Below are 144,179 nucleotides of genomic sequence, written 5' to 3' on the forward strand. Positions count from 1 at the left end.
CATGTCCAACTCTTTGCGCCCCCATGAATCGCAGCACGCCAGGCCTCCCTGTCCATCACCAACTCTCGGAGTTCACTCAGACTCACGTCCATCGAGTCCGTGATGCCATCCAGCCATCTCATCCTCTGTCGTCCCCTTCTCCTCCTGCCCCCAATCCCTCCCAGCATCAGAGTCTTCTCCAATGAGTCAACTCTTCACATGAGGTGGCCAAAGTCCTGGAGTTTCAGCTTTAGCATCATTCCCTCCAAAGAAATCCCAGGGTTGATCTCCTTCAGAATGGACTGGTTGGATCTCCTTGCAGTCCAAGGGACTCTCAAGAGTCTTCTCCAACACCACAGTTCAAAAGCATCAATTCTTCAGAGCTCAGCCTTCTTCACAGTCCAACTCTCACATCCATACATGACCACTGCATAAACCATAGCCTTAAGTAGATGGACCTTAGTCGGGAAAGTAATGTCTCTGCTTTTGAATATGCTCTCTAGGTTGGTCATAACTTTTCTTCCAAGGACTAACATGATTGAAAGATGACTACACTCTTAAAAAGCCTCATGAATCACACGTGGAATATTTGAAAAATGTTAAAATTTATTAATAATAGTTAACATCACACAGTTAATCCCACTAGTTCTTTATTGTACATGACAACATCTTCACTAGACTGAGTGCTCCAGGGTTTGAGATGATCTGCTACTGAGTACATCGCAGTCATAGACTGAGAGCCAATACATTTACACAGGCGAAGCAGCGCCAGCAAGGAACTATCACCTAACTGTGGGAACACAACCATTCAAAACGCATTTTCCAGCATTCTGTTTTAGAAGCCACACACACAGCTCTACCTTTTAAAAATGTGCAATTTCATAGATGGTGCCTAATGTTTCAAGTTTAAAAGTTAAAGTTCACTTCTATTTCTTGGGCATCCCTTAGTGATACACAAATCCAGACACTGTTCTCACTACAAGTTTGATAAATGTGCAAGATTTGGGTGCTTTGAGTTGTGTTGTTCCATTTTTGTTTTGATCCTTGTATCCTACTCAACATTGTTAAAAGGCCTTCCCCTCTTTATTATGAAGTATATGGGTTTAATAAAAATATTAAAATGATTTAATATTTTAGGGCAGAAGTGGGCTCACAGATTTAGGATTAACTGTACTCTAAAAAGTAGGGTAAGGAAGGTTTTAGGTCCCTTTCCCTCTCCATCCAAGCAGTTTGAAATAAATACTTCTTGTAAAAACAGCTTAGCCTAGAAGTCTGTGGACAATACCTCTTATAGAACATTTACAAAACAAACCCAAGGTGAAATTTGCTAGAAGGGTACAAATCCACCAAACATGTTGTCCCTGAAGTTTTGTATGTTTGATTAATAGTTTGGTTTTGGTTTGCTATCAACAATTACACCATTTTGCAAATATTTTTGGTGACTTCCTTTATCTTGTTAGAGAGGTTTAAAATACTACTAATTGCCTTAAGACTGAAGATTACTAAGCAGTTTATTTGAAATGATTCCTGTTGCCTTTGTTAACATCTCATGTAATATTGTGCCAGAGAAGTTTCTAGACTGAGCAATCAGTTGGTGTGGTTTCTTCAGTCCACAGTCCCAACCCCCTTCACGCTATCCCCAGACACCTTCCAAGTTTCTGAGTCTGCAGGGAAAGGAGGAGCTGCTTGACCGTTCCCTTACTTTAATGATGTTTTCCTTCTCTTCCTGTAGATGAATGAGGTATTTCTAGTAACCGATTAGTATATCTTCATCTTCCATCCTTTAACTACATTGATCTATTGAGACCCTGTGTATTTATAGACATAACAAATTAACATATAAATACATTACATACAAAGGATCATACAGTGTCAAGATGAAGGAGCAGATGTACTTCATGAACTAAATACATTTCAAATATAAATTAAAATGAAAATACAGTGTTTCCACTTCTGCAGGAAAAATTTTAAAACAGACCAAAAAGTCTTCCCGCCCCCAAAGGTCCACTGCTTATTGATGACCTGTGAACCTACTCCCAGGACTCTAGGCTTTGGTTTTGCTTGATCAGACTCAGGATGCTTTGATTCCAGGAACAGCATCCACTGGAACCCCCCTGGCAAATGCTTAGAGATGAGGTTGAAGAGGGGCTGCCACATGGCTATCCATGGACGTCCCCTCCATTGCTGCCCCTCCCCCCTGCCTATGGGAGAATCAGGCTCAAGTCAGTGGAGACCTCTCAGCTCTCTGAGAGGAGAAATAGCACCAACTTTCAAGCTGGGGGATGCTTTCCACCTAGAAATGTCATGGTCAGGCTTCAAGGTGAAGCAAACAAATTTTTTATTTTTGTCCCCATCCTGTAGGATTATACAGGGGCATGGTATTTGGCCAGGGGGATTACTAAAGATTAAATCTTTTTTTCGAGTTTTAAAAAAATCAATGGTAACGGTTGTGAAAAGTGTGAACAAATCCTTACTTCAAATTGTATTTATCTCAGGAGGGCCAAGGCTTGGGTACCAAACTCTACAATGAGTAGACAGAGAGACAAAATCTAGTCCAGTGACGTGCTCTCTGCCAAGGAAAAGCCAAGGGGTCTGTTTCTGACACAAGGGGAATGGCATCTTATAATTTAAAGCAGGAAAGAAGGGAAACCAGAGAAAGTCCTTCCAATTGCAGGGGCTCTACCGTTGTCCAGCCTCTCGGATGCGGCAGGCCACAGCAGTGATGAGAGCTGCCCCCTTCCCACTGCCATCTTCTGACTCCAGGAAGGACACATCACATTTTGGAGCCAAGTCCTTCACCGTCTCATGCATGACTTTGGCAAAGCTGAAAAAGTTGGGAGGAAGACGGAACAAAATGTCTTAGTCACAACAGATTTGTGTCCTAAAAGATAGTGCCCTAAGAAGTGATGCTGGAAACCTAGGAATAATTGAGATGGAGAAGAGGATGATAGCTACCATGTATTAAACACTATGTATTGTTTTTCAGAAAACTGAGGTTTGGAGAGACTAGCAACATGCCCAAGTTCTATGTTACAGTGGGCAAGAGAAGCTAAGATTCAACTCTAGGACAAAAGCCTGAGATTATGGCCAGCTGTGTTCTTAAAAGAGCAGTCATTTATGCATGCCTTGCAGAAGTGCCTGTTCATCAGCTCTAGAGGGGAGGACCAAGTCCCATACATGTGATATTCCATTTTCCAGAGATATTAACTCATGTCAGACTCATGTCTAACCCAAAATTTCATTAAAGGCAAAAGGAGCAGACTTAGGAGGGTGTTGTTGGGAGATGACAAGAATCAAAGATTCTTCCTGATATGGGACTAGAGAAAGAGACCATTTGTCATTATTTACCCACTAGAGCAGGGTCGAGTTGCTCCTCCCCATTGGCAGAGCTGAGAATAGAGGTCCTAACCTCAAGCCCCAGTGCTAGTGGCTGTTCCACTCCCAACCCTCACTTGGGACTGAGGTTCCTATTTTCACAATGACACTGAACATCAATAAGAGAAATTTAGAACTCCTCAGGGTCCACTCTTTGCACTAACTATAGACTCTGGGCAAGCATCTCAACTCCTTGAAACAATCATGGTGACATGGATGGCAATTCAATCAATGAGTCTCTCCATCCTACCTTCTGCTGAGCAAGGGGCACAACTCTGTTCTTTTAAGTTTTAGTTGAAGAGCTTCTATGGAAAAGGGACTGAGGCATATCCTGATTTTAAAACAATTTGTTCAAAATTTATGCAAGTGAGAGAAGAAAGGAGAAGAGAAGTAGTGATGAGAGGACAAAAGGGGGAAGAGATGGACAAAGACAGAAAAAAGAGTAAAAAGAAAAAGGAATTCAGTATTTCCATACTAGAGATGAGGGTGGCAAACTGCTTCTATAGAGGGCTAGACAATTGATACTTTGAGCTTTGTGGGTCATATAGTCTGCTGTTAATAGCCAAAAGCAGCCATAGACAACACATAAACAAGTGGGCATGGCTGTGTTTCAATAAAAGTTTATTTAAAAAAAAAAAAACAGTTGTGGCTATAATCTGCCAACTCCTACCCTAGACAATAGGAAAAAGTGCTCCAGATTTCCCGCATACATTCACTAGAACATTGGCAGAAGCACTGTTTGAAATAGTCAAAATCTAGAAATAACCCAAATATTCATCATTAGGATAAATTATAGCTTAGACACTCAGAGGTTACAGCCCTGAAAATTAATGAACTATGATTGCAGACTTCAGTGTTGATGCATCTAAAAACCACATGCAATGTGGGAAAAACCAGTCACAAAAGAAAAGATGCCATCTGATTCCCCTTATGGTAAATTCAAAATTGAGTAAAACTGGGACTTCCCTGCTGGTCCTATGGCTAAGACTGCGCTTCCAATGCAGGGGGCTCAGGTTCAATCCCTGGTCTAGGAACTAAGATCCCATATGCTGCTCAGTGCAGCCAAAAAAAATTAAGTAAAAATAAACACTATAGATGCATACATAAAATATGGGAGAAAAAAAGTGATAAACTTAATCACCTCAGCACTTACTCTTGGTGGGGAAAATGAAGGGTACAACTGGGAGGAGCTCACAGGGGGCTTCCAAGCTGGATGGTAAAACACAGACCTACACAGTTATTAGGAGAAGGAAATGGCAACCCACTCCAGTGTTCTTGCCTGGAGAATCCCAGGGACGGGGGAGCCTAGTGGGCTTCCATCTATGGGGTCGCACAGAGTCAGACAGGACTGAAGCGACTTAGCAGCAGCAGCAGACACAGTTATTAATCGTTAAAACTATAATACATGCACTATATACACTCTTTGCAATGTCTGATAATTTGCCATAAAATAAAGATTGAGAGAAAGGAAAGCAGGGAAAGAATGAAGAGATGTGGGGAGACAGATGGGCAGGGAGAGTGGAGGTTAGGCACTTACTGAGGATGTAGCTTGTAGAGGGTCCCGTCCACACCCACTGTCACTTTGAGGGTGTCCAGCCCACGGTTTTCTCGTATTTTGTCCACTACAGCGGCCATGCCTGCGCCACAGAGCTGGGCTGCCCGTCGAGCCACCACGGTGCACACCTCCTTGACGATGATGCTGTCATCGCAGGTGCTCTCGAGCCCTAAGTGGTGCAGGATGGCACGGACCTGCAGCAGGGCCAGGCAGTCACTGGGGCAAGAGGAGACAGCCAGTGGTCAGTGATGCACCAAGAGGGCCTGATGGCTTGCTACTCCAGGGCCTGACTCCTTCATCCGAAGCAGTTCTGGGGGACCTGGACTTCCAAGGGCTGGGGGTCAAAGCTACCGTCCGTGAGAGGTGGTTCCATTTTTAAACTCAATTCAGGAACTAGCGCTTATCACACTGGCCCACATGGACAGGAACACAAAGAAACAGCTCCCTCTGCCACTTTATCTAGGCAAGGTGCACACTGCTGCTACAAAACTGATACTCAAAAGGAAATTCACTGGCCATGATTCCACTTATTTGGAAATAGCAAAGACAGTGCTGATGCTAATACATGACAGTTTTCAGTTGCAAAGCCCTTTCCTGTCCAGTCTCTCATTGTTCACAGGCCAGCAGGACAAGCCTCAACAGCCAACATTAGATGCCTCTTCTACTCCTCCTCCCCGACTCTGGGTGGTCTCAAATCGACCTGTGCTCTATTTATAGAAGAAAACAGACATGTAAACTGGAACAGCATTCTGTTCGCTAGTGCAGATAACTTAGGGCCCCCCTCATGTAGGCTGTCTAGTGCCTGTTTTTCAATATGCCTGAGAGTAATATTAATGACAGCATTAATTTTCAGAAGGCTCTGAAACTCAGCATTCTAATTTAGAGCAGACTTCTCTTCTCCACCATTAAATTGGAGGAAGAAAGCCTTGCTTTAATGAGCCACCACAGGATGCCACTTAATCCTGGTTGCCTTATTACTGCACCAGCGGTTAAGAAGATCCTTCTTGCCAAGCACAGGGGCTTCAGTGAGTTATCTTCCACCGTGCATTCCCATTTACATTCTGTGAGCAGCTATCTTTCTTTCTACCTTTGAAATTGGTCTAAAACCAGCAATACTGCTTTGCACAGGTTCATCCAGCTTAGCATGATTTTTCACAAGAATATATATTTTCCCTTAAAATGCCACCCGTTCATAAAGTACTTTAAAACAACACTATATAGAGAGAAACATGTTAGCTACTAAACTGACCTGTATGTAAGCCACACCCTGATCATACCTGAACTGTGAAAATCCCAGCTTGTCTGTCCATGAAAAGGACACACGGCCCATCCTACTCCAGGCCCTAAATTCTCACCTCTCAATCTGAGACAGGAACTTGGTTTCAAAGATTCCCCTTGTCTTGAGCCTCTCTGAGATGCGGCCACGGAAAAGCAGCCCACGCTTGGTGAAATCGATGAGGATGTTACGAACAATCTCGCCCAAGTACATGCCGCTGATCATTTTCTCAAACCTGCAATGCAGGTAACGTTCATGGAGGTTAAAAAAGAAGTGTAGGATGTGCTGAGACAGACCAGCCTTCACTACATCAGAAGGTAGAGAGCATACAGCTTCCCATTGGTGGAACGGGAAATGCTATTTGACTCACTTAGGCAGGATTCCTGGCATCCACACGTACTGACTCATAGCGTTCAGTAAAATGTGTCCTGAGGCCCAAGGGATTCCCTGAATTGACTCCATTTAATGGGTTCATTTTCCTTCCAAGGCTTATTCCTGACTTCTCAAGGAGGAACTCACACCAGACCCCACCGCACTTCCAGAAGAGTAGGATGCTGAATCTTAATCCCTGATGTTGCTGAGAATTTAGCATGCTTTCCCGTCAACCTAATCATTTATTGCTTAAATAACTAGTGCCAGCTGAGAACTAAACTGGCCAAGAGAACTAAACATGACTACTCAATATCTTGAGGGTCTTCTGGCTCGGCCTAGTGCCTTTAAAAATATCAACATTCTAGATTTCTACCAAGACTCCATCATCGTTTAATCTTGTCTTACTCCAGCCTGTTTTCTTTCATTAATGTTGTCTGGCTGGTTCCTGGAGGCACTTTAATCTGTGGCCTCTACTATAGACAAATGTTTGCAAAGGATATTCTGCAGAGGTACAGTCCCTGGTTAATCCAATTAGGAAAAACTACATTCAACCTCTTCCTAATGGGACCCCACCACACCAAGGGCTTGGTGATGCTGGAGCTGCCCCCTTGTCCAGTATGACAATAGAGGATGCTATATACTGGATGGATGGAGAAAGGCTTGCTCCTATTCGCTTCCTGGTCCTACCTGCCTCGCCCCAGCAATGCTTCTTCACTCTGATGGCAACAGGTGGTTCAACTGTCTGTTTTCCTCAAGTCCCACACCTAGGTTTTAACACTTTCTCTCACCTGCCCAGTCCTCACAGTAGGAGCTGCTTCCTACATGTATACTAACTTCTGTGCTACTCAGCAACCCTCTTTGGTCTTTTCATCCCTCTAAATCCTTGATCAACTCCAATTCTCCTTGCAACATAACTGTTGTGATTTTTGTTTTCCCAACTGGACTTCAAGACCATCACAGTTCAACAGGGCAAAAAGGACTTAACCCAGAACTTCCCAGATGTATCTGACAAGAAGCCCTTTCCAAAGAAACCTCTTCTGTTAACATCTCAAGAGAATGAGCATCCTGGGATTTGCTGTTGTGGGTGACTCATCACTGTTCAGTTCTGAGATAAACATACCAGAGCCCACACGCAGCTGGGCACCTACCTCTGTCTGCCAGGGTTAAGGGAAAGTTCATCCACAGCTGCATCAAATTCTGTGCGCAAGTCATCGAGGCATCCGTTGTCCCCGAAGGCCCCCCACTCCATGTTGACACACATCCGCCCCTCTTCCCCTTCCACCAGCTCAACATTCCGCATCTCCTCCATGTAGCAGGCATTGCTGCCTGTGCCTGCCAATCAAGAGAGGTCAGTCAGGGCCTCCCTCGGCACCATCCCCCCAACCAACCCTAGGCTATGTGAACCCGCAGGGGAAGGACAGCCCAAGTCCTCACCAACAATGAGGCCGACTTCACAGTGAGGGTCTTCATAGCCACAGGTCATCATAGTCCCAACTGTATCATTCACCACGGCAACCACGTCCAGGTCAAACTCCTGAGAACAACAGCAGATCCCAATCCCCAAATGAGCCACAATAATCTCCCTCAGACATTTGCAGGGGAGATTTAGATGTGTATAAAACTTATTGGTGGCTCAGAGGTTAAAGCGCCTGCCTGCAATGCAGGAGACCTGAGTTCGATCCCTGGGTTGGGAAGATCCCCTGGAGAAGGAAATGGCAACCCACTCCAGTATTTTTGCCTGGAGAATCCCATGGATGGAGGAGCCTGGTGGGCTACAGTCCACGTAGTTGCAAAGAGTTGGACACGACTGAGCGAATGAACTGAACTGAACTGAACTGAACTGAAAGCTTATATAGCAGGGCTTATTTGCTCTGCTCAAATGTCACCTCCTCAGAGACCTTCCCTGGTTATACTATTTAAAAGAATGTGCTTCCCCAGCCCCACTCACTCTGTCCTCACCCCACTTCATTTTCCTTCATAGCACAAAAGCACCTGACGTTAGCTCACGGTTTGTTTATAGAACGTGAGCTTGTGGCCATTCCTGAATCCCCAGTTGCCCAGAGGAAGGCTTGACAGACCATGGACACTCACAGACTGCCGAAGGACTAGAATAATTGTCCCTGTGACCAGCACAACCGCACCTAACAGCTCCCCCCGCTTTTGTACACAGAGACCCCTTCCGGCCTCGTGCTATGCCTCCCTTACCTCTCGCCGGTGGATGGCTTCCTTCAGCAGCATAACTACGTCCTCACCCTCGCAGCCAGACGCCTTGAAGCCTTTAGTCCACTTCAGGAGGATGCTCTAGGAATCACACATGGGCAGGGAGGGGGATATCAGAGAAGGACTCTTGGCTCATTCTCTAGTTGTCAACCTCACAGGTTATCAGAGGCCCTTTGAAAACCGATCATCTCATCCACAAGTTATTCTAAACCTGTCTCACCTACTAGAAGGGCCTACTGTGCACCAGGCACTGGGCAAAGCACATCACATGTGCTACAGCATTTAATCTTCACAGCAACTGTGTGAAATGTCTGTCATTATCGTGCCCATTTTACAGGTAACTCTGGCCCTGGAGTAAACTGCCCAAGGCCTGCAGCTTGGAATAGAGGAGGCCCTCACCCGCAGGCTCACCAACTCCAATGCACGGGCTCATAAGCACCACACAACTGCCCCTGCCAAGAAGCTAGGCTCTATACGCTTGTTGCCCTCACCAGGAAACACAGTTTGCCCTGAACATCACATAGAGGGGTCGGTTTGTGTCTCTGAATTTTCAGATTCCACTACGAAGTGAACGAGTACTCTCTGCGGAGTTATACAGGGCCTTTTAGGAGCAGATATACGATGGCTCTGAATATGGGGACTGTTTCACATACTGCTCCCTGAATCCCTCTGTGCTGCTTCAGGCCATCAGGGAATAGGCATCCAGGACCCCCACGCCACTCTTGAGAGGCCGGAACCCTAAAGAGGGCCACGTGCTCACTGTCTACCCACTGGCATGGTTTCTCCAGGACTTGCTTGGTTTCTCACGGCCCAGGAGTTTAATATCACTAGTCCCACTGTGTTCGGATCCCAGGAAACTCAGAAAAACAAAGTTCAATCTCAGTTAGTGACCTAGTTGACACACTTATATCCAAACCACTCTGATTTTCTTGTTTACAAATTAGCTTGACATCTCTGATGAAATTTTGTATTTGGCACTTTCAAGCATTTGGAATGCTGAAATAACATTACTGCAAGTGGTCCTTAGATAATATGGCATGCAGAGGCCCCAACAGCTGGGGAGAGCTGCCCGTGGCCACCAGCTAAGCCAGGCAGCTTGAGGCCTCTGGGCTTCAGAACCTGCTGATTTCCCCATCAACAGACTGATCTCAGCAGAGCAGAGCCCAGCTTACAGACAGAACAACAGACAGAACCCAGCTTCTGCTTCTCTTGTTCTTAGCTTTCACAGTTCTAGACTGAATACCTGATGCTTACAGAAACTTAGAACATATGGCATAAATGCAATACAATGACCTGGAATTTTACAATTCAGGCACAAAAAGAAACAGTTGACATGTCTTGGGGGCCACCAGATAAATATATAAGCATATATATATCTATAAGCACATATACATATATATATACATGCTATACTTGAAAAATATACCTGAACAGTATGTTAAAAATATTTCAGTGGAAGTATACTTGAAAAGTCTGTTAAAAATATTTCAGTAGAAGAAGTCTAGGAGCATATAAACTGGAATTTTTTTTATCTTCCTATTAATCAAATTTTGTACATTTCTGTATTATAGAGTTTATACTTTTCTTAAAAATATTTTTCTGGTCTTACCATCAGTGTTTTCCCAAATCATTGAGATTCCTTCCAAAAAACTAGTCGCTAATATGAGTCAGTAAATGACTCATGACTTAAATATTTCCCAGCTGTTGAATGACTTAGTTTGTTTCTAATGACTGTTATAATAAGCAATGTTTCCTTAAATATCACATAAGTACTTATATACATGTTTGATAAGTACTTTTGGTAAACTGATGCAAATGAGAAGGCTTTGAAAACCAATGCATTAATACTGAAACAAATAATATGTTGAGACAAAGAAGCTGGAAAAACTAAAAGCAATCCTAGACTAACACTGGACAAATGTTAACAGATGTTGGGAAATACTGGATTCGGCAGGGTTTTTACCAGGACTTCCTAACACCTGACCTGTGCTAGCAGTGCACGTGGTAAATTTAACTCGCAGAGGGCAGGACTAGGAGGCATTTACAAAACTCACTGAGTGACATAAGGGCTGCTGTAAGAGCACCAGATCTTTATCCCCTTCTTCATTCACCCAAGGCAAGCTGACAGGGAATAAAAAGCAAAGGGGACACTAGGGAAATATCACGACATCCAAACAGGAGATGGAGTGAAATGTCCCGAGCCCAAAACAGGGGCCTCAGGAATGGCTGAGCATAACTGACAGCATGGACCCATGTTTTAAGAAACTGGAATGAAATCATGGCTTAGCCACTCGCAGGCTATATGACCTGCAAGATACTTAGCCTCTCTGTAGACCTTGTTTTCCTTTCTGCAAAATGGGCACACAGACACCTACCTTATATGGTTGCTGTGAGGGTTAAATGAGGAAACCTAGCAGAGTACCTTGCACAAAATACTTTAAAAAATGTCAGTTGTTGATATTATTAGCATCGTCATCATCATCCCAAAGATTGTTACCTACTTGACTCTCACCAGCTCTGACTTGCTCATTCCCATCAACAAGCCCTTCCCCATGACTGATCACTAATGCCCTTCTCTTCTTCCTCTTGGGTCAGCTTTCTCCCTTGCTCAAAACTCTGGCTGGTTCAGAGTTAGTAAAGCCCATGGGAGACCCCTCCAGGAAAGAACTGTTACCTCGTCTAGGCTGTTCTGCTGGCAGGGGAAGGAGAACGTGAAACCTAGAGGCAGGGACACACCCTTCATGCCCATGTACTCCAGGAAGTCCGCAATGCACTGGACGATGTGGTCAAAGAGCTGTAAGGAGAAGTTGGGCTCTGAGCAGGGTGGTAGGTGGGCCAGGGCAGGCTGCACCCAGCAGGGCCTGAACACCAGCTCTGGGCCTCTACCCAAGAGAAAAGCCAGCTCAGGCACATACTTAAGTAAAGGCCAGCCAGAGCCTTAAGCCCACCTACTCCTCCCCAGGACCACCGGTGAAAACAGAGAAAGCACTGCCCTCCCAGGTGAGGAGGGGTTGTCCCGGAGTCCCCCCAGAGGTGCCCTGTCTTACCTCGTCCCCTGTGCCGTGCATGACCTCCTGCGGGATCGAGTAGATCTTGTTGTGCATCTCCACCCCGCGGCGCTTCCCGTTCCGCACACGTACCAGCAGGACCCGGAAATTGGTGCCCCCAAGGTCCAAGGCCAGGAAGTCTCCTTTCTCTGGAAAATAAGCCCGGGAAGATAATTCACTGGAGCTATAGAGAGTGACAGTCACCTTCCCCTAATGGGGAGCTCTCCCAGGAGGCCCTGGACAACTTCAGGATAATAGACAGTTGTTTAGTCACTAAGTTGTGTCCGATTCTTGCAACCCCATGAACTGTAGCCAGCCAGGCTCCTCTGTCCATGAGATTTCCCAGGCAAGAATACTGGAGTGGGTTGCCATTTCCTTCTCCATGATAGACAGTAAGTTCCACCTAATGATAAAGAAAATAAGAACCCTGGGATTAGACACTTCCTGGCTCCTTTGTGGTTCTCAAATGAATTTTCAAGTTGCAGGATCCCAGGAATTACAATGAGCGCCAGAACATAGGAAAGAAATCGTGATATGGCACACTCCAAAATATCCAAACATGCCACCTGTACAAAATCAAAGGCCACCTTACATAAGGCTCCAGAATAGAGAAGAGAAAAGGAACAACAGTCCAACTCTCCAAAGAAAACTGAAGGGAAGTCTTTCTAAATGAGAAAACCCTCCTTTGTAGGACAGTCACAATGCACTGCATGCCTCAGTCAGTTTCCATGCAACCCTCAGGCAGCTGCAAGAGGGAGGCACTGCACTCCGCTCTACAGAGGAGCGAGACCTGGCTGAACTAGGGTGCAGCAATACAACCTGTCCCATAGCACAAAGCACCATAAACAATATGTAAGCAAATGGGCATGGCTGTGTGCTAATAAAACTTTATTTGTAAAAATAGGCAGTGGGCTAGATTTAGACCATGGATTTTAGTTTGCCAACCCCTGACCTTATATGAGCTAACCCTGGAACCAAAATTCCTATATTTGAATCCAGCTCTACCATCTCCTAGTTGGGCAGGTTTCTTAATTTCCCTGTGCCTAGGTTTGGTGTAAAACATAATAGCTTATTAACAAAATTAACTACTAGTGTCTGTTAACAGTTGAAGAGTAACTGAATTAATATGCATGGAATGCTTAGAGAAGCATTTGACACATAGTAAGCAAGTATTTACTACGATCCCTGTTCAGTTTTAGCAAAGGAGTACCTTGGTTGAGCTCACTGAACACCAGAATTTCCCAGGACTACAGCTGAAGAAACACGTTCGACAATCTGACCCGAACAGCTAATGCTAAGGCTAAGGGAATCCTCTTGGAGTGACTGAGCCCCGCGGTGAGCTGGGTGGCAGCCCTGCTGCGTACCTGTGCCGTCAGGGGTGGCACACACGTAGGTGGGCAGCATCTTGACAGGAGCAATGGCGTGAGTCTCCTTGCTCAGACCTCGCTCCATTTCTATCTTCATCCTCTTCTTGACCTCCAGCAGCTGCTCACGGCTCAGCTTCAGAGACTCCAGGGTCTTCTGGCGGGCTCGGTGCTGATCGGCCAGCCGATAGGCCACTGCCGTCACCATGGCTGCCCCCTTGCCACTGCCATCCTCAGAGCGGAGGAAGCGGACGTCACAGTCAGGCACCAGGCGCCGCACGGTCTTGTGAAGACGCTTGGCAAACCTGCAGTCACAGAGACGGGCTAAGAGTTGGGTGCCCACAGGTAGGGTCAGTGGTACAAATGTTTGGCGCAGTAGCTCACCACCTCAGCCCAAATGACACCCTAAACACTCTCTCCCTACTCTTTCCCAGGTTAGGGGTCACTGTATAAAAGCTCAAAATATTTAAATGTAACCACCCTGTGAAAAGAAAAGGACCCCTCTAGGAAGCCACCATCTCCTGCAGACACTCACAGAAGACCCCCTTCTCATAGGCCCCAGCTCCTCTACCCAACTTATCAGCCTCAGGTGACTCTGACACCAACTACTATTCATGTTTCATCAATTCAGCAGATGCTGCCTAGGAAAGATCCAAAAACAAAAACGTCAAAATGCTCTAGACTTTGGCCTCTCTTTGGCTGCTTTCTGCCAAGAAGCCCAGAGGTGTCTGAACAGCTAAGGATTTGTGTGGTGGCTGCTTGGAGCCACGGTCTCCAAGGCCTTACTACTCCAAGTGTGGTCCATGGGCTGGCAGCATCACTGGGTGCTATTAGAGACACAGGATCTCAGGCTGAACCCAGATCTTCTGAACCAGAAGCTGCCTCTTAACTAGATCTTCTAGTAATCTGTGTGCACTTTAAAGTTTCTGAAGCACTGGACCAGGAGCCTAGGGCATGGAAGGGCTGAGGCCCTCCACATTCCCCTTCAGTTAATGCAGGGCCATTGACCAGGCCTTCTTATTTGGTGAAAATGATGAGCTAAGTGGGTACCATAGAAAAAAATATCTTTCAAGTTAAAGGATCAAAACATAGACGGCAGGGCAGGATTAATTCAATACCTAGGTGAGCCAGAGAAGCTGGAACTAAGAAAGCACAAAAAAGAGCCCCCAGAAGCCAGGAGAGCTCCGAGGAAAGCCTCCACCCATGCCGAGGACAACACAGGTCCCACTTGCCCAGTGGGGAGCTTTCATTCCACAAAGAACCTGGACGCCATGGCCCATCTCCACCACCCCCACAGTGCGACGCAGAGCTCCTGCAGAGTCAGGCCTCTGAGGGCCCGCGTGCTGACTCACTGGGGGTGCTTCTTGTAGACGGAGCCATCGACCCCGACGGTGGAGCGCAGCCGGTCCACGCCTTTGTTCTCCTTGATGCGCCGCAGCACGGCCGCCAGCGTAGCCGCACACAGGCTGGCCGAGCGTGTGGACACGATCTGGCAGACCCGATGAGTAGCCACACAGTCCTCATCCGTCGGGTTCAGCCCCAGCCGCACCAGGATCTCACGGGCCTTCCGGATGCCATCCTTCTCCCTGGGAAACAGAAACAGCGCGTGAGCAGGCGTCTACTCACCGTGGCCAGTGGGAGGGAAGATGTGTGCCCACAAGGAAAGCCCTCGGCCCCAGCAAATGCCATGTCCCAGGGAAGGCAGACACCCGCCTCACTGCTCTGCCCACCTATGGAACAAGGAGGCGAAGAAAGCACAAGCTGAGGTCTTCTTTCCCCCCCGCCCCCCACCGCCAACACACAGTACTTCAGGTGCCCCTGTTTCCCCAGTGAGATCAACCAAGTTTCCTTATGCACACACTATGGGAGGACAAGGCCCTGTTCCTGGGGCTTTACACACCAAGCTGCGTGTGTATCAGTTTGCTTGTCTCAGGATAGTGGGAATGTTGTCCCTGCCACCAACTATCTCTGACCACAGGAACCCAGCTGTGGAGCCCACCCTATTTTCTCTCTATCAAGCAGTCTGTTGCAGTTCACCATGGAGTTGGCAGTGCTTTAACTTGCATCTAAAGATGTTGGTCAAGGGTTGATGCTTTGAGATTAGCCCTCTTTTCAGGGGGAATTAAGTGTCCACATATATCGAGCACTGTCATTTCCTCCAAGTTTAACAAGGAGGTACAGTTCATTCAAGTATCCCACTAAAAACAAAGTCATTTGGACTGTCTCACTGCTCCTGTTAGCACCAAAATCATCTCCTCTCCACCATCTGGTGCCTGAAACGAGGCCTCCTCAAGTGACAAGTGGAAGTCTCAAAAAGAGGACACCATTGCTTCCCTGGTGGCTCAGTGGTAAGGAATCCACCTGCCAATGCAGGAGACACAGGTTCAATCCCTGGTCTGGGTAGATGCCACACGCCACAGAGGCTCTAAGCCCGTGTGCCACTGCTATTGAACCTGGGCTCTAGAGCCCGGGAACCACAGCTACTTTGCCCACGTGCTACTGAAGCCAGTGAGTCCACGCTCCACAAGAGAAGCTACCACAATGAAAAGCCACCCCTACTCATTGAAACTAGAGGAAAGTCTGCACAGCAATGAAGATACAGCACAGTCAAAAATAAATGAACAAAGCTGCAGTTAAAAACAAAACAAACAAACAGGAAACCAAGTCCAACTTTTTGGATATCATTGATTGAAAAACAAAAATCAAGCCATGCTCACTCCCACTCCCGCTGCTCGGTGAAAATGCAGGCTTCAACTCTAACTTTTGGAACTAATGGGCCGTCCAAGGACCTCTTTTTCTGTTATGAAGCAGGAGTCAGGATAGAGCCCTTTCTGAAAATCGCCAGTATGGAATGATTGTCTGAGGAGGTCTTACAGATAGCTGAGAAGTGAAAGACAAAGGAGAAAAGGAAAGATACATCCAACTAAATGAGTTCCAGAGAATACCAAGGAGAAGAAAGTCTTCTTGAGAATACCAAGGAGAAGAGGAAAGACCAATGCAAAGAAACAGAGAAAAACAATAGACTGGGAAAGACTAGAGATCTCCTCAAGAAAACTGGAGATATCATGGGAACATTTCATGCAAAGATGGGCACAATAAAGGACCCAAATGGCAAGGACCTAAAAGAAACAGCAGAAATTTTAAAAAGATGGCAGGACTTCACTTAAGAGTTGGGCAAATGTCTTAATGATCCAGATAACCATGATGGTGTGGTCAGTCACCTAGGGCCAGACATCCTAGAGGTGAAGTCAAGTAGGTCTTAGGAAGCATCACTACAGTTAGTGGTGGTGATGGAATTCCAGCTGAGCTATTTCAAATCCTAAAAGATGATGCTGTTAAAGTGCTAGGCTCAATATGCCAGCAAACCTGGAAAGCTCAGCAATGGCCACAGGACTGGAAAAGGTCAGTTTTCATTCCAATCCCAAAGAAGGGCAATGCCAAAGAATGTTCAGACTATCATACAATTGTGTTCGTTTCACATGCTAGCAAGATAAGGCTCAAAATCCTTCAAACTAGGTTCAACAGTATGTGAGCCAAGAACTTCCAAATGTACAACCTGGATTTAGGAAAGGCAGCGGAATCAGAAATCAAACTGCCATCTGTTGAATCATAGAAAACGCAAGGAAATTCCAGAAAAATATGTACTTTTGCTTCATTGACTATGCTAAAGCCTTTGTGTGGATCACAACAAACTGTGGAAATTCTTAAAGAGATGGGAATATCAGACCACCTACCTGCCTCCTGAGAAACCTGTATGCAGGTCAAGAAGGAACAGTTAGAACTGGACATAGAACAACAGACTGGTTCAAAACTGGGAAAAGAGTACGTCAAGACTGTATATTGTCACCCTGTTTATTTTACAGAGTACATTATGTGAAATGCCAGGCTGGATGAATCACAAGCTGAAGTCAAGATTGCCAGGAGAAATGTCAATAACCTCAGATATGCAGATGGTCCCATCCTAATGGCAGAGAGCAAAGAGGAACTAAAGAGCCTCTTGATGAAGGTGAAAGAGGAGAGTGGAAAAGCTGGCTTAAAACTCAACGTTCAAACAACAAAGATCATAACATCCAGTCCCATCATTTCATGGCAAATAGATGGGCAAAGAAATGAAAACAGTGGCAGATTTTATTTTCTTGGGCTCCAAAATCACTGCAGATGGTGACTGCAGCCATCAAATTGAAAGACACTTGCTCCTTGGTAGAAAAACTATCACAAACCCAGACAGCCTATTAAAAGCAGAAATATGACTTTGCAGACAAAGGTCCATATAATCAAACCTATGGTTTTTCCAGTAGTCATGTACAGATGTGACAGTTGGATCATAAAGAAGGCTGAGTGTTGAAGAATTGATGCTTTCAAATTGTGGTGCTGGATAAGACTCTTCAGAGTTCCTTGGATTGCAAGATCAAACCAGTTGATCCTAAAGGAAACCAGTCCTGAATAGTCATTGGAAGGACTGATGCTGAAGCTCCAATACTTTGGCCACCTGATGTGAAGAGTCAATTCATGGGAAAAGCCCCTGATTCTGAGAAAGACTGAGGGCAGGAGAGGAAGGGGGCATCAGCGGATGAGAAGGTTGGATGGCATCACTGAATCAATGGACATGAGTTTGAGCAAACTCCAGGAGATAGTGAAAGACGGGGACGTCTGCATGCTGCAGTCCATGGAGTCGCAGAGGGTCAGACACCACTTAGCAACTAAACAACAAAAGGGAATGAAATGCCAGGGCTTCAGGAAAAGAGAAGTAGATGAAAATCAATCATTGAAGGGTCCACAGGGAGCCTCTAGCATAAAGCTGAGGTCCCTGTGCCAGGCAGGAACTCGAGTCCAAAAGTGAAAGTCCTTGCATGGGGGCCAGCTCTCCCCAGCACCATGAGTCACTCTGGTCGTCGGCACATTCAAAACAGACACAAGTGGAAAATATCTGGCAAGTGACATCAAGCCATAGGCCTGCCATGTGAGGCCAAGGCCTCATGCTGGGTGAGACCCTCCTGCTGTCCACATCTGAAGGGTCAACAGCCTGAGCTTCTTCCTCATTCTCCAGCCATCTGTCCACCCTTCTGAGGTTCCAGCAAACAGAGAAGGACCCAAAGCTTACCCTTCAATATCTGAAACATCTTTGGTCTCAAAATGGCCTGTGGCAAGAAGTTCAGGGCTGAGCTTGCCCCCAAAAAGCAGCTCCTCCTTGGCCATCTTCACCAGGATAAGCCTCACCAGTTCCCCCATGTACATTCCACTGATCATCTTCTCAAATCTGCAGAGAGAGATACAGCAAAAAAATAAGTCTCTGCTGCCAGTAAATTTGACACGTCCTTGTGGAAGCGGCATGCACACACGGCGCCTATGCAGAATGAACTGCAAACTTGTGTGGCACTGACTAGGAGGGAGATGTGTAGAGAAGTGACAGCTGGGCACAAATGGGCTTGGAGGCACTGGGAGCTTAGGCTGTTTCTGCAGGCAGGTGGGCCTCGAACTATGGAGAAGGAGGGTCCTTTAGCAGCCAAATCAAACATTCAGGGAGTGTGGGACACTCTACCAAAGCTTGAATTTGAGGTGAGGTGGGTTATGTGGTAGGGTAACAATTTTTAATAAACTTTTTCTCTAGCAAGGAAATGCTCTTTTAAAATGAATTCTTATGCAAAACTTCAGTATTTATCTCAAGCAGAAAAGAAAAAAAAAAAAAACCCACAGGTCACTCTAATTAAATTTGGGAGCACAGGGCTAGCAACTCATCACCTCAGACTTCCTTCCCCTTGCAGGCCATTTGTGGCTTCCTGAGAAAACAGAACAACGTGGGATGGAAGGGGGATTGGGCAAGAATAGGGACAAATGAGAAGGAGCTCTAAGGGTCACATGGTTTGGGGAATCTGGAAGTGAGACATGTTGGCAGTTTCTGAGCAGAAGGTGACAAGATAGCAGAGAGGGAAGTAGGGTAATTTATTTTTTCAACACTAGGTGACACTGTTTTCTTTATAAGACAGTCTTTCTGGCTTAGATAAATGACAGGTGAAACCAAGCCCTTGCAATTCTTTCTAGCCAAAAAAAAAAAAAGGTCCTTTCATGGTATCTTAGAAAGGATCTAGGTCCCACACAGGGCCTTCAGAGAAGGCCCAGAGCAGGGTGTGGAAGAAATTCCAAAGTCACCTGGTGCAAACTACAAGAGAAGAAGCCGGGCCCTCAGGAAGTGACTTGCCCAAGACCCAAAAACAGGTATGGCAGACCTAGAGCTGAGTGGAGAGCTGGCAAAGCTGCCTGAGCAGGAGGTATGTTGAAAATGTCTAAGCACCAGCACAGGCACGCTGCCGGAGAGGCAGCCCAGCCTCGGCAGCAAGGAGCGCACGTGGCTACTTCTGCACCTTCTCCAACACAGCTGGTTCTGTGAGAGATAATGGAGGGGGCCAGTGGGGCTCTGAAGTGCGAGTGGTAAATGTTTTTATCTCAGGTTTTAAAAGCACTTTGTTTCAGTCAGTGTTTGGAACACGTTTATTTAGAAACATAGCGAGTGAGAAAAAAGTTCGTATTCAAGCCCAGCAATAACTTCAGGGACAGCTGATGCATTGGCAATATGTCCTCCCAGCCTTTTTTGTTTGTTTGTTTGTTGAGCAGTTTTTTTAGTCCATGAATTTCTCACCAGCCGTGGCAGACACAGCCAGTACTCTATGAATGGACTCACTCACTTTTCAACATGTGAGAGAAGCTTGTGACTTAAATGAGCTGTGCTTTGAGGAAGCAAGGGCACCTCCCTGCAGAACGAAAGATTCTCCTATAAAGCTGGTTTATAAGGTTGGATTTTCCTCTCCAAGCAGGGGTGAGTACCAGATTTCCTACCTCAGTCCCAGCACCAATAAGACCATAGAGGGCCTAGGAATTCCCTGGCGGTACAGTTGTTGGGACTCCGAGCTTTCTGGGCTGAGGGCCCTGGTTCAGTCCCTGGCCAGGGAACTAAGATCCCGCAAAAAAAGGGCCAGAGAGGACTTGATTGCTCAAAATGTTTCGTAATTGCCTTTAGAGCTTGCGGCAATCCCTGTTTCAAGATCTTTAATAAGGACATTAGGCAAATGTTTGTGAGATTGAAATAACGTTTTGTAAGAGTCAGAAGTAACCAAAATCTAAGTCTGACCAGATTGGAGAACATAACATCCAGGGGCCGTTAAAAAAGTTAGAGCCCCTCCTCCAGTCCACTCAAGGACCCTGGCTGGCCCACAGGTCCAGAGAAGGCAGCCAGCCAAAGGGGCTCCTTAACCAACTTTTCTACAGGCCTGAGTCTGCCTACAGCTATAGCAAGAGGCCCTGGGACTCTTGCAACTCAGCCTAGCTCATAATAGACAGCAATTAGGAGCCTACTCTCAGCCTCATGCCCTGGGCAGTGACAGAGGTGGAAGCTATGAAATGAGGTTTCAGATCCCTTATCTTTGCTATCTCAACATGGCTTTTCTTATGTGGTGCACAAATGGTTTCTGTGGACAACGTACAGACTGAAGGCAGAGAGAAAGAGCAGGGCAGCATGCTTAGAATACGATCTTCTAAAATGACCACTCTTGAGAGTCAAATTAGTAGCCATAATCTGGTTTTTCCACTTGTTCTATCGTTGGCAGACAGCTCTCAGCAACTGACAGTCACAGTATATGTAATAAGCACATTTCCATAAGCAGTGGGTGCCTTGGTAACTTTAGGGGCTATATGTGAAGTAAAAGTAAGAACCACCCCCTCGCCCTGGCCAGCTGCCACCTCAGCTCCTGAGTCCAACCCTTGAGCCCACTGCACACAGGGGGCCGCTCACAGTTGCTTCCCGGGGTTCAGAGAGCCCATGTCGATCTCCTGATCAAACTCCGTACGGATGTCATCAAGCGCGCCGTCATCCCCAAAGGCCCCCCACTCCATATTGATACACATCCGGCCCTCATCGCCTTCCACCGTGTCAATGTGGCGCATCTCTTCCATGTAGCAAGCGTTGCTGCCCGTGCCTGCACAAAACAAGAGAATGCTCAGCACCCACTCACACTGTCCTCCCCCAGCCCCCGGCCCCCATCTCCCTCTTAAAACTCTGTCCTCAGACTGCTCAGTGTGAATGGGATTCCTCCCTGGAGGCTCCTGGGGCATCTTGACATACTACCCACTACCACCCACAACTCCTCGAGTCCAGGCTTAGCCCTCAAAAGTGACCACACCATTATCTTCTAATAGGAAGTACAAAGGAAGATCCAGGCCATGGACTCCTCCTCTCTTTGCAGCCCACACCCACCATCCATTAGCCAGCACTGTGTTCACACACCCACAATGCTCACACGCAGTGTTCACGTACCCACAATGAGACCAATCTCACAGTTCTGGTCATCATAGCCACAGGTCATCATGGTCCCAACGGTATCATTCACTACAGCCACAATATCAATATCAAAGTCCTGCAGGGATAAAAGGGGGACTCTAACTTTCACTGTCACAGAAAGACTACAGATCTGAAGATAAAGAGTAATAAGACACACGGCTCAAGTGCAGGGCTAGAGCTGGAAGTTGGGTCCAGATCCAGTCTAACGACAGCATCTCACTTCCCACCCCACTGGTCTTCATCACAGAGGACTTCCCTCACAGCAGGCCTGCAGTCTAGTTCGCATTCCTACGCGGAGAAGAGCCTGTCTTGTTATCATTGTCTTCTTCTCATTCTCTTTCTTCTTTCCTTTCTCTATCTCTCCCTCCCTCCCAGTAGGTCTTGCCCTTCTGTGACTAGACCTTTATCATGTCCTTTCTCTGCCCTATTCCACCCTGATGCCAACATAAGTCCCAAACTTCTCACTTGAAAATGAGGGTTTTGCTTTCACCAAGGCTAAGATTAGTTGTCCATCATGCTAATCTAAAGACCCCAAAGGCATCTGATCATAAATCAGATCACTGGTGTGCTGTCACTCAATATATAGACGTGCCATTGTGCAGCATACCTTAAACTTACACTTTATTGGGAGCTAACTCTCAATAAAATTGAGAAAAAAAACCCTGAAGATTTTGGGGTGACATAACAGAGAAGAAAAGAAAACCTCTCCTTAAGAACCACAAAAAATGCTCATGCCAGTTTGAGGACAGACAAGGCAAGACTTCCGAGTGGACTCAAAAGAATGCAAAGGGCCTCCAGACCCCAAGCCCCGAGATCTCGTCCTGCTGCCCCTACTCACCCCTCTCCTCTGGATGGCCTTCCGGATCAGAGTAACCACATCTTTCCCTTCCACACCACTGGACTTGAACCCCTTGGTCCATGAGACCAGGAAACTCTGGAAAAGGACCAAGAAATATTGATTTCCCATAGAACTCAGTCCGTACTCCTCATCATTAGGAGACCTCTGCCATGGGGCTAAACTAAAGTCATCACTGAATTTATACAGGTCTTCCTATTAGCCTACGAAGGAGAAACTATGTTAGAGACCAAGTAAGGAGGTTAAATGCATGATTTACTATCCCCAAGAAGCAGGCTGTAGAACTGCCAGAATAAGACTCTTGTATCCTAACATTGCAAACTTTCAAGGATGTTTATTATGACACTTTAGAACAAAGGAGCCCCTGACTAATTTCTCACTCCCGTTTCCCTAAGAGGGATAAGGATAATGAGCAATGTATGTCGGCCTGCATTTAGTCATCTGAGGGGACAGTGATTAAGACTCCCCACTTCTCCAATACCTCTTTACCATCCCTCTCACATACACCTACACACACTCTCCTAGAAGGACAGTTCTCCCAATACTCAAACATTGCCCATGCAATCCATCAGAGCAAGCTCCATCACCATAGTAGCAAGTGGCTCAGAGTTCTTTCCAGTCCTCCCAGTCCAAAGAATGAAGCAACAAAAATGTCTGAAGGATTCATCTTACCTCGTCTAGTTTTGTTTGGAGGCAGGGGAAGGAGAAGGTAAAACCCAAAGGGAGCTTCTTATCTTTGATTTGTAGCTTATCCATGAAGTTGGCCAGGCATTCAGCAATGTGATCAAACAGCTGAGGGCACACAACACAGGAAGATGAGCAGGGAGGCAGAAAGGCATAGAGATTAAGAGCTTGGCTGAGTACATGCAAGATATGTATCCCTTCTGAAGTTTTAGTTTGTTCATCTATAAAATAGGGGTGATAACTGGACCTGCTCACAAGTTACCAAAAGGATTAAATAAGTCAACACATATAAGGACCTAACACTAGTTAGAAGAGTCAGACACGACTGAGCGACTTCACTTTCACCTTTCACTTTCATGCACTAGAGAAGGAAATGGCAATGCCTGGAGAATCCCAGGGACGGGGGAGCCTGGTGGGCTGCCATCTATGGGGTTGCAGAGTCGGACACGACTGAAGTGACTTAGCCGCAGCAGCAGCAGCAGTGATTATTAAATTCTGTCTTCCACTTAGACCATTTATCCAAACCACAATGGGGTTATCAATATAACCACATTAGGCAGGGAAAAATCGCAGTCAAAGCTAATCAGAAAGTCATTGCAAGCCCTAGCAACAGAGTACCCTTTAGTGGCTCTGTCAGAACCTCCCTTGATAAGGATGCACAGCTGATTATCTTACCAGAAATGGCAACCCATCTGACTGCCAACAAGTATTTTAGCAACCCGGTCTCTGGTGACTGGGGGAGGGGATGGGACATTCTCTGTCGGCATTCTATAAATGAACTTAACAAAAGTAACTTTTAGATCTTTCCTCCATTCTAGAAAACCAGTCTTCTGGGGGCAATTCCAAGAAGTTATCTTTGTTTTCTAACTTCAATATGAGAACCTAAGTGAGTTCACAAAGATCACTGAAAAAGAAACAGGGTTTGTGGCAGCCTTACAATATAACTATTGTAAGCAGGATCCAAAGCTCCTAAGAAAACTTGTAAGCCTAAGAAATTATCCACTTTCAATTTGTCCCAAAGCCCATAGCCCCTTGGCTTCCTTTTTCCCCATTCAAAATCCTCAAAGAGAAATGGGTGACCCCTTTGACACAGAGGCTGAGGCTAGGAACGATCTGGTGCCAAAAGTAAGCGAGAGTCCAAAAGACTGAGCAGATTCCAAGAGCCAGGTTGACCAGATGGCAAAATCTAAAAGCCAACTGAAGTAAAAGGAAACAATGTTTCTTTTCTTTTCCAGGCAGAAGCAAGGAAGCGTCCGCTAGTCCAGGGACTCCGGAAGTGTAGCCCACAGCATGATCATCAAGTCCAGATTTAAGCCTCCTGAATCACAAGGTGGTTGTAGAGCCTTCGAAGTAATGCTAAAGCAGTGGTTTGAGAACCACTGCACTAAACCACCAAAAGTATTTGCATTTACAAAGGGACTGAGAGGCTTGGGATGACAGGTGAGGAGGTGGCACTGGCCGCCCAGATGTCTGGGGTATGCTCAGTCAGTGGGAGAATCTAGGAAGACAAGGCCAGCCCCTTCTAGAAGGGGACTGGCTGTAACTGAACTTCCCAGTGGATCCTGTCTCTGTCTGAGCATGTGTAAAATTAACCTCAGGTAACGCTGAAACACTCAATTTCCAAGCCAAGACTTTCTCAAGAGTACGTGCTGGGTAATGACAGGGCTCTCTCACTAAGAGGATCCCCAGTGCCTAAGTGCCAACTCCCTTGAGCAGAGATCAAGGATTTTAATGTGGAAATAGGGTTTCTGGATAGATATTCAGCAAGTTCTGTTCTGTTGGCAAGCTGATCAGTGACACAATTTACAATAGGGTTAAACAAATTCCCAGTACCTTCTTCCTGGTACTATAATCAAAATTATCTTTAGTACAATAGTTTGACCCAAAAAAAGGAAGTTACAGAAGCTGTGCAAAGAGATAAGGCCAATCATCAGAGATAGGGGGAGGGTTTGAAGAAAGAGAAATGGTTTCCCCTCTCCCAGCCCTGATCATTGCTGTTTCCAATTGCACTACCAACAGGGGTAGGCAGGAAAAACTAGAAAGAGGAAGTGAAGAGGCATTAGATAATGTGTTACCCAATACAGTAGCCACTAGCCATCTGTAGCTATTTCAATTAATTAGAATTTTTAAAAAGTCACTTCCTCAATCACACTGCTGCTGCTGCTGCTGCTGCTAAATCGCTTCAGTCGTGTCCAACTCTGTGCAACCCCACAGATGGCAGCCCACCAGGCTCCCCCGTCCCTGGGATTCTCCAGGCAAGAACACTGGAGTGGGTTGCCATTTCCTTCTGCAATGCATGAAAGGGAAAAGTGAAAGTGAAGTTGCTCAGTCGTGTCCGACTCTTAGCGACCCCGTGGACTGCAGCCCACCAGGCTCCTCTGTCCAGGGGATTTTCCAGGCAAGAGCACTGGTCATTTTCAAGTGCTCAATCCTGCAAGTAGCTAGCGGCTGCCTCACAGTACAGGGCAGGTACTGAACAGTTCTACCACATGCAAAGTTCTATTGGACAGTGTTGGGTTAGAGCCTGCAGCTCTTTAAAAGAGGGGAGGAGGAGACCATCTGCTTCCTTTGAAGGAAGACTATCTCCTTTTCTGTTAGCTGATGATCTAAGGATAAGATACTGGGAGAAAGCGCTAACACTTTTCTGCCATAAAAAGGCTCAAAGGGCATTATTTTATGAAGGGAGAAAGGCTTTCTTTCCATTATTGGTCTGAGAATCTGCTCACTCCCCTTCTCACAGGAAACACTAAAAAATCTAAACTGGCTGCTATTATAATTTGAAATTCACTGTTCCCAAGTGGAAGTTCATGGGCCATGAGACAGACTTTGTCCAGGACTCATACTATCCGGGTTCACAGATCTCCAAAAACTTTGCAAGTTTTGAGTATGGTGATTTGGTCATGGTTTTAACTAAATTTTATTCTTTAAATCCATTGTTTTCCTATAATTAAAGGTTGATAGATAATATCTTAAAAAGAAAAAAAGAAAAGGAAAAGAGAGGGGGGGGAAAAGCACTAATAATTCTACCACCAAAATAGCCACTATGACTTTCCTTCCAATCTTTTTACCAAGTGTTTTCTGCAGTTTTTTTTAATATAAATTTATTTAATTGCAGGCTGATTACTTTACAATATTGTACTGGTTTTACCATACATTGACATGAATCCGCCACAGGTGTACATGTGTTCCCCATCGTGAACTCCCCTCCCACCTCCCTCCCCATCCCATCCCACTGGGTCATCCCAGTTTTCTGCAGTTTTTACGATGATAGCATTCTTTCCCTTCCTTGCGATGAATGAGCACCTGTATTTTCTAGTTTTCATTGTTTCATTTTTATACAGAATTTTTAAAAATCTACTGGAAGCATTTATATTGCAATTGAGTCATAATTTCTTTCAGATGGGTTTCATAGATTCTTTGGACTAACACATTTTGTTTCTGTATTTTGGAGCCAGGTGACCACCTCAGTGGAGCTCAAATCCTACAGTCCCAGAGACTCCCTTGCCCAACCCCAGCATTAAAACAAGGAAAGCAGGTTTTCCCTCAGGGCCGTCCCCAAGGACACACAAAGGGTCTAAAACTCTCTCCCCTACATGTCCTGCTCATTGTCCGAAATTCCCTTCCCAGGAGGTGGTCTGCTGTGGTGGGAAGAACAGTGCATTAGAAGGGAGAAGTTTCTACCTCTTCCAAACTCTAATGTTCAAGAGATGACCATGCAAGATGGGCCCCTTACTTAGATATCACCTCCTCCGTTCACACTTTTGTTGAGTACATATTAGGTACAATAAACACAGCAGGAATAGCCAGCACTCAAGAGTGATCCCTATAGCTGTGCGAGTATCCAGGAATGTCTTTGGTGATTCCTCTCCATGAACTGAGAGCAGCTAGAGTAGGAACAGAAAGAACATCCCAAGGAAGCTTGTGCAGAGCAGGTGAAAGGGGATACCATTGTCCTTGGATACCGAAAAACAGAGAACAATGGCTGAACCTGTGGCCATCACCCACCAACCAACCAGATACTTCTGCTGTGGTGGCAATGAGTGCCCTCTGTAGGAAGGCTCTACTGAGGGAACTGTTGAGAGGGAGAGCCCCAAGAGTCAGCACTAGCCCCTTTGGGGAGTGCTTTCTACTCTGGAAGCAGCGGCAGATAGTAGAGACCCTAGACCACCATACTGCCTAATTCCAGGAAGCACCATTCCCACAGACCACATCACGGGGTCTGAAAAGCGGATGGAGCCTCCTAGGGCCGGACAAACACAGGCTCTGGTCGTTTGGATCTGGCTTTGTCCCTTGCCTCTGGCCCCTCCCTCCCTTGAAATGGCAACTGGGCTTAATCCTTCAAAGCCCAGTTCCACATCTAAAAGTGGACAGGATAGAAGCACCGAGCCTTAGGGCTAGTGTGAGGATAAAAGGAGGAAATCCACACAAACGTGTGTTACTTCCGGTGGGCCGATGTGTGTGTCTTGGTGGCCCAGTCGGATCTGAAGAACTGAAAGGGTAGACCAGGACTTTGATTCCCAGCAAGGATCCGTGACCGAGTACACAGTAACACATGTTTGGACACTATCGTGATGGCAAGTCCATCCTTGCTTGTTCTCTTCTAGCTATTACTGAGACGACTCTTACTCAGATTTCACATTTCTTCTCCATCCGCTCTTTCTATTATGTGTGCCGAGTACAAAACATGACTTGGGGTCACAGAGATGTGGGGATGACTTAGCATGATTTGGGGCCAGTGTGGAAGTACACAGAGCCCACTGCAGCGCCAGGTAGAAGAGACAGCCCAAAGCTGGATTTTTTTCCAACAGGCTCCCATCCCTGTGTGTAAAACCTCTTCTGTTTTAGAATGCCAAAAAGAGGGAAAGCAAATAACCGAAAAGGTTAAGAAGCATGTTCCATTTCATGTTTTGCTATGCTAACAACGGCAAGTCAGAACAATCACCGTGACAGGTGGCAGCGTCAAGCCACAATTATGTATTCTCCTACTTGCTATTCAATGACACCACTAACCACAGGTATCCGGGTGTACTGGCCCAGCCTCCTGACATCAGACTCCTCAATCACCAGTGCATGCAAGCAGAGCTCAGATGAGACAGAAAGTCAAAATCCCTCCCACTAAAGTGCATCCAGACCCTGGGGTCTCGTGCATATGCTCTCTGGCCACATGTACCTCTCCTGATGGAGGCCCCCACCTAGCCTCCAGGCGTTGAGGGGCATCACCCGGCAAAGAGGGGAGCCAAGGTCTCCTCCCTCCAAGACCACAGAGAAGGAGCATTATCTGCTCCTGTAGGGCCCAGAGCCCCAGTGGGTGTCATACCTGGGTGCCACTGCCTCGCATGATGTCCTCGGGGATGGCATAGATCTGGTTCTCCATCTCAACCTTCTGGAGTCCATTGTCTGTTACTCTTACCCAAAGCACACGGAAGTTGGTCCCTCCAAGGTCCAGAGCCAGGAACTCCCCATGTTCTGCAGAGAGAAGGGCCACTATTAGTTCAGGAAGGACAAGGCGCAACTGTTTCACAGAGCTCAGAACTTAAAACCCAAGAATCCTGCCATAAACACTGGTCATCTCTGGATGATGAGATGTGGGTGAAAAAAGTGGGTCTTACTTTTTTCTACACACTTTTACGTACTGCCTTATTCTTTTTCTTAATGCTAAGCACTTGTATATTACTTTTAGGATACACATGAAGAATCAGTTTCCTATCCAATGATGGGGTGCCCACTCCCTCACAAAAGCTGACTATTTCCCAAGGGCTTTCACCCAAGTCCCCACTGAGCTCACAGGGCCCATCAAGCCCTACATCAAGAGACCAGGCCTTGGTTTTCTTCTTCATGCCCCCAGGACACCCAATACACTGCTACAAGCTTGTGTCCCCCCTGGGCCTTTTGCCAAATTGTGATCTTTGAACAAAATGTAGTCTTTAATGTTTGTACACAGTGACGGCAAAATCCCTCGGCAGGAATGAGAGTCACACGAGGGAGTGGAACGGGATCCAGCCAACTATAAGTTAAGAGGCCTCGTAATTAAGTCTAGCAGGTGCCCCCTGCCAAAAAATATCCCAGGCTTACTCAAGTGTGAGAGAATGCTGACCTAAGAGTATATGAGACAAGAGTCCGGCCACTCAGACAAGCCACAGGGTGGGGGCAAGAGGGGAGAGAGGGAGAATCCACAGACACAAGTGGGTCAAGAGCTCCAGGTGTCACGGGAAGGCACAGTCCAGTCCCTCCAGGAAATTAGCAGAGCAGAACAGGAAACATCCGGATTCCAGATGATAAGAGGGGCTGTGGGGACATACACCATTGTGCGGTGCAGAATGGAAGTGCTGAAGAGGCATGGAGGCCCGAGCCGGGGCTGGGGCTCAGAGGGCAGGCCAGGACCGGGACAAGGTGGACTTGTCCCCCGAGCAGTCTCCTCAACCAGGCCTGCTCCAGCAGTCTGCCAGTGCCCCGCCACATGCCTTCTGAAAGGATACATGGTTATTTCCGGGATGGGGATTCACTTATTGGCATGTTCATCAATACTCAGCCCCTCTCCTGATGGGAGACTTGCCACTGAAGTAAGGGAGAATGGATCAGAGGGTCCGGGAAGCACCCTGACTAAGAGAAACAAGGGTTTATTCTGACCCACATGCTCTCAGCAGCAAGGAGTGTTTGGTCCTGAGGAAAGCCGACCTCTGCCCAGCTCCTTGAGGGCACTCACCAACACAGCCCCTCCCATCCAGAGGGGCCGCCTGAAATGGACATCATGTCCCCGAGATTACATGGGCCTTACCTCCACACAACCCTCGTCTGCTGGTAACAATACATGTGGAGACTGGCTCTGGCGCCCACATTACCCACACCAGAACTCCAGCCACTCTGGGGACATGGCAGATCCCTGAGCCTCTGAGCTTCAGCTGCCTCATCTCCAGAGCAGGAGCTTCCTACCTGATGTGGTAAGGTGAGGGGAAAACCAAGTAACATGCCTCAAGTAGCCAGCACAATACCAAGAACTCAGAACACACTCAATAAAGACTAGAAACCTTCCATGCAGGCTCTTGGCAAACACAGCCTGACACTCACACTTGAGTCCCCCAGGCCCAGCATCAGGGCTGCCTCTCAGAATGAAAAAAAGTAAAAGCAACATCCTGAGGCAAGACTGAAGAAATTTGTCTAAGAAAAGCCACCAGAATCTTTGCCAGTGACTTCAGCACGCCTCCTCAGGGAGTACTAATTTTCTTTCCTTTCCAAGGCATCTTGCGGTCCCCCAGCCCTTCAGCCACCGTTGCTAGATAACTAGGGCAACCTCAACCCCATCTAGAGAGACTGCTCCCCTTGGGCTGTGGCTGACTTTTCCAGGCATACCAGTTCTGAGCCTCCCCTGGTAGTGGGACGTCAGCCAGTTTGCAGGGAGAACTATGTGAGGCTCTCATGGGGGATGAAAAGGAAAATCAAAGATGAATCGCCTGCCTCAGCATTCTGCAGCCCAGGATACATGAATCTGCTGAATCGGCGACCGTGGGGGATTGAGGCGGCCGAGGCTGCCCCTGGTTGGTCACGATTCAAGGCTAGCCCAGCTGGATTCACTGGAGGGGACAGCTCCATCAGGAATGGTGGTTTTGCAGTATTTGCTGATGGACTGTAGGGAAATCACAAATAATAAAGTACTGCTGATAAATTCATTCCCAAGAAGGAATGTCATTCTTTTCAGACTCCACCAGATCAGACATTCCTCTTCATCTCTCCTGCCTGATGCCCCTCCACAAACACGCATAATCACAACTAACACAGCCGAAGACTTCAGTCCTTCCAGAGTCCAATAACTCTGAGACAGGCCCAGCATCATGACGCCTGGAGCTAAATTGTAAGGTGACCCCTTGAAACAGTGAATGGACCCCTTCCCTAGTGCCCACCTCCCCACTATGCATGAGCTGCTTACACTGAGCAGCAGCAGGCTTTGTTTTGAATTCCAGCTCGCTGCATCAGTACCTGTATGGACTCTCTGAGCATGTCACCTCGCCTGCAGAATGGGGCTCATAATGCTGACTCTCCCAGGGCTCATGAGCTTACACAAAATACAGAACACATTATAACGGAATATACAGGTCCACAGTGAGCCGTTGATCGGCAGTTACTGCTGTCACTGTCATTGCTTCTTCGATTATGTAGCTCCTCTCTCCTAGTTCTCAGCCCCTCTAATTCTTGCCTACTCCGATCCTATTCCGGGCCCAAGTCCTACCACCACTGTTTGCCTTCCAGGACATCCTAGAAGTCCAGAGCAGAGGGTATGTGATGTGGTATGAAAGCGGACGGTATCTGCGGGTCTGAGACAGTCAGACTGGCTGGGCAGAAGCAAGGCTCTGGAGCAGAAGAACCTACAGGAGAAACCTATAGATGGTTTCTTTTTCTTTTTTTTTTTTTTGAAGGTTTTTTGCAAGCTGCTTTATTTACAATGCCAACTTTAAAAGTCACTGAACTAAAATTAACTGGACAATAAACTAGGCAGAAATTGCTTTACAAAAAGGGAAAGCCCAAAATGCCACTTTCTATAGGGAACCCACAGTTCAATTTTATTCAGAGCAAAGAAAAGAAACTTTCAATCCTACTAGAAGAAACTGGGCCTTAAGTTTGGGAACTGTACTGAAACTGCACATGCAATGAGGACAACATTCTGCTAATACAGTTGACTTGCTGCTGCATTTGCTGACTGTTTTTCTAATATTAACAATTATAAACCAAGCAGTGCAACTAGTATTTGGAATAATCCTTACAGCGTTACAGCGTTAGACACGAAATTCCACTTCTCCTCACACCACTGGCTCTCTTTGCGTACCTGGGCTTCCTCTTCTTCAGTAAAATCATTTTTGATATTGAATGTCTTTCAAATCTGCTCAGGAGTTTTGCCCTTGATCATATTAGCAACAGTCTTGCAGGTAACATCAAGCAAACCTTTGATGTCTGAGTAGTTTGCTGCCAATATAAGCTCAAAGAGTGTCCCTTGGTCAACTTTCAGGAATTCTTGATCCCAAACAGGTATATCATCTGTTCATTTTTCTTTGTTCTCATCATCCTCAGGAGGAAGAGGATCATCCTTGTGGTGGGTGCACCGCTGAATGACCTTTTTTAATATTGCTGCATTAACATTTGGCAAGGGGACTGGACCATCATCTCCATCATCCATTCCCAAATCTTCCAACATAGTCTTGATGGTCACAGACTGTTGTGCAATTTCAACATCAACTTCAAATATCTCTCCATCAGAACTCTCCAGCTTAATTGAAGGCATGGTGTTAGGTCTCAAGGAGATGGTGGGCCAGAGGCTGAAGTGAGCAGGGCGACGTCGTCAAACAGCAAAACTGCAAAGCGGAGAACAAGGCCACTACAGCCTAGCTGGTTTCTTCAGTACACAGTCACAGGGCGTAGGACCCAGTGAGGCCCAGCAAGATTATTCTGTTGAATGATTATATTTGGTGTATGAGGCAATGGATTAAGAAAACATCTCATATTTCATTTGCTTATTGACGGTTCATTTGTTAAACCAAATATTTAAGATCCTAAGACCAGAGGTAAAAAGATTTACTTTATTGTTAAGCAAGTTGTTATGTCTAGAAAACAATTTTAACATCTGATTTTTAAAATGTTCAAACAGTACAAACGTGGGAAAAAATGAAAAGCAGATATCTCTTTTCTTCTGCACATCCCCAAAGCAACCATTATTAATGTTTCTTGAGCGTGGGCTCAGTCATTTCAGTCATGTCTGACTCTTTGGGACCCTGTGGACTGGAGCCCACCACGCTTCTCTGTCCATGGGATTTTCCAGGCAAGAATTCTGGTGTGGATTGCCAAGCCCTCCTCCAGGGGATCTTCCCAAAGACTGAATCCACATCTCTTATGACTTCTGCATTGCAGGTGGATTATTTACTCACTGAGTCACCTGGGAAGCCCTGAGTGTCCTTAGATATATTTATACTATAAAAACAGGGAAGACTAGGGACTTCCCTGGTGGTCCAGTGGCTAAGACTTCATACTCCCAATGCAGGGGGCCCAGGTTCCATTCTCAGTCAAGGAACTAGATCCCACATGTTGAAACTAAAGATCCCACATGCCACAGCTGAAAGATCCTATGTGCCGCGGTAAGAATCGGCACAGCCAAATAAATACATAAATACTAAAAACGACAAACAACAACAGCAAAAAAAACAACAACAGGGTTTCCATGGTGGCTCAGTGGTAAAGAGTCTGACCACCAATGCAGCAGACACAGGTTGGATCCCTGGTCCGGGAAGATCCCACGTGCCATGGAGCACGTCCCTGCGCCACAACGGCGGAGCCTGTGCTCTCAAGCCTGGGATCCGCAGCTACCAAGCCCACGTGTTGCCACTACCGAAGCCTGCATGCATTAGAGACCGGGCTCCGCAACAAGAGGAGCCCCCACACCCCAACTAGAGAGTAGCCCCCGCTCGCCACAACTAGAGAAAAGCTCTCACAGCAACAAAGACTCAGCACAGTCAAAAGTAAAGAAATAAATAAAATTATTAAAAAAAAAAAACAGAGAAGACTGTTAGCTGACACATTCTATGAAAAGGATTTGAATTGCTGGTTCTAAGGATTTATGTTTTTAACTACTAAGTGTGTTAGTCACTCAGTCGTGTCCCACTCTTTGCAACCCCATGGACAGTAGCCCATCAGGCTCTTCTGTCCATGGGATTTCCCAGGCTAGAATAATAGCATGGGTAGCCATTTCCTTCTCCAGAGGATCTTCCCAACCCAGGGATCGAACCTGGGTCTCCTGAATTGCAGGCAGATTTTTTACCATCTGAGCCACCAGGAAAACCAAAGATATCACCAAATTATCTTCCTAAAAACTCTTTCCAGATAAACCAACAAATGGGTTTCACTGTCACCAATGTCTATGTCATGTACAATTATTCACTTCTTTCCTTTGTGTAGGTTGTTGTTGCTAAGTCGCTTCGGTCGTGTCTGACTCTGCGCGACCCCACAGACAGCAGCCCACCAGCTCCACCGTCCCTGGGATTCTCCAGGCAAGAATACTGAGTGGGTTGCCATTTCCTTCTCCAAGTTAGGTTGGACATTTTGAATTACTGACTGGCAGTGTAAATTCTTTCTTCTGTGAATTTTCTACTCACATGTCCTGCCTTTTATACATATATATTCTTTATTTTATTAATAACTTAAAAGAGCTCTTTGTATATTAAAAAGAATAGTTTCATTGGTTGTATATCTGCAATTTTTTTCCAGTTGGATGTTTGCATTCACTCTCCTTTATAAGTCTCCCTCTCCAGTTACTTCTAAATGGTGTCACCACCACTACAAAAAAATCAAAGAAGCAAGGTTCTACTATAGGTTTATTTGAAAGATCAAATTCATCTTATACTTTCTTTTGTGACTTTTTTGAAAAACTGAAGCCCAGAACCTTGCCTTCACCTCTGGTCTCTGGGACACAGCTTGGACTTCCCTACTTGCATCTGAATTATTGTGGTAATAAAACAATGAAAAGACAGAGGCAGGTGTGGAGGAGATTCAGTTAATTTAAGGCCCAACATGTCGATATTTTTAATAGAAGAGAAATTTGTTAAATGATGTTTATAAACATAATCTCATTAATCACCAATGACCCCCATTTCCAGATAAGAAAACCAAGGCTCAAGTCAAGAAAAACTAAAACCAACATTTAAATTCAGGTCTAGTTTTCCAGCAGAGTTTTCTGTTGTAGTGAGCAAGGAGGCTGCTCATGAGAAAATTATAAATCCTCAAATAAGGAATTATTCACTACTGGGGCTCCCCTGGCGGTCCAGTAGTTAGGGCTCTGAGTTTTTGCTGCTGAGGGCCTGGGTTCAATCCCTGGTTGGAGAACTAAGATCCCACCAGCTTCCTGGCACGGCCAAAAAAGCAGGTGGTGGGCAGGGGTGGGAGGGTGCAATTCTTCATTATCAATGCCAAAAGCAGAGGTTGCCACGGGCTCTAAGCTGGCCTGGGTGGCAAAGGAAGTGAGAGTGTGGCTCAGAAGTTGAGTCACTTGGTTAAGATCATTCAGGGGTAAAGGCCTGCTGGATCTGACCCCAAGTTCATCTGACCCCAACACCCACACCGGTTCCTACGCACCTCACCCATATTTCTCATGGCGTTACTTCCTTGAAGCTGAGGATTACCTGATGCAGAGTCCAGGAAGGAAGCAAAAGGCCATAAAGTGTTGAAAAAGAAAGCAAAAACACCCTTATCTCTATCAGTAACTTGGCCCATCCCTCTGGGCCTAATGATCTCAAAACTGAGTGGGAGGTGGCAGACAGACGTCCACTGGCGAGAGGTGACACACCCCTGTCCTTACAGGAACCCGGACCTACTAAAGCTTTCTGAGGCAGGTGTTTTCGCTAGCCGCAAATTGGTGCTGTCTCATACAATTATACCAAACCCCTGTTCCCAACTTACTGGACACTCCCCACGCCCTCTCTGATGAAGAAGCTCCTAATTAAGAACATGCTGCTCCGAAAACAGACAAAAGAAGGGGTAACAACCCCCTATCAGAAGAAAGTAACTCACAGTGAAGAGGAACAGGCCAGGCTTCCCTGCTCCTGAGCCCTGGTCCAGTGGTTGAGTCTGTCCTGCAATGCAAGGCATGCAGGTTCGATCCCTAGTCAGGGAACTAAGATCCCACATGCCATGGGGCAACCAAGCCTGTGCACTCCAGAGCCCAAGCACCGCAGCTGGGGAGCCGGCACGCCACAATTACTGAAGCCCAAGGGCCACAGCTAGTGAGTCCATGCACCACGGCGAACGGTCCTGCATGACGCAATTGAGACCTGATGTGGACAAATCAATCAATCAAAAAAAAAAGGAGCTAGCAATAGCATGTCAGGTCCTGCCACCCTCCATCAAACTGCCCAGTGGTCTAAGATTCAAGTTGTTCCCTCTGGCAGAGTTTGTTTGCTGATTCATTCCCCATCCTGGATTACCACTGTGCCCACTTTCAGTGAGTGTTAGTCACTCAGTCATGTCCAACTCTTCGTAACCTCACGGACTGTGGCCCACTAGGCTCTTCTGTCCATTGGATTTCCTAGACAAGAATATTGGAGTGGGTTACCATTTCCTTCTGCAGGGGCTCTTCCTGACTCAGGGATCAAACCCAGGTCTCCTGCACTGCAGATGGATTCTTTACCATCTGAGCCACCAGGGAAGCCCCACTTTCAGTGAGGTTCTTATCAAACACATAAGGTCAGCAAGATAAAGGGATTTCAATTTCTCCTGGGAACTCACCCATCCTAGGGAAAGGCTGAAGAGGACTAAAACGGCATCTGAGTAACTAACGGCCTGAATGTGATACTCACCATCATCTTGGCTGATGGGACATCAGTAATGTGTTTGAGCAGGCCATATCTTCGGCATTGTTCAAGTCACCCACTCCCAATGTCCACGTAATTTGTGAGGGGTGAGAGCCAGTTGAATTTCCCAACAGTTTATTTTCAATCACTAGGTACTTGCCACTAATTAAAATAGGTCACCACCTGCCCCTCCCATAGGGTGCTCAGAGCAGTTTGCCAACCAGTGCATAAAGGGTGGCTTGCAAATAGAACAGGTCTGGTTTTGTTCTGAATTTTTAAGTAGCAGTACCTTTTTGTCCAAGGCAACTGTGTTCAAAAGTGGCAATGCCCTGCCTTGTGAAGGCTGAAAACTGGGCCCACCTCCCGACCCTGGGGCTTCCTCAGATGACTAAATGGACTTCTTCAGAACCACAAGCTCCAGAAGCCTTCTTTAAATAAGTAGCTTCAATGCAGCGTTCCTAGAGCTCTGAGGATCCTAGAAGGTGGCATGGTGCCATGACGGTCTACTCTGAGAATGTATGGCATGGACTCCAATTGAGATGACAACTCAATTTCCAGGTCTTTGATATGTAAGCCAGCAAAACTAACTTTGCCAGACAAACGTTTCAAGGCACAGACAAATGTTTCTAGGCACGGATTTCCTACATACCTGGAAACACCACAGTCATTACCACATCTGGCAGTCTCTTTTTAAGTTCCAAGATTTCAGATACTCCATTATAGCACACCAACAGGATGCTGAATGCAAAAATGTACAAATAGAGAAACATAAACCTGCTCCAATTAAAGGGGCCTGGAGCACATAACACCTTATAAGTGTCCCCCCAGAACTCCCAAAACACCATCAGGAAGCACCGCTCCGGTACTTTTATACTCAGGAAATGTTTCTTAAGGAAGTCAGAGCTGTTATAATAGTTCCACACAGATATGAAACCACTCTTCAAAGGATTAAAATATGATTGCTACAATACTGTGTAGGCATTGAGTGTGTAAAGGTTTTCAGGCAGGCCAACCTGGGTTCAAATCCCATTTTAACATTTAGCCATATTATTAGCCATATAATTCAGCAAATTATTAGAAATCTGACATTGGGATTTCACCATCTGTTAAAAAGGGATAGTAATAATATCCTATCTAGCCAGGACCTCCCCATCTCTCCCTAGGACACAGGGACAAAGACACACAGACACATATAGTTTTTGGTCAAGGATCAATGCAATGACGGCGTAAGGTGTTTGGCATAATGCCTGGCACATGTAAATGTTTAACAAACTCTAGTTATATGATTATATGACTATATGGAGGCTAATGAATACAATCTTCATTTTATATTGTAGGTACCATATAAATCCACTTATTAAGCTGCATGTATGAAAGCTATCGATCTATGTCTTCACTACACAGCTGTTGATACAATGCTGAGTAACCAAGATAAGAGCTCCTTACAGGGTTCCATGCCAGCTTCCATGCACCCTATCACGTCTAGTCTCTCTTTATCACATCATGTGCTTGCATTATATAACCCCATATCATTGAGTAATCATTTCATCTGTTTAAGCCTTATGTCCCCAGGATAATTTTCACTCTTCAAAGATGGGACACAAGGTAGTTCAGCACACTGCTGCCCCATAGAGGACCAGACTCAGTGGGGACTCTATTAAATGAACTGAATAGCTAGGCCTAAGTTACTAACACAAGAATGAATGCATTGTGCTAGCAATGTTGGGGGCAGATAAGCGCAAATGCAGCACTAGCGATACGCCTAATGGCCCAGGCTTTGAAACACAGCTGGCTGGTTCAAATCCCAATGCTTCAATCTGCTCACCATGCAACTTAGGTTAGTTGCCTAATCTAAGCCTAGTTTCTTCATCATCGTCATCATCATTCCCTGCTCTGGAGGGAATTAAGTCTAGCTAGAGGATGGCTTAGACAGTAAAGAATTGGCCTGCCATGAGTTTGACCCCTGGATCAGGAAGACCCCATGGAAAAGGGAATGGCTACACACTCCAGTATTCTTGAAGCTTCCCTAGTGGCTCAGATGGTAAAGAATCTGCCTGCAATGCGGGAGACCCAGGTTTGATCCTTCGGTTGGGAAGATCCCCTGGAGAAGGATTCTATGGACAGAGGAATCTGGCAGGCTACAATCTATGGGTTTGCAAAGATTCAGAAACAACTGAACAACTAACACTTTCAATTTTTCAGAGGGTAGAGATATACTCAAATAAGCAATTCACAATTCAGGTAAGTGGGGAAGTATCAAAAGATCAATACAGCAAAACCTTCATCTTACTGAGCCTTGTTGTTTGGTTGCTAAGTCATGTTCGACTCTGCAACTCCATGGAGAGCAGCAGCCCAGGCCTCCCTGCCCCCTCTATCTCCCAGAGTTTGCCCAAGTTCATGTCCATTGAGTCAGTGATGCTATCCAACCATCTCATCTACTCTGCCTTAAGACATGCTTGTATCTAAACAAACTCGCCAAGATAAGGAGGGCAATAAAGACACACTACAAAGATTGCTTGTTTCTAAGTTGGAATGCTGGGGTAAAAAGAACTTGCTAAAAATGTAAATTATTTAACAAATAATTAATTGGAATGCTGGAATATTTGTAGATTTTTAGTTGGGTTCTACTTGAGCTTCTGATTATAATGGTACAAAGCAAATCCAAGTTTATGGTCAATTTTAAAAGCTAATAATTTGAAATGCTTTAGAAACCTCTGTTCAGCAACTTGAGCCAACGTAAACATGAATCTGTGGCCTTGGAGTCAAGACTACCTGTGCTTTAAGTCCAATTCTGTCACTAACTGGACTCAGGTGACTCTGGCAATCTCTTTTAGCCTTAGCTGTCTTATTTTTAAATTGGGAATATCTCTCTTGTAGACTTTACATGGAGCATAAAATAGATTGTTTACATAAACAGACATCATGGGTGATCATTAAATGATATCAATTATTCTTGCATTTCCTCTCAAGATGAAACTGCTCCTGAAAACCATATCCCTGTGAGGCATGTAGTAGGTCCCAATCGGGCTGTATTTGGGGCTATTATCTCAGTCACATGCACAGCCAAGCTTAGGTTAGGGCTGCCTCCTGTGAGCTCAAGATGGTGAGATTCCTGGCAGATACAAATAAATAAACACTTTCTCTATTCAACTCTGCACTGCCAATAGCAAAAAAGGTAGGGGGAGTTACAGACAATAATTATTGGGGCAAGTGGAACTCTCATACAGCTTTGGTGGGAGTATAAAAGAGCTTAACCACTTTGGAAACCAAAATTCAAACCATTTTGGTCCAGGAGTTTCTTATGAATTAAACACATCCCAAACCCTATGATCCAGAAATTCCACTCTTAGTTGTTTACTCAAGAAAAGGAAGAAAATGGAAACATTTCCACATAGAGGCTTGTGCAATAATGTTTATAGTAGCTTTCATCACCTTAGGGGAAAACTGGAAACAGCCTAGGTGTCCATAGAATTCATGTCATATAGGATTCCAATCACCCTAGAGAATCAGCAACCAAAAAGGGACTACTGATATACACAACATGGATAAAGGCTGCATTATGATGGGTAAATGAAGCCTTGTATAAAGAGTAACTACTGTATGATTGTATATAAGGGAAGTTCTAAAACAAGAAAAACTAGTAATACATGTGGATTTAAACAGGGACTGCTTCTGGGGGTTGGGGACAGGAGCTGCCTGGGAAAGTGCACCAGGGAACTTCTGGGCTGATGGTAATGTTTTCTATCCTGACAAATGTTGTATTAAATAGGTGTATGTATTTGTCAGTTCATCATATGATATTGAAGGTTTGCATCTCGTATGAAATTTTACATCAAAAGATAAAAGAGTAACATTGACCTCTAGTTAATAATGAGCACGCTGAGGTTTTAGGGTTGAAATGAACTGATTTCTACAATGCACTTTGCAATGCCTCAAGTGAAGCAAGCTAGACTGAGAGACAAAAGGATAGAGGAATGTGATAAAACAGATTTGGTTAAAATATAAATGTAGACTCTAGGTAGTCTGTCTATGGATGTTCATTATATTGTTCTTTCAACTTCCTAAAACTGTCTTAGAAAAAAAAAAAAAAAAAACAAATCAGGAGCATTTTTCATATATATATCCTGCTGACACCAAATTTAGTCACCAAGCAAGATATTTTTGCTATTGTTTAGTGGCTAAGTTGTGTGACCTCATGGACTGCAGCGTGACAGGCTCCTCTGTCCATGGGATTTCCCAGGCAAGAATACTGGAGTGTGTTGCCATTTCCTCCATCAAGAGATCTTCCCAACCCAAGGATCAAACCCTCATCTCCTGCACTGGCAGACAGATTCTTTGCTACTGAGTCACCAGGGGCAGACCACAATCCACAGGGTTCCAAAAGAGTCAGACACAACTTAGCAACTAAAACAACAAAGATATCCTTGGATCATTTATAAATATTTCATTTTTATCTGTCCCAACTATGTTTCTTTGCACTGCATGGTCTACACAACCTATGAAGCACAGATACTTTTGAGTCAGCCGCCACGGGGTTCTGGCTGTTGACATTCCCTTCCTTCTCACAGAGAACTCAAACAATAATTTAGAGGTTCTTTTTTCTTGTGTGTAATGGAGGCCTCCATCATAAATGAACGGCCTGACACTTCCTGAAGTCTCTCCCACATTCTCTTACCAGGCCTCTGATTACCATGACATAGCTGAGACCTGACTTATGAAAGCTGGAACTCAGTCCATGCTCCAAAATGCAGGACCACCAATGATGGGGATGAACCCTCACACCTGCTCCCTGAGCAACAAAAATCAGTGCTGGGTGTGCACCTTGCTGTCGCAGCTACATATGACTGGGTTTACAACACACTGAGAAAGTTACATGACTGACTCCCCCTTAATTCTGAGAGCCAACCCTCTGATGCTTCTTTTTACAAATGAGAAAATGGAGGACTGTGGTATAAATGAACTACTCGAAAGCATACAACTTGAATTCACAGTCTTTTAAACCTAGAATTCTAGTCTTTGCCCCTTACCACATACTGCCCTGAAACCACCTCTCACCCCTGGCAAGAAATAGCCAATTTTACAAAGGCCTGACCAGGACAAAACTGGGTGAGGAGCATTTAAGATAGTGGCTTTCACACTGCAAGCTGAAAAAAGATTAGTTAAGTCCTGACTACAGACAGTTCTAAAGTAGATAAGATAATAGATCTGTGTAATATTTAAGAATAAACGTTAAATCCTGAAACTCGTTTCAGTTGTCTATCAACATTCCTATGCATGAGTTTCTTGCTGTGAGTATATAGTCCAGAAAAGTTAGAGAGCCACTGACTACGTCCCTCTAGATCACAGCTTTAGATCTGAGGTTTAATTTCCCAGATTAGAAAAGTAACACTGGAAAGGGCTGATCAAGGTGCTGAAGAAGGCTAGCCTGGATCAGGCACCACTTGCGCAAGGCCTCTAGCCCTCTGCAGCAGAGAAGCACCGTCACCACCAGCAGCAACAGTGTCTGGATTGCAGCCTTGACCAGCAAGCAGGTGCGCCAGCCAAGCCTCACCGGCTGCGTGACACATCCGGAGAAAGGCAGCGGTCCTGCACACAGCTCTCCCTCGTTTCTTCTCTCAGCACTTTACAAAGAAGAATCTTCATTTTGACAAGTTTTATTGACTGAAGAGTTAGCAGTCCTCTCTACCACCTTCCAGAACTCACAGCCCCCGATTAACAAAACATAAAACCCAAAGCCTTGATGTTGACCACGTTCAGTTATATTCCCTCATGCTCCCCTCCCCAGTTCAATTTTCTCTCCAGAAGCAACCCTATCATTTATCCGATGCACATTTTCCAGTTTATACCCTAACAATTTTAGGATGTGTGCATGAGCAACATATAGCATTGCTTGGAGGGATTTTTTTTTTTTTTAATTACATTCAACTACTGTGAGGTACACGTCCTGCTGTTTTCATTCATTTTCTTTCAGATGTATCCATATTTATACACTTTTTTTGGTAATATGCTGTATAGTATCCCATCACACACAGTCTATAAACGGTCCCCAATACACTGTTATTACAAGCAGCACTGCCATGAACATTCTTAGACATGTTTCCTCGAGTTCATATGGAAATTTGTTTAAGGTATAGTTGGAAGTAGAATTACTGAGTTGTCATATACACGTATATGTAGTCACTGCCAGCCTCACAGTCCAGGCAAACCCTACCAATAACTTAATACATGTCCTTAAGACTTTACACACCTGTACACACACACACACACACATATATATATGATCTTAACATGAATTTAGATAAAACTGTCTCACGGTTTATGCTGGGTTACAGAGGACTGTTTTCTGCATTAATTGACCAGTGTCCAACTGATGGACATTATGGGTCTTTCCTTCATTACAGTAATTCAAGGAACTTCACACAGTGACACAGTAGTTCCAGGATGTGTAGAACAGACCGGAACTATCGGATCTACCTCTTATTTTTACAAGGGAAAAAATGCTGGGGTGAGAAGCTGGCCCACGGACACCTCAGGAAATGAGAAATGATGGGGCTGGGGACTCCATTTTCTACAGTCTGGTCTCCAGTACTCTAGGGGTCACCTGCTCTACTTAAGTGAATAAAAGATTCCAATACACAGTTGGGGCTTCCCTTGTGGCTCAAACTGTAAAGAACCTGCCTACAATGCAGGAGACGCAGGTTCAAACCCTGGGTTGGGAAGATTCCCTGGAGTAGGGAATGGCAACCCACTCCAGTATTCTTGCCTGGAGAATTCCATGGACAGAGGAGCCTGGCGAGTTACAGTCCACTGGGTCACAAAGAGCTGGACGTGACTGAGCAACTAACATAGTACACAGCATTCCTTTTACATGTTAGGCGCTGTCTCCATTAGCACGGCAGAATCTGTGACCACAGAGTATAGCGATGGGTTCAAACTCTAAGAGGCAAGGGGAGATCTCCATGCTCCAGTCTCAGGAAAGCAACAAGAACAGAAAAAGCTGGCTGCATACCTAGTTCTCCAAAATAAGCTTATTCACCTGCCTATAATCCAGGCCACACATCCACCCCTAACTCCATTTTAAAAAACTTTAACTGAGCATGTGTGGCGTGCTGTGTTGCTGAGTGGACAGGCTCACGTGTGCACGTACGCACATAATGGAACAAGCGCAGCAGCCCCGATGCCTCGCCTTTGGCATTTATGAGTTTGAATCCTGACTCAGCTTCTCATTAGCTGTGTGACCACAGACAAATTATCTGACCATTCAGGCTCCCAACTCATCTTAAAAAAAAAAAAAAAAAAGTAGGTAAAATTTGTACATATCTTATAGGGTTTTGTGAAAAGTAAATAAATTACTACATTAAGTGCTCAGAAAAATCCCAGTATTTATGATACTTGCTTAGTGCTGCTAGTGCCTGAAACAAAGACAAGGTCCCTGGACTAAAAGAGCTAGTAAATTTATCAGAAGGTCAAATAAAAACAGTATAAGCGGGTGTGGCTGCCAGTCAGAGGAAGTGGCAGGCAGAGGAAATGCACCGTTCCAGAGGGCACACAGAGACACAGGAGAACTGGAGGAGGCTCCTCAACTCAAGGAGCTCTCCGAAAGGCTGAGACACACTCACTCACAACACTCCTGGACAAGGCCACACCCTCAGCGCCGGGCCCCAGGGCTTTAGCAAACATGTATCTCTTTCAGGGACTGCAGAAAGGTGAGCCTCAGGGACACAGACATGATGGAAACACTGAAAGCACGGCCAAGGCCTGTCCTGGGCCTTTCCCCACCTCTGGACCTTCTCTGCAAATACGGGTCTTCACCAACCATCGCCTTCCTGGCCTCATCTCCCCTCACGTGGAGACTCTGTACTTCCTAGTTCCTCCACTACCCTGGCAGGCTCTTTCTCTCACCCTCTATATGCAGGTAGCCATCACGCATCCTTCACTCCTCATGGCCCCAGAGACACTTTAAAATGGAGGGTTGTCATGAAAATTAACTGAAACAAACTGTGTGCCAAGTTTGTCTGCAGAAAGTACTGGCCCAACTTAGTTCCATTCCCTTCTCTGAGGATGCTGCCACCCTGGGACAGCTGTGCTCCACACCCTGGCATGATCTTTGCATTCTCTCTGGTCTCTGCCCACTACATTCCACCAGGGCCATGCCCCGTGCTCTACTAACCACCCATCACCCCACACGCACACACACTCTACATAAACTGCTGACAATGTGCGTTCCCAAGACAGCTCTGCTCACACCTCTCAAAAACTTTCAGCTACTCCCCAATGTGTATCACTGAAGACAGACTCCGTGTCTCAGGTGTGCATGCAAGGTTTCCGAATCTAGCCTGAACCCACCTTCCAACTTCAGTCTCCCCATGACCCTCGTCTCCAGTTTAGTTAAATCACGTTTGGGGAGGTGCATCATGAAATACAGACTGTATCCAAATAAGGGGATAAAACAAAGCTTGACAAGTTCTAATTACATAATTTCAGAGACTTTCATACCTTAATATGTACCATGTCTCTTTTACATTATCCCAGGTTTATTTGGATTTCTAGCAGTCTTTATTCATGGAGTTCGAGAAACAATCTAGAACAATCTGTACCACAATGATTCTCCAGCAAGCCTGTGGAATGTACCAGTTAGGTGGGCTCAAGAGTGACTGCCATGGAGTATGGCCGTAAGCATTTTAGGCATATTTGCTGTTTATGACCCTCACTGTATGCAGTCTCTGTGAAGGTATAAAGTGAAAGTGAAGTCACTCAGTCGTGTCCGACTCTTTGTGACCCCAGGGACCATAACCTACCAGGCTCTTCTGTCCATGGGATTTTCCAGGCAAGAGTACTGGAGTGGGGTGCCATTACTGAGCCATGGATGGAATCAAATGGCCAATAGCAGTACCCCAGCAGGAATGACAAAGATTTACTTCTCACTTGACTACCAGGCTGCCTCCTTTCCCAGTCTTCCCCTCTATCCCACGCCACAGACTTCCATTCAAATCCCTACATGCTTAAATTCACCAGCGTTGGCTTCTGAGGCTTAAATCCAAAGTACCATCACTGATGTATATAGTTCTTTGGGTCCCTGAGCAAAGTCATCCAAGTCCCCCCCAGGCAAAGGAGCTCCCAGGCCCCTCCCCGTGGGTACAGTACCTGTCCCGTCTGGAGTAGACCTCACAAAAGTAGGCAGCATTTTTACTGAAGCTGTGGGGTGAGTGGTGGCTCCAAGCCCTTTCTCCATCTCCTTACGAAACCGCTTAGCAATCTCCAGAAGAGTTTCGTCAGAAAGACGCATGTGGTAGAGATACTGGTCAACCTGAAAAAGAGGAAAGTGATACATAAACTAAATTAATTATGGTATTCATTTATGTCATGGAACATCATTCAGCTTCTCAAAAGGGTAAAATCTATTAGGTACAGAAGATTATTAAAGACCGTTGAACCAGAATCTGTGACAGGACTTTGTTTAAAAAAATAAATAAATAACTAAAAATTAAAATTAGAAAAATGGTTTAATTTTATTTCTGGAGAATGGTGAAGACCAGGAGAAAGGCCAACTAGAGGGGAGGCCCATCTCTTGTCCTCTGCACTCAAGGCCAGTTGTGCCAACCCTATTGCCCCTCACCACAGGCCAAGCAGCCATCACCTCCTCCCTAGACTAATAAGCATCCCTGATTCTACTTTTCCTTCTGCCAGCCATTTTCCATCCCCAGACACAGTCTACACTATTCCCATGCTTAAACCCTTTCTGCGACCTCCCATTGGCACCAAATCTGAAACCCTCCCAAGGCCCTACCATACAGCCTGGCCTCGCCCACTGCTCATCTTACCAGTGCCTCTGCACTCCTTGTGCAGACCAGCCTTGGCTCAGTCCCCCAACACACCAACCGTGCCCTTCCCTGCCTGCAAGACTGTTCACACAGGCCACTCAGCACCTCACTCTGCTCTTCACCTACAGATCCCTTACCAATCCTTCGGCTCTCTCTGCACAGAGGCCTTCTCGGATCTTCCTAATAAAACAATCAGCCCTCCCTGCTTTTTCTATGAACTCAGACTTTTCCCTTCACATCACCAACCTCAATTTGGAAACATACATTAGTGTCCAAATCATAAGCACCAAGGGCAAGAACCATGACTATTTGTTCACGCTTGCACCCCTGAAGCCCAGCACAGTGCGTGACACATTGACAGAGGCTTGATACACATGGTAAAGCAAAGGTCCTCCCCCATCCTCAGAGGCAGAGGCGGCTCTCCCTAGTCATTTCATTTATCTTGTTTTCAACATAAATTTCTGTGAACTTTTCCCAGATTTAACACTGGGAGAAGGAGAAACAACAGGAGTCCCCCTCAGACAGCCTGCTTCTTGGAGGCTCTCGTCTGCTCTGGCTGTGGATATTCCCAGTTTTCTTCTATCAGAAAAAGATCTGATAGAAATCCATACAAGGAGGCACTGAAGTTTCCACAATATCCCTGTTCTCAGCAGGAACGTCCAGGCCAGGTGGGGTTGCTGGCCATGGAGATGGGGGTAGAATCAGGACCCTTAGACCAGGCTACAGCTATGCCCTCAAGGTATGAGGGTGGTGGGCCTGGTACTCCCAGCCTCATCAGCAAACTGGGGGGTGAAGAGACCCTGTTCTTTCCAGCTCCCAGACTTCAGGATTCCCAAGGGAATCCTGACTGGCTTGGTTTGGCTGATGACCACCACCACTGTTACTTCTGTGGGAAACAGAAGTAAACGCCCACCTGTCCTTTGCCCAACTCTAACCAAGACGCATAAACATTTATAATTAGCTTTCCCTGACAAATGTGCTCTTTAGTATTAACAGACTGTTCTATTTTCCAGCACTTTTTTTTTCAGATCTTCTTAGAACCAAACTTTTTTGGTTCTAAGTTAAAACCAAAGGTTTTAAACAAATTTTGAAGCTTGAGATTCCCAGAGGAACAGCAAAAGTTGTTTAATACTTTAAGGAAAGAACAGACCCATTGCTCTTTGGGGTTGGGGGGTGGGAAGAATTAGACAGAGAGCGAGAGAAACAGTCCTGTTACTCACAAGTTGTCTCTTGCAGGCCACATCTTAACTCCCTGTGGGGTTTGGGGTCCATCCCTCTCTCCTGAGGAATTATGAGATTGGCCCTTCTCAGATCATTTCAAACATCCTGACCACTACTAATCTTTCATCATTCTTCTAAAATCCCACAAGCTGAAAGATCAGAGACTGGATAAAATGCTGAAAGAAGCTGTAAGCAAGACAAAGAAGAGACTGTGGTTAATCAGCCCACCCCTCTTCGTAACTGCATGGTTAAAATAGAACAAAATTGACAGACACAATCCTCACGTGGGATGGAAAAGGACGAAGCAGGGCTAGAGTAGTGAAAGCCCCTCAGCCACTTCTCCACTCCCTCCCCAGCCAGCAGAGGGACTAGGCTTGTCATAGAGAGTTTGAAATATGCAGAAATGAGGATATCCCCAAGTTCCCTTGCTGCCAGCATTTATTAGAGAGCTACCGTAGACATCTAACTCCTTTGGTCTAAATCAGAAAGACTTCAATCATCCACTCTATTTCCTACTTTCAGGTTCATGGCACCTCAGGTTCAAGGCAAACCCTCTGTTTGCCTTAGCCTCCCAGGTCTGTGGGGCACTAGCCCCCTTCCCTGAGCAGGGTCACTGATCTGGGCTTCCTACAATACTGGGGAGCCAGGGTGTTCCTGAGGAGGTTGGCCTCCCCTACAGCGACACGTGAGGCTCCCAGGAGGAAAAACCGTACAGTCTCAGACAAGTCCTCTCTCTCTCTACAGTGGGAGACAAAACGCAGGAGACTCTGGGCCCAGAGCAACTATAATCACCACAGAGGCCTCCTGCTTCAGACTCAGTGACGCCTGGCTTGGCCAAGGAACACATTAGGGCTTAATGCATCTCAGTGCTAATGTACAGGTCCCAGCCACCAGACCAAGCAAAGGCTAAAGCCAAGCTACATCCAAGTACAGCCTCATAGGCAACAGTAATAACAGCAAACCCTTCAGCTAAACCTGTTCTCAAGGTCTTATACCCATTAACTCATTGAATCCTCATTACAGCCCTTTGAGGTGTTATTTTCTCCATTCAACTGAAAGGGGAAGGCAACATGCCCCAAATCACACAGATGCAAAAGATTAAGCCAGGACTGGACGGGGCAGCCACTGTGCTTTTGTCCACTCTACTAGATGAATGCCCCTCTCTGCTGAACAGCAAAGTCAATATGGCTCAAATGGCACTACAATGCGTGCAGGCTGGCCACATCCACTAAAGGCCATCTTCTGAACCAGTCATCCCACCACACAGACATGCACCGGGCTGCCCTGGTGGGTCAGAGGGCTGCAGACATATCTCTGGACATTATCATAATTTTGACGTGACTAAGTTGGAGCTCCTGCATTACTGCTGCTGCTGCTGCTGCTGCTAAGTCGCTTCAGTCGTGTCCGACTCTGTGCGACCCCATAGACGGCAGCCCACCAAGCTCCCCAGTCCCTGGGATTACTACTTTCCCAAAAAGAAGCGAGGCCCAGAAGCCTCGCTGCCACCCACTCCTGCTTCCATAGATGGCTCCAGATGTTCCTTTGTGGGAAAGCTGAGCCTGTGGTGCTGCCCTGTTAAGGAGCTGCCCTATCACTTCTTGGAGTGTGAGCTCATGTACACAAAAGACCAAGTTAGGATGGCATAATTCTACTGTGGTCATGCTTAATTTAACTTTGATGTTTAAGCTGCTACAAGGCTTGTTGGAAATCTAGTCAACACTCCTCATCCTTAACTCTCAAAAGGACCTAACAAGTTAAAGGGTCAGCCTTTACTCAAATCATGTTGCCCTTTACCCAAGAGATTATAATCATTCTTCAGTGTTCAGTAACAGATGAAAATGGTCATGATGATCACCATTACAGTAGCTAAACATTTACCAAGTATTTCTTACCTCCCAAAACCCATCCTACAAGTTTACTGACATGAAGTTCATTGTTCTTTTGTAAAACTTCTATATCCCTGTTTTATAGCTCACTTGGTGAGAAGCACAGGTGTCTGGCTCCGAAGCGAGGCCCTTCGGCCTCACCCTCACTTTTCCTGTGGACCCTCCTCATCTGGGTGGGGACTCTCTGCTCTGCAGCTTCTTGGATGACCTCAGTACTTGCTTTATCATCAAAGTACTTTGATTTATATTTCCATCAGATGAGACCAAGAAAAAGCATACGGGACAGCTATGAAAAATGCAACTACAGCACCTTGGCCCATACTTCCTCTCTTTGGGCCATAATGATGGACATGAAGATGTATCCACCCTGAGTTTCTTAGGGCCACTAAGGAAGGAATGATTAATCACCTGATGTTATAACTTCCTAAACACACCACTGAGGCCCACCAGCCTTGGTCAGCACTGCTGCATTGAGTTGAGGGTAGCCAAGGGAAGCAGGAGTCGGAAGCAAGAAGCAGCCTCCATACGAAGACCTTTCTCCTGGATTGGGAAGGCAGTAAATCCAGAATCCCGCCAACTGTCACTCACAGTGCAACCCGAAGGAGGGAACACAAGCAAGGCCCAACGTCATAGGAGAATGTCATTTAGGAGTTCCCAAATGTACACAGCACAGTAACACTATGGCTAAAAAATACTAACTCTTAGAAAGAACCTTGGGGTAATGACAATTCAAAATCCCGTTGAACGTAGACAGCATTTGAGTTTATCTCCTTTGTCCCTCTCACCCCAATAGGCATCAGGCTATTGAATCTGAATGCTTCCAAGCATGACAGGCTCCTCACTTCTCAAAACTGGTTAGCTTCTACTGTTGGTCAGTTCTAGTTGTTAGAAAGTTTCTTCTCTGCGATAAATCTACTTTCTGATAACTTCTGTCTATGTTCTGTCACTTGGGATAAGAGTTTCCGAACTTGGCTAAGAATCTCAAAGACCCATTCCAGACTAATCAAACTGACACCTTTTTGACTGTCTGGGTGCTCCCCTCTCCTTGGACTGGTATCTACCTTACCAATAATGTGATAATAATGGACTGTGTTTTAGTCAACACTGTTCAAGGTCATTTGTTACCACTTGCTGCCTGGGATCTTTGAAAGTCAGTAGTTAGGACATTAGGCTAAACTGTGAAATAATTCTTCATCAATCCTGGGTGTTGAGAGTTGCAAAGACAAATTTGAACTTGTTGGGGAAAAGTTTCAGTTATTGGAAGCTATCACAGTAGAATCATTCAGGTTATCCCTTATTTAGTAGCTGGTGGTGGGGAACTGTAGGCTGTGGCATCAGAAAAATTAGTGTTCAAATCCTGGCTCTAGCGTTTGTACAGGCACCTGAGTCCCAGTTTCCTCCTTATGAAATGGGAGGACTAGCACTCACAGCAGAGTCACAAGCATAAACGGTGTGGCAAATGTAAAGCTATCTATTAATATCTAACCTTTTTGTCTACCCCCCTTTCCTCTTTTTCTCTCAGACTCCCCTGTGCCAAGTGCAACCTTCAGAGGATCAAAGACATTTCTTAACCCTACTTAGTCACACTGGGATTAGCAAAACAGGAGCTGTGTCCCCAAATTCTTCCTTCTCTTTCTGTGGTGTGTGTGTGGCCGAACACCCTGGATCACTTCTCTTTAAATCTCTATTAGGAAAAAAGATGGAAAGGATGGGGCATTCCAGGCTGGGGATAAAGAGGCAGGCCAGAAGCAAAGCTTTGTTGCGGTATGAGAAGGTCACTTGCTTAACCAGAGGCAAGGGTGTGTATTAAACACAGATAGTAGCTTTAGACACATCTATTTAGCAATCTCAAGTTTAGAAATTCCTCACTGGGCAATTGTGGTCAATTTCTTTCTTCGCATAACACACTAGTCTATGACTGCCTCCTGTCTGGAACTGTGGGTTCAGGCAAGAGAAGTTCTAAAGAGAAACTGAAAACAAGCAGGACCCTGTGGAGCCTTCCCAGGTACAAAAGCCTTTCCAAGTCCCCTGTTCATGTTTGCAGGAAAAAAGGCATCGACCTCCTAGACTTCCCCAGAGTTCTAAAGAACAGATTCAAATAGTTACTAACTAGGGAAGGGAGGGAATTTGGAAATGAAGGAGGAGCAGCCTAGAAATAACAGTGCAGCAATAAAGCAGGGTCCTGGTTCCTCCTCAAGGGATACACATCACAATTATCTCTTGAGTTCTCCTGAGTTTTTCTGCAAGAACTAAGGCCCCCATCTAGGTGGAGAATAGTAACTTCAGGCTTAGCTAAAGATAAGTAAAAGAGAGAGTGAAAAAGTTGGCTTTAAACTCAACATTCAAAAAACTAAAATAATGGCATCTGGTCCCATCACTTCATGGCAAATAGATGGGGAAACAATGGAAACAGTGACGGACTATTTTCTTGGGCTCCAAAATCACTGCAGATGGTGACCACGGCCATGAAATTAAAAGACGCTTACTTCTTGGGAGAAAAGCTATGACAAACCTAGACAACATATTAAAAAGCAGAGACATTACTTTGCCAACAAAGGTCCATCTAGTCAAAGCAATGGTTTTTCCAGTAGTCATTGTATGGATGTGAGAGTTGGACACATAAAGAAAGCTAAGTCTCAAAGAATTGATGCTTTTGAACTGTGGTGTTGGAGAAGACTCTTGAGAGTCTCTTGGACTGAAAGAAGATCAAACCAGACAATCCTAAAGGAAATCAGTCTTGAATATTCATTGGAAGGATTGATGCTGAAGCTGAAGCTCCAATACTTTGGCCACCTGATGCAAAAGACTGACTCATTAGAAAAGACCCTGACGCTGAAAAAGAATGAAGGCGAGAGGAGAAGGAGACAACAGAGGATGAGATAGTTGAATGGCATCACTGACTCAATGGACATGAGTCTGAGTAAGTTCCAGGAGATCGTGAAGGACAGGGAAACCTGGTATGCTGCAGTCCATGGGGTCGCAAAGAGTCGGACACGACTGAGCAACTGAACAACACAGCCAAATGGAAAGCTCATCTCCTTAAGTGCCCACAGTTTCCTCCAGACTAGCACTAAAAGGAGAAGCTGTGTCATAGCCACAATGCAAGGAATAGAGGGAGCAGAAGATCACTGTTGCAGAGGCTCCACTTCAAAGTGTGAAATGGCTCAGGTGTGGCAGACACAGCCCCAGTTAGGTATGAGGAAGCCCAGAAAGGAAAGTCCTGGAACTGAGAGCCAGAAAGGAAACTCACAGAAACTGAGGTCAGGGGAACAGCCTTGACCAAGGTCACAGAGCTGAAACTAGAATCTGGATCACTCAGATCCCTTACTATAGTGTCAGAAATAGTAAATGACAATCCTACCCCAAGCGTCCTCAGGAACCGTTCCACTGTCATCTTGCAGGCCAATTTCAACTCAGTGACCTTCCCTGAGACCAACCTAACAGGTCTCAGAGAGGAAATGGTCCTCATCAAACTACGTACATCCAGAAAAGAACAATAGTCCAACGTTGACGGTTTGTTACATAAAGTGCCATAAATCCTACCTTGAATACCTTAAGAGGTCTCAAATATAGAAGAAACCTTAAATTTCAACATCTAAATCTGTAAGATTCTTTTCTATCACTCAATTGCTGAATCCCTGACCCAAGCTTCTCCCATTTTAAGCCTTTGTTGAAAATCAATTACATGCAAAGCACTATAGTATACAAGAATATAATTTTAAAAGAAATCAATTGCAGAGATAGTGGTGATAGTTGTACAATAATGTGATGTCCTTAATGCTGCTGAATTATACACTCTAAATATATATACAGTGGGTCTTTGAACTACACGCAGATTGGGGTGCTGATCCTCCACTGGAGGCACTCCTTATATATAGTTCACATCCACAGATTCAACCGTGAATAATGCAGTGATATAGTACTATAGCACATTATTATTGAAAAAATCCACACATAAGTGGACCCGTACACTTCAAACCCATGCTGTTCAAGGTTCAACTGACGCGCACACACACACAAATGTTTTTTAAATTTTTTTAAAGAAATCAAGCTTCCTATTCTCTAGGACTTCATTGTAGACTCAGTGTTTCTGAAATGAATGGAAGATGGGTGTTAATGTAAAATGACCCATGCGAAGTGTCACAGGTATGAGTAAGTGGCCTGTGAGACTAGCATTCAGAGGAGATTGCTTCTGGGCTGCTGCTGCTGCTGCTGTTGCTGCTAAGTCGCTTCAGTCGTTTCCGACTCTGTGCGACCCCATAGACGGCAGCCCACCAGGCTCCCCCGTCCCTGGGATTCTCCAGGCCAGAACACTGGAATGGGTTGCCATTTCCTTCTCCAGTGCATAAAAGTGAAAAGTGAAAGTGAAGTTGCTCAGTTGTGTCCGACTCCTAGCAACCCCATGGACTGCAGCCTACCAGGCTCCTCTGTCCATGGGATTTGCCAGGCAAGAGTTCTAGAGTGGGGTGCCATTGCCTTTTCCGGACTTAATCCTAGTTACCTTTAATCAAGGAGTCACAGGAATGGAGAATCATAAAGATCATCCCATTGCATGAAATTGCTGTGTTGTTCACTGGCCAGTCAATTCCCTACAGGCAACTTACAGGGAATTTAGTGTCAGGAAGTCTTGCTGCCCAGAGTCACTGTACTTCCTGATACAGGCCAATGAAATTAAAACAACTGACTCAAGAAGAGTCGGTTTTGGTTGTTGTTGTGGTTTGTTTTTGTTTTTGTTTTTGTTTTTTTGGGGGGGTGGTTTGCTTTGGCTATTAGGAAGCTCAGGGCTCTGTACTCAACTTTAATGAACTAAGTTTTAATCATTCCTGCCTGTTCCCTGACTCTTATTCTAGAAGTCCTTTCAATGAAAGTTAAACCGTATCATCTAATCCTTTTAGTAAGCAGGCAGAAAATAAACAATACATGAACAAGCAAATGCTCATCAGTCATTCCTACAGGATACACCGTCCTGGTAGAAGGGCAAACTCAAGTGACCAAATTGGATAAGAAAGCAACTCCATAAGCATAGTTGGCCTGGGGACACAGGGACCCCCTGAGGTACTGCTGTACTGCCAAACTGCTTTCTCTAGCCTTTGGGTATTTCTGATTTAGTACCTAGAATCTTCTCTCCAAGAGCTGCTGGATGAACACTAGCTAATTCCTATGTTTTAGATTCTTCTAGCCCCCAAGCAAACCAACTGACTGAATTTCAACTTTCCTGGCACTTTTGTACTTGTCCCGAAGATACAATCAGGTGTATATATATTAAATAATATTTAAGGACAGACTCCAGGGCTCTACAACCTAGTCTCCTAGGAAGAAAGTTAGGAAGGACCACACCCCATTGAAGTGAAGGACTTTGGCTAATTTCATCTACTTTAACTCAACTAAAGTGAAAACAGGGCTGGAGGGGCAGGGGCAGGGTACTCTGCAGCAATGAGAATGTGCCACCTGTCACTACATGCCTATGGCGATGAATCTCACAATACAAAGTTGAGTAAAAGAAGCCAGATACAGGAGGGAACAGATCATATGAGTCCATTTATAATAAGTACAGAAACAGATCTACGCCAGTAGAACTCAGGACAGTGATTACATTTAGTGGGGGATATACTTGCTGTTGGGACTTCCCAGCTGCCGCTAGTGGTAAAGAGCCTGTCTGCCAATGCAGGAGATGTAAGAAACTCCGGTTCAAACCCTGGGTCCAATCCCTAGGTTGGGAAGATCCCCTGGAGGAGGGCATGGCAACCCACTCTAGTATTCTTGCCTGGAGAATCCCATGGACAGAGGACCCTGGTGGGCTACAGTCCATACCATTCCACAGAGTCGGACACAGCTAAAGCAACTTAGCATGGAGCATGAAAGTGAAAGTGAGGTTGCTCAGTTGTGTCCGACTCTTTGCGACCCCGTGGACTGTAGCCCACCAGGCTCCGCTGTCCATGGGATTCTCCAGGCAAGAATACTGGAGTGGGTTGCCATTTCCTTCTCCAGGGGATCTTCCCAACCCAGGGATCGAACCCAGGTCTCCTGCATTGCAGGCAGATGCTTTAACCTCTGAGCATGGAGTATACGTAGTTGTTATTAGGGATTCCTAGGTGGTGCTAGTGGTGAAGAACCTGCCTGCCAATGCAGGAGACACACGAGATGCGGGTTCATTTCCTGGGTCGGGAATATCGCTTGGAGAAGGAAATGGCAACCCACTCCAGTATTCCTGCCTGGAGAAGCCCATGGACAGATGAGCCTGGTACAGTCCATAGCGTCGCAAAGAGCCCAACATGACTGAAGTGACTCAGCACACACACACACACACACACACACACACACACACACACACACGCTTACTTGCTAGTGCTGGTAATTATTTGTTACTGGATCTAGGAGGTGGTTACTTAGTGTTCTCAGTTCTCTTATACTTCACTTTAAAAATAAAGGAAGGAAAAATGACAAGGTTCTGACTAGGTCCTAGTCTTTGGCACATGGTAGGGCCAAAGAGGTCAAATCGGAGGGGAAAGTCATAACCTAAATGCAGCCACACAAAGCCTTCCGGTGACTCTATGTGCTAATATGTGCTTACAACTTAGTTTTGAAAGAATTTCATGTTTTCACATTATTCCTTTGCCAGTGTTTTACTGCAAATCATTGACAAGGAAACCAAGGTCTGAAGAAGCTTCCCCAAACCATAGGCCAAGTTCCTAACAGATCCCGTAACATCCAGGCCAGATGAATGCCCTGACCTGGGGCACAGGTGTGCTCTCATCCAGGGAAAGCTAGGTAACTGCTATCTGTGACCTCATTAATACTAATGTCTTCACAGACTCCTCCTGGGAGGACCAAGTCTGTACAAACAGCAGCAGGTTTATCCTGTAAAGTTGCCAAGCCAAGGCCAGATGTTCCCGATAAGATAACAACAAAAAAAAGGATGAGTTGGGGAGGAAAAGACACAGTAGATTCTGCATTCTTTAAGGCTCCTGTCCTCTGAAATGCAGCTAACCAAAAACTACAGATCTGCCTTGACACTTTTTAGATGGGACAAAGCAGACCCCCACTAGGGTCATCATGCCACCTCAGGGAGATGGCAGCTGACACACTCACAGCCTGGAGGGCAGGGTGAGTGTGGAGCCAGGCTCAAAGGCCACTCCTCCAGGATCCTGCTGCGCGTGAGCCACAGGGTTTCCTGTTCTTCCAGTTCTTGCTCTCAGCTGCATCAAGTTACAGCCAGACAGACTGCAGGCAACAGCACCTGTCAGGGGGCCAGGAGACAGGCCTTTGGATCCCTGTCCTATCCTCAGACTATAGGACATCAGTTCAAAGGAATAACATGTCCCAGGTGTGCATGACCCTGCAACAGTTCTTTTTCCCACACATACTGACTGCTAAATTGAGTGTGCCAGGCACTTAGGATACTGGGATAAAGGAGATCCTTCTGCCTGCAAGTGCTCAGACTATCAGTAGGAGGCAAATATGTCAACAACTAATTACAAACTGAGGCAGTAAGGACAGATGGTAAGCAGTTTCTTTCACTACAATAAGATATAGATTCACAATCACTTAAATCGCACACATCAATACAATTCTGAGTTGTTTTTTTTTTTTTTTCTTGAAAAGGTTAGAGATGTGTGTTGACCCTGTACCTAGAATGTTCTCCTACTCTGGCCTAACAAACTCCCAGTTGTTCTTCAGGGGCCCAATACAAATGGCCCCTCCACAGATATCTTCCCCAAGTTCCCAGCTGGTTATACCAGCTTTTGACTAAAAAGCGTCTCTTGCTGTCACTGGTCCCAGAGGACTGCAGGCACTGACTGCAGGTTCTCAGCTTCGTGTCTGTGATACCAGCCTTATTTCAGTATTGAGATACAGCAGGCGCTCCAGACACAACTGTTCTGGGGACACAGAGGGGCAAAGGGAACACCAAGGAGCAGAGTCAGAGAGTAACAAGCGCTGGCCACCGCAGACTGCCCTGGTGCTCAGAGCCTGGCCTTGTTCTTCAGGCCTGGGCCCACGCTGCATGTGATCCTGGCTGCAGAGCTTCCTCTCCGTCTACCTGGCTGCCCTGGCCTGTCCCCCAGATCCCTTACTCTGCCTCCTCTGGACAGCCCTATCCCAGGGACCAGACTCTGCACCTGAGCCCAAATTCCCACAGGGGGATCTAAACTCCCCATTCCTGTGTGCTGCCCACTGTCAGTTGCTGGATCAAACCCCTCTGGGTCTGTCCCTTTGTACCATGTCCAGCCCCAGACCTTCCCACCCACCCTTGTCACACCCACCATAAGCAGGGCAACCACATATCCCAGTTTGCCCAGGATAATCCGCCCGGTGTGGTAGCAGCATAACTGTTAACAATGTCCCCTTTTACTCTCAAGTGATACAGTCTGGACAAAAAAAATACGGGGTTATCATAGGAATAGGCCACAGAGCAAATTCTGCTTGTGGTTCTTGGGGAGCCTACATCTGAATGATGGGAAGAGCTCACGCTTACTGCTGAAAGGAAACAGGATGGGGCAGGGCGTGGAACTGGGTTCCTGGCTGGTCCCTTAGTACAAGACACCTGCTTTCCTCACCTGTAAAATGAAGGGTTTGGACAAATGAGCTCAAAGGTCTCTTTCAATGGACACCAGCTTCATAACCCCATGAAACTGAAAGACAATTGGCCGTCCCTAGTTGTCCCAGGCAGCCCCATGCTGGGGCCAGAGGCCAGGGCTCCTGAATCAGACCGCCTGGGTTTGAATGCTGGCTTGCCCTTGAGCAAGGCACTGCCCTTTCTGTGTCTTGATGTCTTCCTCTGACTAATAGGCAGCAATAATGGCTATCCTGGAGGCTGCCTGAGGTGGCCTGAGTTGTGGTCAGGTTCCTAGACAGAGTCCAGAACTTAGTAAGTGGTGCACGTTTGCTATTTTAAGGCCTTTGGGAATTAAGGGGAAAAGCGAACTGATAGGAAATGGCTGGAAGACTTCATTAGAAGCGGTTGAAACAGGAAAATTTGGGAGGAAAAAGTCCTTCAAAGGGGAAAAAGGAAAAGTGACAGCTTCAACTTCCCTTATTTAGCCCAAATTAAAGCTGTTCAATAGCTTATCTGACTTCATTCCTTTATCAGACAATATGGAGATGCCAGAAGGAAGAAGTTGGGAATAAAGCCTTCCAAGAACATAGACCGTATCCAAGCCTCCAGGACAGGGCTGCTAAGCTGAGGAGAGAGAAGTAGGCTGGGTGGGTAGCTACCAAGGTTTCCCAGAGCCAGGTCCTCAGACCTGACTCACTCTCTTCATTAACTCCAAGATTACTCTGCCAACAAAGGTCCATATAGTCAAGGCTATAGTCTTCCCAGTGGTCAGGTACGGTTGTGAGAGCTGGACCATAAACAAGGCAGAGTGCCAAAGAATTGATGCCTTCGAACTGTGGTGCTGGAGAAGACACTTGTGAGTCCCTAGGACAGCAAGAAGATCAAACCAGTCAAACAATCTTTTATTTTAAAAGGAAATCAACCCTGAATACTCATTGGAAGGACCGATGCTAAAGCTGAAGCTCCAGTATTTTGGTCATCTGATGCAAATAGCCAACTCATCGGAAAAGTCCCTGATGCTGGGAAAGATTGACAGCAGAAGAGGGCATCAGAGGATGAGATGGCTGGATGGCATCACTGATGCAATGGACAAGAACTTGGGCACACTTAGGGAGATGGTGAGGAAAGGGGGGCCTGGCGTGCTACAGTCCATGGGGTCCCAAAGAGTCACACATGACTGGGCGACTGAACAACGACACCAGCGCCGCTCCAGGGAAGGACTATTAAGGAAGTGCTTAGAGATCCACAGACAACAGTGCAAAAAGCATGGCACTTCCGGGGGAAAGGAGATTTTCTAGCCATGACAAGAGGCTGTACAGGAATGAGACAAGTAGAGTGTGGGTCCCACACAGAGGGTCCTCTCTGGCTTTGTCAAGAACCCCAGGCACCCTAATGTCAGAAGAGGCCAAACTAGACAGCCCCAAATCTATATATGAAGGGCAAAGATCTCTTTGCTGAGAACCAAGATGTCCAGGGACTCTATACTCAGTGTGCCAAAAAAAAAAAGGGGGGGAGAATGACCATTCACTTCACTGAAACTCCAGGGTCAGTGCGGCTGAAACCTACTGTGACCCAGCTCTATGACTCAGTAGCACAAGGCACCTCAAGTGGTTCCCCCAGTGGGAAGCCAGAGTCTGCGGCAGATTGAGGAAGTGTGAGCAAGCATCTCACAAGCCAACTTCAGCATGCGTGGCCTCAGCAACTGCCCTTGGAACCTCTGCAATTCTGCCCTCCAGGGGAGGTACCAATAGAAAGGGGACCAGGCTTCTACAAGGAAAAGAGGTTTGAACTAATGCTATGACTATTCAGTGCAACTGTGTCTCTCATGACTTCCCAAGGAGAACGCTTCAACTAAGGCGCACCAAAACAGCCCAGGCATCCCAAAGACCCACCCACCCAATGGGGTTGCTACTTCCTCCCCAGAGGATCAGGAGGAAAGCAAGTTAGAAGAAGAGTTCAAAAGTGAGTCTCCTCTGCCCGGGGAAAGAGAAGGTTTTAGGAGTTGGAGGGAACAGTGAGGACGCTTCCTTATTCCTCACCTTTAGGAACTTTCCAGCCTATCCTCCCTGTCCTCTGCTCTACTCTGACATCAGACAGAGAACATAAATGGGCCAGAAACCACCTGCTCTGAAAGCTCTTAGAAACAGGGCCTCCTTTGCTCCCACCCAGTTGGGCAGCACAGTTGGGTATCTGAGAATGTCTTATGTACTCATATTTGACAGCTGTCTAGGAAATCCCACAGAGGAACCTGGCGGGGGCTACAGTCCATGGGGTAGCAATAAGTAGGACACAACTCAGTCACTAAACCACCACCATCAATATCTGACACATTACGTGTTGACTTAATGGTACAACTCTAAGAACTTCACATATATTCACTCTCTTAAATCCTTACAAAGAACCTATTAAGGTGTTATCCACTCTCCATTTCACAAGTAGAAGAAACTGAGGTCTAGAGAGGTTAAATAACTGGCCCAAGTTCACACAGCTGGTTTGTGAGGAGCCAGGATTCAACCCCAGGAAGCCTGGCTCTACTTCACCACGGAGACCCTCCCAGAGACTGCTGGACTGTCCCTCAGTGGGCACCAACAGCCCCTTTCCTCTGTCCCCAGCAATAGCAGTTCCACCACCTCACAGGCCTGTCTTGCTCAGAAGCCTGGCAATGCCTGGCCTACAGGGAAACCCCAACAAAAGTCAGGGTGAGATTCTCTGGGGGTCAGCTGAGCAAACTTCTCTCCCACGGCTTTCTGGAGTGCTTACATTGCCCACAGTTTTCTGGTTGAAGACAGAGAAACAGTAACTCAGGTAACCCACACTTCAGCCAGGGGCCATGGACAATTACTGTGGTCTGCAGACCTCACTGTAAATTCACCTTTTGTAAAAGGCCACGTCCCCCCATGACTATCCCACGACATGGGACACTGAGAGCGAAGAACTATGGTCCTCATCACAGCTGCTACTAAGTAGTATGACCATTTGGCGATGCACTATAATACTAAAATGAGGGATAGACTACTCTATTTGATGCAGCTTCTACTGATGTAGCTTCTCAATCCATAGATACTTGAGGTCAAAAAAGTTTTTTGTTTTTTTTTTGCGGGGGAGGGGAACCTGTCCTGGGCATTGTAGGATGTTTAGTACCATCCTTTGCCTCTGCTTACTAGATGCAATAACACATCTTCATCCACCTGCTTATAACAACCAAAAATGTCTCCAGACACCACCAAAGTACACCTGGGGGACAAAATCACTAATAGTTGAAAACCATTGCTCTAAAGGAGTAGTTTAAAAACAAATAAACAAAAAACACAGTCTTTGCCCCTGTAAATTGGACTAGGAGAAAAACTCTTGCTCTTTATGATAGACTAGGTAGCCCCTCACAAGATTATCCAGCCCAAAATGTCAACAGCGCTGAGGCTGAGAGAATTGCTTTAAAAGTAAGCAGAAATAGCCACCTGTGATCTATGGCGTGAGATATTAACTCACAGCCAATGGACTCTGATTTGCTTCGCCAGGTCTCCAACCCAACTGCTTTGGAAAGTCGAAGATAACATGCAGTGTTGGAAAACAAACCAAACTTGCTGACTTCAAAACTTAACAGTGATAAAGAGGAACCAGTTATCAGGAGTCATCTTTTAAACCGGAAGTATCTGAACAAAGGAAGCCGGTTTTCTGGGGTTCCTGAGCTCTTTTAATGGACCAGATCTCCTTACTAAGGCTGCGAGTTTTTGAGAAACCTGTTAGGGCTTGTGCTGTTTTGAGGCCCCCTGGAAAATGGCCCCTGCCTGCCTTCAAACTCTTCAAGGTGATAGAAAAGTTCAACTTTGAAAAGTGATACATAAAAATATATATTGGCTTTGTCTGAGGAGGCTCAGAGAGAATATTAACTCATTCAGGAGTAAAGAAAAAAGTGCTTCTTGGCCACTCTCTGAAATATAAATTTGACAATACAAAACAAATGGATGATGAGTAAAAAGCTACAAAGTAACATTGTAAAAAATTTTTCCAAAAAAAAATTAAATAAATTTAAAAAGCATATTAAAAAAGTTACAAAACATTCCTGTTAGCATCACCTGTCTTCTGAGCAGGAAAGGGGCTTAGTATTAAGATACTAAGTACTAAGTTAGAGTTGACCAAATGGGCCAAATTGTACCTACCTGTCAATGTCAGTTAACTCAGCCAAAAATAATCTCGTGTGTGCCTGGGCTAAGTTGTTTCAGTCCTGTCCAAGATTCCAGGGACCATTCCCTTCTCCAGGGGACCTTCCCGACCCAGGGGTCGAACTCACATCTCCTGTGTCTCCTGCTTTGCAAGCAGATTCTTTACTGCTGAGCCATTAAAGTTTAATCAATCCTTTTACTCCCACACTTTCATCCCCTTTCTGAAGATTAATGACACAGAGTAGGTGCTCAAAACTACCAGTCAACTCCCCATCCCATGGGAATAACTCCCACAGCCCTTCAGCAGATGTGAAATATCTATTCCTGGAGCCTTATCTCACCAGAGAGCTGAAAGGTGTCTTAGTCTCAATTTTTGACATACTATCTACAGGGCCTTGTACACACAGCAGATTCTCAAAAAACATTAAACTCTCATCTCTTGGGGGTTCCGTTAAACCTTTCTGCTTCCAAGATATTTCCCCCTCTCATTAAGTTCAAAATTGAAAGCTACCCTTCATTAATCTAGTGAAGAGCCTAAATTAACTATCTGTATTCCAAGACTGCGTGTCACCAGTCTATGCGTATTGAAATAACTGGTTAGTGACTAAATGCATTCTTCATTTCACTCCCATGGTAAATCCTGATTCTCATCCTTAGGAGACCAAAAAACCCTTATATATTAATTATAGCTCAATTAATTAAAAGAATCCTGTAAGTCTCCAGACAGGACACAAACCTTTGACTGCTAGAAGACAGGAAACACTTGTCTCTCTCCTTCCAACTCTGGGCCACCCTTTCTCAGGATGAGCCTCACACCATGCCTCAGGCCTTGATGAGCGAATAGCTCACGATCCAATGGTCTGCCCTTCCACTCCCCCTTCAGTCCAGTGCCAGCACTTCCCCCAGCTGCCTCTCACCCTCCTCTTCCTGCAGCAGTTACTCAGGTTCTTTTTCCAGAAAGGTCTGCTCCTTCATTCTTGCATTCACTGAGCACCTCACTAGTGGCTACAAACAGGCTATAACGGTGAACAGCTAGGATTCTCCATTCTCGGAAACTACCAACTCCAAGGTACAATGGGATGACACAAACACCACACAAAAGCACCTAGTGTGAACAGGCGTGACACGTAAGGGGAATGGTGATGCAAGTCTCTGGGGAATGGAAGATAGAGAAGATGAGGCTGATATGGGAGCTGGGGTCAGAGGGCAATCAGTGCAGTCTTTTTTTTAAGTATAATTGATTTACAATGTTGCGTTAGTTTCTGGTATACAGCAAAGTAATTCAGATAAATATATATGCTTTCTCACATTCTCTTCCTTTATGGTTTATTATAGGATATTGTTTAAAGCATTTTTAAAAACGTATTCATTTATTTATTTTTCGTCATGCTGGCTGTCTGATACTGCACAGGTTTTTCTCCAGTTTCCCGGAGCAGCACGTGGCCTTCTCATCGCTGTGGCTGCTCCTGTGGTGTGCAGGCTTCAGTAGCTGCAGTACACGGGCTCAGCAGTTGCGGCTCCCGGGCTCTAGAGCACAGGCTCAATAGTCGTGGTGAATGAGCCTAGTTGCTCTGCCACATGTGGGGTCTTCGGGGACTGGGGATCAAACCCATGTCCTCTCCATTGGCAGGTGGATTGTTTACCACTAAGCCACGAGAGAAGCCCTATTACAGAATATTGAATATAGTTCCTGCGCTATACAATGGGCCCTTGTTTATCTATTTCATATATAGCTTGTATCTGCTAACCCCAAACTCCTAGTTTACCCTTCCCCACTCCTTCTCCCCTTTGGTAACTGTAAGTCTGTTTTCTGTCTGTGAGTCTGTTTGTTTCACAAGTCCATTTCTGTCATATTTTAGATTCCACATATAAAGTGAGGGCTTCCCTGGTGGCTCAGAGGTTAAAGCGTCTGCCTCCAATGCAGGAGACCCGGGTTCAATCCCTGGGTTGGGAAGATCCCCTGGAGAAGGAAATGGCAACCCACTCCAGTACTCTTGCCTGGAGAATCCCATGGACGGAGAAGTCCATGGGGTCGCAAAGAGTCAGACATGACTGAGCGACTTCACCTTACCTTACCTTACCTTACATATAAAGTGATAGTACAAGGGCTTAAAAGGCTTCTGAAATGATCTAGTCCAACTTTAGAAAGAGACTAGAAACAAACCCCACGAGGCCTCTGAAGCAACCCAGGAACCAGCTGACAAAGGTATAGCAATCAGAAAGGAAATTCAATTAAATGAGTCCAGGGATCCCAACCAGAAAAGTCAGAGTACTGGTGCCATTAATCTGACCAAGAAGAGAGTTAGCTGCATTCCTGGACATGCTGGATGAAGGTGCTGCCAGTGTCCAAAAGTGAACACAGACATAGACCAGGATGGAGTCTTCTAATGGTCCCAGAGGCAGGGAGTGTGGTCATGAGCAAGGGCCTCTGGAACCCAACTGGCTTGGCTTCAATTCCCTGCTCTCACAAAAAAGTTAGTGACCTTGAACAAGCCACATGTGCCTCAATTGCTTACCAGTAAAACAGCGATGCTGATAATAGTATCTACTTCATGGTGTTGCTGTGAATGTTAATGAGCAGCTGTAAAGAGTAAATGCTAATAACAAGTGTAAAGAGCTTAAAACTGCCTAGTACACAGTAGATGCTATATGTGTTTGCTCTTGAGTTTCAAACTGTCAGATCAGCAAAAGTGAGCAAATAACCCTTACTCTCCCTGGTGGCTCAGAGGTTAAAGTGTCTGCCCATGATGTGGGAGACTCGGGTTCAATCCCTGGGTAGGGAAGATCCCCTGGAGAAGGAAATGGCAACCCACTCCAGTACTCTTGCCTGGAGAATCCCATGGATGGAGGAGCCTGGTAGGCTACAGTCCACGGGGTCGCAAAGAGTCGGACACGACTGAGCAACTTCACTTCACTTCACTCCTAACAGCACAAAACACTGGACTTGTCTATCAGGAGACAAGTGATTCCGACGGAGCTAATTTTGGGCAGATGAACCTAAACTTTCCCTGCCTCAGACTATAACCCAGAATATATAAAATGATAGAGATTTCAGAAGAGTTCAAATGAAGGCCTTTTCAAAAAACTCTAAAATTCAAGCTTCAACCTTCTCTCCTAATTCTTCCTTCAAGGATCAACTTTTAAGAGTTTAAGAGTCACTGCTCTATGTTCCCAGGTGGCACTAGCAATAAAGAACCTTCCTGCCATTGCTGGAGACGTAAGAGACATGGTTTAAAAGATGTTTACAAAATATTCTTTCTGATTCTGTTCCTATTTCCCAAATGTAGCTGGAATCAAACAGCTTTGCTCACCTAAGTTCAGTTCAGTTAGGTTGCTCAGTCGTGTTCAATTCTTTGCGACCCCAGGAACTATAGCATGCTAGGCTTCCCTGTCCATCACCAACTCCCAGAGCTTGCTCAAACTCATATCCATTGAGTCGGTGATGCCATCCAACTATCTCATCCTCTGTAGTCCCCTTCTCTTCCTGCCTTCAATCTTTCCCAGCATCAGGGTCTTTTCCAGTGAGTCAGTTCTTTGCATCAGGTGGCCAAAGTATTGCAGTTTTAGCTTCAGCATCAGTTCTTCCAATGAATATTCAGGACTGATTTCCTTTAGGATTGACTGGTTAGAACTCCTTGCAGTCCAAGAGACTCTCAAGAGTCTTGTCCAATACCACAGTTCAAAAGCATCAATTCTTCAGCACTCAGCTTTCTTTATAGTCCAACTCTCACATCCATACACGACTACTGGAAAAACCATAGCTTTGACTAGACGGATCTTTGTTGGCAAAGTAATGTCTCTGCTTTTTAATATGCTGTCTCGGTTGGTCATAGCTTTTTTTCCAAGGAGCAAGCGTCTTTTAATTTGATGGCTGCAGTCACCATCTGCAGTGATTTTGGAACCCAAGAAAATAAAGTCTCTCACTGTTTCCATTGTTTCCCCATCTATTTGCCATGAAGTGATGGGACTGGATGCCATGATCTTAGTTTTCTGAATGTTGAGTTTTAAGCCAACATTTTCACTCTCATCTTTTCTCCAACTTTTTTTACTGCTCACCTAATCCGGGAGACTGAACAGACTGTTTCCAAACAGGGAAAGGAGTATGTCAAGGCTGTATATTGTCACCCTGCTTATTTAACTTATACGCAGAGTACATCATGAGAAACCCTGGGCTGGTAGAAGCACAAGCGGGAATCAAGATTGCTGGGAGAAATATCAATAACCTTAGATATACAGATGACACCACCCTTATGGCAGAAACTGAAGAGGAACTAAAAAGCCTCTTGATGAAAGTGAAAGGGGAGAGTACTTCAGGGCCACTTCATGAGAAGAGTTGACTCATTGGAAAAGACCCTGATGCTGGGAGGGATTGGGGGCAGGAGGAAAATGGGACGACAGAGGATGAGATGGCTGGATGGCATCACCGACTCGATGGACATGAGTTTGGGTCAACTCTGGGAGTTGGTGATGGACACGGAGGCCTGGCGTGCTGCGATTCATGGGGTCGCAAAGAAGTCAGACACAACTGAGAGACTGAACTGAACTGAACTGAACTGAAACTCCAGCTTCCGCAACTGCTGAGTTAAGGCCTGACTCAATTCTGCCCCCACTGGTAATTTAGAGGAAATACACCCAAGCGTCCCTGAGGCACTTCACTCGCTGAAAGGTAGCTGCAAGTGCAGAGAATCTCACAATAAAGAACTTTTTACGTTGTTGTGCTTAATCATCACAACTTCCTAAAGCCTAAAGTGGAGAAACTTGACGTTTATCACTCTTGTTTTACAAATTTAAAAAAAAAAAAAAGGTTGGCGGTCCAAAGAACCACAGTGACTTGCTCAGGGTCCTGTGGTTAATAAACCACAAAACAGAGATTAGAACTCATTTCTACATAACTTGGGTAATTCTTTTTACAACCTGGGACTAAAGGGATGACCACTCCCCATTCCAGGCCAGTAAAAGGTTCCAGTCCTAGCTTTCATCCTCTGGCTTGGGGGAGGGTAAATTTGTGGACCTAGATTCCATCCTCTGAACAAGGAGTGAGTAAATTTAGAAGTCCTGGGGCAATACTTCACCCAAACGAGAAGACCGCCTCTGAATTAATAACCCTCCAGCTTAAAGGAAATCAACCTTGAATATTCATCAAAAGGCGGGCTGCTGAACCTGAAGCTCCAACACCTTTGGCCACCTGATGCAGAGTCAGCGCATCAGCAAGACCCTGATGCTGGGAAAGTCTAAAGGCAAAAGCGGTGGCAGAGAATGAGACGGTAAGATAGCATCACCAATTCGTGCATGCTTAGTTGTTCAGTCGTGTCCAACTCTGCTACCCCATGGACTGTAGCCCATGAGGTTACAACCAGGCTCCTCTGTCCATGAAATTTTCCAGGTAAGAATACTGGAGCAGGTTACCATTTCCTGGGGGGGGGGGGGGGGGGGGGGGTCTTCCCGACTCAGGTAATTTAGTGGAATTACCTAAATTTAGAGAAATCACACATCTTTTGCGTCTCCCGCATTGGCAGGCAGATTCTTTACCACTGAGCCACCTGGGAAGCCCCAGCATCACCAACTTAATGGACATGAATTTGAGCAAACTCTGGGAGACAGTGAAGGACAGAGGAGCCTGGCATCCTGAAGCTGCAGAGTCGGACACGACAACAGCAAGCTTTGAATTCTAGGACTTGCCAAGAAATGACAGTCTTCCACAAGGGTTAACTCACTTCTTGGGCAAATAAGCCGAAAGCTAAGGTCCTGCCTCTGACAGACAGGTACTCAACTAAACGAGATGCCGTCTGCTCCCTACTCCAGTTTGAGGCAGGGAAACTTCGTGTTATATTGGAATTCATCTGCCACGGCTCTGAAAACACTGTGATGGCAACCCACCATCCTCTCCTTCGCTCTCAGGATCAACCAGAAAGAGTATGAGCAGGTCGTCCCACAGAAAGATAATGTCAAAACATTTTCCCCAAAATGTGTTCCCACTAAGACAGAAATTTCAAGTATGTAATTGAGCAACGTTCCGTCATTGACTCACAGATCTGGACACCCTCCACCCCCGCCCACCCCTTCGTCTCAAATCCTAGCTGAGGCCCAGGGCAGGAGCCAATCCCGCAATCTCGAGCATTTCAGAAACTCAATTCTCCCCCAGAGAGCGCCTGGGGCCCTGGCTAGCCCCACCCCCACTCCATACCCAGAGGCACAGAGAGCGAGGCTCCCCGGCGTAAAAGATCTGGCCCGAAAAAGAGCTCGGATCTGGGGGCACTGCTGAGAGAGAAAGTGGGCAGACTGGTCGAGGCCTACAACTGAAAAAGGCTCGTTTCCAGAAAGACAAAAATCCCCAGGAAGACGGCAAAGGAACGAGGGGGTTGTGGAGTTGGTCCTCTTGGAGAAACTTTTGGGAACATCAAAAGTAATATCCAAAGTCCGGCCCCCATTTGGAGGCAGGACCGGGGGTGGGATACTCGAGGCGGGGCGGTCCGGGGCCAGACGCTGGGGAGGAGGGGAGGAGGGGGTGTATGTCCCTAGCCGAGCCTCGGTTCCGGGCGCCTCAGTTCCGGAAAAGGGGCGCGGCGGGCGAAGTTCCTCTGCCCATTTTCCAGCTTCTTCCCGTGTGGTCTTTTCCCACGAGGCCGTGAGGAACGCTAGAGGGAATCGTAGGTCCCCGAAATGCCGTCTTTAGCGCCGGAGGAGCCCAGGCAGCCGAGTCTTCTCCCCCGACCCCGCCACGATTCTCCCCACGTGCTCCGGCCGGAACACAGGCTGCGAACGGGGGGTTCCTCCCACGTGGAACCTGCAGTCACAGACTACGTGCAGGGTGGCCCGCCCCTCCAGGGGCGGGGGGTGGGGGGAAGCGCGAGCGCGAGTGCGCTCGGGATAGCAGAGAGGGAGAGGCGCGCGGTGCGCGAGCCCCGGAGCCTCGCAGGCGCGCACACGCCTGCCGGTGCCTAGCGGACGTGGCTCCTCCAGCCCAGGGCTTTTCCCCGCCGTCCTGGTATTTTCCGCGTCCGCGGCCCAGAATGGGGAGAAAGCGGGTCCCCGCACGGTCTAAGAGGAGATTCCTAGTCGGCCGGGACCCCGGAGAGAGAGCCGCGGACTAAGTAAGGTTCTCAGAGGCGAGCCAGGCGCCCCTTGCTTACCTTCTGCACTTGGTCGTGGTTGAGCTCCGTAAAGAAGTAGGCGAGCAGATGTGAGGCAATCATCCTGCCAACTCCCGACGGAACAGAGTTGGGAAACCGAGGCCGGAGCGCGTGCGGGGTAGGAGAGTGCGGCGATCGGACCGCTTTGTACCTGGACTTGGCGGCCCGGCCGGGATTGGTGAGTCCGGGAGTCACACAAAGAAAGCACACGATGGCGCGCCCGGCTGGAGGGTTTCGGGTCTCTAAAAACAGGTTTTGGTAGTCGCAACTGCTGAAAGACCAAGAATCACTCCAGGCGACGTGTTGGGATGTCCCACTGTCAAAGTATTAACTTCAGCCACAAGATCCCTAAGGCTCAACTTGAGAAAGAATCGAAGTCCGGCTTCACTAGGGCGACCGGACCTCTCTGGCTCATACGTGGGCTGCGTTCGCCCGCGGATCCTCTCGGCTAGGTGTCACGGCGGTGCTAGCGGCGGGCTGGGACTCCTGTGCTGGAGTTTCGTGCAACAATGTGGCTTATTGAGGGATTGCCGGCTCGCGGGCCGCCGGGTCAGTGACGCGCGCACGCCCATTGGCTGCGCGGGGAGGGTGTGTGCGCCTACGGGCCGCCCCCCGCCGCGGCGCAGCCAGTCGGAGCTTACGGCCCGCGGGCGCGGCGGCTCAGACACGGAGTGGGCCAGCTGAAGGGGCGCGCCTGGGGCTGGGGGCGGGGCCAGGAGCCGAGGATGAGACGTGTGGTCCGTGGCAAGAGGCTGCGGCGGAAAGGCGCATGAGCCAACGCCGCGTCAGGCTCAGCTATGGGTGGGGGGTGCATGATCACAGACCCGGGGTGTGGGGTGACTGGAAAGACGGGTCAGCGGACCTGCACACGCCCTGGGCGGGGAGAAAGACACTGTCTGGCATCTCGGGGTCATGTGAGGGGCCTCTGCTACCCGGTCCCATTTCTGAAGCATCTTAATTCTCACCTATTGTGGCTCCAGGCGTCCGCGCAATGCTGACGCAAAGTTAGCCGCCACAACTACTGCTTTACTTTATGCCAAGCTTCACAAAATTGAATGGATGTGAGTTTTACTGACCTTGTTTTACAGATGAGGATACAGAGCCCTTAAGAAACTTGCCCAAGATCTCACAGTTAGTGAGTGGCAGATAAAGGAAGGAACCCACGTCCTCTGACTTTGAGGCCCTGTTCTTTTCCTGATTAGTTACCCCATCCAGCCATTCTAAGAGCCAGGAAGTGGAAAGCAGAAAAGAACTTTTGTCTGCAACTGTGGGACTGATGCGTGAGTGAAACTGGGTGGGTGGTAAGTGTGTAACCAAATGACCCTGGCCATGTGTGGAGTGGGGTGGCTTAGGGATTCAGAGACAAATAGGAGCCACAGCTAATGTCCAGCATCAAACGTTTTTTTCCTTTTTCTAGAAATTTTATTGAAATATATTTGATTTACCATGTTGTGTAGATTTCTGCTGTATGGCAAAGTGATGCTGTTATACATGTCTGTTTTTTTTCCTATTCTTTTCCATTATGCTTTATCACAAGATATTGAATATAGTTCCCTGTGTTATACAGTTGGACTTCATTGTTTATCCATACTATATATAACAGTGTGCATCTGCTAATCCTGAACTCCCAATACTTCCCTCCCCTTGCCCTCCTGCTTAGCAACCACAAGTCTATTCTTTTATCTGTGAGTCTGTTTCTGTTTCATTTGTGTCATATTTCAGCTTCCACATATAAGTGATATTAGATGATATTTGTGATATTAGATGGTATTGATCTTTTTCTCTCTCTCTCCCTTTCTCTTTCTGACTTATTTCACTTAGTATGATCATCTCTAGGTCTATCCATGTTACTGCAAATGGCATTATTTCATTCTTTTTATGGCTGAGTAATCCATTATATACACATACCATGTCTTCTTTATCCATTCATTTGTAGATGGGTGTTTAAATTGTTTCCATATTTGGGCTATTGTAAATAGGGGTGCATGTATCTTTTCGAACCACAGTTTTGTCTGGGTATGTGCCCAGGAGTGGGACTGCTGGATCATATGCTGGCACCAGACTTTGATTCATGCTGGAAGCCACCAAGAGTGACTACAGCCTATGGGAGATCAGTGATTGTGGAGAACAGCAAGCCTGAGGTTGGAAAGATCACAGAGGAGGGAAGATGAGGGTTTGCAGTGTTCTGCTGAGGAGTTTGTCCTCTGATAAACAGGGGAGTGCTATCTGCAATCTATAATAATAATAAAACAGAAGTATTAAAATGTTCATTCTTGGGAAATAAGAATATACAAACATATACAAATATACAAATTTCTGTATGCAAATATACAGAAAAAACAAAAACATCAATGATCTAGCCTCTCAGCAAAACTTCTCAGAAGCTATGTACTCTTGCCAACTAACTATACGTTCTCACCCTTCCCTCCCTATACTCCAGTCAGGCTTAGGTCCAAAACTGTTTTGGTCATCGTCACCACAATGACGTACATATTGTCAAATCCTCTGTTCCTATCTCTTTTTTTTATCATTTAAAATGTTTTATTGACATGTATTTGATTTGTGGGCTTCCCTGGTGGCTCAGTGGTAAAGAGTCTGCCTGCCAGTGCAGGAGACATGGGTTCAATCCCTGGGTCAGGAAGATCCTCTGGAGAAGGAAATGGCAACCCTCTCCAGTATTCTTGCCTGGGAAATCCCATGGACAGTGGAGCCTGGTGGGCTGCAGTCCGTGGAGTCACAAAGAGTTGGCTATGACTTAGCGACTAAACAACAGCAGCACAATAGATTTACAGTGTCGTGTTAGTTTCCAGTGTACAGCACAGTGGCTCTATATGTACATGTATCTGCTGCTGCTGCTGCTGCTAAGTCACTTCAGTCGTGTCCGACTCTGTGCGACCCCATAGACGGCAGCCCACCAGGCTCCCCCGTCCCTGGGATTCTCCAGGCAAGAACACTGGAGTGGGTTGCCGTGTCCTTCTCCAATGCATGAAAATGAAAAGTGAAAGTGAAGTCGTTCAGTCATGTGCGACTCTTAGCGACTCCATGGACTGCAGCCTACCAGGCTCCTCTGTCCATGGGCTTTTCCAGGTAAGAGTACTGGAGTGGGGTGCCATTGCCTTCTCCCTATATATATGTATATAGATATACATACATATCTATAAAACTATTGTGTATATATTCAATTCCATATATATATGTATATTTTTCAGATTCTTTGATAGGTTATTCCAAAATATGGAGTATTTGGAATACTGTGCCATACAGTAGGTCCTTGGTTATCCAGTCCTATCTCTTTTATACCCTTGTCTTACTCCCCCTCTCAGGGATGTTGGGCACAACTGACCAAATCCCTCATCTGGACACATCTTCCTCTACTGAGCCAGGGAAGCTTTACCTTTCTGGTTTCCCTCAAACCTCCCGCCAGGTTCCTTAGCCCCCACTTTCTCTACTGGTAAATGCCGGCCTATTCAAGGGCTGTCCTTCACCCTCTTCTCTGGTCTAGTGTCACTCTCCCTGGTGTTCCCTGCCAGCCCCATGACTATTATATCATTTACGTGCTGATGACTCACAAATGTAGATCTGCCGTGAGGCCCTCTCCCGGAGTTCCAGACGAATTTCTCCAACTGCCATTTGTCATCTCCCAGTGAAGTGACTAGCATCTCTCATCTAACATGTCCAAAGCCGAACTCAACTTGTCTTTTCAAATCTCTTCCTTTCCCAGTTGTCTCAGCATATTGCATCATCATCCGCCCTAAATCATCCTTGATTCCTTCCTAGCTACTCACCTTCATCTACAGCCAATCTGTCAGCGAGCAGTCAATCCGACCCATAGCCAAGCCACCAACAACTCAGCCAGAGCCAATATCAACGTTTTCCTACCTTGCTCCCTGCTCCCATTCATGCCTCTCTCCACCCAAGCCCTATAGCAGTTCTTCACTCAGGGGCCAAAGTGACCTATAAAATACAAACCATTCTATGTACTGTGAACTACAAGAAGGCAGGATCTGTACCTGTGTTGTTTCCTCATGTCCACAGGGCCTAGAACAGTGCCTGTCACATGATAGGCATGTAATAAATATTTGACAAATGAATACAAAAAATTTAGAGATAACCATTGTCCACATTTTGTATAACAATTCACACACCCAACATCTCTCACCAGACTGCAATAGTCTCATAACTGGGTTTCCCTCTTTAGATATAGAAATGCCACAGATAAATAGGTTTAGCCATCCAACAGAGATTCTTAGAGACGTGATGTGACCTTATTTGCTTTTTTAGAGCAATAATTGCCCTCCATGTGGATACAGGGGAAGGAGGTCAGAGACCAGAGGCAGAACGAAAGCTGTACGATAGCATGAGGACCTGAACCAAGGTAAAGGTAGGTTACGGAGTCAGGCAATAAGGTTAGGTGTTTTGAAGACTGAGGTAGTATTGATGGCTTTGGTGAGGAGTGGGAGATGAACAGGAGGATGCCTGCTGCCTAGAAATACTGTCCAGTAGTACAGTGTTACAAAACCTTTTGGCCTCAGGCAGGTGGGACCACACCCAGTCAGTCAGTCAGTCAGTTCAGTTGCTCAGTTGTGTCCAGCTCTTTGCAACCCCATGGACTGCAGCACACCGGGCTTCCCTGTCCATCACCAACTCCTGGAGCTTGCTCAAACTCATATCCATCGAGTTGGTGATGCCATCCAACCAACTCATCCTCTGTTGTCCCCTTCAATCTTTCCCAGCATCAGGGTCTTTTCCAGTGAGTCAGTTCTTCCCATCAGGTGGCCAAATTATTGCAGTTTCAGCTTCAGCATCTCCTTCCAGTGAATATTAGGGCTGATTTCCTTAAGGATGGACTGGTTGGATCTCCTTGCAGTCCAAGAGACTCTCAAGAGTCTGCTCCAACACCAGAGTTCAAAAGCATCAATTCTTCCGTACTCAGCTTTCTTCATAGTCCAACTCTCACATCCATGCATGACTACTGGAAAAACCATCACTTTGACTAGACAGACCTTTGTTGGCAAAGTAATATCTCTGCTTTTTAATATGCTGTCTAGGTTGGTCATAGCTTTTCTTCCAAGGAGCAAGCGTCTTTAATTTCATGGCTGCAGTCACTGTCTGCCCAGTAGGTCATGTCATCTATGATTCTTTCTCCACACGGTAATTGTAGAGCCTCTTCCCCACACCCCTCTTTGGTCCCATTTCATGTGGACCAGATAACAAGGTACTTCAAGTGCCTGTTATCTCACAAAGCTCCTAATCCTGGGAGGTGGTTGGAGTGGGTATTGGTACAAGCCCCCACACATACATGACAAAATAAAGAGTATTGCTCACTCCAGGCCAGGACTTAAATCTTCGACTTTTCTGGCTCCAGACTCTACACCTGCAATTTATTATTGATTGATCCTCAGATCCCACCCCCGCACACAAACACACACAAACGTTGAGGAGTCATGACACATCCACGTAATTTACATTCCATAACCCAAAGAGAAATAAATCAGCAAACAAGTTTTAAACAAACCCTTGCTTTGTTCAGGACAGTTCAGTGCTGTGAGAAATACAAAAGACTTCTTACCTCTGAAGGATTAACTGTTCAAAGATATAAAAACATTATTACAGAATGGAAAAGTCTATCACTAAGAGCAAAATGGGCTTCCCTCATAGCTCAGTTGGTAAAGAATCTGCCTGCAATGCAAGAGACCCCAATTTGATTCCTGGGTTGGGAAGATCCGCTGGAGAAGGGATAGGCTACCTACTCCAGTATTTGGCTCAGCTGGTAAAGAATCTGCCTGCAATGTGGGAGACCTGGATTCAATCTCTGGGTCGGGAAGATTACCCTGGAGAAGGGAAAGGCTACCCACTCCAGTATTCTGACTTGGAGAATTTAATGGACTGTATGGTCTGTGGGGTAGCCAAGAGTCAGACATGGCTGAGTGACCTTCACTTTCACTTTCAAGAGTAAAACGTGTGTGTTTGTATGTGATGAAGTTTTGGAGGAGGAAGAGACAGAGCCATAGGCCAAAGTCAGCCAAGGCATGTCTGAAAGATTCAATGCCAGCTTTTACACAAGGCTGCCTCTTGCCTCACACAGGGCTGACCTGAGCCTGACCATTAGGCTTCAGGGAGCTGCCCTGGAAAGAGGCCACTTTGTCAAGAGGCTACTCTATTTGCCAAATATTCCTTTTACTAGTTGGGATTTATCAAGTTTGCAACACGTTGTGAGTGATGGGATTACTTAGAGAATTTTAAGACTGAGAGCTGGCCTGCCCTGAATATAAATGTTTAGGACTACTTACATTGTGTTGTCTTTAATGTTGGGCCCTAATGATATGCATAAATTTCTTATGTTTCATAGTTCAATTGTAATGTATGAATTTGAGAGATTGGGGAAAAGAGTCATTTAAAAGCAGTTACAATTTAAAAACTGAAGCCACAGGGTTCACAATAATCTAATTTTATCTGTCACGGTTGCAAACTGAACACCGTCAAGCTAACTTAAGCAGAAAAAGAGTTTATTGAAGAATCTGTGGTCCCTTTCAGGATCTTCAGGAGGACCAGAGAATCAAATCAGAGGCTAGCCAGCTAAGCATAATGTGCAAATTATACCATCAAACTCTGCTGGCGAATATACTATTACTGTGGCTACTGGGCTCAGGCCTCTTTGCCCAACACCTGATGTTAACCATAGGGTTTTACAGCTGGTATATGGCACAGCCACCTTTGATGATTAGATATCTATCTGTCAGCATCCTTGCTAGAAGGAATTCTGCATGACACCCCTTTCTTTATGGTATTTGCCTCTGAACTGACATCTTACAAGTGATTGCCAGAACCTGAGCCACATACTAATGCCCTAGATTCAAGGGAAGCTGGGGAAACGGGCCCACAGGGTCAGGAGTCACAACTTGGAGAAGTCCTAAATTAAGAAGGGCGTTCAAAGGGGCTGGGCAGGCCCAAAGCTTGGCAACACATTCACCACACCCAATAGTCACTAAATGTGGAGCATTGCAAAGTTTAAAACAATCTACAGATTCAATGCAATCCCTATCAAATACCAATGGCATTTTTCACAGAAATAGAATGAAAAATTCTAAAAGTTTCTAAAATTCTAAAACTATGGAAACGCAAAAGACCTTAAGTAACCAAAATGATCCTGAGAAAGAACAAAACTGGAGGTATCACACTCCCTGATTTCAAACTGTACCACAAGCTACAGCAGTCCTCAAAATAGTATGGTGCTGGCACAGAAATAGAACACAGATCAATGGAATAGAATAGAGAGCCCAGACATAAACCCATGAGGTGGCCAAAGTATTGGAGTTTCAGCTTCAGCATCAGTCTTTCCAGTGAACACCCAGGGCTGATCTCCTTTAGGATGGACTGGTTGGATCTCCTTGCAATCCAAGGGACTCTCAAGAGTCATCTCCAGCACCACAGTTCAAAAGCATCAATTCTTCGGCGCTCAGCTTTCTTCACAGTCCAACTCTCACATCCATACATGACCACTGGAAAAAGCCATAGCTTTGACTATATGGACCTTTGTTGGTGAAGTAATGTCTCTGCTTTTTAATATGCTGTCTAGGTTGGTCATAACTTTCCTTCCAAGGAGTAAGTGTCTTTTAATTTCATGGCTGCAATCACCATCTGCAGTGATTTGGGAGCCCAGAAAAATAAAGTCTGACACTGTTTCCACTGTTTCCCCATCTATTTCCCATGAAGTGATGGGACCAGATGCCATGATCTTCGTTTTCTGAATGTTGAGCTTTAAACCAGCTTTTTCACTCTCCTCTTTTACTTTCATCAAGAGGCTTTTTAGTTCCTCTTCACTTTCTGTCATAAGGGTGGTGTCATCTGTATATCTGAGGTTATTGATATTTCTCCCGGCAATCTTGATTCCAGCTTGTGCTTCTTCCAGCCCAGCGTTTCTCATGATGTACTCTGCATATAAGTTAAGCAGGGTGACAATATACAGCCTTGATGTACTCCTTTTCCTATTTGGAACCAGTCTGTTGTTCCATGTCCAGGTCTAACTGTTGCTTCCTGACCTGCATACAGGTTTCTCAATAGGCAGGTCAGGTGGTCTGGTATTCCCATCTCTTTCAGAATTTTCCACAGTTTATTGTGATCCACACAGTCAAAGGTTTTGGCATAGTCAATAAAGCAGAAATAGATATTTTTCTGGAACTCTGTTGCTTTTTTGATGATCCAGTGGATGTTGGCAATTTGATCTCTGGTTCCTCTACCTTTTCTAAAACCAGCTTGAACATCTGGAATTTTACGGTTCACAAATTGCTGAAGCCTGCGTTGGAGAATTTTGAGCATTACTAGCCTGTGAGATGAGTGCAATTGTGTGGTAGTTTAAGTATTCTTTGGCATTGCCTTTCTTTGGGATTGGAATGAAAACTGACTTTTTCCAGCCCTGTGGCCACTGCTGAGTTTTCCAAATTTGCTGGCGCACCGGCTGCAACAAACCACGCAGAAGCATGGCCGAGATGAGCTACCCCTCTCCCAAGGTCAGGGGCGGCGACCAAGAGTGCCGGGCTGCGACAGCACAGGAGCGGCCTAGAGGAGCTACCACATATCCAAGGTCAGGGGCAGCGGCAGAAAGGAGCTACTCCACGTTCAAGGTCAGGAGGGGCGGCTGTGAGGAGATACCCCTCGTCCAAGGTCCACAGATATAGTCAATGTCAACAGTAAATGGGGAAAAGACCACTATGAAGTATTGCCAGAAAGCCCTCCTGCAGTGCCATTCTAAATGTGAGGGCTATTGTGTCTGATCCCCTTATCCTGAAGGCCACAGGGCTTTTATCCCCCAGTTTGCCTGAGAAGAGCGCAGCAGCATGCTGAAACTGACATGGGAGCACTGTGTGGTCTCAAGCCTTTCTGAGCTCTGCCTTTCTCATCTGCAAAGTGGAGATCATGAGACACAACATGCGAAGACTTTAGTTCAGAATTCGTGGTGGATCTTGAATACCAGTTACCTAAGCACATAACTCATAATATCAAGTTTTCTATCTGATGAGAACTCAGTGATTAAAGAAAATTTCACATGTCAGAAACAGCAAGTGCCAAGTCTTGGAGTCATGGAAAGGATTGGTTTTTTCTGAATGGCGTGCAATGCTCTGGTCTAGAGAGCAGATTTCAGTGGGGATTGGCAGGAGGGAACCTGGGCAGGTAGGCAAGGAATGATCAGACAAGAGGGAAGGAATAGAATCCCGTCAGCACTCAAAAGCATAGCGCTAAGGCTGGAAGCAATGTGGAGGACAGATTGGTGGAAAGTAAGACCAGAGTCCTGGGGAAAGATGCTGAATGCCACTACTAGGCTTATGACAGAAGACAAAGATGTGAAATTAGTGAGAAAGGCATGAAGTAGCCCAAACAGGACATGATCAGTGATTGAATGTGAGGGATGGAGACAGGAAAAACTCTTAAGACAGTGATTCTCAGCCTTGGACTGCTCTTGGAAAGACTGGTGACTGTGTAAAGAGCTTCTTCAAATTAACAAGAAAATGAAATCAAGAACTCTTAGGTAAAGGAAACAAACAAGTTCATAGGAAAGGAACAAATGACTATTTGGCGTATGAAAAGATGATTAACATCACTCAGAGTAGTGAAATGCAAATTTTAAATATATTGTTGTACCATTTTTTTCACCCATCAGTTCAGTAGAAATCAAATAATGATAACACCCCTTACCACAGGGACAGAGGTACTCTTTCTTTTTGGGGGGGAGGGGAGCGGCATGGACCACAGCATGTGGGATTGTGGTTCCCCGACCAGGGATCAAACCCAAACCCCCTGGATTGGAAGCACAGAATCTTAACTACTGGACCAGCGGGGAAGTCTAGGAGGTGCTCTTTCTTCCAGCACATTTGCTGACATGGGAACACAACCTCCATGAGGTCAGTTTAACACAGTCCCTCAATTACAAGCACTGCTACCCGTTGATCTTGAGATTCCAATTTTCTTACAGACATACCTACGTATGCATGTAAGTTTATACACTCGGGCATAATTTGTCATAGTAAGGCCAGGACCAACCTGACCCCTATCAATTGTGGACTGGCTCAGTTCAGTCGCTCAGTCGTGTCCAACTCTTTGCGACCCCATGAATCTCAGCACGCCAGGCCTCCCTGTCCATCACCAACTCCTGGAATTCACTCAGACTCATGTCCATCGAGTCAGTGATGCCATCCAGCCATTTCATCCTCTGTCGTCCCCTTCTCCTCCTGCCCCAATCCCTCCCAGCATCAAAGTCTTTTCCAATGAGTCAACTCTTTGCATGAGGTGGCCAAAGTACTGGAGTTTCAGCTTTAGCATCATTCCTTCCAAAGAAATCCCAGGGCTGATCTCCTTCAGAACGGACTGGTTGGATCTCCTTGCAGTCCAAGGGACTCTCAAGAGTCTTCTCCAACACCACAGTTCAAAAGCATCAATTCTTCAGCGCTCAGCTTTCTTCACAGTCCAGCTCTCACATCCATACATGACTACTGGAAAAGTGGACTGGTTAGGTAAATTAATGGAGAAGGAAATGGCAACCCATTCCAGGACTCTTGCCTGGAAAATTCCATGGACTGAGGAGCCTGGTGGGCTACAGTCCATGGGGTCACAAAGAGTCGGACACGACTGAGCAACTTCACTTTCACTTTCACTAGGTAAATTAAAGCACATCCGTACAATGGAATTACTTAGTCATCACATAATAAAAAACAAAGAGGTTAGGTATTAATATCGAATGATCTATGAGATACAGTTAAGTCAAAAACTCAAGGTATAGAGCAGTATGCATACAAAATTATCATTAGTGTATAAAAAAGAACCAAATATAAACACATACCTGTGTAGTACAGCCATAAACTTTCCTCTAGGTAGAGGACCTAGGTAACTGGGAGACAGGCATGGGAGAGAAACTATACTGTATAGTCTTTGTGTGTGTTTCTGTAGTCCTTTGCACCAGGTGCAAGAATTATCTATTCACACACACACAAAGACAGAAATAAGAAACGTACCTATGAGTGTAAAGGCATCACAATAGAATGGAAATCCACCAACTGTGAAGTTTCAGGTTTTAAAAAAATGATGCTCAGCCCACACAGCAGTCCAATTATATAAGAAGCTTGCGGGGACGGGGGAGGGAACCCAGGCATCAACATTTTTTAAAGTTCCATGAGTGATTCCAATGTGCAGCCAATGGTAAAAAAAAAAAAAAAAAACGCCTGGTATAAGCAAACCTGGGTGTTTTGGCTTCAGTGCTGCAGGATCAGCTGAGCCTGCAGCAGTCTTGGCGTTGAAATCTGACTCCTCCACTCACTAAGCACAGCTTGACCCATTTGCACTTCTCTGATCTTTATATCTGTTCCTGGTCCAGCATCATCTAGTCCTTATCTTTGTAGCTGCCTTATCCCTGTCCTCTAGACAGCAGGAGCTCAGTTTATTTATACACTTGCCAAAAATCCAAGTAAACTTCCTAACGTCCTATCGCTTCAATGATGGGAAATGTGGTGGTGGTTTAGTCACTAAGTCATGTCTGATTCTTTGCCACCCCATGGACTGTAGGCCACCAGGCTCCTCTGTCCATGGGATTTCCCAGGCAAGAGTACTGGAGTGGGTTTCCATTATGGGAAATCTATCCCTTTTAATTATGAAGGCAACTGTCCCAGCAGGAATGAGGAAGGGCCCTGCCTCTCTCTGTGCCACTCTCCCCTGATGACTTCAGTTCAGATGATTTCAGGTGCAAGGAACAAAACACTCTGGCTCTAACAATAAAAATACTTGTTTCTAATAAAAATCTGCCTGATGGTGGGCTGGGCTCCAGGCTGGGTGTATCAGGGCTCTTGCCCCACTTCTGGGAGAATCTCTTGGTTTTGTCTTTCTCTCTGAGTTTGTTTCATCTTCATGCTATAACATATCCAGATTTCATCCACAAACTACAAAATCCAGAGAAAGAGAAAGGACTTGTCTCCTCCTGGGTCTCTTTCTTATAAGGGAATAAAACATATCCTGAAACTCCCCAGTAGCCTTCTTTTCCCTTAATTTCATTAGTCAAATTGCCATATACCCATTCTAAACTCAGTTATCTTGAAAGAAGGGTAAGATTATCATGGCTGATTTACATCAGTGGTTCTCTACTATGGGGGTGATTTTGCCTCCTAGCAGACATTTGACAATATCTGAAGACATTTTGGGTTGTTTCAACTAGGATTGGAAATACCACTAGCAAAGATGCTGCGCAACATCCTGTAATCACACAAAAGTCCCCACAACAAAGAATTATCCAGTCCAATATGTCAAGGGTACCAAGACTGAGACACCTGGCTTAGATCAATCAGGGCCCATCCCTGGAGCTGATGACAGGGTTACCTTCCCCTAGTCATTTGGTGGATCCCAAATAATATCAGGTTTTTTAGGGAAAAGAATGGATGTGATAGGCAGCCAACAATGTCCCCTGTATGACTGCTTCAAAGGTCTTGGGGTCCAGCCTCTGCTTCCTTCAAAGTAATCCAAACAGGAAATTTATAAACTGATAGCCTAATCACAACAGATTAAATAGATCTGTAGTCCCAGAAGCCAGAAAGGCTAACATTTGTAATTTAATGTTTATGTTTTTGCAGAACTAGTAGGCTGGCACTCAAAATAGCCACAGGACCTTTGCGCATTTGTCAATCCAAGAACATTAAAACTTTGCTTCTCTAAATCATATGAGAGAAGACAGTGTGACATCACTTGATAGGATTTTAGCTATTAGAGAAAATGTGTGGCTGGCTGCTCCCACTCGCCACACTGGTTGGTGTCTCAAGGAGACACGGTAGTTCAGGGAGTCGAGATTAAAGTATCAGCTAAAACATCCAGAACAATACATCACTGTTCTTTGTTTTTTAGCTGAGACAGTTATTTATCCAGTATCTCTTGGGCCTGAAAACAAAATCATTAATTACAAAGACCAACCTTTCAGGATACAGAGCAGGGTTAATATACCATCCTGGAAACTGTGTGTGTCTGTGTACATTTCTGATTACTAAACCTCTGGAAATATCTTGAGAACTAACTCAATGCCTACAGAATGGGCACACGCTTCTGGTGTCATCAGGACTCAGCCACCACCAGTGGATGGCGGCTGTTTTCCACGTCAACATGACTCTCTCCCAGAGCTCTGTTCTGTAACTTACTTTTATTAAACCTAAAACTTCATCCACCCTGTGGCTCACATCCCCACAAATTAGAGTCACTCTCTGTGGTAGCCATTAGTTCTAGTCACAAAATAGTTCTAGTTCTCCAAGTTCATGGTAGGATTGCATAACCTCATCCCTTTAAATTTAGATGTGATCAGGTGACTTGCTTTCAGTCCAGTTCAGTTCAGTCCCTCAGTCGTGTCCAACTCTTTGGACCCCATGAATCCCAGCATGCCAGGCCTCCCTGTCCATCACCAACTCCCGGAGTTCACTCAGACTCACGTCCATCGAGTCAGTGATGCCATCCAGCCATCTCATCCTCTGTCATCCCCTTCTCCTCCTGCCCCCAGTCCCTCCCATCATCAGAGTCTTTTCCAATGAGTCAACTCTTCACATGAGGTGGCCAAAGTACTGGAGTTTCAGCTTTAGCATCATTCCTTCCAAAGAAATCCCAGGGTTGATCTTCAGAATGGACTGGTTGAATCTCCTTGCAGTCCAAGGGACTCTCAAGAGTCTTCTCCAACACCACAGTTCAAAAGCATTAATTCTTTGGGGCTCAGCCTTCTTCACAGTCCAACTCTCACATCCATACATGACCACTGGGAAAACCATAACCTTGACTAGATGGACCTTAGTCGGCAAAGTAATGTCTCTGCTTTTTAATATGCTATCTAGGTTGGTCATAACTTTTCTTCCAAGGAGTAAGCATCTTTTAATTTCATGGCTGCAGTCACCATCTGCAGTGATTTTGGAGCCCCCAAAAATAAGTCTGACACTGTTTCCACTCTTTCCCCATCTATTTCCCATGAAGTGATGGGACCAGATGCCGTGATCTTCGTTTTCTGAATGCTGAGCTTTAAGCCAACTTTTTCACTTTCCTCTTTCACTTTCATCAAGAGGCTTTTTAGTTCCTCTTCACTTTCTGCCATAAGGGTGGTGTCATCTGCATATCTGAGGTGATTGATATTTCCCCTGGCAATCTTGATTCCAGCTTTTGTTTCTTCCAGTCCAGCGTTTCTCATGATGTACTCTGCATAAAAGTTAAATAAGCAGGGTGACAATATATAGCCTTGACGTACTCCTTTTCCTATTTGGAACCAGTCTGTTGTTCCATGTCCAGTTCTAACTGTTGCTTCCTGACCTGCATACAGATTTCTCAAGAGGCAGGTAAGGTGGTCTGGTATTCCCATGTCTTGAAGAATTTTCCACAGTTTATTGTGATCCACATAGTCAAAGGCTTTGGCATAGTCAATAAAGCAGAAATAGATATTTTTCTGGAACTCTCTTGCTTTTTCCATGATCCAGGGATGTTGGCAATTTGATCTCTAGTTCCTCTGCCTTTTCTAAAACCAGCTTGAACTTCAGGAAGTTCTCAGTTCACGTATTGCTGAAGCCTGACTTGGAGAATTTTGAGCATTACTTTACTAGCATGTGAGATGAGTACAATTGTGCAGTAGTTTGAGCATTCTTTGGCATTGCCTTTCTTTGGGATTGGAATGAAAACTGACCTTTTCCAGTCCTGTAGCCACTGCTGAGTTTTCCAAACTTGCTTTGGTCAATGAAAAATTCAGCAAGTGTACACCAAATATTGAACTTTGGCTATATCATAGAAACACAAAGACAGCTTCTGTCAACCTGGATCCCTAAGTGAAGATGACATGAAACAGAGGTAATGTCAACCTGTAATGTTGGGGTTAGGGAGTGTAACCCGCTTTATCCTGACTGATACTATTCCCCAAATATTGGCTTCCCTCCAGCCGTTTCCTCCTACATCTTTTCCATGGATTTCTCCCAAGTTTGCTGTCCTCCATCTAATTTTCTACCTCTCTTTTCATATCTCAGTATCTACAGCGTGCCTTGCGGAGCCCCATTTTGTACCAGGAAATTCTCCTGCACCCTCAACTTCCCAACAGAATGTGTCCTTTACTGCTGGACCTTACCTGAATCCTAGCTGTCCTCTAGAGGCGTCTCTTCCCACACACTTCAGACCTGAGGGTGGGTAAGTGACATTGGAATTCCCATGGCCGGCGATGGCTCTGTCTTTGAGTAAAAGTCCCACACTGTTAAGACTCATGGCCTCCTGCTGGGTCACCCCCAGTCTTTCACTTTATTGACATCCTTCCCTTTCGGGCTCCTGGAGTATAGTCTTGTTATCTTCTCCACGTCCTGCAGAATTCTGGGAGACTTCAACGGTCCTAAGGACAACTACCAAACACCCGGGCCTCATAGCTTCCAGACCTCATAGTTTCCAGTCCTTACCAAATCCAGTGACCTCTATCTTCTTTGTATTCTGATCACTTTCTCTGAGGCTACATCCTGAACTCTCTCAAACTTGTTTCCCTTCTGCAGTAAAAGCTATGAGGACCGCCACAGATGGACAAGGAAACAGCTCAGTAGGTTGAGTTGTACTGGATCCTAAGCAACATTCCTCTTCCCAAACTATATCCTAGAGCAGAGGTTCTCAAATTTTAATGATTTCCTCCCATTACCTGTGTATCTTGTTAAAAGGCAGACTCTATTAAGCAGGTCTGGCGTGAGACCTGAGATTCTGCATTTCTAACAAGCTCCCAGGTGATAGCCATGCTGGTTCATGGACCTTACTTTGAGTCACAAGGAGCTAAGTGTCCATGAGACCTGGCTGCCCTGTTCTTTCTATTCTTCCTATGAGAAAAGCTCACCAGTGCCTCTTTGAGTTCTAATCAATCCCTGTATAACCTGCCCCCCAAAATGGAGACCTGTCTTAAGGGCTCCAGTGAACTGCCTGGAGTTTCACATTTTGACTTTTAATTTGTTGTTGTTTTAATATTTATTTATTTTTAATTGCTGATTGGTTTACAATGTTGGTTTGATTTCTGCCATACATCAGCATGGATTAATCATAGGTGTGCATATGTCCCCGCCCTCTTGAATCTCCCTCCTGCCTTCTGCTCTTTCCCCTACCTGGGTTATTATAGAGCCCGGGTTTGAGTTCCCAGAGTCATACAGCGAATTCCCACTGGCTCTCTATTTACATATGTTAGTGTATATGAGTCCATGCTACTCTCTCCATTTATCTCACCCTCTCCTTCTCCCCCACCCTTACCCCAGTGTTCATTGCAGCAAGACTTGGAAGCAACCTAGATGTCCATCAACAGATGAATGGATAAAGAAGCTGTGGTACGTATATACAATGGAATACTACTCAACCATAAAAAGGAATGCATTTCAGTCAGTTCTACTGGGGTGGATGAACCTAGAGCCTATTATACAGAGTGAAGTAAGTCAGAAAGAGAAGAAGAGATATCATATATTAACTCATATACGTGGAATCCAGAAGGATGATACTGATGAATTTATGTGCAGAGCAGCAATGGAGATGCAGATATAGAGAACAGATTTATGACTTTTAATTTTTAAAAAAATCTCAAATGATTCACAATTCTTCAATGCATAGCATACTCACATCAACTCATGAAAAGTCCCATTACTTGCAGTTTATTTCTTTTCATTTTCATTTTTTAAACCCTTCCATCTTGATACTTGCACCTTTTTTCTCCCCAGCTTTTATCGTAGACCAGCACTCTAGTATGTTTGCTATAGGTCATTAAATATGCATGCATTCAACCTTGGAAGGTGAGTTGTGTATGCTTATGTTTTTAAACTACATAAATGATGTGCACCTTACAAAGAAAAAAGCTCGAGATCTTCCTGGGAGATCTTGTTGTGGGCGCTTCCTGCTGAGGTGGCTGGGATTCATGTCCCCCTTATTTATATAGGAAACGAATGACCTCCTTATTATGTGAATCAGCTCCGGAGAATCTCTATTTCTCGTGACCAAAATAATTCAAGGAGCATGCTACCTCACAGGGTGGTTGGGAGCTTAACGGAGAGCAGGATGTGGTGTCTAGACATCCCTAACCCATTGCTCCTTAAATGTCAGACCCTCTCTTGTTGTAGTTGGCAAAGAGCTAGATGATGAATGATTTAGGCCACGATTAAGAATTGTCTCCATATGGCCTAGTTAGCTTTGCTGTAAATCAGCAACGCCCCTAACACTAGCCTAAAATAGTGTTGTAACCCCTTTGACATAATAATAGAAGTTATAGAGTTTAAATCATGATTAGACAGACCAGAGATAGTTCCAGAAACAGATCCACAGACTAATAAGTTAAAGGTGGTTTTTCAAGTCGGTAAGGAAAAGATGGATTAACTAATATATAAATGGTATTGGAACATCAGGGTGATGACCAGTGAAAAAAAATTAATTTGGATTCTTAGCTTAGTGCTTACAACAAAATTAATTCCAGATAAAACAAACATTTATATGTTAAAAAATTATTAGAAAATATTGTGGGAAAAATTTTGCAGTAACCTCCAGTTAAACCTTTTCTAAGCATCACACAAAACCCAGATGCCTTAAAATAAAGATGAATTTGGCTACATTAAAAAATTTTTAATTCCTCAAGTCAAACCTGGTATAAACAAACTTATTTAAAAATCAGTAAGAAGAGCATTATCTTATTTGAAAAATGGGAAAGAATATGAAGAGTTCATAGAAAAGAAAACATAAATGCTCTAAATATATGGAAACATAGTTGAGATCATTTATAATAAAAAAAATGCAAATTAGAGTTGCAATGATGATACACTTTTCAGATCAAATCAGTTGACAACTTTGAAAGATTTTAGAAACTATACTAACAAAGACGTATGGGGACAGGCACTCTTCTAAATTACTTCAGACAGCAATTTGACATTATATCAAATTAAAAATGAACATACCCTTTGACTTCTAGGAAAGTATTCACTAATATATTTGAATATGTATGAAATTATACATTATGTTATTAATGCAAATTATGATTTGCCTAAATAAGGGAATACTATAAAGATCTATAAAAAGTTGCAAAGATTTTGGATTATTTAGAGAACATGTTCAGAGTACAAAAAAAGCTGCAGAACAATGTAAGAGTGCGGGGAGGGGGAGGAGAGTGAAAATACATGTATATTTATAAGTACATAGAAGATCTCCAGAAGGTTATGCCAGAACCTCACAGAGAAGAAGTAGGGGCAGTGTGAGCTGGAGAGGGAGACTTAACATTCTGTGTTTACCTTTTCACACCCACTGAATTTTATATCATGCACATCATTATAAAATGTAATTAAAATTTTAAATGATAAATTATCAAATGCTACCCATTTTTTCAGCAGAAACTTTGATGTCCATTGAGTTATGATGTCCATTGACTGTAGATACAAAGAAACAGGAAAGGAAGTTTAAAAAGGAAGTAGAAAAAAAGAAATAGAAATTTAAAAAAAAATGTTTTTAAGGAAGTAGAAACAGACTATAGAGAGGGTTCTGTTTTTATTCTGGGATTTGGTTTCTCCAGGCATTTAGTGAGAAAGTAATATCTGCTTTTCTAAATCCACAAGAGCAGAAGGAATAGCTCTCTCTCCCTGATCAGAGACAGCTACAGTGTAGCCTTAGAGAGTGGGTGTCAGGTCACAAAGCTGACATCCTGTTGGTGAGAGCAGTGTTGGCCAGTGAGGGCAAGCAAGAGGTGGGGGCCCTCCAGCCAGGACTGTCGGCAAGCCCTGAGGGAAGGACTCAGCACAGCAGTCATCCCCAAGGAAAGGGCCAGAATGTTCCTGCAATGCAGGGGCCAAAAAGAGAGGGCAGCCTTCTGGGTATTGGGAACTCATGTACACCCGTGGCTGATTCATGTCAGTGTATGGCAAAACCAATACAGTATTGTAAAGCAAAATAAAGTAAAAATAAAAATTAAAAAAAAAATAGTAAAGGCAGAACATAGCAGCTTGAAGGGACAGAGATATCAGGGTACAGAATGGAGGTGTAAGAGGAGGAGAAAAGGCAAGATTCTGCATGGCTGAATGATCTGCTGTTGTCATCTTGAAATTCTTAATAATTTTATCTTTGTGTTTAATTCCTACATTACAGGTTGACATTATCTCTGTTTCATGTCATCTTCACTTAGGGATCCAGGTTGACAGAAGCTGTCTCTGTGTTTCCATGATAAAGCCAATGTTCAATTTTTGGTGTACACTTGCTGAATTTTTCATTGACCAAAGCAAGTCACATGATCACATCTAAATTTAAAGGGATGAGGTTATGCAATCCTACCATGAACTTGGAGAACTAGAACTATTTTGTGACTAGAACTAATGGCTACCACAGAGAGTGACTCTAATTTGTGGGGATGTGAGCCATGGGGTGGATGAAGTTTTAGGTTTAATAAAAGTAAGTTACAGAACAGAGCTCTGGGAGAGAGTCATGTTGACGTGGAAAACAGCCGCCATCCACTGGTGGTGGCTGAGTCCTGATGACACCAGAAGCGTGTGCCCATTCTGTAGGCATGAGTTAGTTCTCAAGATATTTCCAGAGGTTTAGTAATCAGAAATGTACACAGACACACACAGTTTCCAGGATGGTATATCAACCCTGCTCTGTGTCCTGAAAGGTTGGTCTTTGTAATTAATGGGTTTTTTTTCAGGCCCAAGAGATATTGGATAAATAACTGTCTCAGCTAAAATACAAAGAACGGGGATATACCCATGTCTCTTCATTTGTATCTGGTGATCATCTCAAGAGACAAGGCCTAGTGTTGTGCAGGTTGAGTTCACATTCAGCGTCATAATGGTATGTTGATACTTATTCCCATTTAGAGAATGATCAGTACACATTCTAAGAGCTTTGACAGATGGGACTCTCAGAGAAGGACCCGGCATGTCACGTCCTCATGCTTCTAGTTCTCTCAGTATCGGAGCCGTGCTGCCCCTGAATTCTTCATCACCCAGACTGTAAGACCCTGTCCCCCTTACCCTGTCAGCTTTCATTCATTCAGCCATCCCTTCGACAGGAACTTATTGAGTACCTGCTATATCAAGCACTGTATTAAGCCCACAGAGACAGTGGTTATCATGTCAAATATGATTTCTTCCTTCATAGAACTTAGCCCCTTCTCCAGACAGAGAAAAAGTAAAAACTGAGATATGTATATAATACAAATTATGATACATGCTATGAGGGAAGAGTGTGGGGCTCTGTGACTGAGAAGCCGACAGCCCGTTCTGAACTGGGTGATAATGAAAGAGGGCTGCCTGGGTGCATAGCCTCAGCAGACATTGCATAATGTGCATGGCATCTCAGATGCCACCAGGCAGAGTGGAGCCAAAGAGCCTTCCAGGAGGGGGAACAGAGCTCAAAAGCAACAGAACAGGAAACAGTTTGGCAAGGACAAGTCCCTGTGGGAAGTACAGAGCAGGGGCAGCATGAAGGATGGGGTGTGAGATGAGGCTCTGGACGGCTACAAGAGGAAATTTTGTCCGAGTTCTACGGGGTACTAAGCAAGTGAGTGACATGATTCAACATATGGGGTTGGCCGAAAGGTTTCTTCAGTTTTTAAGTAAAAATGAAAGACAAATTTTTCATTTTCACTAGGAACTTTATTAAACAAGTTCACTATTTTGTTCCACTACTTTCTGCCATCTTCAAGCAACTTCATAATTCCGTCTTCCCATAACTTTTTCTTTTTGACCAAAGAACTATTCCAGGTACCTTTTAGTCTTCCAGGGAATTGAAATTTTTTTCCATCAAGAAAAATTTGTAAAGACAGAAACAAAGGGAAACCTGAAGGTGCAATGGCAGAGGAATCAGAACTCCCCAGCCAAGCTGTGACAGCTTTTGTGTGGTCATCAAATAAACATGTAGTCTTGCATTATCCTGATGGAAGACTGTGCATTTGCTGTTGACCAATTCTGGATTCAGCCTCCACTTTAGCCCTCTAGCCTCAAAGGAGGCTGAGGATATACCTTCCTTTAGAGCATTGGTCTGGGCTGTTGCTGTAACTCACCATCATCTGAAGCTGACAGAGTGAGAACCTCCATTCCGGTGAGGTTGTAAAGTGTCCAGACCAGTGACTTAGAAAGACATTCCAGGTGTGAAGATTACTCTCTCCAACTAACTCATAAAATCTTCCATCAGGGTGTATTGCTGTTTTACAGTTCTTTTTCTGCCAAGTTCTATATGCATTTTATTTCTCTCAAACTTGAAAAAAATCTTTAGAAATGTTTTGAACATTCCTTATACATCTCTTAATTATAAGTTCAGGATTTGAGTCTAAGTAAATAAAACTGATCAAGTCTTACCATATTTCAAGCTAACAAGGACCTGAGAGTTTGAAGTAAGACGAAGCAAAGCAGCTTGAGGAAGTGATCAGAGAAGGATCATTTGAACTTCCCTTTAGGAGACAACTTCAGGTACACAGTGGTCAAAAGAACACCAGTGATAGAAGGTTTGACCTTTTAGGTCAATGGGAAAAGTCACCTGTGTATTATAGGTGCGATGGGAGAAAGAGTAATACAATGGGAGAAAGAGATATAAGTGAAGGGAAATTAATCACCCCATTAGCTGATCATTCTCAGAGGTTTGTCCTGTTAGGGGACAAGTCTAACACATTCTCTGGCATCTCTGCATATCTTGGGATCAGAGCTCTACTTCCCTTTATTCCAGCTATCTTTTCAAGGATGTCTATATAGCAAACAGCCTTGAAGACAGAGATGGCGTCTCCCTCCAGAGCATGAGGCAAATTTGTTTACTGTCCAGTATGATCAAGATAGTGTCTCCCTAAAGTGAACATTTGTATTTTGTTGGTAAATAAAGGTAGCCACTATGAAAAACAGAATGGAGTTTCCTTTTTAAAAAGGCTTAAAATAGAGCTATCTCAATTCAGCCCAGCGATTCCACTACTGGGTATACATCTGGGAAAAAAAGGAAAACTCTGATTTGCAAAGATATGGGCACCCCAGCATTCACAGCAGCACTATTTACAATAGCCAAGATACAGAAATAACCAAAGTGTCCATTAACAGATGATTGGCTTAAGATGTGATGTATATATACATATAGTGGAATATCACTCAGGCTTTAAAAAGAATGCAATATTGCCTTTTGCAGCAACATGGATGGTCCCAGAGAATATCCTACTTAGTTGAAGTAAGCCAGACAGACAAATGATATCACTTATATGTGGGATCTGAAAATATACAAATAAATCCACATACACAGAAACAGGCTCATAGACACAAAAAACAACTTATGGTTACCAAAGGGGAGAGGGAGGGAGGGAAAATTAAGAGTATGGGATTAACAGATACAAATCACCATACATAAAATAGGTAAGCAACAAGGATATTTTGTATGACACAGGGAATTATGTTCAATATCTTGCAATAAAGTACAATGGACCAATTTGAAAAAAAATAATTGAATCACTTTGCTGTCCACTTGAAAATAACACAATATTGTAAATCAACTATACTTGAACACAATTTTTTTTAATTTAAAAAATAAAAAAGATATTGTCTCCCTTTGGGACAAAGTTCAGGCAGGCTTGCTATTCATTATAAAAGATCGTTGTGTCTGACTATTTGTAACCCCATGGGCTATATCCTGCCAAGCTCCTCTGTCCATGCAATTCTCCTGGCAAGAATACTGAAGTGTGTTGCCATTTCCTCCTCCAGGGGATCTCCTCACCCATGGATTGAACCCACATCTCTTGCATTGTAGGCAGATGCTTTACTGCTGAACCACCGGGAAAGCCCCATAAGAGATCCAAGTTCCCCAAACTTGGGGTTCCTCTGTTAAAATGTACCCACTACATGTGCAGACATTGCTTTGCAGGCATTGCTTGGCTTTTTCATGTCATCCTGTGGAAAGTGGGTTTTGATTGAAGGTGAAGGTGAAGTTGCTCAGTTGTGTCCGACTCTTTGCGACCCCGTGGACTGTCGCCTACCAGGCTTCTCCTTCCATGGGATTCTCCAGGCAAGAATACTGGAGTGGGTTACCATTTCCTTCTCCAGGGGATCTTCCCAACTCAAGGATCGAACCCGGGTCTCCCACATTTGGAGGCAGACGCTTTAACCTCTGAGCCACCAGGGAAGCCCTGGTTTTGATTAACCAACGCAAAAAGGATATAATTGTAGCTACTACTATTGCTGTGAGTAATAAGCTGTCCTTTGTCTCTGACCCAGGAATCTTGTGTCTTCTGCCAGCATCCATGAGGCGGTCTTATAGCTTTCCAGTCAGGTAAAATCTCAAACCCTTAAGTATTCTTGACTATTGGGCACCTGTAAGGGCAGTTTTAGCACAGGACTTAACAGCAGTGTTAGCAATATCAAGAACTATGTTGGGTCTTTCAAATAAAACTTTCCTGACAGCCCAGATGTAGTTCTGTTACTTCTTCAGGTTATCAGACTGCATGAACAAATACACAACAGTGCACTTTTCATGAGACTAAATTCAAAAACTTCTTTCAAAAGTTCTTCCAAAACGTTCCACCACTGGACAAAGTTTTGGGGACAAGAAATAATGACCACCTGGAACAGTGGCCATACAGCTGGATGAGATGTTTTTAAGTTCTCCTCCCTGATGGCAGCCAAGAACCTCAGCCCACCACCACATCAAGGCTCTCCTTCCTCCTGAATGAATGAAACTGGACTCTCCTCCACCACTCCCACGCCCATTGCTTATTCCTCCGACACCCTTCAAATCCACCTGCTCCTTTCGTCTCTATTGCCTCCTCCATAGTCCACACTCTCATCTATTTCTAACCTTCCTCTCAGCTTTCACCCTCTTCCCTTCCAACATGGTCCTATATGGACATCAGAGTTTACAACTCCTCAAATCTTCATCACGTTCACCAAGAGCTTTCAAACAAGGCAAACCTGATATATTTGATATATTGTATCCATTTGATATATTGGACCTCTGTTAAGATTATTTTCAGGAGAAAAAAGGAAAGAGTTCCACTGCTTCAACATTTTTGACAAGTGCTAGCCTGAAAGATAAACTTCAAACCTTTAGCTTTTCATTCAAAGCCCTTGTCTCCTAATCCACCCTCAGAAGCCCTACACTTTAGTTCAGTTCAGTTCAGTTCAGTCACTCAGTCATGTCTGACCCTTTGCGACCTCATGAACTGCAGCACACTAGGCCTCCCTGTCCATCACGAACTCCTGGAGTTTACCCAAACTCATGTCCATTGAGTCGGTGATGCCATCCAACCATCTCATCCTCTGTCGTCCCCTTCTCCTGCCTTCAATCTTTCCCAACATCAGAGTCTTTCCAAATGAGTCAGCTCTTCGCATCAGGTGGCCAAAATATTGGAGTTTCAGCTTTAACATCAGTCCTTCAAATGAACACCCAGGACTGATTTCCCTTAGGATGGACTGGTTGGATCTCCTTGCAGTCCAAGGGACTCTCAAGAGTCTTCTCCAACACCACAGTTCAAAAGCATCAATTCTTAGGTGCTCAGCTTTCTTTATAGTCCAACTCTCACATCCATACATAACTATTGGAAAAACCATAGTCTTGGCTAGATGGACCTTTGTTGACAAAGTGATGTCTCTGCTTTTTAATATGCTGTGTAGGTTGGTCATAACTTTCCTTCCAAGGAGTAAGCGTCTTTTAATTTCATGGCTGCAGTCACCATCTGCAGTGATTTTGGAGCCCAGAAAAATAAACTCTGACACTGTTTCCACTGTTTCCCCATCTATCTCCCATGAAGTGATGGGACCAGATGCCATGATCTTCGTTTTCTGAATGTTGAGCTTTACGCCAACTTTCCATTCTCCTCTTTCACTTTCATCAAGAGGCTCTTAAGTTCTTCACTTTCTGCCATAAGGGTGGTATCATCTGCGTATCTGAGGTTATTGATATTTCTCCCGGCAATCTTGATTCCAACTTGTGCTTCCTCTAGCCCAGAGTTTCTCATGATGTACTCTGCATATAAGTTAAACAAGCAGGGTGATGATATACAGCCTTGATGTACTCCTTTTCCTATTTGGAACCAGTCTGTTGTTCCATGTCCAGTTATAACTGTTGCTTCCTGACCTGCATACAGGTTTCTCAAGAGGCAGGTCAGGTGGTCTGGCATTCCCATCTCTTTCAGAATTTTCCACAGTGTATTGTGATCCACACACTTCAGTAAATGTGCCTATATCCATATTACCTGAAGTCTTTTTTTTTTTAACCACACTGTCAGTTTCATCAAGCTTCACTACACGTGGGATCAAGTCCAGACTACTTAAGTTTGTATTTATCACTCTCTCTGTTTCACTCTGTCCTAGTCTCCTCCCTGAAACAAACTCTAAGATGCAGTTCAGTCACCACCTTTTTGTCTAGCCCAAGTTCTGTGTCATCCTATACAACAACCTCAACCAAGAGGCTGATTCATGCTATGTCTAGATTCAAAGCTTCTTGATGTTATGGTTGACTTCATAGACCCTTATCAAATTTTGTATCCTACAAACAGATGTGTGTGTGTTAGTCACTCAGTCACGTCCAACTCTTTGCAACCCCATGGACTGCAACCCCATGTAGTCCACCGGGCCCCTCTGTCCATGGACTTCTCCAGGCAAGGATACTGGACTGGATTGCCATCCCTTCTCCAGGGAATCTTCCCAACCCAGGGATTGAACCCAGGTCTCCTGCATTGCAGGCAAATCCTTTACCAACTGAGCCACCAGGGAAACCCAAACAGATGATTCCTCTATATACCTTTCCATCAGAGCACTTACTACCTTGTATTACAAAGCAACTGCCTTTGCTTCTATATCTACCTCACTCTAAGAGATGATATTTGCTAAATGAAAATGTGAGTTTTTGCAACTGCTCCACTGCAATTGTTAGTTTTATGTGTTAACTTGACTAGGCTATGGTATCCTGATGCTTAGTTAAACTCTCTTTTAAATGTAATTACATTTAAATTAATAGACTGAGTAAAGAAGATTATTGTTTATGCTGCTGCTGCTGCTGCTGCTGCTGCTGCTAAGTCACTTCAGTCATGTCTGACTCTGTGTGACCCCATAGACAGCAGCCCACCAGGCTCCTCTGTCCCTGGGATTCTCCAGGCAAGAACACTGGAGTGTGTTGCCATTTCCTTCTCCAATGCATGAAGTGAAAAGTCAGCCAGAATAGGGAGATGGATGGAGAGAAAACACAAGGATGACAGGACTAGAGATGTCAATGAGATTGAAGAAACAGGTGTGCAGATGCAGGCCTGTGAGTAAGAGGAGAGCAGCGCCTGAGGTGCTGAATGGGTAGGGGGCAGTCATGCTGCTTCTGATCACGGCATGGTCTACATTTAGTCACAGAAAGGCACAAGCAAATAAAAGGGTAGAAGCTTCTGTTAGTAAGGGTTCCCCAGGGAAGCAGACCCAATAGGGTGTCTGTGGATAGAGGAATTTATTTTAAGGAATTGGCTCATGTGATCGTTAGGACTGGCAAATTTGAAATCTGTAGGACAGAGGCCCAGGGAAGAGTTGATGTTCCATTCCATATACGTTGTTTCCAATTTTTACTATAGTAAGAAGCATTGGAATAAACATTCTTATCTAAAATAGATCAATTTTTCTAACTCTTTCATGAATATACAACTTTATATCTTAAGACGACACACTGTCTTTTTCCAAAACATATATCTCTGGACTGTGACTCAACCAAATGAATGTTGAAATTGCAGAGCTTGATGCTAGGTGAAGAGGAATCATATGGGCCATGATCCTAAATTGATAAAGCTATCTTTCCCCCCACATTCTCTCTTGACTTGCCATGATGTTTTTCATTTGCAATTCAATGTCACTCTAAATACAAAAAATGAAAAATTTTAATTTATTAGTATGAACTTTACTGTTCATCTTTATGTGCAGTGCCGATTTAAATGTGAGCATTTAATTCATGTAACTCATAGAGCATTTAACACAATGCTCTTGTAACACAGGAGCACTTAATTCATGTAACTCATATGCAGAATCACTAAGATGAGAGAATCTGTATTTTGTAGTTGGTACATGCTACAGAATGTGTATTTCATCTTATCAGAAGAAAACTAACTCACCTGTTTTAACTTCACTTCTTAATGTATACAATTCCACCTACCTTAGGCTTTCTGATGAGTAAGAGAGGACTGGAAGAAGAAACTATGGGTAGACCAATCTTTGCTTTCTATGTCATCATTTCCAGAGTAAGTGGCGGGCAGTCAGAAAGGATGTGAAAGGGTTCCTCAATTGTTTCTGTTTCTTAAAATGCCTTCTTTTCTGCATTTGAAGCTAGTTCTAGTGGAAATGGAAAATACGGCCTCCGGGGCTATAAAATAAAATTATGTGCCCATCGTGCATCATGAATGCCATATGAATGGGCAGCAAGGAATGGTGGACACATGTTGTGAGTATCTTCTCTGTTCATGTTCATGCTCCATCATCTCATTGGACATCACTTACTAAACACAAGTTCAAAGATAAAATTAGTAAGAATTTCAAGATGGCAACAGCAGATCATTAAGCCAAGTACGGGGCCCCTCTGAGCAAGGAGCCCTGTTGTGGCCATCCAGATCACGTGTCCAAAACATCAGTGTCAGTGAAGGGACAAAAAGACATGGTTCTCAAAAAAGCTGGTTTCTGAAAAACAAAGAAGATAGCAGAGGAGTAAGATATTAGGAAAAATTTTGGAGAGCAATGGTAAGTTTTGCTTCCTGCTTATTAAAAAAAAATAAGGAATTCTGGAAAATACAGTGTACTCTCTGTTTATAGGGTACAGAATTTAACACATTAATAGATCTATTGAATATATCATTAGATCAGGAAACCTCAAGTCCAGATATAGGTCTGTCGACTTTATGGTTAAGGTAGTGCAAGATGGCACAGAACTTGAGCTGGGCAGGAACACAATGATCTGGGCCTTTAGAATCTCGAGGACTAGGAATAGGAACCACAGAGCACACTGCTAAGACAGGCAGGTACTGTTCCTAAGGAGAAAGGGTTTTAGAAGAAGATAAAGAAAAATCTGGGGGAAAGAGCAACAAAACGCTAGAAGACTTTTGACAATGTGCCCCAGCTCCTCAGATGGCAGCTGGTGAATGAACAGCGCAGTGCTTTCCAGAGAGAATCAGATTTCCAAAAGGCAGGGGAAGGTTTTGTTGTTTGTTGTTTGTTTATTTTTAAAGAAACCCAGGCTATAAGGAGGTTTGTTTACCATAACCAGTGGTTTCAGAGACATGCTGGAATGGGTCTTGAATTCTGAGTGTGAAAGACATTTGAAGCTTGTAGAGACTAGCTAGGCTTGGATTCAAAAGGAAGTCTTATATTTCTAAAGTTATTATCTTTCTAAAATTCAACTGCCAATACTTTTGCCTGGCTCACAATGCTTCCTCGCAATTGTTCTTGTTCAGTCGCTAAGTTGTGTCTGACTCTTTGTGACCCTGTGGGCTGCAGCACACCAGGCTCCTCTGCCCTTCACTGTCTCCTGGAGTTTTCTCAAATTTCTGTCCACTGAGTCGGTGATGCCATCCAACCATCTCATCCTCTGCCGCCCCCTACCCCTCCTGTAGGATGACTTCTCAGCCCTCTGGCTGGAGCTCCCATTTTCACTTTGCACTAGGCCTACAAATTGTGCAGCCGACCCTGCTATTTCCTCTGACTGGGATGCCCTCCCCCTCTTCTTTCCCTGTTTAACACAAAATAATAATAACAATAATTGTAACTATTATTTACTGAACTCTTTACTATATACTAGACACTTTAGGGGAGAAGGCAATGGCACCCCACTCTAGTACTCTTGCCTGGAAAATCCCATGGATGGAGGAGCCTGGTAGGCTGCAGTCCACGGGGTCGCTAAGAGTTAGGCACTACTAAGCAGCTTCACTTTCACTTTTCACTTTCATGCATTGGAGAAGGAAATGGCAACCCACTCCAGTGTTCTTGCCTGGAGAATCTCAGGGACGGGGGAGCCTAGTGGGCTGCCGTCTATGGGGTCGCACAGAGTGGGACACGACTGAAGCGACTTAGCAGCAGCAGCAGCAGCAGCAGCAGACACTTTAGGAAGGAAGATAAGATCCACAGGGATAATTGTATTTCTAGGTAAGAGTTTCAGAGTAAAGTAAGCTCAGGTAAAGCATAGATTGTTTCCAGGGAGGGATCTGAGAGTCAAAAGTGTTGGAACTGTTGGCCCTGAGGGATTTATAGCAAATTCAATGCACCCCTGGCCTCTTTGTTCTCAGCCAGGAGGCACAGGTGGGAGGCTCTGTCCTTGGATAATGAGAACAAGCAGGGAACAACAGCAGAAAAACCAGCAAGGAACATACTGTAACACCCTAGAACTAGTTGACATCTGAGGACTTCCTTTGGGTTCCTTCCAAACCTTCCTTAACCCAGAGTGAGAAGCAACTAAATTTGAGCAAGCACTGTGAAGTCTGTCCCTCCCAGACACTTCTCTGACTGTAAATAAAACCCTGGCTAATTATTCAACAACAAGGTTTCACCTACACTGCCATTATGTCAGAGAAGAGGACCTCTCTAGGGCTTGGAGAAACAATCCATGGGACCCCACCCAATAGGGTGGGCTAATAGATGACTGAGGCAGCTGACTTTTTCTTACCAGTTCACCAAGAGCAAAGAGTACTGGCCCAGTTTTGTTGTTCTCGTTCAGTCGCTCAGTCATGTCCAGGTCTTTGTGACCCCACGGACTGCTGCACGCCTGGCTTCCCTTCTTTCATTAACTCCCAGAGTTTGCCCAAACTCATGTCCATTGAGTTGGTGCTGCCATCCAACCATCTCATCCTCTCTCATTCCCTTTTCATCCTGCCCTCAATCTTTCCCAGCATCAGGGTCTTTTCCAATGTGTTGGCTCTTCCCATCAGGTGGCCAAAATATTGGAGCTTCAGCTTTAGCATCAGTCTTTCCAATGAATATTAAGGGTTGATTTCCTTTAGGATTAACTGGTTTGATCTCTTTACTGTCCAAAGGACTCAAGACTCTTATCCCGCACCACAATTTGAAAGCATCAGTTCAGCACTCAGCCTTCTTTATGGTCCAGTTCTCACATCCATCCACGACTACTGGAAAAACTATAGCTTTGACTATATAGACATTTGTCAGCAAAGTGATGTCTCTGCTTTTCAATATGCTGTCTAGGTTTGTCATAGCTTTCCTTCCAAGGAGCAAGCGTCTTTTAATTGCATGGCTGCAGTTACCATCTGCAGCAATTTTGGAGCTTAAGAAAATAAAGTCTGTCACTGTTTCCATTGTTTCCCCATCTATTTGCTATGAGGTAATGGGACCAGATGCCATAATATTAGCTTTTTTGAACGTTGAGTTTAAGTTAGCTTTTTTCACTTTAAACCAGTGGTTTTCAGGCTTCAACTTTCAGGCTTATTAAAACAGAGCTGGGCTCTAGCCCCAGTGTTTCAGCTGCAAACCTGAGCTGGGGCCTAAGAATTTGCGTTTCTAACAAGTTCCCAGGCAAGGCAAATGCTGCTGGTCTGGAGATCACATTTTGAGGGTCACAGCTTTAAATCCAGAGCAGAGTAGGCTAAGGGCTTTTGAAAAGAGGACTTCATAAGCACAATCCCTAGCATGGCTGTCATCAAGCTCCTGCCCTATCTCCTTCTGCAAATACCCCAACTTCCAGACACACCTGACCTCTCGTAGTTCCCCAAGACCTCCCCACTATTTCACATGTCTACGTCTTTGTTTTCTTAAATGCAGAACCATATAAAAAGTAAAACAAGAATTCTGCTGTAATTCCGCTACCCAAGAGATAACTGACACTGACATCTGGTTGTAGCCTGGTTAGAATCAATGAGTTGCCAGCAAGTACCTTTGGTCAAAGATCACAAATAAATCTTTCAAGTGCCTGTTTTTCAATGCTCAAGTATAGAGCAGCAGCACGTTGCCTCAGGAAATGTGGCACAAGGCTTTCTTCCATTCATTTCTTTCATTTCACAAGGATGGCTCTTCTGAGGAAGGTTTGCCCATTTTAGGAATCAAATCCCATTCCTGTGTAGCAGTTTATAAAACTCATTGGAATATATTGTTTTATTTGTGTTGCTTGCTGAAAGAGGGTCTGTAACTTGTTCAAGGTTGAATAAGTGTAAGTCCAGACAGAAATCCTGGTCTCCCAGCTCCGGGCTCTCCTCTTCCCACATGGCGAAGTTTTCTACCAAGGTCTCATATTTGTGACCACCGTGTGTTGTCCATTTCCTGAGGTCGTCTCCTGACAATTACAGTCACACCGTCTGCCGCTTCTAGCAGCTTTTTCTCTTACATAGGTATAACTTCCCCAGCTCTGCCCCTCACAGTCCCCAGCCAAATACCCCAAGGCAGAAACTGCAGGGAGCTCAAAACCCTCCCTTCCAAGTCACTCTCTCCTGGTCACCTCTGTGCCCTGTTGCCAGTCCCCCTCACCCCACCACCCTTTTCCCTCCTCACTCTGATTGGTGGTCACAAAGGAAATAGACTCTTCAATGGTGAAGGGTAGTGGGAAATTATGGAAGCCATCTGGCCCAGGAGATGCTGGAGCTGGAGGCCTCAAAGTTACCCACTTACTCACTGGATAAACTGGGACAAGACTCCTATTTCTTTGTAGGTTCTTGTATCCATTCAAGGTGGATGATAATAGATAGGGTACAACACTGAGAAATTGAACAGCAGATTTCAGCAACTCTCATTAACAGCCGATGAAAACAGCAAGGTCTCTAAAGCCCAAGGTGAAAGGATAAGCCTCTAATGGGGGAGAGGCTTTGGAGTCACAGGGGAAAAAAATGATAGAGAAGGTAGTTGAAGCCGAAGGTAACAGTTATCCACAAATTCTAAGCTCTCCTGAAGTTGTTTGGGCCCAGATTATCTAAGGATATTAAAATCTCATAGATTTCCTCCCTGTTCTACTTGCACTTGTCCCCACTCCTTCCCCCTCAGCCTCCTTCTTGCAAACAGAAGAGACAGACAGATACACACAGAGACACATAGAGATAGCGCCTCCTGTGTGCACACATACATTACTGCTAAAGACCCCTCTTTTAAACCAATGATTCTCAAACTCTTTTATGCATTAAAAGCACGCCTCTGCTCCTCAGCCACCTCATGGAAAAAGACACTGTCACAGCTGCCCGTGCATGACCCCAGTGTCTCCTCCACTGACGAGGACAGCTGTGGGCTCATTGCTCCACCACTGCGGTAGACTGACCTGCACAGAAGTAGCCACAAGAACTCAAGACACAGGGACCGTGTCTATCCCAAGTCATAGCTTAGTTATCCTCTCCCCATGGCCAGGTATTGTTTTAAAACAGCTTTACTGGTTTAAACAGTCTCTTACCATATGATCCAACAGTCCTCTGTGTGTGTGCATGCTAGGTCATTTCAGTCATGTCCGACTCTTTGCAACCCTATGGCTCATAGCCCACCAGTCTCCTCTGTCCGTGGGATTCTCCTATTAAGTTAAATTGACCAATTTTAAGTGTACAATTTAAAGAATTTTGGCAAAAGCATACAGTCATGTAAGGACTACTACAATCGTATGGAATTATGTATCACCCCTCCAAAATTCACCCAGGTGTCTGGGTTGCCCTTGGCAACCACCAATCTATTTATATCCCTATAGTTTTGCCTTTTCAAAAAGTCATGGGGTATACAGTGTGTAGTTTTTGTTTTCTGGTTTCTTTCACTAGCATAATGTTTTTGAGAGTCATCCATTTTGTTGCGTATAATGATAATTCCTTCTCTTTTCTGAGTAGTATTCCACTGAGTGGATAGGCCATAGCTTGTTCATCTGCTCACCAACTGAGAGACTTTGGGTTGTTTCCAGCTTGAGACAGTATGAATAGAGCTGCTATAAACATCCCTACCCAGGTCCTTCAGTAAAGCATTTTTATTTTTCTTGGCTTAATAGTTAAGAAAAAGATTGCTAGATCATCTAAGAGTATGCTTAAACCTTATAAGTATCTATCAAACTGTTGTCCCAGGTAACGGTGTTGAACACTCTTCTGTGCGCTTGCTTGTCATCTGTACCTTGTCCAGTGTGAAGTAGCTGTTCAAATCTTTTGCCTACGTCTTCCTTAGATGGTTTATGTATTCTGGATACAAGCCTCTACCAGGTAAGTGTTTTACAAACTGTTTCTCCAAATCTTTGGCTTTTCCTCTTTTGAACAGCATCTTTTAAATAACAAAGATTGTTTTAAATGTTCACCCCTGGTATATAGGTAGGGTTACTGCAGAAAAGACCTGCTCACTACTTTTCTGACATGATTTCCTTTTCTGACAAGAATCATAAACTGAGGGGTTAGGAGAAGGTCTATATCTTGGTTTCAGGAAGACAATTTGGATTTGTACCAGTTCGCTAGGGCTGCCACAACCAAATACATAGACTGGGTGGCTCAACAATGTATTTCTTAAAGTTCTGGAAGCTGGAATTCAGGATTACGGTTTGGGCGCTGCTGGTTTCTCCTGAGGCCTCTCCTTGGGCTATGGGTGGCCGCCTTCTCACAGGGCCTTTTCTCTGCATATCCATCCCTGGTGTCTCTCCATTCAACCAAGCTTCCACTTCTCATAAAGAAACCAGTCACAAGGGGTTAGAGCCCAGTCTAACAGGCTCATTTTAGCTTAATCACGTTTTTGAAGGCCCTGTATTCAAATATGGCCACATTCTGAGGTATCAGGGATTACAGCTTCAACATAGAAATTTAAGAGGCCAAAATTCAGCCCAGAACAGAATTATATGCTCATTTTCATGGGATCAGACAACAAGGTCCTTAGAAGTTAAACATTGACTCTGACACAGTAACTAATTTTCCTGTTCCCATTCTTGCCACCACAAAACTGTTTTCAGAACAGCAGCCAGGATTTGCCTGGTGATCCCATGGTTAAGAATCCACCTGCCAATGCATTAGACATGTGGTTGATCCCTGTTCAAAAAGGTCCCACAGCCTGCAGAGCAACTAAGCCCGTGCACCACAGCTGCTGAAGCCTGCGTGCCTGCAGCCTGCGCTTCACCAGAGGAGCCACGGTGATGAGAAGCCTGCACGCCTCCAGCAGAGAGCAGCTCCTCTCCTCTGTAACTAGAGAAAGCCTAAACACAGCGACGATGACCCAGAACAGCCAAAAATTACAAAAATTTTTTTAAAGCGGCAGCCATAATTACCCTCAAAATGTTTGTCAAGAGCTTCCCTGGTGGCTCAGTGATAAAGAATCTGTCTGCCAATGCAAGAAACACGGGTTCGATCCCTGATCTGGGAAGATCCCACATACCAAGGAGCAGCTAAGCCCGTGAGCCACAATTATTGAGCTTGTGATCTAGAGCCCGCATGCCACAACTGCTGAGCCTGCATGCCACAGCTACTGAGCCCATGTGCCCTGGAACCCATGTTTCACAACAAGAGAAGCCAGCACTTGCCCCAGCTAGAGAAAAGCCTGAGCAGCAACGAAGGCCCAGCACAGCCCAAAATAAACAGATAAAATTATTTTTTTCATGGGTGTCAAATTGTGTCACTGCTCTAATGGCTTCCTATAGTTGGCTGAATAGTGGGCCCCCCACAATGTTACATCCTAATTCCCAGAACCTGCAAGTCAATTACCTAACATGGTAAAAGGGATGTCGTAGGTGTGCTTCAGCTCAGAATCTTGAGATGGATGGATTATCTTGGATTATCTGGGTGGACCCAGTGTAATCACAAGTGTTCTTAGAGGCAGGAGGCAGGAATGTCAGATTCAGAGAAAGATATGATGACAATAGAAGCAAAGTTTAGAGTGATGGAGCCAGAAGCCAAGGAATGCCACCCCCAGAGTTTTTTTTTCTTTTCTGGCCATGCTATGCAGCTTGCAGTACCTTAGTTCCCCAATTAGGGATTCTACCAGGGCCCCCTTGCAGCAGAAAGGTGAAATCACTGGACTGCCAGGGAATTCCCACCCCAAAGTTTCTGATTCAGTATGTCTGAGCAGGACTGAGGTTCTGCACTGCTAACAACCTCCAAGTAATACAGATGCTCTCAATCCCAGAATCATACTGTAAATAGCAAGTGTTTAGAACAGGAAGCTAGATATTAAAAAGCACTGGGGTCCTAAATCCCACAGTGCAGTTCCTACCTGACACCAGCCTGCTGCTGACTCAGTTCACCTCTCCTAATGTCCCTCCAGAATCGGTTCACCCTGCCTTGCCTTAGATTTCGGCTTGAATTTTCCCTGGTAGGCCCTGGGCAGACCGGGAGGCCATCAAGTGGTAATGATGAGGCCCTGCTTTAGTTCTAGCGGAGCTGGGCCCCAGGCCCCCAGAGCACTGGATCTCTGCCACCAGTCTCTTCTACACCTTCCACTAGACTCCAAAACTCCTCCTTTCCACCTGTCCTTCTTTTCTTCCTTCCTCTACCACTGCTTTTTAGCCACTAAAAAGCCCTCACCACCTTCATGAATTTGCCCATCATGTTCTCTCTCTGGGTCCATGGTCCAGGTCAAGTCCAAAACACAAGTTAAGTTCACTGGTTTCAAAAAACAGTGGTGGGCTCCACCACAGCCCCACTAAAGAACCAGGAAGCTGGAGAAAAGCTGATGCTCAATGTGAGCAGAGTCTTGAAGGTCTGGGGTAGAAGAAGCAAGGAGAGAACCAAATAGAGTTTGTTGTGGGGACCAGTGGCATGAGAAGTTTATAGGAGAAATGAACAGAATGGATTCAGCAAAGGATTTGAAAGCAAAAGACCAGCAATCTAGATCTGTAAACCTTACAGTTAACACATGATCTTGTGAGGAACACCAAATGTTGAGTGCCAAGGCAACAGATTCCAGACCCGTCCCTGGTATCTTCCTATCTTGACCTCTCCAACTGCTTGGCTCAGAGAGCCAGCCCACTCTCCTGAATTCCTGCACTGCTGACATGCACAAGATTCAAGTCTTATTACAGAATTTATGCTGGCTGCCCTTTGACATTTATGGCTCAGTGATTGCAGCCTTTAATTTTTCACAATTTTATTTTATATCCATGGTTCACTTTTTCAGGTAGAAGGTGAAGTTTTTCAAGGTCAGACCACCTATCACATGGAGTAAGTCGAATACTAATTTAGAAACTGAGCTGACTTTGAACCTAATCTTATTTTGTTTAATCCTTACAGCAGCAAGTGAATCCTTTAATGAGATTTAAGCTATGAAACTTAATGGTAACATAGAATAGGAAAATTGAAGTGTTTATGGATGAACTATTAATATGACTGTGAAATACTTTAAAATACTCCAAAAGAAAGAAAGAGAGAAGGAGAGGAGAACTAGAGGGCTATATAATTAAGAACTGGAAAAGTTGATGGTTATTAAAGCTGGGACCCAGATTCAAAGGGGGTTTGTTGTTCAATCCTTTCCACTTTTTAAATGTTTTAAAATTTTTATAATAAAAAATTTCTTAAGAAAAAGGTCACAATGTAAGAAATCCTGCAGACAAGCCAAGAACTCTTTGAAATTGACCACCCATCCTCCTTCTGGAGGTTAAAGGGAATTATTTAAATGTCCCACATCCACATATACATTTGCCTTTTATCACATACTCCAGTCCAGTTGAGTGGTTCTTTTGGGGAGGAGCAGGAGGTGGTAAAATACATATAACATAAAATGTATCATTTTTAAGTGTCCTATTCAGTGGCGTTCATTACATTTCTAAGATTGTACCACCATCATTAGTGTCTCTTAAGTGTTAAACGTCAGTGTACAAATGAATTCCTAAGCAGAGTGAGATATGCCTATCCTGGATGTTGGACTTCATGGGCAGATCCAAGCCATTGAAAGGAATTTTTTTCTCAATATATATGTATTTTATTGAAGTACATTTGACTTACAATGTTTCAAGTGCACAACAAGGTGATTCAGTTATACACATACCATATATTATTTTTGAGATTATTTTCCATTATAGGATATTACAAGATATTGACTGGAGTTCCCTGTGCTATACAGTAAACCTTCGTTGCTTGTTGCATATCTATTGTTTTAATCAGAAGTGTAGCATTCTATTCATACCAAGTCAAACAAGTGGAATCAAATGTCTTATTATACATACTATTTATATATATGTATACAAAAGCTTTTCCACTACACTTGATAAAGGCTTGAGAAAGAACAACAAAAAAAAGAGATGGAGAAATTGGAAAACATAAACTAAATGAAATGGGAGCACTGAATATGAAATAGAAAAAGTGAAACAAACTAGGTACAAGTGAAAGATCACCATATAGCCCAGTTGTTTTTAAACATGGCTGATCGTTAGAAACATATCTGGAGTTTTAAAAATTCCAAGATAATTCTGAAATGCATCTGGATTTTTAAAAGTGATTACAGGTTTTTCTATTAAATTAAATTTCTATTTTAAAAAGTGATCACAGCTTTTTCTATTAAATTAAATTTCTATTTTCTATTAAATTCTATTGGTTTTGGTGATATAGAATTCTATTATTTTTCTGCTGACCAATCATGACATAATGGTATTAAATGAGTAATAATTACATAATGAAAAAGTAAAAGATGTTTATCAGTTTTCATAATCAATGGCCACACAAAAAATAAATGGATAGTTACAATTGCAAGCCATAATGGGAACATGATTAACCTAACAACACAAAATGGTGCTGGTTTAGTCACTAAGTCGTGTCTGACTCTTTGTGACCCTATGGACGGTAGCCCACCAGGCTACTCTGTCCGTGGAATTTTCCAGGCAAGAATACTGGAGTGGGTTGCCATTTTCCTTCTCCAGGGGATCTTCCCCTCCAAGGGCTTGAACCTGGGTCTCCTGCATTGCAGGTGGATTCTTTGCCAACTGAACCACTAGGGAAAACCCCTTCCCAATTCCTACAATATGAATAATTATGCATAATATGGGGGGGGGGGGGCGTCAAGCAGAGTGATGCGGTAAGTGGGAGTGTGTACATGCACATGTTTTCATCTGCCGAGCCAGTCTATGTGTTTTTGTTGGTGCATTAAATCTACTTACAGTTGAGGTAATTATCAATATGTATGATCCTATTACCATTTTCTTAATTGTTTTGGGTTTACTTTCTGTAAGTCTTTCACTTCCTTGTGTTTCCTGTCCAGACAAGTTCCTTCAGCATTTGTTGTAAAGCTTGTTTGGTGGTGCTCAATTCTCTTAACTTTTACTTGTCTGTAAAGTTTTTGATTTCTCCATCAAATCTAAATGAGAATCTTGCTGGTGATAGCTTACAATGAATGATGTCGGATTCGTGATCTCCAAAGAAGATTTAGCTTTGGGACCAGGGACCAGTATTGATCACTCAAGAACTTTTGTGTAGCACAGCTTTATTAAAGTGAAAAAGGGACAGAGAAAGATTCTGACATAGACATCAGAAGGGGGATGGAGAGTGCCCCCCTCACTAGTCTTATCAAGGCCTTATATACTTTTGATGCTGTGTAGGGCCACCCAAGACAAACAGGTGGTCCACTGGAGAAAGGAATGGCAAACCACTTCAGTATTCTTGCCTTGAGAACCACATGAACAGTATAAAAAGGCAAAAAGATAGGACAATGAAAGATGAACTCCCCCGGTCGGTAGGTGCCCAGTAAGCTACTGGAGATCAGTGGAGAAATAATTCCAGAAAGAATGAAGGGATGGAGTTAAAGCAAAAACAACACCCAGTTGTGGATGGGACTGGTGATAGAAGCAAGGTCCGATGCTGTAAAGAGTAATATTGCATAGGAACATGGAATGTTAGGTCCATGAATCAAGGCAAGTTGGAAGTGGTCAAACAGGAGATGGCAAGAGTGAACGTTGACATTCTAGGAATCAGCTAACTAAGATGGACTAGAATGGGTGAATTTAACTCAGGTATCTACTACTGTGGACAGGAATCCCTTAGAAGAAATGGAGTAGCCATCATAGTCAACAAAAGAGTCTGAGATGCAGTACTTGGATGCAATCTCAAAAATGACAAAATGATCTCTGTTCATTTCCAAGGCAAACCATTCAATATCATGGTAATCCAAATGTATGCCCCGACCAGTAACGCTGAAGAAGCTGAAGCTGAATGGTTCTATGAAGACCTACAAGACCTATTAGAACTAGCCCCCCAAAAAGATGTCCTTTTCATTATAGGAGACTGGAATGCAAAAGTAGGAAGTCAAGAAACACCTGGAGTAATAGGCAAATTTGACCTTGGAGTACAGAATGAAGCAGGGCAAAGGCTAATAGAGTTTTGCCAAGAGAACGCACTGGTCATAGCAAACACCCTCTTCCAACAACACAAGAGAAGACTCTACACATGAACATAACCAGATGGTCAACAGCAAAACCAGACTGATTATATTCTTTGCAGCCAAAAATGGAGAAGCTCTACACAGTCAGCAAAAATAAGACTGGGATCTGACTAAGGCTCAGATCATGAGCTCCTTATTGCCAAATTCAAACTTAAATTGAAGAAAATGGGGGAAACCATTAGACCATTCAGGTATAGCCTAAATCAAATCCCTTATGACTATACAGTGGAAGTGAGAAATAGATTTAAGGGACTAGATCTGATAGACAGAGTGCCTGATGAACTATGGATGGAGGTTCATGACATTGTACAGGAGACAGGGATCAAGACCATCCCCATGGAAAAGAAATGCAAAAAGCAAAATGGCTTTCTGGGGAGACCTTACAAATAGCTGTGAAAAGAAGAGAAGTGAAAAGCAAAGGAGAAGAGGAAAGATATACCCATTTGAACGCAGAGTTCCAAAGAATAGCAAGGAGAGATAAGAAAGTCTTCCTCAGCGATCAATGCAACATCCATTGGATCATTGAAAAAGCAAGAGGGTTCCAGAAAAACATCTACTTTTGCTTTATTGCCTATACCAAAGCCTTTGACTGTGTGGATCACAACAAACTGGAAAATTCTGAAAGAGATGGGAATACCAGACCACCTTATCCACTTCTTGAGAAATCTGTGTGCAGCTCAAGAAGCAACTGTTAGAAATGGACATGGAACTATAGACTGGTTCCAAACTGGGAAAGGAGTACGTCAAGGCTGTATTTTGTCACCCTGCTTATTTAAGTTATATGCAGAGTACCTCATGAGAAATGCTGGGCTCAGTGAAGCACAAGCTGGAATCAAGATTGCTGGGAGAAATATCAATAACCTCAGATATGCAGATGACACCACCCTTATGGCAGAAAGTGAAGAAGAACTAAAGAGCCTCTTGGTGAAAGTGAAAGAGAAGAGTGAAAAAGTTGGCTTAAAGCTCAACATTCAGAAAACAAAAATCACGGTATCTGGTCCCATCACTTCATGGGAAATAGATGGAGAAGCAGTGGAAACAGTGGCAGACTTTATTTCCTTGGGCTCCACAATCACTGCAGATTGTGACTGCAGCCATGAAATTAAAAGAAACTTACTCATTTGGAGAAAAATTATGACTAACCTAGACAGCATATTGAAAATCAGAGACATTACTTTGCCAACATGGGTCCGTCTAGTCAAGGCTGTGGTTTTCCCAGGAGTCAGGTATGGATGTGAGAGTTGGACTATAAAGAAAGCTGAGTGCCGAAGAATTGATGCTTTTGAACTGTGGTGTTGGAGAAGACTCTTGAGAGTCCCTTGAACTGCAAGGAGATCCAACTAGTCAATCCTAAAGGAAATCAGTCCTGAATATTCATTGAAAGGACTTATGCTGAAGCTGAAGCTCCAATACTTTGGCCACCTGATACGAAGTGCTGACTCATTGTAACATACCCTGATGCTGGGAAAGATTGAAGACAGAAAGAGAAGGGGATGACAGAGGATGAGATGTTTGAATGGCATCACTAACTCACTGGAAATGAGTTTGAGTAAACTCCGGGAGTTGATGGACAGGGTGGCCTGGTGTGCTGTAGTCCATGGGATTGCAAAGAGTTGGACATGACCGAGTGACTGAACTGACTATGTACTTTTACCAGACCCATTCCCACAACATACATCTTAAATTAACAAGATTAGAGATAACAATATAAAGGTCTTACCAGACCCACTCCCACAATATATCTTAAGATAACAAGATTAGCCAGAAGGTTCTTGTTAAGGTGAAACTTGTCCTCCAGCAAGACACCTTGTTATATTGACTAAGACAAAGCAATGTAGAATAAAATGTTTGTCCTTTTCTCCTTGAGAGCCCCAGACCCCTTTCCCCTTCTCAAGGGCTCTGGACCCCTTTCTCCTCCTTGGGCACCCTGTACATCTTATCAACCTACCTAGAAATTGACTCTCTCACTGGGTAAAATATTCTTGATTATAGGTTCTTCTCTTTTGTCACTTTAAATATATTGTGCCATTCCCTTCTAGCTTGTAGAGTTTCTGTTGAGGAATCAGCTAATAATCTGATGAGTATTCCCTTGTAATAATCCATTGAGTAATCCATTGTTTTTCCCTTATTGCTTTTAATATTTTTTATTTGTTTTTATTTTTGTCAGTTTGATTACTATGTGTCTTGGTGTGTTCCTCCTTGGGTTTATCCTGTCTGAGACTCTGGACTCCTGGACTTAGTTGACTATTTTCTTTCCCATGTTAGAGGAGTTTTCAGCTACTATCTCTTCAAATATTTTCTCGAGTCCTTTCTCTCTCTCTTCTCCTTCTGGGACCCCTATAAGGCAAATGCTGGTACATTTAATGTTGTCTCAGAGGTTTTTTAGGCTGACTTCATTTTTTTTTCCAGAGAAGGCAATGGCACCCCACTCCTGTACTGTTGCCTGGGAAATCCCATGGACGGAGGAAACTGGTAGGCTGCCGTCCACAGGGTCATGACTGAGCGACTTCACTTTCACTTTTCACTTTCATCCACTGGAGAAGAAAATGGCATCCCACTCCAGTGTTCTTGCCTGGAGAATCCCAGGGACGGGGAAGCCTGGTGGGCTGCCATCTATGGGGTCGCACAGAGTTGGACACGACTGAAGCAACTTAGCAGCAGCATTTTTTTTCATTCATTTTTCTATATTCTGTTTTGCAGCAGTGATTTCCACCATTCTATCCTCCAGGTCATTTATCCATTCTTTCGCCTCGGGTATTCTTTTCTACTGATCCCTCCTAGTATATTGTTTTTCTGTGTTTACCTAGCTCTTCTAGGTAAACATTTCTTGCATCTTCTCCATTCTGTTTCAGGGATCCTGGATCTTCACTATCATTATTCTAAATCCTTTTTCTGGAAGGTTGCCTATCTCTACTTCATTTAGTTGTTTTTCTGTGGTTTTATCTTGTCCCTTCATATGGGACATAACTTTCTGCTTTTTCATCCTGATTAACTTTCTGTAATGTAATTTTTGTTCTAGCCTCCACTGTTGAGTTGTGGCTCTTCTTGATTCTTCTGTCTGTCTCCTGGTGAATGAGGCTAAGAGGCATCTGTAAGCTTCTTGATGGGAGGTTGTTGTTGCTCAGTTTCTCAGTCATGTCCGACTTTGCAACCCCATGGACTGTGACATGCCAGGCTTCCCTGTCCTTCACCATCTCCCAAAGTACGCTCAAACTCATGTCCATTGAGTTGGTGATGCCATCCAACCTCTCATCCTCTGTCGTCCCCTTCTCCTCCCACCTTCAATCTTTCCCAGCATCAGGGTCTTTTACAATGAGTCAGCTCTTCGCATCAGGTGGCCAAAGTCAAATTCCCTGGGGGTTCTCAGTCCTTTTGCTGAATCCCCAGGTTGGGAAATCTGTTGTGGGCCCTGGAACTTTTGCAATGACAATTTCTTTGGCATAATTGTTCTCCACTTTGTGAGTTGCCTGCTCAGCGACTCTACAGTGGAGCTAATGGCGACCTCCTCCAAGACGACTTATGCCACATGCTGCGCCACCCAGGTCTGCTGCAGCCAGAGCCCCTGTCCACATGGCAGGCCACTGCTGACCCATGCCTCTGCAGGAGACCCTCAAACAGTCGCAGACATCTGGCAATCTCAGCCTACATTGCTACTAAAATAACAATCTTCCCATCCATGGACAGGAAGTCCTCACTTCACGGAGTCCCTGGTTTTCACTTCACTGGTCAACTGTCTACTTTGGAGCTGATGCAAGTTTGAGCAACACACCACTCATGGCCACAACGGTCACAACTGACAGGCCACAAGTCTGTCAGAACCACTGGAAGACTCTAAAAAAGTACCCCTTCCTGGATCTAGGGAAGCCAAATTGCCAGGGTACCAGGGAACTTTTAAAAGCCAAGAGGGTGGAGTTTGGTGAGCCCTGGGAAGAGTGGGACAAGATAAGCTTAGAAAGTTAGGGGCTGGATCACTCAGGGTCTTGAAGTCCACGTTAAAGAGCCTGGATTGCATTCTGCTCTAATTTCCTCTTTAATGAGCTACAAGGTACCAAGATATTCTATACTACCAGCTTGCATATCTTTAAGGCAAACCACTCTATCATTGCCCATTGTTATAGGAGGGCATGGCAACCCACTCCAGTATTCTTGCCTGGAGAATCCCCATGGACAGAGAAGCTTGATGGGCTACAGTCCATGGGGTTGCAAAGAGTCGGACATGACTGAGTGACTAAAACATAGTAATAATCAGTTCAATTCAGTCGCTCAGTCATGTCCAACTCTTTGCGACCCCATAGACCGCAGCAAGCTAGGCTTCCCTGTCCATCACCAACTCCCAGAGCCTACTAAAACTCATGTCCACTGAGTTGGTGATGCCATCCAACCATCTCATCCTCTGTCATCCTCTTCTCCTTCTGCCTTTAATTTTTCCCACCATCAAGGTCTTTTTCAAAGAGTCAGTTCTTCACATCAGGTGGCGAAAGTGTAAGAGTTTCAATTTCAGCATCAGTCTTTTCAATGAATATTCAGGATTGATTTCCTTTAGGATGGACTGGTTGGATCTCCTGTCTGTCCAAGAGACTCTCAAGAGTCTTCTCCAACAGCACAGTTCAAAAGCATCAATTCTTCGGCACTCAGATTTCTTTATTGTCCAACTCTCACATTCATACATTATTACCGGAAAAACCATAACTTTACTGGATGGACCTTTGTTGGCAAAGTAATGTCTCTGCTTTTTTAATATGCTAGACGTCTAGGTTGGTCATAGCTTTTCTTCTAAGGAGCAAGCATCTTTTAATTTGATGGCTGCAGTCACCATCTGCAGTGATTTTGGAGCCCCCAAAAAATAAAGTCTGCCACTGTTTCCACTGTTTCCCCATCTACTTGCCATGAAGTGATGGGACCGGCTGCCATGATTTTTGTTTTCTGAGTGTTGAACTTTAAGCCAACTTTTTCACTCTCCTCTTTCACTTTCACCAAGAAGCTCTTTAGTTCCTCTTCACTTTCGGCCATAAATAAGTAAGTAAAGTAGCTCAGTCGTGTCCGACTCTTTGCGACCCCATGGACTGTAACCTTCCAGGCGTCTCCCTCCATGGGATTCTCCAAGCAAGAGTACTGGAGTGGGTTGCCATTTCCTTCTCCAGGGGATCTTCCCGACCCAGGGATCGAACCCGGGTCTCCCGTATTCCAGGAAGATGCTTTAACTGCTAAGCCACCAGGGAAGCCCGTCACTTTCTGCCATAAGAGTGGTGTCATCTGCATATCTGAGGTTATTGATATTTCTCCCAGCAATCTTGATTCCAGCTTGTGCTTCCTCCAGCCCAGCATTTCTCATGATGTACTCTGCATATAAGTCAAATAAGCAGGGTGACAATATACAGCCTTGACGTACTCCTTTCCTGATTTGCAACCAGTCTGTTGTTCCATGTCCAGTTCTAACAGTTGCTTCTTGAGCTGCACACAGATTTCTCAAGAGGTGGGTAAGGTGGTCTGGTATTTCCATCTCTTTCAGAATTTTCCAGTTTGTTGTGATCCACACAGTCAAAGGCTTTGGCATAGTAAATAAGGCAAAAGTAGATGTTTTTCGGGAACTCACTTGCTTTTTCAATGATCCAGCGGATGTTGGCAATTTATCTCTGGTTCCTCTGCCTTGTCTAAGTCCAACTTGAACATCTGGAAATTCACAGTTCATGTACTGTTGAGGCTTGGCTTGGAGAATTTTGAGCATTACTTTGCTAGCATATGAGATGAGTGCAATTGTGCAGTAGTTTGAGCATTTTTTGGCATTGCCTTTCTTTGGGATGAAAACCAACCTTTTCCTGTGGCCACTGTTGAGTTTTCCAAATTTGCTGACATATTGAGTGCAGCACTTTCGCAGCATCATATTTCAGGATTTGAAATAGATCTACTGGAATTTCATCACCTCTACTAGCTTTGTTCATAGTGATGCTTCCTAAGGCCCACTTGACTTCACCTTACAGGATGTCTGGCTCTAGGTGAGTGATCACACCATCATGATTATCTGGGTCATGAAGATATTTTTTGTACAGTTCTTCTGTGTATTCTTGTTACCTTTTCTTAATATCTTCTGCTTCTGTTAGGTCCATACCATTCTGTTCTTTATTGAGCCCATCTTTGCATGAAATGTTCCCTTGGTGTCTCTAATTTTCTTGAAAGGATCTCTAGTCTTTCCCATTCTATTGTTTTCCTCTATTTCTTTGCATTGATCACTCAGGAAGGCTTTCTTATCTCTCCTTGCTATTCTTTGGAACTCTGCGTTCAAACGGGTATATCTTTCCTCTTCACTTCTCTTCTTTTCACAGCTATTTGTAAGACTTAATCAGACAGCCATTTTGCTTTTTTGCATTTCTTTTCCATGGGGATGGTCTTGATCACTGCCTCCTGTACAATGTCATGAACCTCCGTCTGTAGTTCATCAGGCACTCTGTCTATCAAATCTAGTCCTTTAAATCTATTTCTCACTTTCACTGTATAACTGTAAGGGATTTGATTTAGGTCATACCTGAATGGTCTAGCGGTTTTCCCTACTTTCTTCAATTTAAGTCTGAATTTGGCAATAAGGAGTTCATGAAGTGAGCCACAGTCAGCTCCCAGTCTTGTTTTTGCTGACTGTATAGAGCTTTCCCATCTTTGCCTGCAAAGAATATAATCTATCTGATATTGGTATTGACCACCTCTTGATGTCCATGTGTAGAGTCTTCTTTTGTGTTGTTAGAAGATGGTGTTTGCTATGACCGGTGCATTTTTTGGCTAAACTCTATTGGCCTTTGCGCTGCTTCACACTGTACTCCAAGGCCAAATTTGCCTATTACTCCAGGTGTTTCTTGACTTCCTACTTTTGCATTCCAGACCCCTATAATGAAAAAGACATCTTTTTTTGGATGTTTGTTCTAGAAGGGCTTATATGTCTTCATAGAATGGTTCAACTTCAGCTTCTTCAGCATTACTGGTCGGGGCATAAACTTGGATTACCATGATATTGAATGGCTTGCCTTGGAAATGAACAGAGATCATTTTGTCATTTTTGAGATTGCATTCAAGTACTGCGTTTTGGACTCTTTTGTTGACTACGATGGCTACTCCATTTCTTCTAAGGATTCTTGCCCACAGAGGTAGATGCAATGGTCATCTGAATTAAATTCACCCATTCCAGTCCATTTTAGTTTGCTGATTCCTAGAACGTTGATGTTCACTCTTGCCATCTCCTTTTTGACCACTTCCAATTTGCCTTGATTCATGGACCTGACATTCCAGATTCCTATTCAATATTGCTCTTTACAGCATCAAACTTTACTTCCATCACCAGTCACAACCACAACTAGGTGTTGTTTTTGTTTTGGCTTCATCTCTTCATTCTTTCTGGAGTTATTTCTCTACTGATCTCTAGTAGCATACTGGACACCTACCGACCTGGGGAGTTCAATCTTCAGTGTCCTGTCTTTTTGCCTTTTCATACTGTTCATGGGGTTCTCAAGGCAAGAATAGTGAAGTGGTTTGCCATTCCCTTCTCCAGTGGACCACGTTTTGTCAGAACTCTCCACCATGACCCGTCTGTCTTGAGTGCCCCTACATGGCATGGCTCATAGTTTCATTGAGTTAGACAAGGCTGTGGTCCATGTGATCAGATTGGATAATTTCTGTGACTGTGGTTTTCATTCTGTCTGCCCACTGATGGAAAAGGATAAGAGGCTTATGGAAGCTTCCTGATGCGAGAGACTGACTCAGGGGGAAACTGGGTCTTGTTTTGATGGGCGGGGCTGTGCTCAGTAAATCTTTAATGGAATGTTATGTTGATGGATGGGCCTTGTTCCCTCCTTGTTATATGACCTGAGACCAAACTATGGTGGAGGTAATGAAGATAATGGTGACCTCCTTCATAAGGTCCCATGCATGCACTGCTGCACTCATTGCCCCCAACCTTGCAGCAGGACACCATCGACCCATGCCTCCACCAGAGACCCTGGACACTCACAGGGAAGTCTGGGTCAGGCTCTTGTGGGGTCACTGCTCCTTTCTCTTGGGTTCTGGTGCACCCAAAGTTTTGTTTGTGCCCTCCAAGTGTCTGTTTCCCAGTCCTGTGTAAGTTCTGGTAGCTCTATGTTGGGGTTAATGGCAACCTCCTCCAAGAGGGCTTATGCCATACCCAGGTCTCCTGTACCCAGAGCCCTGTCCCTGAAGCAGTCCACTGCTGACCCGTACCTCCGAGGAGACACTCAAACACAATTCTATCTCAGTCTCTGTGATAGAACTGGGTCTTGGTGCACAAAGGGTTGTTTGAGCCCTCTGAGTGTCTCTGGTGGATATGGGGTTTGATTCTAAACATGATATTGCCCCTCCTACCATCTTATTGGGGCTTCCCCTTTGCCCTTGGACATGAACTATCTCCTCAAAGTTGCTCCAGCACAATGCAGCCGCCGCTCCAACACCACACAGCCACCACCCCTGCGCCTACCATTAATAATGACAGAACTAACAATTTGTTGTTTGCTTTGTTTCAACCATAGGCTAAATGCATTCTCCATCACACTGTGGAGCATGTGCTCAGAAATGGATTCAGTTTTCAGCCTTCATTGATTATATCTTCTTTTTTAATTGATTATATCTTGACCTTGGATACTGCAGTCAGAAAACAGTAAAGCTCGGGGCTCTGAGCAATATTCATGTATTTGAAACCTGTGATTTAGAGCCACCTCCAGTACCCTCACCTGGAAAATCCCATGGACGGAGAGGCCTGGTGGGCTGCAGTCCAGGGGGTCGCAAAGAGTCAGACACGACTGAGTGACTTCCCTTTCACTTTTCACTTTCATGCACTGGAAAAGGAAATGGCAACCCACTCCAGTGTTCTTGCCTGGAGAATCCCAGGGACAAGGGAGCGTGGTGGGCTGCCGTCTAGGGGGTCACGCAGAGCAGCAGCCAGGGTCAGAGTTGGTAGGAACAACCTGGAAGGTCAGAGAATAGTTTAAAACTATTAAGTTAAATAAGTTAATTCTGGTGCATTTTAGACCCAGTCCATATCCTTGACATGAAACCATTTTGAGAAGTGTAGCTAAATACCCTCTTGCTACTGAGAACAAGGAGGCAGCTATTCTTGTCTATGCTGCTGATGAAGTGTCATCTTTCACCAAGAGAGGTCTTAGCCTAAGTCCTAATCATTGTCAGAAAGCATGACACAAGACCAACCATTCTATAATTAACATTTTTATTTATATTTACACCTCTGATATTTAGCTGGCTCATTTTAAACAACTTCATTCAATAAGTTTTATCATTTAGTTACACAGTGGTTCTCAACTCAGGACAATTTTGCCCTCAGGGACACTTGGCAATGTCCAAGGACATTTTTGGTTCTCACAACTGAGGAAGGGTGGCAGAGGGGAGATGCCATTGGCATCTAGTGTATAGAGGCCAGGGAAGTCGCTAATATCCTATGGTGCACAGGTAAGCACACAACAAAGAATAATCTAGTCCAAAAGGTAAAGAATACCAAAGCTGAGAAATACATTTTAGGATGACTGCATTTCGAAAGTTCAACAGGAGGTTATATTGCTTAATATTATAGGTTCTCCGAATTCTTTGTTGATGATTTTTTATGGCCATATTGGATAATAGGTTACCACTCTTTGAAGCTTTTCCAGATGAAATATGTTATAGTCATGATTCTGTGTGAAGAATGTTGAGACTTCCACCATCTGCATGTTAGAATTTGTATTGACCACACCCAGAGTGGTTTTCAGAGAAAAATCATCGCCCTCTATGTACTTCAGGCACATGGCCTGGTCAGTAGCTTTAACTTTCATAAAAGAATGTCCTCTTTATACTCAACTTGGTTCACAGAACCACCTTTATCTTTTTAATAAAAATTTATTTATTTTAATTGGAGGCTAATTACTTTACAATATTGTATTGGTTTTGCCATACATTGACAAGAATCCGCCACGAGTGTACATGTGTTCCCCATCCTGAAACCCCTCCCACCTCTCTCCCCATCCCATCCCTCTGGGTCATCCCACTGCACCAGCCCTGAGCATCCTGTATCCTGCATCGAACCTGGACTGGTGATTTGTTTCACATATGATAATATACATGTTTCAATGCCATTCTCCCAAATCATCCCATCCTTGCCCTCTCCCACAGAGTCCAAAAGACTATTCTATATATCTGTGTCTCTTTTGCTGTTTCCCATGTAGGGTTATCGTTGCCATCTTTCTAAATTCCATATATATGCATTATTATACTGTGTTGGTGTTTTTCTTTCTGGCTTACTTCACTCTGTATAATCGGCTCCAGTTTCATCCACCTCATTAGAATTGATTCAAATGTATTCTTTTTAATGGCTGAGTAATACTCCATTGTGTATATGTACCACAGCTTTCTTATCCATTCGTCTGCTGGACACAGAACCACCTTTAATCAACATCACAATCAACACTCAAATTCTTACCCAAGAACGTCACTGTGGTAGGGGCAGCTAGTAACCCAACAAATTTACTCTCTCTTCCACAGGAGAGCATCATTACCAGACATGGCCAGTGACTGTCTTTCTCAGCATTTCCACCATCCACCCTTTGGCACCTACACATGGCCTGGTTGTGTGTGCCGCTTCTGGGCTGAAATGGTTGAGAAGCAGCCCCATCTTCAACTTGTCTTTCCCCATCAGCTGACTGGGAGTAGAGCCAGAAAGTGTATGGAGCCCGAGTCTCTGAGTCACCCTTTGGAGGAAAGCTGCCTACCCTTTAGGAATACCTGTCTGGACTCTACGTAAGCAGAAATACACCCACGGTAAGCCACTGAGATTCTGGTTTGTCTGTGACAGTAGCTAATGTTATCCAAACTCTTCACCACCTGATTTCTTAATCAGATATAAGAATCAGTTTTTGGGCTTCACTGGTGGTCCAGTGGTAAAGAATCTACCTACCAATTCAGGGGACCTGGGTTTGATTCCTGATCCGGGAAGATCCTACATGCTGAGGGACAGCTAAGCCTGTGGGCCACAACTACTTTGGCCAGCACCTAGAACCAGTACTCTGCAACAAGAGAAGCTACCACAATGAGAAGCCCATTCTCCACAACAAAGAGTAGCCCCCACTCAGCAAAACGAGAGGAAGCCCTCACACAGCAACAAAGACCCAGCACAGCCAAAAATAATTAATTCACATTTTTTCATTTAAAAGAATACTCCTTATGGAGGAACACCTGAAGCAAAGGTTAGCAAACAACAGTACATGAACCAAATCAGCCTGCTGCCTGTTTTTGTAAACCTACAGTCCACAAGCGAAGAATGGTTTTTACACATTTAAATGGTTGTGGGAAAAAATAAGAAACTTCCAAATAATATTTTGTGACATATAGAAATTATAAGAAATGCAAATTTCAGTGTTCCATAACATAACAAAGTCTTATTAGAACCCAACCACACTCATTCGTTTACAAATTCTCTACGGCTGCTTTTACCTTATGACAGTACTGAGTAGTTGTCATAGAGACCTAGGGCTTCCCTGGTGGCTCAGACAGTAAAGAATCTGCCTGAAATGCAGGAGACCCAGGTTCCATCCCTGGGTCAGGAAGATCCCCTGGAGAAGGGAATGACTACCCACTCCAGTATTCTTGCCTGGAGAATCCCATGGACAGGGGAGACTGGCAGGCTACAGTCCATGGGGTTGCAAAGAGTCAGACACAACTGAGTGACTAACACACGATAGAGACCTAATGGCCCTAAAGTCTAAAATATTTACTATCTTGCCCTTTACAGAAGTTTGTCCGACCCTGGCTTGAAGGTATGCAGATCGCCCATTCATCTAGATATAATGGTACTCTGGCAGGAGCGTTTGGAAATCACCAAGAGATCCTGGAGTTCAAGGTAAGTTAACTTTGTTTTAACCGCTCCTATTTCAGCTTTCACTGAGCAGTTTCAAGTCATTCTGCAAAACTATTTCTGAGCACCCCAGGAGGTATTTCTCTTAGGCCTTGGGGCTAGGAAAAACTTTGCGACTTCCTTTGTGACAGTCCATGTCTCTGTTCATGCCTGATGTCCTATTCAGTCTCCCAGTTTCCCTGCCCAAGACACCATTCTAGTTTGTGCCCTAGGACCCTGATGCTGATCCGCATGACCACTGCTGGATTCATGGGATACATACCTACCTCTCTAGTTTTTATCTGCACACCAGGATATCCATCTGTTTCAAGCTCTTTGCAGTATCTGGATGCTGATTGCCCTCCAATCTGAACTTCTTGCCACCGACTCTGAGATTTTTCCTGCCAGGGCGCCGTTCTTTCCCTCAGTCTATCCAGTGTACTGGTCATGCCAACCTTGTTCTGCTCCATCTCTCTGCCAAAAAAAACACCATAATGTCTGAGTAAGCTGAGCTTTGGAGAATGCTCATACTCAGAGGCAGGAGAAGGGCAAAAAGATATTTGGGGTCTGCCTGGGTTGAGAACCCCTGTAGGTACCTTCGTAGCACTCATGACATCATATTATATTTGACCTACAGCCCTGTGTTTGTTTCTCCAGGGCCCAGCACAGAGTCTAACTGCATACAGGCATTCAATCAATATTTGTTGAATAAATAAATGATAAAAGTCCTTTCCTCAGGAAAGACTCAGAGGAAACTGATTTACTAAAGTGAAATCAGGAAAGTTTCAAGAAATTAGTATTTCTATTCTTTGCCCCTCCCTTCTTGAAGCTCTGGTGTGCCAGTCGGTGAGTGAAGGTCATCATTCCTGAGGCAAAGTACACCCTTGAAGTTACTCCTGCCTAAGAGGGTTTCAGTTTTGGTCTTTTTCTCTTGTACCAAAAGATACTACATAATGAGGTAGGTGGAATCAGGACCATAAAAGCCTGAAACTAATCAAATAACATACTCTTAGTGTATATACTCTCTGCAGTTATCTGAGTATCCTTGACATTTATCTCTCTGACTCACAGTCCTGATATGATTGTTCTCAAGGTGTCCTGTTTTAAGTATATTAACAGATTCTCCAAATGATTTGAATTTACGTTTATCTTAAGACAGATTCTCAGGGCCCACCCCCAGACGTATTTAATACGAATTCCTGAAGTTGAGCCTAGAAATAAGCATTTCTTAATAAAGATTCTTGGGCAGATCTGATATCACACTCCAGAATCATTGCTCTACTCCAGTCCTCTCATTTTCCAAATGAGCAAACAGCCAAGGAGGGTGGAATAGTTAAGACATTGTCACACTGTGCCAGGATTAGGGCCAGAATGCAGGCCTCCTGACTCGAATTCCAGTGTTCTCTCAACTATAGTGCTATGCCTCAGAGGCTCCTGGATCCTTGTGCTTGGCTTCTGGGAAGCTGAGCGAGGCTTAATCACAGCAATCCTGCTCTGACTGGCCTTGTTCCCAAAGCCCTGCAGCCTGTGGGGGCAGGGAGAGGGGCGGGCAGTGGGTGTGATGTAATGTGATCAGCTCTGAGGGGCTTCTCCAGCCACTGTGGCAGAGCTGTAAACCTAGAGTGAGCCACCATCCCACTGGTCTGCTGGGAGCACCGCCCCAGTCCCCGCCCCCGCCCCACAGCTGTTTTCCTACCCAGGCAGTGTTCAACCTCTCCCCAGGCCTCTTGCTAACAACTCCTCAACTTTGTTGCTTCTCAGAGATGAGAAAAAGGAGGAGAGACAGCTGTGCAAGTGTCTCCTTGGAATAAAGGGTTTCGAAGAAAGGAACCTAGAGGTGCTGGAAAGGAAAGGCTGCCAGGGCCGTTTCCATAGCAACGCCTCCATTGTGCCCTAGCAGCTACGTGCTGCCTGGCACGTGCACTTTGCTGGCCCCTGGAGGGCACTGCTGTCTCTCACTTGCTCACGGTTCAGCAGTGAGTTTCTAATACTGGTATTCTAAAGGTATTTGTGGGCCCTTGAACCATCTGGAGCTGGACGCATGTGTCTGCAGGCCATCTCGGTAGTGTCCAGGACTTGGGCACCTCTCCCTTTCTACTTCTACCACAGAGCTGGCATGAAGCAGCTGCTTAAAAACTGTTGAATGAATGGCTGAACAAATCAGTTTCTCTGAGTCTAAGCTCTTCTGCTTATAGAAGTGAGAGAAAACCAAAGGCTGGAGAAGAGGAAGCTTGGCCGTCTCCAATTACAGAAGACACATTTTGGTCTCCAAATCATCTCTAAGGACCTTCCTGCTTCACTTCTCACAAATCAAGTGCCCGTTGACCCCTACGATCTGCAAGCCACCAATACTGAGTCAGTACCAAAGTGTTCCCCCTCCCAGGGGTATGGGCTCCCCTCTCTCTACAGAACCTTCCTCCCATACCAGCCCCCTCTCCCCCAAAAATCATACACACACACTTTGGGAGAGAGGTAGGCAGCAATGAATCATCAGAGAGTGGAATATTAAGCTCAATGATGAAAATGTTTTTAGCCAAGGCGAGGGGACGCTTGCAAATTATTCGTCATCATTATTGTAGCCTGTTGTTGTTCAGTGGAGCATATGTAAAAACCTAGATCTTCAATATCTTTGAGAGTGGTTTTCATATTTGAAGACAGCAAACTCTGGTGCACAAAGTAGGTGCATAATGGGATAATGCCATTTGGGATAAAAGCCTCTTTACAGGTTTAATAAAGCGAGACTTGGATTTTGTTTGTTTTTATTTTTGCAAAGGCAATGAAACAGGAAATGCAGGAAACATTCTGTAGATGTGTTCTGTGCTTGGGCTCCCTGTCAGACCCTGGGGACAATGAAAAATAGGCCTGGTATGGTATGAGGCTCCCTGCGCTAAGGATAAATGGGGCCCCAGTCCACTGAGCAGATGAAAAGTACCTAACTCATCTGCTCCCCTCCTTGGCCTCAGACCTCATCCACTCTGACACCCCGAAACTGCCATCCCCTTTGCTCTTCACTCTGCTGGCCCTCTGCCCGGTGTCCCAGGCTGTTCAAAGCTGCTAGAGAAAACTTAGCCACTCAGACCGCCATCACTGATGGCTTATGAGACCCTCAAAGCGGTCCACTATGTCTGCTGCTACCTTCTGAGCCTCCTCAGTGCTTGCTTGCTTTCACAAACTGCTGTAAAGTTTAACCACTCTCCCCATGCCCCTGGGGCCACCATCTGCTCCCTCACTGCTGCTGCTGCTAAGTCACTTCAGTCGTGTCTGACTCTGTGCGGCAGCCCACCAGGCTCTCCCGTCCCTGGGATTCTCCAGGCAAGAACACTGGAGTGGGTTGCCATGTCCTTGTCCAATGCATGAAAGTGAAAAGTGAAAGTGAAGTCACTCAGTCGTGTCCTACTCCTAGCAACCCATGGACTGCAGCCCACCAGGCTCCTCCGTCCATGGGATTTGCCAGGCAAGAGTACTGGAGTGGGGTGCCATCGCCTTCTCCGTCCCCTCACTAGCAACAGTTATCTTATATTTTTCAGAGAAAATAGAGACCTTGAGGCTGGAGCTCCTTCAACCCCACCCCATGTACCCAGTTTCGTCTTTTTAAGTACCAATCCTTCCCTATCTCACTCGGCCCAGGGAAGGAGGTGTGTCTGCTCCTGCTGAAAGCTAAGGCCTCCTGCCTGATCTTAATTTCACTCCTCCAGTAACTGGCTCCAGGAAACTTTTCCTTTTGATTGGTGTTATCCCTGCATCACATGAACATGCCCCTGTCTTCCCCGCTGTTTAAAAACAAATAGGCAGACAACGACAGACCCTTGACCCTTTGTCATTTCTAGATGCTGTTGTATATTGCACTTTCGCTCCCCAGTGAAGTTTGAGTTAAAGAAAAAGAAAAAGTTAAGGGCTTCCCTGGTGGCTCAGTGGTAAAGAATCTGCCTGCCAATGCAAGAGACGTAGGTTTGATCCCTGGGAAGATCCCACATGTCAGGGAGCAACTAAGGCCGTGTGCCACAACTATTGAGCCTGTGCTCTAGAGACCAGGAGCTGCAACTACTGAGCCCACATGCCTCAGCTACGGAGGCCCACACGCCCCGGAGCCCGAGCTCCACAACAAGAGAAGCCACGGCAATGAGTGGGCCACACGCTGCAGCTGGAGAGTGGCCTCCCCTTGCTGTAACTGGAGAAAGGCCCTCACAGCAGCAAAGATCCACCACAGCCAAAAATAATAAATAATTAAATTTTTAAAACTTTTAAAGAAAAGAGGTTAAATACTCATGAGCATTTTTAAAAATCAATATTTTAAAAAGTACAAAATGTCTCCTTTATATCCCAGTCCTCTTCCCAGAGGCTACGTTTTTTTGAAACCATTTCCTTACAAGCACAGATTTACATCTATCTTTGCCTTTTCTCTTGCTCTTTTCACATGAGGATCATTCCGTATTAGCATGTATAGAGCTGCCTTATTTTTCCTAACATCCCACGGAGTACTTCAAAGTACACAAAACAGACGTATCAACGTTTATTTGACATGCTTTCTATCGCTAGATGTTTGGATCTGTCTTTCGTTATTTTAAATAATATTGCAGTTTTATTTATGTTATTTTGAATAGAATGTTTCTATAGCATAAATTCCTAGAAGTGATGGTATGCACATTGGGGATTTCAGTCAATGTTGGCAAATAAGCCTACTCTAGAAAATAGACCAATTTATACTCCCACCAGGGAGTATTCCCAGCAAGGAATAAGAATGACTGTTTCCTAAGGTCCTTACCAACAAATGAGTTATCCAACATTTTTTTACCTTTCTCAGTCTAAATGAAAATGATATTTCAGTGTAGGTTTAACTTTATTTTCTCCTACAATGAGTGAGAATAATCTTTTTATTTCATGTGCTCAAGGATATTTTGTAGTTCCTTTTCTGTAAGCTGCCTGTTCATCTCTTTTACCAGTTTTTACATTGGGTTGCTCTTATTGGTTTGTGGAAGTTCTTTGTAAGTCCCTTTTTAGCATGAGTTGCCTATTTTTTCCAATTTGTTGTTTGTATCTTGATTGTGCCTATGATGTTTCGTAATGCAATTTTTATTGTGGAAATGTATATACAACATGTAGTTTGTCATTGTAACTATGTTTAAGTGTACAATTCAATGGCATCAGATGCATTCACATTGTTGTACAACCATTCTCACCATCCATCTCCAGAACTTCGCATCTCCCCAACCTGAAACCCCATATCCATTAAACAATAACTCCCCTCTGCTGTAATGATCACTTTTGCTTTTGAACTTTTGAATTTTATATAACGCATAGAAAAGATTTCTCTTTTCCCAGATATATATGTTTAAAAAATTTTTTCTTTTGGTCCGTGCTTCTTAGTCCTGACTGCATTCCAATTACCAGGGGAACTGTTGAAAAATACAAGTGCCTAGGCTTCACCTCTAGAGATTTTGATTTAAATAGTTTGGGATGGGACCCAAACACTTATAATTCTTTTTTTTTTTTTGAAGTATAGTTGATGTACAATGTTGTATAAGGTACAGATATACAATACAGTGATTCACAATTTTTAAAGGTTATACTTCATTTATAGTTATTATAAAATACTGGCTATATTTCCCGTATTGTACAATATAGACTGTCCTTGTAACGTATTTTATACTACTGGTTTGTCCCTCTTAATCCCCTACCCCTTTTCTGCCGCTCCTCCTTCCCTCTCTCCACTAGTAACTAATATAGGTTCTCCATATCTGTGAGTCTGCTTCTTTTTTTGTTAGATTCACTAGTTTGATTTTTAAATTCCACATATAAGTGATATCATACAGTATGTGTCTTTCTGTGACTAATTTCATTTAGCATGCTGTGCTATGCTTAGTCACTCAGTCATGTTGGACTCTTTTCAACCCCATGCACTGTAGCCCACCAGGCTCCTTTGTCCATGGGGATTCTCCAGGCAAGGATACTGGAGTGGGTTGCCAAGTCCTCCTCCAGGGGATCTTCCCAACTCAGGGATCAAACCCAGGTCTCCCACATTGTAGGCAGATTCTTTACCATATGAGCCACCAAGGAAGCTCATGAATACTGAAGTGGGTAGCCTATCCCTTTTCCAGGGGATCTTCCTGATCCAATAATTGAATTGCAGGTGGACTCTTTACCAGCTAAACTACCAGGGAAGCCCTCATTTGCATAATGCCCTCCAAATCTATTCATTTTGCAAATGGCAAAATTCTATTCTCTTTATGGTTTTTCTTAAATTCCACTTGTTATTGACTTGCTAAGTTGTGGCCAATTCTTTGTAACTTCATGAACTGCAACACACCAGGCTTCCCTGTTCTTCACTATCTCCCAGAGTTTGCTCAAACTCATGTCCATTGAGTCGGTGATGCCATCCAATCATCTCATCCTCTATAGCCCCTCTTCTCCTCCTGCCCTTAATCTTTCCCAGCATCAGGGTATTTTCTAATAAGGTGATTCTAAAGCTCATCCAGGATTGAGAACTACTGTTTTTGCATGTTTACAATTTCATCTTCTATATTTAAGTCTTTGGCTTCTGTGTAATTTTAAGGTAAAGTCTGATGTGAAAGCAAACCTCATTTTTTCCAAATGATTATTCAGTTATTCCAATATCATTTAATAAACATGGACTATTAAAACTGACTTCAAAAAAGAGAGAAATTCCTGCTCCCACCAATTAATATTCGGGTGATTTGGGGCAAATGAAATGCTCTCTGCCTCAGTTTCTTCAGATATAACATGGGGATAATAATAATAGAGTTGCTTTGAGGATATCAAAAGTTCATAAATTTAAAGCACTTAGAACAGTATCTAGGCCTTAGTAAACTACCATATCAATATGCCACTTTTAAAAACTTTAAAAAATATATATTTATATATTTATTTGGCTGCACCTGGACTTAGTTACACCACATGGGATCCTTAGTTGTGACATACAGACTCATAGTTGTAGCACGTGAACTCTTAATAGGGATTGAACCCAGGCTCCATGTATTGGAAACAGGGAATCTTACTCACTGAACAACCAAAGAAGTTCTAATATGGCACTGTTAACATTGTTGTTATTTGTTTCAGTTCAACAAATGCACACATGCAAAGCCAACACAGATATCATGTAGTAATCAGTCAAAGTCAAAGTCTAACAGTCATGTCCGACTCTTGGAATCCAATGGACTGTAGCCCGAAAGGTTCCTCTGTCCATGGGATTCTCCAGGCAAGAATACTGGAGTGGGTAGCCATTCCCTTCTGCAGGGGATATTCCCAACCCAGGGATCGAACCCAGGTCTCCTGATTATGGGCAGACACTTTTACTGTCTGAGCCACCAGTTCAGTTCAGTTCAGTCGCTCGGTCATGTCGGACTGTTTGCAACCCCATGAATCGCAGCACGCCAGGCCTCCCTGTCCATCATTACCTCCCGGAGTTCACTCAGACTCACGTCCATCGAGTCAGTGATGCTATCCAGCCATCTCATCCTCTGTCATCCCTTCTCCTCCTGCCCCCTATCCCTCTCAGCATCAGAGTCTTCTCCAATGAGTCAACTCTTCGCATGAGGTGGCCAAAGTACTGGAGTTTCAGCTTCAGCATCATTCCCTCCAAAGAAATCCCAGGGCTGATCTCCTTCAGAATGGACTGATTGGATCTCCTTGCAGTCCAAGGGACTCTCAAGAGTCTTCTCCAACACCACACTTCAAAAGCATCAATGCTTTGGCGCTCAGCCTTCTTCACAGTCCAACTCTCACATCCATACATGACCACTGGAAAAACCATAGCCTTGACTAGACAGACCTTTGTTGGAAAAGTAATGTCTCTGCTTTTGAATGTGCTATCTAGGTTGGTCATAATTTTTCTTCCAAGGAGTAAGTGTCTTTTAATTTCATGGCTACAGTCACCATCTGCAGTGATTTTGGAGCCCCCCAAAATAAGTCTGACACTGTTTCCACTCTTTCCCCATCTATTTCCCATGAAGTGATGGGATCAGATGCCATGATCTTCGTCTTCTGAATGTTGAGCTTTAAACCGGCTTTTTCACTCTCCTCTTTCACTTTCATCAAGAGGCTTTTTAGTTCCTCTTCACTTTCTGCCATGAGGATGGTATCATCTGTATATCTGAGGTATTGATATTTCTCCTGGCAATCTTGATTCCAGCTTGTGCTTCTTCCAGCCCAGCATTTCTCATGATGTACTCTGCAAAGAAGTTAAATGAGCAGGGTGACAATATACAGCCTTGAGGTACTTCTTTTCCTATTTGGAACCAGTCTGTTGTTCCATGTCCTGTTCTAACTGTTGCTTCCTGACCTGCATATAGGTTTCTCAAGAGGCAGGTCAGGTGGTCTGGTATTTCCAACCCTCTCAGAATTTTCCACAGTGTATTGTGATCCACACCGTCAAAGGCTTTGGCATAGTCAATAAAGCAGAAATAGATGTTTTTCTGGAACTCTCTTGCTTTTTTGATGATCCAGCAGATGTTGGCAATTTGATCTCTGGTTCCTCTGCCTTTTCTAAAATCAGCTTGAACATCTGGAAGTTCACGGTTCACGTATTGCTGAAGCCTGGCTTGGAGAATTTTGAGCATTACTTTACTAGCATGTGCTGCTGCTGCTGCTAAGTCACTTCAGTCATGTCCGACTCTGTGCAACCCCATAGACAGCAGCCCACCAGGCTCCCGCGTCCCTAGGATTCTCCAAGCAAGAACACTGGAGTGGGTTTCCATTTCCTTCTCCAATGCATGAAAGTGAAAAGTGAAAGTGAAGTTGCTCAGTCATGTTCAACTCTTGGCGACCCCATGGACTGCAGCCTACCAAGCTCCTCCGTCCATGGGATTTTCCAGGCAAGAGTACTGGAGTGGGGTGCCATTACCTTCTCCATACTAGCGTGTGAGATGAGTGCAATCGTGCGGTAGTTTGAGCATTCTTTGGCATTGCCTCTCTTTGGAATTGGAATGAAAACTGACCTTTTCCAGTCCTATGGCCCCTGCTGAGTTTTCCAAATTTGCTGGCCTATTGAGTGCAGCACTTTCACAGCATCATCTTTCAGGATTTGAAACAGCTCACCTGGAATTCCATCACCTCCACTAGCTTTGTTCATAGTGATGCTTTCTAAGGCCCACTTGACTTTCACATTCCAGGATGTCTGGCTCTAGGTGAGTGATCACACCGTCGTGATTATCTGGGTTGTGAAGATCTTCTTTGTAGAGTTCTTCTGTGTATTCCTGCCACCTCTTCTTAATATCTTCTGCTTCTGTTAGGTCCCTACCATTTGCGTCCTTTATTGAGCCCATCTTTGCATGAAATGTTCCCTTGGTGTCTCTAATTTTCTTGAAGAGATCTCTAGTCTTTCCCATTCTGTTGTTTTCCTCTATTTCTTTGCATTGATCACTGAGGAAGGCTTTCTCATCTCTTCTTGCTATTCTTTGGAACTCTGCATTCAGATGCTTATATCTTTCCTTTTCTCCTTTGCTTTCACTTCTCTTCTTTTCACAGCTATTTGTAAGGCCTCCTCAGACAGCCATTTTGCTTTTTGCATTTATTTTCCATGGGGATGGTCTTGATCCCTGTCTCCTGTACAATGTCACGAACCTCTGTCCATAGTTCATCAGGCACTCTATCAGATCTAGTCCCTTAAATCTATTTCTCACTTCCACTGGATAATCATAAGGGATTTGATTTAGGTTGTACCTGAATGGTCTAGTGGTTTTCCCTACTTTCTTCAATTTATGCCTGAATTTGGCAATAAGAAGTTCATGATCTGAGCCACAGTCAGCTCCCAGTCTTGTTTTTGCTGACTGTATAGAGCTTTTCCATCTTTGGCTGCAGAGAATATAATCAGTCTGATTTTGGTGTTGACCATCTGGTGATGTCCATGTATAGAGTCTTCTCTTGTGTTGTTGGAAGAGGGTGTTTGCTATGACCAGTGCATTTTCTTGGCAAAACTCAATTAGTCTTTGCCCTGCTTCATTCTGCATTCCAAGGCCAAATTTGCCTATTACTCCAGGTGTTTCTTGACTTCCTACTTTTGCATTCCAGTCCCCTATAATGAAAAGGACATCTTTTTTGGGTGTTAGTTCTAAAAGGTCTTGTAGGTCTTCATAGAACTTTTCGACTTCAGCTTCTTCAGCATTACTGGTTGGGGCATAGACTTAGATTACCATGATATTGAATGGTTTGCCTTGGAGACGAACAGAGATCATTCTGTCGTTTTTGAGACTGCATCCAAGTACTGCATTTCGGACTCTTCTGTTGACCATGATGGCTACTCCATTTCTTCTAAGGGGTTTCTGCCTGCAGTAGTAGATATAATGGTCATCTGAGTTAAATTCACCCATTCCAGTCCATTTAGTTCGCTGATTCCTAGAATATCGACATTCACTCTTGCCATCTCCTGTTTGACCACTTCCAATTTGCCTTGATTCATGGACCTGATATTCCAGGTTCCTATGCAATATTGCTTTTTACAGCATCAGACCTTGCTTCTATCACCAGTCACATCCACAGCTGGGTATTGTTTTTGCTTTGGCTCTGTCCCTTCATTCTTTCTGGAGTTATTTCTCTACTGATCTCCTGTAGCATATTGGGCACCTATCGACCTGGGGAGTTCCTCTTTCAGTATCTTATCATTTTGCCTTTTCATACTGTTCATGGGGTTCTCAAGGTAACAATACTGAAGTGGTTTGCCATTCCCTTCTCCAGTGGACCACACTGCGTCAGACCTCTCCACCATGCCCGCCTGTCTTGGGTGGCCCCACAGGGCATGGCTTAGTTTCATTGAGTTAGACAAGGCTGTGGTCCTAGTGTGATTAGATTGACTGGTTTTCTGTGATTGTGGTTTCAGTGTGTCTGCCCTCTTGCAACTTCTACCGCCTTTCTTGGGTTTCTCTTACCTTGGACGTGGGGTATCTCTTTACCGCTGCTCCAGCAGAGCGCAGCCACTGCTCCTTACCTTGGACGAGGCGTATCTCCTCACCGCCGCCCCTCCCGACCTTGACCGTGGAATAGCTCCTCTAGTCCGTCCTGCGCCCGCGCAGCCACCGCTCCTTGGACTTGGGGTTGCTCCTCCCGGCCGCTGCCCTTGGCCTCAGGCAGGGGTAGCTCCTCTGGGCTGCTCCTGCGCTGTCGCACCCTGGCACTCTGGGCCACCGCCCCTAACCTCGGACGTGGTGTAGCTCCTCTCGGCTGCCGCCCCTAACCTCGGACGCAGGATAACTCCTTTAGGCTGCCGCCCCGACCTCAGGTGTGGGGTAGCTCCTCTCAGCCGCGCTCTGCTCGTCGTCGCAGCCGCCACCAGGGAATCCCTAATCATTACAAATCAGACCTTAAAAGAGTTCAGTTTCAGTGAAAAGAGAATATAAAATTAACTTAACCAGATAAAAATCAGTATACATTAAGTGGAGCAAAAAAATACACCAACATATTAGCCAGGGTTTTGTTACCTAAAAACTGGATTTGCCTATAATGGGTGTCAGAGCAATAGATACAACCAAGCCAAATATCAGGTGAAGGATTTATTAGTTGCAGCAAATAAGGAGAACACCAGGGATCTTTCCAAAAGCAGTGTCTCCCTACACAGCAAATTGAGGAAGTTTTCTTTCTTGTTTTTAAATTTATTTTTCCCCCTTTGAGGAAAGTTTATGGAGACATGTATATTCATGAAGGGACTTAGGCAGGACAGTCTAAGCTTTAGCTGATGGAAGTCCCTGGGTCAGAGGTCAACATCATTATCCCTTGGGTTCCAGTTGCTCTGGTGGTTGAAGACTTTAGGCTAATCTTTATCATTGAAACAGAACTGGGAGTCTTTAGAACTGATATGTTATCTTTGCTATCTTTCACTTGTTTGCCATAACAATTTCTGTGTTCTTTTGTTCCTTGAAAGTGAAAGTGAAAGTTCCTCAGTCCTGTCTGACTCTGTGCGACCCCATGGACTGTAGCCTAACAGCCTCCTCTCCATGGGGATTCTCCAAGCAAGAATACTGGAATGGGTGGCCTTACCCAGGGTAACCTCCCAACCCAGGAAATGAACAAAGGTCTCCCACGTTGCAGGCGGATTCTTTACCATATGAGTCAGCAGGGAAGCCCATATACATATATATGCCTCCGTGTGTGTTGATCGTTGTGCACAAGGACCCAGGAGAACGGAGCAGTGACCCCGCAAGAGACTGACCCAGACTTGCCTGTGAGTGTCCAGGAGTCTCCAGTGGAGGCGTGGGAGGGTGGTGGCCTGCTGCAGGGTTGGGGGCACTGAGTGTAGCAGTGCATGCATGAGACCTTCTGAAGGAGGTCACCATTATCTTCATTATCTCCACCATAGTTTGGCCCCAGGTAAATAGCAAGGAGGGAACACAACTCCACCCATCAACACAACATTGGATTAAAGATTTACTGAGCATGGCCCTGCCCATCAAAACAAACCCAGTTTCCCCCTGAGTCAGTCTGTCCCATCAGGAAGCTTCCAGAAGCCTCTTATCCTTATCTATCAGAGGGCAGACAGAATGATAACCACAGTCACAGAAAACTAACCAATCTGATCACATGGACCACAACCCTGTCTAACTCAATGAAACTATGTGTGATGCTGTGGAGACAGACAGGTCACCCAAGACAGACAGGTCATGGTGGGAAGTTCTGACAAAACGTGGTCCACTAGAGAAGGGAATGGCAAACCACTTCAGTATTCTTGCCTTGAGAACCCCATGAACAGTATGAAAAGGCAAAAAAGTAGTACACCTACCCTAGGTCAGTAGGTGCCCAATATGCTACTGGAGATCAGTGGAGAAATAATTCCAGAAAGAATAAAGAAATGGAGCCAAAGCAAAAACAACACCCAATTGTGGGTGTGACTGGAGATGGAAGTAAAGTTCAATGCTGTAAAGAGCAATATTGCATAGGAATCTGGAATACTGGATCCATGAATCAAGGCAAACTGGAAGTACTCAAACAGGAGATGGCAAGAATGAACATAGACATTATAGGAATCAGTGAACTAAAATGGACTGGAATGGGTGAATTTAATTCAGATGACCATTACATCTACTACTGTGGGCAAGAATCCCTTAGAAGAAATGGAGTAGACATCATAGTCAACAAGAGTCCAAAATGCAGTACTTGGATGCAATCTCAAAAATGACAGAATGATCTCTGTTCATTTCCAAGCCAAACCATTCAATATCACAGTAATCCAAGTCTATGCCCCAACCAGTAATGCCGAAGAAGCTGAAGTTGAACAGTTCTATGAAGACCTACAAGACCTTTTAGAACTAACACCCCAAAAAGATGTCCTTTTCATTATAGGAGACTGGAATGCAAAAGTAGGAAGTCAAGAAACACCTGGAGTAATAGGCAAATTTGACCTTGGAGTACAGAATGAAGCAGGGCAAAGGCTAATCAAGTTTTGCCAAGAGAATGCACTGGTCATAGCAAACACCCTCTTCCAACAACACAAGAGAAGACTCTACACATGGACATCACCAGATGGTCAATACCAAAATCAGATTGATTATACTTTTTGCAAGCAAAGATGGAGAAGCTCTCAGCAAAAACAAGACTGGGAGCTGACTGTGGCTCAGATCATGAACTTCTTATTGCCAAATTCAGGCATAAATTGAAGAAAGTAAGGGAAATCAGTAGACCATTCAGGTACAACCTAAATCAAATCCCTTATGATTATCCAGTGGAAGTGAGAAATAGATTTAAGGGTCTAGATCTGACAAACAGAGTGCCTGATGAACTATGGACGGAGGTTCATGACATTGTACAGGAGACAGGGATCAAGACCATCTCCAAGAAAAAGAAACTCAAAAAAGTAAAATGGCTGTCTGAGGAGGTCTTACAAATAGCTGTGAAAAGAAGAGATGCAAAAAGCAAAAGAGAAAAGGAAAGATACACCCATTTGAATGCAGAGTTCCAAAGAATAGCAAGGAGAGATAAGAAAGCCTTCCTCAGTGATCAATGCAAAGAAATAGAGGAAAACAACAGAATGGGAAAGACTAGAGATCTCTTCAAGAAAATTAGAGATACCAAGGGAATATTTCATGCAAACATGGGCTCAATAAAGGACAGAAATCATATGGACCTAACAGAAGCAGAAGATATAAAGAAAAGGTAGCAAGAATACACAGAAGAACTGTACAAAAAAGATCTTCATGACCCAGATAATCATGATGGTGTGATCACTCATCTGGAGCCAGACATCCTGGAATGTGAAGTCAAGTGGGCCTTAGGAAGCATCACTATGAACAAAGCTAGTAGAGGTGATGGAATTCCAGTAGATCTATTTCAAATCCTAAAAGATGATTCTGTGAAAGTGCTGCATTCAATATGCCAGCAAATTTAGAAAAGGCAGCAGTGGCCACAGGACTGGAAAAGTCAGTTTTCATTCCAATCCCAAATAAAGGCAATGCCAAAGAATGCTCAAACTACCGCACAATTGCACTCATCTCACATGCTAGCAAAGTAATGTTCAAAATTCTCCAAGTCAGGCTTCAACAGTATGTGAACCATGAACTTCCAGATATTCAAGCTGGCTTCAGAAAAGGCAGAGGAATCAGAGATTAAATTGCCAACTTCCGCTGGATCATCAAAAAAGCAAGAGAGTTCCAGAAAAACATCTATTTTTGACTGTGTGGATCACAACAAACTGTGGGAAATTCTGAAAGAGATGGGAATACCAGACCACCTGACGTGCCTCTTGAGAAACCTGTATGCAGGTCAGGAAGCAACAGTTAGAACTGGACATGGAACAACAGACTGGTTCCAAATAGGAAAAGGAGTACATCAAGGCTGTATGTTGTCACCCTGCTTATTTAACCTATATGCAGAGTACATCATGAGAAACACTGGGCTGAATGAAGCACAAACTGGAATTAAGTTTGCAAGGAGAAATATCAATAACCTCAGATACGCAGATGATACCACCTTTATGGCAGAAAGTGAAGAATAACCAAAAAGCCCCTTGATGAAATTGAAAGAGGAGAGTGAAAAAGTTGGCTTAAAGCTCAACATTCAGAAAATGAAGATCATGGCATCTGGTCCCATCACTTCATAGCAAATAGATGAGAAAACAATGGAAACAGTGGCAGACTTTATTTTGGGGGGCTCCAAAATCACTGCAGATGGTGATTGCAGCCATGAAATTAAAAGACGTTTACTCCTTGGATGGAAAGTCATGACCATCCTAGTTCAGTTCAGTGCAGTCGCTCAGTCATGTCTGACTCTTTGTGATCCCATGAACTGCAGCATGCCAGGCCTCCCTGTCCATCACCAACTCCCGGAGTTTACCCAAACTCATGTCCATTGAGTTGGTGATGCCATCTAACCATCTCATCCTCTATGGTCCCCTTCTCCTCTTGCCTTCATTCTTTCCCAGCATCAGGGTCTTTTATGGTCAGGCCTTCGCATCAGGTGGCCAAAATACTGGAGTTTCAGCTTTAACATCAGTCCTTCCAATGAACACCCAGGACTGATTTCCCTTAGGATGGACTGGTTGGATCTCCTTGCAGTCCAAGAGATTCTCAAGAGTCTTCTCCAACACCACAGTTCAAAAGGATCAATTCTTCTGCGCTCAGCCCTCTTTATAGTCCAGTTCTCACATCCATACATGACTACTGGAAAAACCATAGTCTTGACTACATGGACCTTTGTTGACAAAGTAATGTCTCTGCTTTTTAATATGCTATCTAGGTTGGTCATAACTTTCTTTCCAAGGAGTAAGCGTCTTTTAATTTCAGGGCTGCAATCACCATCTGCAGTGATTTTGGAGCCCAGAAAAATAAAGTCAGTCACTGTTTCCACTGTTTCCCCATCTATTTCCCATGAAGTGATGGGACTGGATGCCATGATCTTAGTTTTCTGAATGTTGAGCTTTAAGCCAACTTTTTCACTCTCCTCTTCACTTTCATTGAGAGGCTTTTTAGTTCCTCTTCACTTTCTGCCATAAGAGTGGTATCATCTGCATATCTGAGGTTATTGATATTTCTCCTGGAAATATTGATTCCAGCTTGTGCTTCTTCCAGCCCAGCGTTTCTCATGATGTACTCTGCATATAAGTTAAATAAGCAGGGTGACAATATACAGCCTTGACATACTCCTTTTCCTATTTGCAACCAGTCTGTTGTTCCATGTCCAGTTCCTACTGTTGCTTCCTGACCTGCATACAGGTTTCTCAAGAGGCAGGTCAGACGGTTTGGCATTCCCATCTCTTTAAGAATTTTCCACAGTGTATTGTGATCTACACATTCAAAGGCTTTGGCACAGTCAATAAAGCAGAAATAGATGTTTTTCTGGAACTCGTGCTCTTCTATTATCCAGTGAATGTTGGCAATTTGATCTCTGGTTCTTCTGCCTTTTCTAAAACCAGCTTGAACATCTGGATGTTCACGGTTCATGTACTGCTGAAGCCTGACTTGGAGAATTTTGAACATTACTTTACCAGTGTGTGAGATGAGTACAATGTAGACAACCTATTTAAAAGCAGAGACATTATTTTGCCAACAAAGTTCTATTTAGTCAAAGCTATGGTTTTTCCAGTAGCCATGTATGTATGTGAGGATTTGACTATAAAGAGGGCTGTGTGCCGAGGAATTGATGGTTTTGAACTGTGATGTTGGAGAAGACTGTTGAGAGTCCCTTGACTGCAAGGAGATCCAACCAGTCCATCCTAAAGGAGATCAGTCCTGAGTGTTCATTGGAAGGACTGATGTTGAAGCTAAAAATCCAATACTTTGGCCACCTGATGTGAAGAGCTGACTCATTGGAAAAGACCATGATGCTACGAAGGACTCAGGCAGAAGAAGGGGACGACAGAGGATGAGATGGTTGGATAGCATCACCAAGTCAATGGACATGAGTTTGGGTAAACTCCGGGAGTTGGTGATGGACAGGGAGGCCTGGTGTGCTGCAGTCCATGAGACCACAAAGAGTAGGACAGGACTGAGTGAACTGAACTGAACTGTTAATCGCTCAGTCCTGTCCGACTCTTTGCAACCCCACGGACTGTATCCCACCAGGCTTCTCTGTCCGTGGAATTCTCCAGGCAATAATACTGAAATGGATTGCCATTCCCTTCTCCAGAAGATCTTCATGACCCAGGGACGGAACTCTGATCTCCTACATCACAGGCAGATTCTTTAACGTTTGAGCTACAGGGAAGTCTGATATATACCTATCATATATATACATATATATACACACATATATACACATATATATGTACATATATTATTTTCAAAAACTTATGAATTTTTGCTTAGCTAAAAACTATGACATTTTGTTTTTTAATATAAATTTATTTATTTTAATTGGAGGTTAATTACTTTACAATATTGTATTCGTTTTGCCATACATCAACATGAATCTGCCACAGGTATATACATGTTCCCCATCCTGAACCCCCCTCCTACCTCCCTCCCCATACCATCCCTGCGGGTCATCCAAGTGCACCAGCCCCAAGCATCCAGTATCATGCATCGAACCTGGACTGGCGACTCGTTTCATATATGATATTATACATGTTTCAATGCCATTCTCCCAAATCATCCCACCCTCGCCCTCTCCCACAGAGTCCAAAAGACTGTTCTATACATCTGTGTCTCTTTTGCTGTCTCGCATACAGGGTTATCGTTACCATCTTTCTAAACTCCATATATATGTGTTAGTATACTGTATTGGTGTTTTTCTTTCTGGCTTACTGTACTCTGTATAATAGGCTCCAGTTTCATCCACCTCATTAGAACTGATTCAAATGTATTCTTTTTAATGGCTGAGTAATGCATTTTGATATCACTTGTTTGATTAAGTAGAATAAAATACTAGATTTCTAATTCATATTCACTCAAAACTTTGATATAGTTCCCTTTTTTCTGGCATCTAGTATAACTTAAAAATCTCAAAAAAAAATCTTAGTGATTTTTAAAAAAATTTTTTTTGAATGAGTCTTGAAACTTCTAATCCAATTCTGAGTCTATAAAGAAATATTACGTTGTAAGAAAACAAAGCAGGAAACCTGGAAAATAAAGCAGGAAATAAAGGATAAGCAACAACAATAACAACAATAATAACAACAAACCCAGGAAATTAATATGTGCTACAGTATCATTAACTAAAGTAAGATTTTGCTCACATTTCACAAAAATTTATGCTAATCTACATTATTTGTTTTCATACCTTAGTCGTGATTCCACTTTGTATTTAGTTGTATTGAGCAGCTTCAGCTGCCTGCAACAAATTCTGATAAATACACTTTTCATTTTTATTTTGTTACAAACATTTTCTAATTCTCCTTGCTATGGCTTCTTAGATACACCCATCATTTAAAAATGGGCATTTAACTTTCAAATATATGGGTTTTTTTAAGTATCCTTGATATTAATTTCTCATTTAATTACTTTCTTCTCTGTAATCACCCTCTATGGTTTTTTCAGTCTTTTAACTTTATTGAGACTTTCAATGGCTAAATCAAAGATCTCTTTTGGCAAATGTCACATTGCACTTGGAAATATGTGGGATATTTTCAATTATCTTTTGATATTGATTTCTAACATAATTCCATAGTGATAAGAGAATAAACTCTTTTGATTTCAGTAGACCATGAAATTTTTGCATCTCACTTTGTGTCCCTGGATATGTTCCAATGTCTCCAGGTTTATAGTCTATAGGAACTTGAATAGAATTTGTATCCTGCTGTTGTATGAAAATAAATAAATCTTAGTTATTTTGAATTGTTCATAACGCTTTTCAGGTCTACTGTACCCTTCTTTATGTCTATGTATTCTATTAATTTCTGAGAGTTTTGTATTAAAACTCCAACTAAAAATCTTAATTTGTCTACTTAAAAAATAATTGTAATATATAGTAGAACTTGAGAGTCCTTTGGACTGCAAGGAGATCATACCAGTCAATCCTAAAGGAAATCAACCCTGAATATTCATTGGAAGAACTGTTGTTGAAGCTCCAGTACTTTGGCCAGCTGATGAGAATAGCTGATTTATTGGAAAAGAGCCTGGTGCCAGGAAAGATTGAAGGCAAAAGAAGTGGGTGGCAGAGGATGAGATGGTTAGATTAGCATTGCCAGTCAATGGACGTGAATTTGAGAAAACTCCAGGAGATAGTGAAAGACAGGTGAGCCTGGCATTCTGCAGTCCATGGGTCGCAAAGAGTTGGACAAGATTTAGCAACTGAACAACAACATAGTAGAACTATATGTAACTTTGTTCTGTGTTTTCCAAGTCTCCTATAAATGTGTCATACTTTCATAATTAAAAAATAAAAAAATAGCTAAAATGAAAGTGTTGTACTTTGAGGTATATGGATGCCAACAACAAAAACTCACATGATAGAAAATGTCAACACTTAGATTAAGGCAGATTTAATTGCTGCAAGAAACAATTTAAGATTTGATTCATATATAGCATATATAACAAACATCAAATAATATCACAGGCATACTTGGGTTATTTAAACCAGATATCCAGTGAGATCAGATTAGATAACATCCAATATCATGGCTAAATGCTGCTCATCTATTATTCACAGATTCATGTATTAGTCCACTTCCTGATGTCTGCTAAAGGCCTACAATGAGCCAAATGCTAGGGACGCAGTGATGAGTAAAAAGACACAGACCCTGCCTTCTTGGTAATCATAGCCTAGGATCAGTTATCCTCTGCGGGAGACATTAGCATTCACATCCCCAGGGGAGACCTGGACTTAGGGGAGCACTCTTAGTTGCTTACTAAGGACCCCACTGGCCACTGTACATTCTCCAGATCAATAGCACCCATCAGGAAATACTACTAGTGTAAAATATGACACCATTTTTAGAGGCAGATTTTTTTTTCATGATAACAAGGCACAGTACATAATGTTTATTTTCAAAGCACAAAATTTTCAAATGCCTTTGTAGCATCCTTATTTAAATGTCACTGGATACTTATTTTCTAAATGACATACTTTAGAAAACACAAGAATAGAGGTTTACAGTAGACACTCCTAGGTTTGAATGCCAACTATTATCACCTTGTTGTTTGGACTATGAGAAAGCTCAACAACTCTGAGCTTCCTAGCATGAGGTAAGTAACAGCTAGCTCACCGAGGTATTGTTGGATTGTTGAGAGGATTAAATGCAGTGATTCTAGATATTGCCTTGCAGAGTGTCTGAAAATCTGGATATTAAAAAGAGATGGTCAGTGTAGACAACATAGTCCAAGCAGTTTCGGTGTGGAAAAAGATGATGTAGGGTGACTTGGGAACAGAAAGTGGCTTCTTGAAGAATAAGTAAAGGGCAATAGTAAAGGACACTGAGGAATGAGGAGGGGAGAAGAAGGCGCAGTAGGTGAAGGCAGAGGACAAAAGGGAAATGATCCAGGCAAGAAGATACATACAGAAGATGTTATTCCGAGTTCATGGCTTACCCAAAGTGCCATTCGTTTCCTATACAGATTTCCCTAAGCAAACACATCCTTCCTCATACCACACCCTATTTTTACCTTCACCTGTTTAGTGAATCTAGTGCCACTCCAGACGAGACATGCCAACCTATTCTCTTGGTGGTCCTGCCTCAGATGATTCATCCACAGAGAGACCTATTGGAGCGAGAGAGCAGAATCTCAGCACTGTCTAACTGAGCCATTTGCCTAACCTCTCTTGGAAGTTCATCTAAGGGCCCCATCACTGTATTATGAGGTCAAGGGCAGGGACAAGAGCAGGGAATTCAAGCAAATGGAGAGTTTACTTCTACTCTATAGTTTTGCTTCTTCGTTTGCTTGACATGTTAACTATCTTGACAAGATTTCTGCAATGTTCCTTCAGATCACTTCTTTTGGGCAGAATTCTGCCTCTTGGCCAAAGACTGTCCTCCACTGGCCATAAGCAGTGTTCTGTTCCGGAGGTACTCATGTATCATTTGCATGTTCTTGGGCAATGCTTTGGGTATGTGGTAGAGGAGGCAGCAGAACGATGGGAGGGACTCTCTGCTTCTTGACATTGATTCCCATGCAGGCCATTGTAAGTTTTAAATACTTGGTGGTTCTCGCTTGTTGCAGGAAGCCCCATTTTACAATTTAAGTGTTAGTCCCCACTCTTTAATGAAAGGCAACATCCCAGCTGCTATCCCTACCCCATTTGCCTCCTTCCCCAAATATTGTGTTGGCCAAAATGCTCATTTGGTTTTTTCTGTAAAATGGCCCTAGTCATGCTTAGTTGTCCTTAACTTCATTTGAAATCATTTTGTTAGATTGTATTGGGAGAGCTGTCATATCAGCATGCATTTTAAAAAGAAAACTGAATATTGGTGAATTTTTGTGTGGCCACTTTAATAGTAAAGATAGAATTTTAAAAAATCAATATTTTGGCTTCACTATTTCAAGAAAGGTAAAAACACAACTGAAATGCAAAAACAGATTTGTGCAGTGTAAGGAGAAGGCACTGTGACTGGTCTTACAGGTTAAAAGTGGTTTGTGAAGTTTCATGCTAGAGATGTCTCACTGGATGATACCCCATGGTCAACCTCAGTTGAGGCTGATAGGGATCAAATTAAGACATTGATTGAGAACAATCAATCTCAAACCATGCAGGAATAGTCAATGTACTCAAAGTATCCAAATCAAGTGCTTAAAATCATTTGCACCAGTTTGGTTATGTTCATTGCGTTGATGTTTGGGTTTCACATAAGTAAAACAAAAGCTACTTAACTGTATTTCTGCATGTGATTCTCTACTGCAGTGTAACAAAAACATCCCCTCTTTAAAACAAATTGTGATGGGTGATGAAAAGAAGATACTGTCCACCAATGTGGAATGGAGGAGATTGTGGAGCACCTGAAATGAACCACCACCAACCACCCAGAGACCAGTCCTCAGCCAAAGAAGGCGATGCTATGTTTATGGTAGGATTGGAAGGGAGTTCAGTATTATCTGAGCTCCTTCCAGAAAACCAAGTGATTCATTCCAACAAGTACTGCTCCCAGTTAGACCAACTGAAAGCAGCACTTGACAAAAAGCGTCCCGAATTAAGCGTAAGAAGCATAGTCTTCCATTAGCGTAATGTAAGAGCACATGCTTCTGACTGGGAAGTTCCGGTTCATCCAACATATTCACCAGACACTGCTCATCTGGATGTATGTCCATTTATTTTGGTCTTTACAAAATTTCTTAACGGAAAAAATTTCAATTTCCTGGAAGACTGTAATAGGCACTTGGAACAGTTCTTTGTTCAGAAAGGTCAAAAGTTTTGGGAAGATGTAATTGTGAAGTTGCCTGAAAAATGGCAGAAGCTAGTGGAACAAAGTGGTAAATATATTGTTCAATAAAGTTCTTGACAAAAATGTGTCTTTTATTTTTACATTAAAAAACCAAAGGAACTTTTTGGCCAACCCCAATAAAAACATTCAGAAACTGGCAAAGAGTTGCCCCATTCTGAGTCTCACCCATGCTTTCTTTTCATTCTCCCTATTCTATCTAAGCATGTCTCTGAAGCCAGCAGCTCTTCAAATAGGTGAGTTACAGCTGCTAGTCATAGCCAGTGGGGCATATTTCTGTCTAGTACTTTTGGAAGTCACCAAGCGGGTTTTCTTCACTTGGTTTTGGCATCTGCCCTTGGCTAAATGCTGCACTGCCTAACTGCTCCCCTTGATCAGTGCATGTGTAGTGAATGAAGTGTGGTGTCCTTTGGTTTGTTTAGGAAGGAGAAAAAGTAAAAGTGAAGTCACAGAACTATTTCTTTCTTTTCCTTATTTGCAATCTAGAGTTGATAATCAGGCAGCATTATTAATAGAAGGACTTTGGCCTTCCATATTAATATGGTTTTCCCCCAACACTGTTTTTCTAGGGAAAAATCTCATCCGTCCACTTGAACTATGGATTCATTAATCAGAGAGGAGGTAGACACTCTATGTAAGAAAACGAACGGTGATATGTTAGTGATGTCTGTCTTAGAATGGGGAAGTGACAGAGTGTGGTATGCCGTGTGTTGGCCATCCTTGGTCTATAACCAACTAGATTATGGAATTGACTTTCCTATTATTCCTAGGATTACAGTTTAGCCTCTGTCCTTGGAATCTATAATCACCTTTGAAAGAAATCTATTTTTACATTAGAAATTGTATCCCATATTTTCATGCCACTCAACCTCTTGCAGTCAGTCAAGAAGTACTTACTGAGCCCAAGCTATGTACCAAATACTATTCTAGGACCATGATGAATTAACAGTGAACAAGAAAAACAAGATCTCTCCCTTCATGGAGCTAATTTCCTATATTAGGAAGGAAAATAATAAGCAAATGCATACATAAGAACATTCAGATAACAAGTGCTTTAAAGAAACTGAACATACCAATGTGATACAGAGTGACTTGAAGATTTCATGGTTTTAAAATGAGAGATACACTATGGCATGCTTGTATGACACTGGGAGAATGTCTGTATAGGAAGAGAAGGTGATGATGCAGGAGACAAAAGGAATAAGAATTATGTGAATGTTCCCTTCTCTTCTGCATACACTTTGTTTACCTAAGCAGATCAGTTTTTCTCTCTCCTTTATAGTCTGTGATCATCAGCTTCTCTGTGCTTCCAGGGTTGTTTTCCATCATATATGCCATGACCATCAGCTTTCCAAAGAAAGTCATGCATGACATCCTGAGACACCCATGATTCAATTATCTTCATACAGATTTAGGTATTTTTTTTACTCTTTGCATTCACTTGTGTGTGTTATTTAAGTCAATTCAACTGTCTAGTGCGCTGTCACCAAGGATTGGTTTCTCTCTGTCATATTTCTTCAAGAGAATCCATTTCTTGATTCTTTCCATCAAATACTCCTATTTTTAGCAGCAACAACAACAACAACAAAAACTCTCAGCAAACTATTTTGGTCATATAATGTTAATCTTTCCCAATAGAAAGTGAGAGAGATTCCTATAATGCCAAATCTCCAAATGTATGTTCAGCTACTCATCTTTCCATAA

At 44.3% G+C, this 144,179-nt stretch overlaps 1 protein-coding gene and 1 non-coding gene across 2 annotated transcripts; one reads left to right on the forward strand and one right to left on the reverse strand.

Annotated features, from left to right (window-relative positions):
• Nucleotides 1-576: 576 nt before the first annotated feature.
• On the reverse strand, nucleotides 577-69,631 carry HK2 (hexokinase 2). The gene is made up of 18 exons (XM_052647663.1): nucleotides 69,149-69,631; nucleotides 45,521-45,683; nucleotides 28,375-28,523; nucleotides 23,046-23,165; nucleotides 22,356-22,451; nucleotides 21,494-21,593; nucleotides 20,972-21,155; nucleotides 18,290-18,445; nucleotides 14,541-14,774; nucleotides 13,189-13,493; nucleotides 11,825-11,973; nucleotides 11,452-11,571; nucleotides 8,763-8,858; nucleotides 7,992-8,091; nucleotides 7,706-7,889; nucleotides 6,265-6,420; nucleotides 4,892-5,125; nucleotides 577-2,803 (listed from the first exon to the last, which is right to left on the reverse strand). The coding sequence occupies exons 1-18, from the start codon at nucleotides 69,209-69,211 to the stop codon at nucleotides 2,659-2,661; spliced, it is 2,754 nt and encodes a 917-aa protein (XP_052503623.1). The 5' UTR covers nucleotides 69,212-69,631; the 3' UTR covers nucleotides 577-2,658.
• On the forward strand, nucleotides 63,901-63,972 carry TRNAW-CCA (transfer RNA tryptophan (anticodon CCA)). The gene has a single exon. It is a non-coding gene; the product is annotated as a tRNA-Trp (tRNA).
• Nucleotides 69,632-144,179: the final 74,548 nt, after the last annotated feature.

Source organism: Budorcas taxicolor, chromosome 11 (genome assembly GCF_023091745.1).
Source record: "Budorcas taxicolor isolate Tak-1 chromosome 11, Takin1.1, whole genome shotgun sequence".
Taxonomy (NCBI): Eukaryota; Metazoa; Chordata; class Mammalia; order Artiodactyla; family Bovidae; genus Budorcas; species Budorcas taxicolor.

Bases quoted from the DNA above. Each gene is read 5' to 3' on its own strand.
- HK2 (XM_052647663.1), bottom strand. From the start codon at position 69,211: ATGATTGCCTCACATCTGCTCGCCTACTTCTTTACGGAGCTCAACCAC. The intron at 21,594-22,355 runs GTGAGTAGGGGC...TTATCCCTGCAG, and splicing joins AGGCCATCCAGAGGAGAGGG to GACTTTGATATTGATATTGT. The intron at 11,974-13,188 runs GTACGCAGCAGG...CTTATTTTCCAG, and splicing joins TGCCACCCCTGACGGCACAG to AGAAAGGAGACTTCCTGGCC.